Genomic DNA, 144,179 nt, shown 5'->3' on the forward strand with positions numbered 1-144,179 from the left:
GCAGGGAAACCTGAGAACCGGCTGTCTGGGGGTGGGGAGACCCTTTAAGCACAGACCTCAGTTAGCCTTAGGCAGCAGCCACAGAAGGTAAGTCCTGACCTGGTGCCCTGCCGGAACTGGCTCAGGCCAGCCTTAAATGCGATTCACAGTGCACTTAGTGTGGATGCGCTATTTTGAAATAGCAAAACACTATTTCAAAATGCATTTTTTGTGTAGATGCGTTATTTCAAAATAAGCTATTTCAAAATAACACTATAGTGTAGACATACCCCTACTGAGTAGACTTGAGCCCAAAGACTCCTCATTGTCTTGCCCTGCCCAGTAGGTCAGAGCCCAGACTGAGATTACTCTCTGCCCTAGTTAGGAAGCTTAGGCCAGACACTAATTAACTTCTGTTTGTTGCCTGATACAGCAAATTAGTGGCCTTCTTTTGAACAGAGTCCTGCAAATCTGTTGATCTCTGCTTTGTATCCACTGACCTGGTGGTGGATTAATGCATAGACCCAGGGGGCCCAGGCCCACAGGCCCTGACCAATTTAGGGGCTCTAGAAGCACCAGAACTGCGGCCTTGTCCCATGCTCCTCTTCTTCCCCCTCTCCAGACTGGAAGGGAGCTTGAGGCAATGAGTGTGGTTGGGGGAAAGGATATCCCGTCCACTTTGATCTTGACCCATCATTTACAAAAACTCTGGCACTCTTGGACAGCAACCTGTCTCCCCGGGCAGCTGCCATAGCTCTTATCCTTGCCCAGCACCAGCTTCTGGTCTGGGCCAGGAGCAGGGCATCAGGAGAAAGGAGAAGGGAGCTGGGCCTCATGGCAAGGTAGTTATGGGATACCCAAAAGTTCATTGTGTAACAGACTCAATAAATCTTAATCTGTCTCTGTGATGATCTGTTTGCAGAATGGATGCAAATTTTGTATCTGTGCAGGGCTCTGCCTCTGAGCCTGATATGAAGGGACAAATACAGGATAAATCAGATTGTGTAGGGGGATTGTGAAAAGAGATGTTGTCTGAGGGACGCTGTCCTTATTTGTTGCAGGAGATTGAAAGTGGGTATTGAATGAGGTAGTGGACTTCAGGAAGAGAAAGGACAAATTGGTGGTTAAGGCAGTTGAATGCCGCCCTGAAGAACAGGGATGTAAATGCGTTTAATTAATTAATTGTGTAACTGCTGAAACATTCAGCAATTACACAGTTACACACAGGGAGCGAGTGTGCAAGCAGCTTCCTGCGTATATTGGGAGCCTGTGTGCAACCGTCTACATGGTTACACTTTCACATCCCTTACCGGAGAATGTGATTCTCTCTCAGTTTCTGCCAGATTTCTTCTGTGATACTAGGCATGCTGATTAAAACAAACTTTTCATAGGTTACTAATTGGCTGTGTCTAGATTGGCCAGTTTTTCCGAAAAATCAGCCGCTTTTCTGGAAAAACTTGCCAGCTGTCTACACTGGCCGCTTGAATTTCCGCAAAAGCACTGACTTCCTACTGTAAGAAATCAGTGCTTCTTGCGGAAATACTATGCTGCTCCCGTTCGGGCAAAAGTCTCTTTTGCGCAAAGCTTTTGTGCAAAAGGGCCAGTGTAGACAGCTCAGATTTGTTTTCCACAAAAAAGCCCCGATTGCGAAAATGGTGATCGGGGCTTTTTTGCGGAAAAGCGCATCTAGATTGGCACAGACGCTTTTCTGCAAAAAGTGCTTTTGCGGAAAAGCAACCATGCCAATCTAGACGCTCTGTTCCGCAAATGCTTTTAACGGAAAACTTTTCCGTTAAAAGCATTTCCAGAAAATCATGCCAATCTAGACGCAGCCTTCATGTTTTCTCTGGGTGCCTAGCTTGATACCCTCAAATCTCACTTGCAAAAATGTTGAGTACTCTCAGTGGCAAATGAAGTCAATGAGAACTGTGCTTTAAACTTTAAATACTGTATACACTCAATACTCTGAAAAATCAGGTACTAGTCATCTCAGATTGGGCACTGAAATTAGTGAAAACTTTTGACTTTATTCTCTCAATGCCTCAGCTCTCAATCCCTTCCCTCAAGTTGTTAAGATATATTGATCTTTGTGAAGCATTCAGAGACTAATGATGAGTGCCTTGGAAAAGATAAGTATATTAATCTGTTTTCAGACCAAGGTTTGAACAGTACACCGTAAATAAGGCATGAGAGCAACACACTGAAAAATGAAAATAAAAAAAAATATTGAATAAATGCTTTTTTAATGAGCTGTGTACTGAATGAAGAGGTGGTCTAGTGCAGTGTTTCTCAAAGTGCTTCTTGAAATCACTTTGAGAAACACATTAACTGGCTGCCCCAGTTTGTTTATTTACTGGTGCTGCAGCCACATAGCCTCACGGCTCCCATTGGCTCAGTTTCGCTCTTTGCATCCAGAAGGAACCATGGGAAGCAGCATTGGCCAGGCCACCACTTCTCTTTGCTCTGCTTGACTGCAAAGAGCGAAATGGAACCAATGGGAGCTGCGAGGCTCCGTGGCTACGGCACCAGTAAATAAACAAACCAGGGTGGCCAGTTAATGTGTTTCTCAAAGTGGTTTCGCGGAGCACTTTCAGAAACACTAGTCTAGTGGAAAAAATAGTATGTGGCCATGTGACTAATATTTCATAATGCATATATACAAGGGGGTTGACTTCAGGTTGTACATGAAATCTAAAATCTAGAATGTTCTAATTTTTCAGTGCACCTAGTATTCTTTTAACATAGTTTTTGTCTGTGTGTAAATATAACTGATATTTTTCTTTTTAGAGCAATCTTTAAAAGCAAATGTTTTGATACAGAAATAAAATTAAGAGTATTGAACAACTTACAACAATTGATGGGTTTGAGCTACAATTATGTTGTGATTAAATATTTCTTTATATTTGATAAAAATGTGTTAGTGTGTTGACAGGATCTAGAGAAAACCTGGAGTTAGATAAATGTGCACAAGATATTTTTAACTATTTATTTTTCTTGATTTTTAGTACCTAAGGTGAAATCTGGCCCCAAAGAAATCTATAGCAAAACTTTCATTGATTGTTTTGGAACTAGGATTTTGAACCTTGTTTTTTTAAATGTTGTAATAGGTAACTGATCATGCCACTTAACAACTGTAACAGATTTTTGAAACAATAAATCAAACTGAGCTCATATTAAATGACAAGTAATGTAGGTTTTCATTTTTTCTTATATTTTATTTCTTTTGCAATATTAGCACAAGTTACCACATAGAAAATAATTTCAGTTTTTCCAAATATGTCACAGGCATTATCTAAGTTAATGTACTAGATATAACCCTGTCATACAGTATACATCGTAGTATTATTTAGGTGTCATTAATTAGAGAAGTTCTCATAGAAAGAGCCTTAGAATTCCCAAGATTGCACTAGAAGAAAAGTATCACATGGGGGAAATCAGTAAATACGTAAGCAGCACTCTAAAAATTGACTCAAAGTAGAGTCTAAACTCAGTGGATAAAAACAAAACTTCCCCACTCTACTAAAAACATAATACAATAGAACAGAAAGTGTAATTTGTAAATTCTACTAAACAAGAATCCACAGCATACTTTTTCCCCTACCCAAAGTCAAATGAAGTCAATGGGAATTTAAAGCAATAAGACCGCTTGTTTAATGTTTATAGATAACCTTTTTGTCAGTGTTGGCTTATATGTGGGAGGGGGTGGGAGAAAATAAATTAAAAGCATCTTCCAGTGACATAAGCCTCATGAAGAATTAACTAGGATAAGCACTTATTCTAGTTGGTGCAGTGACAAGCTGAACAATGCAGACAAAAATAATAATTAAAACATAGCTTCATGCTGAGATGAAACTTTCAAGAGTCTCAACTGTGTTGAGCTTATGATTTTTCCATTTTTTTGTTTGTGAGCATAATTATGTCCCAGAGGCAGCAGGAGCTAGTGCTTGTCATTCCTCATATCCTCCCTCTGAAAGGAGATTAATTTCTCTACACAGAAATCCAAAAGTTGATGCCAGAGCAGTAATAATAATGTAAACAAGCCTTTTATTCTTTTAATCTGGAATGCATAATTTAATGCACAGTAATATAAATAATGAAACCACCACATATACTTTATACAATTAAGGGTAAACTGAAAGGTAACATTTAATGTAGCACTGATTGACTATATCAACAAATGACATCAGACATCTGTATGGACTACAGCATTTAGAAAAATGCTATAAAGTATATCAGTACAGAAGTAGTGGGGGTGGAATGGAGTAGACTTGATGGCTCAGAAAACTGGTAATGGAATATGGAGCCTTTCACCCCTAGATCACCAATTCAAATTGGCCCAGGTCAATAGTGACTGAAAGTCATTACCATCTGATGGTTTTCAGTGGCCTGTGTGAAATGAATTGTCCCTGTATAGCTCCCAATAGACAGGTGTTCATGTCACAAAACCATCATCTATCACGACTGTCATCCTGTTGGGACTCTGAGATGGGGATAGGAAATAAAAGGGTACAGCGTCTGAATTACCTTTACCCTCCAGATCAGGGATGAGAAGCATTGGCGGATTGGGGTGGGGTAGAGAAACTTGTTCTCTAATTGTCTACACTGTCCATGTTATACGTATAAGCTATAAGATTTCAGTTTCTAGGGGTATCAATATAGAATTTTTCATCATCACTAAAATAGCAAGTCCTGCACAGCCAACCTACTCTTAGAAACAAAAGTAAAAAAGCACAAGGATTTAAACAGTGATGGTAATTATGCTGTTAGGGAGTTAGGATAACACATGCATTTTTTAGTAGTAGAATATCACCCTGCTGGTACTTTATCTTATTCCTAATCAGGATTGAAAGTGTGTGTTTTAAAATAGATCTGACCTACGACAGTTTTCTGGGATGAAGCACAAATTATAGATTTCTTCAGTAACAAATCTGCAAATTTAAAAGCTATTCTTGTGTGTGGCATCAAAACTGTTGTTTGCTGTGAAACTCAGGCTCGCTCTACACTGCACTCTTATTTCAAAATAAATCATGTTATTTTGAAAGAACAGAGTGCGTGTCTACACAGCAAGCCCATGATTTTGAAATAATTTCAAAATCATGGGCTTCTTAATCTCACTTCTGTAACCCTCATTTCACGAGGAGTAAGGGAAGTCAAAGGAAGAGTGTAGCTGAAGTTGCGTATCTTAAATTGACTTTAGCCTGCAGTGGAGATGCACCCTCCGGGTGCGTCTAGACTCCAGAGGTTTTTTGAAAAAAGTGGCCTTTTTTCAAAAAAACTTCCCCTGCATCTAGACTGCTGCCAAGTTCTTTAAAAATTAAACAGAAAGAACCCAGCGGATTTTTTGACAGAGGTAAACCTCGTTTTATGAGGAAGAACACCTTTTTTCAAAAGTGCTCTTTTGAAAAAAGGTGTTCTTGAATGTAAACAGGGCTTTTTTGAAAGAGAGCATCCAGACTGTCTGGGTTCTCTCTTTCGAAAAAGCGGCTTGCTTTTTCAAAAAAAACCAAACAAACAAAACGTTGCAGTCTAGACGCTCTCTTTTGAAAGAGGCTTTTTCGAAAGATTCTTTTGAAAAAGGTTTGTCATCTAGACGTAGCCTCAGTGACAGTATTCTTGCCTTTTTATAGATTAATACTGATATGGTATCAGTGCAGAATACGTTTTCAAAAATGTTGTCCGTTAAATGTTAAAGAGACAGAATAGGGACCACTTCTGTTGATCCTGGACACACAGATTCCCACCAGCCTGCATGACGTATAAAATATATTGGAAGACTCACGCTATTCTTCTCATCCAAAAATCTTAAATATTTTAATATTATAAGCTCCTGTTTCACCAAACAAAATTTGAAGAATAGAGACAATATAAAGAAGAAAAAACTGAAGATGAAAAAACTGTCAATGGGTAACATAAGTTCCTCCCAATGGAGATATAACATAGATATAGTAAGATAAAAGCAAACTTTTATTTTGAAGTTGCTGGGAACACAAAAGGTTTGTTTACAATGGGAAAAAATAAGACTTGGTAAAAATGAGCATCACAAATAGGTGCAGCTAAATTGATGTTCAACACAATTTAGCTGTTTGTTCATACAAAATGTGTTTAGCAACATTTCAGATAACTCAGAACTGTGTAACAAGGTATCTGGCTTCAGATACCTATACAGGCTTATTTTCTGTTTGTTTCAGTGTTTAATAATCAAGTAAACATACAGTATATTTGACTATGACCCCATGTACTATATACATACTGTACTTGAATGTGCAATTGCACAAACATTTTTTGGGCTTAACTGAGTCTCAAATATTAAAATATTTTTACTTTAAATGTGCACTCATTGTTCTTTATCAGATAAGGATATTAAATGGAAAACAAGTAAAGAAATATTGTAGAGAAAATTTTAAACATATGAAAGTTATGAAATTCATTTCTAATACTAGCAGCAGAGTCATAGATTCTAAGGACAGAAGAGAATCTCATTGTGAACATTGAGTCTGAACATATAAACATTGATCAAAAATGTCATTTTTCAATATAGCCCATTTCCTACCATATTTGCATACAGTGCTTATATTGAAAGTTCTTTTGATTGTTTGTGTGGAAGAGACTGAAGTATAGGTCGATGTACAGGAGTGGTAGAGCTGGATTATGAGTTGACTGAACTGTGCATTTGTTTTTGTAATTTTGAGTAACTGGTATAGGCTCAGAGACTGAGTGTGGGTGCTCTTTATGTCAAAACAAATGTATGTTTGAAAAAGACTAGCGGTGAGCAAATTTGTAAAAATTTTGGTGGTGCCCAGAGCCTCACCCCTTCCCACAGTAAAACTCCTTTCCCCACCACCTGCCTAAGGTCCTGGGATGCAGTTTGGGTGCAGGCTCTGGGCTGGGGTGCAGGCTTTGGGAGGGAGTTGAGGTACAGAAAGGATGAGGGGTCTTGGAATATGGATGTTGTAGGGGTGGTCTGGGTGCAGGCTCTGGGCTGGGACATGGTTTGGGATCCAGAAGGGGGTGAGGGGTGCAACCTCTGGGAGAGATTTTGGGGCCAGGAGGAGGGAGTTTGGGGGATGGGCAGGAATGCAGGCTCTAGAGGGAGTTTGCAGGTGCAGGGGGGCAACACTAAGCAGCTCCTAGGCAGGTCCCCACACAATGTAGCCTGCAGGCACTGCCCCTGCAGCTTCCCATTAGCTGCAGGGCTTTCAGCACAGGAGCAGCATGCAGTGACACACCTCCCTCCCAGGGCCATGTGGACAGCCATATGGAGAAAATGGGCAGAAAGCCACATTAGCAGCACCCACAGTGTTGGCAATCATGGAGGCAGGGACCCCCTGGCTCAAATCACCTTGGGATCACAGGGGATGTGCAAAGGCAGCAGGCAGAGCCAGAGGAGAGACCCAGACCCAGACCTGACTTTGTTCAACCAGGGCCCCAGGGGCCAGGAATATTCTGGTACCTTTGGCACCACTGACTCATACAACTCACCACCCCTGCTTATCGGGTAGTTGAGTAGTGAGTTGACTAGTTGCTCCCCCTCCCTTGCTGCTTCAATCAGAGAGAGGCAGCAAGGGGGGGGGGGGGGCGCGGGAGAAAGCACAAACCGGTGCTGGGGGGGCAACCTGCTTTAAGACGGCTTCCCCCAGTACAGTTGCTGGGGGGGCAGGGGGAGGAGAGGCAGAGGCACAGCAGGGAAATGGCATGAACAGGAATACCCTGGTTCTGACTGCTCCACTTCTGCCTTTGAATGTAACAAGAGCCCATTTCAAAGGCTGAAGCGCAGTGGGGAAACATGGGGTGAGCAGGGACTGTTTGGCTATGTCTACGCTGGTGGGTTCTTGTGTAAAAAAAGGCTGTTCTTCTGCAGTGCATCCACACTGCCTGCCTGCTCTTGTGCAAGAAGATTTATAGTACGGAGTCAGAAGATAGGGCTTTTTGCACAAGACCTATGCTCTTTGCTAACAGGTGTAAGCCCTCTCACGCGGGAGCTCTTGCGCAAGAGGGCAGCGTGGATGCGCAGCAGGGACTTCTTGTGCAAGAAAGCCCTATGGCTAAAATAGCCATCAGAGCTTTCCTGCACAAAAGAGCATCCCCACTTCCATGGATGCTCTTGCACAAAAGCCTAGTTTGCACTATACCAATAAAAAAAGAGTAACTGGCATAATTATGATAGTCCTAATTTGTGTTGCCAGAATCTCAATTAACATTTGGATGAAACAGGTATCTTGATTATGTTGACCTGTGTGTGGGTGGAAAATGGGGAGGCTGTAATTCTGTTCTATGCAGTTTTTAGGAACACATACTACAGACACATACCTCCCACCAGGAGCATGCTAAAGTCCTTATTGATGGCAAAGAAAAATACGGATGACTTTGAACTAACTGGACACCAAGAATCTTTTGGACGGCCATGAAAATAGCGATTTTCTAGATTTTAAAAGAACCAGCGATGATGCCTCTCCAGCAGGCACAGCTGGCGGCAGGCAGGAGCGCTGCTCAGGCAGCTAGCGACAAGGTACTTTACAACGAGGTGAAACTGCAGAGCACTGACCCACCTAATGCACAAAGAGGCCGCGTTTTCTAGGGAGCTCGGAAAGGCGCAGCTGCACGTTCAGAGGCAGGACCCTGGAGAGCCCGGGGAGCCCCAACGGGAGACAAGAGCCCGCACCTCCCGTCTAGCTCCGTCTGCTGGCGGGGGCGCGGCTGGCCCGGGGGCTCCCCTCGCAGGCGGCTGGGCTCGCCCGTGGCTGGGCAGCGACGACGGGAGGCCGGAGGAGGCGGAGCTTCCCCGCTCGGCCCAGGAGGTACCGAGCCGCCGCCCACTCGTCGGGGCGGGTGACGGAGCCGCTGCCGTTGTCACGCTGCTTCCCCCGGCCTGTCGCCTCACCTGGGGAGACCCGACCCGGGGACTCCCGCCGCCGTTAGCGGATCGTCACCCGCGGTGACCCGCCTTCTTGCGCCTTTGCTTTCTCTTCATTGGTGGAGCAGAACCGCTCGTCTCCGCGATTGGCCCAGGCTCTCTGCTCGCGGCGGTGCTGTGGCCGCGGCGGCCATCTTGGTTCCGGGCGGGAAAGGGCCTGGCGGAAACAATACCAGTCGCGGGGGGAGGGGCGGGGAACAGATCGGGCCGAGGCTGCCTAGGGGTGCAGCGCGCCCCCTGGTGTTACCCCAGCCCCGCGGCCTGCTCTCTGCGCTCACACCCTCGGCCCCAGGCAGGCAGCAGGTGTGGGCGCTGCCCTGCGCGGGGCGTCCGCGCTGCTCGCGGCTCTTCCCGGCCGGGCTGCGGTGGCGACGTGGCCGCTGATGCTTGCGAGAGATTAGCTGCCCCCCGACCCCACCCCTGAGGGCTCGTTCGCAGGCACTTCACCTGCCCGTGCTAAACCTGCTAGGCCCGGCCTGCGGGGCAGTGGGGGGCTTGTTCCCAAAGACGCTCCTTGGCAGACGCTGGGGTTGGCATGGTTGCGTTTGATCGCGAATCAGTACAATTTACCCTCCTAGGAGGACATGGTTTGTGCCTACGTGGAGCCCTCAGAGATATAACACCGCCCCAGGTCAGTATATTAAATATGAACGCAACTGGCAGATGAACAACACTTGCTCTGGCAACTGATTGTTCTGCTGGGACTGTTAGTCTACATTTCTGGGAAATGACCATTTCCCCCTTCTGTCCTTGTTCCTTACCAAATAGTGAATTCTATTAGCCTTTTAATTTATTAATGCCAACCTGCTCAGTAGAAACAAAGCTACTGAAAACTAGACTTTGAAATCTCTTGAATGACTATATCTCTGTGGAAAACCAAAAACTTCAAACATTTAAAGTGCTTTAAGGATATAGTACTTTGAGAGAGATTTGTTTTTTAAAACAGAGAATACTACTGAAATTGGTAATCTTTTGGTGGAAAGAAGTTAAATATGTTTTCATAGAGCCCAGTATTTAAATACTACTATTCATGAAGTGCTTGTGATGGGAGCAGACCAGGCGTCAAATCATTAATTCATTTATCACAATTTATTGTTTTTGGCTGCTCCACAGCTTTTTTTTGCAAAACTGCTGGTGGCAAATTGTAACTTGTTGAAGCAAGGCATATATCTTTATAAAAAAAATTATGTAGTGAATTTAATGCTTATGAAAATAGGAGACTAATAATTTGAGCTAGAGTTGAGGGCATGTATCATGCACATTCCTACATACTCCTCTGACAAATTATCTCAGTTCTGAACTAAAGCTCTTGCTCTTTCATTTTGGAGCTTCTCAAGAAAAACATGCCAGATTGTTTGTTAGCTTTGAATTATGGCTGAGGAAGAGTGAATCAAAGTAACTGTTGATCCAAGGCAGTATTTGAGCACATGTCCCTACAAGAGGTGTGTACTAATCTTCAATACCACAAAGCCTTCTGAGGCCATAATTGTTGACTAGCTTGTAGGATTTACTGTATTTAAATAGTATGCAGTGTTGGTCCCAGAATATAGGAGAAACAAGGTGGATGAGGTAATATTTTTGTATTGGACCAACTTTTGTTGATGAGGGAGAGAAGCTTTCAAACTTAGATTGAGCTTGAGTCACCACCAAAAGTTGAGTCAAAAGATATTATTTCACTCACTTTATTTGTATTTAATAGTTCAGTGAAGATCTGGTCTCCCTAATCTTGAGACATATCTGTGGATTCCTGGGATAAAATTAACTGTTTTCTTTCAGCATGTTGTGTTGTATATCTGCTATGCTTTTGCTTTTGAACCTCAATTCATTTAAAGGCAAAACTTTAAAAAGGAATTAGGAAGTTTTTTGGTTGGTTGTCTGGGGCATCTTTCCATATTAACCACTCAAAATGTTTATTATGCAACAGAAGTTCCTACAGAGAATAACCTTTTAAAATAGCATATTTTGCAGTGCCTTTATGAATTATTATTGAAATTAGGGTGCTGACTGTTACAAATAGTAGTATTTCTAGGGAAAGGATTATTATAATGGCAAGTACCAGAGAGGACTGCCCTGGTTTTGTATTTATAGTATATGTAAAGTGTTATCTGAATGAGTCGTATAAAGAAAGTGGCATGTAAATAGTGAGTTGGAGGGAACTTTCCTTGTCCCCAAGCCCTCTCCCGCAGCAACCAACACAACAAAAACCCAACATATATACATCACAGTACATACGTATTCCTGAGAAACAAGATTGTGTTTTCTACTGTGAAACCACAGAAATATATAAGTTTTGGCACAATTCAGGTCTGAACATGTTCTATGTTTCATTTTCTACCAATAATGTTTCATTTTCTATCAAGTTCCCTGTATTACTAAATAAGAAAAAGAAGAGAATTACATGAAGTATATACAGCCAATCATTAACATAAAAAAATTAAGTGTTTTCAGTGATATGGATAGCTTCATTTAAAATGAAGTCTGCAAATGATTAAATATTAAAGTGATTGATGTTTTAAATTAATGTAAGAACTTTTCAGAAGATTATTACAAAGATTAACTTTTGTAGTGTTTAAATACCACATTTTATCAATCACAGACATTGAAACTGTTTTCACATCACCATACTGATGATATCATGTATCATTGCAGTATTATACACTAACTGTATAAACAGCATGGTAATATTAGTACAGAAGATGAAACATAATTCATGTTATTGCTCTTTAATATACAGTTTTGGTGTTGAAATATTCTTTTGACATGTGAATGAGTGAGTATTTTTCTAATGCTGAAGATGAGATGGAAACCTAGTCCAAAGAATGAAATTAAAGGAACTTTTTCATGTAATGACAAACCTAGGTGGTCTGTAGCAGAAGCTGAAAGAAAAAGCAAAAGCCCTAGCATGTGCTTTCTTAGGAAGGACACACATGAATGCAGCCTTAGTATCCTAAAATTGTCTGCAACTGCCTATGATTAAAGATACATTTTTACTCTTTCTGTCTGAATTATGTTTGTGGGTCATGAGAAAATGTCATGGCACCCCAGGTGCTTTTGTTTCACTAGCTGTATGTAGCTCTACCGCTATAATTCAGAGGATTGATTAAACATTTACCCCAGGCGTTCTTAAAATGGAGGATGCTAATTTCTTTGTTTTGCATTTCTTCTGCATTTCCTTAAGCAGTAGGTTTAGCAATCCACTTTAGTATTATTTTGCTTGATTTCACCTAGCTAACGATCAATCCAGTTGTACTATACAACTTTATTCTGTGTAGTTTATATATCCCATGACACTTTGCAGAGCCAAACACAGAATAGTATGTGAATAAATTATCTATTTGAGTGTCGACTTTGTTCTTGATGCTATACCAAACAGAGAAGACATGATCCCTGCTCTGTTGTGCTTGCAATTGCAAACATAGAACAGTGACAGAATTATTAATTCAACATCATGCAGTGTCTAAGTTCAATGAAAGAGGTTAGGATATAAACAGGCATAGTCCGAAAAGAAGTGATAACATTATATTAGAAAATAGATGAAGAGTAGACAAATTAAATAACTACAGAAAGATTGTTCCAGATGGCAGAAGCTATACCAATGAGTTTTTGCACCAAATGTGAAAAGTTTGAGAGAAGGGACAGAGCACAGGTGGGTGCCAGATGAATGTAGAGAATGGCAGTGGGAAGAGTGATCTATAAGGTGGACTGGAAAGGACAATAATGTATACAAGAAAGGCATTGTCTTTTATATAGGCCAAATTGATGTCAGCTTTAGGAAGTGCTATCAGTGGGTTTATGTCTTCTAACAAATGGGCAAAATCCTGGTATAATTCCATTGAAATCAATTAAAAAAACAAATAGCTTGTACATTCTGGATTGTCCAAATATTACTCTCTTAGTTCAGTTTTTAATATAGCAGGAAAACTGATCTGGTGGAAAGTGTAGAAAATTTCCAGTTTTCAATAGATTTCTCTCAGATTGTGGTATTTGGTATAAAGAAAATAGAGATAACTAGGCCCATGGTAATTGTCTCTCATAGTCATAGTTAATTTCTTGTTTTGAGTAGTCCTGTTAACTTCACTCTGTGTCACGCTGTTAACTTCCACTACAGTTTCACATTATTCTTCACTTCCTGTTTTAAATGCTCTTTGTTTATAAACTGCTGCTACATTCCATCTCAGAGATGGTGACATTTCAATGTTAAGTATACTGCATATCTACATCTCTATTCAAATCTCACCTTTAAAGTGCAGCTCTATTCTGAAGAGTAACTATGTAACAGTGATATTTACTTAGAAAACAGAGATGTTCCTTTCAGGTGGTGTGTATGACAGAATCAGGAAATTATATAACCAGTAGGCAGATTTAATTTTCTGACCCTTGAAATCTCAACTTTAACAGTACATTCATTATAGGTTGATTTGATACTGTCACCTGTTGTTAAGGTTGCCTTACTCTTCCAATTGTCAGACCCTGTTTTCAGTTGCTAAGCTTTTCTTGCTCAGACTGAATTTTTTCATGCTGCATGTGTGTTCCAGACTGCTGTTACTGATGATGACTACTAGTAGTAAGACTTCATCATCCTTCCAGATGATGTTAAGGATATCTCTTGACTGAGGATACCTCTCTAGCGGAGGGAACTCCAGTCATTAGGAAAAGGCAGGTGTTAGTAATGAGGGATTCAATCATTAGAAACATAGACAGCTGCGTTTGTGATGACCAGGAGAACTGTATGGTAATTTGCCTGCCTGGTGCAAAGGTTGCAGGTCTCTCGAGACATTTAGCTAGACTTATGTGTAGTGCTGGGTAGGAGGTGGTGGTCGTGATACATGTAGATACCAGTGATATAAAGAAGGGTAGGAGAGAGATTCTGGAGGTCAAATTTAGGCTGGTAGGCAAGAGATTGAAATCCAGGACCTCTATGATAGCATTCTCTGAAATGCTTCCAGGTCCCCACGAAGGGTCAGGTAAGCAGGCAGAACTTCAGAGTCTTAATGCATGGATAAGATGATGGTGTAGGGAAGAGGAGTTCAGATTTATTAGGACTGGGAAAACTTCCTATACAGGAAGGATGGGCTCCATCTAAACCAAAATGGAACCAGACTGCTGGCATTTAATATTAAAAAGCTAGTAGAGCAGTTTTTAAACTAACGGCTGGCGGAAAGCCAAAAGGTGCGGAGGAGCACATAGAGTGAACAGAAACATCTCTTAGGGGCGGGTCTATTAATGGAGATTCTCTATGTTCTAGTAAGGCGGAGAGGATGAAAAATGATAAAATATGAGTAAAATCAGATGAGAAATAATAAAATAAAAAACACATCAGGAAGTGGCAGACAGAAAAATATTGTCAATTTTTAAAGGTGTTTATACACAAATGCTAACATTCTAAATAATACAGTGGGTGAACTAGAGTGCCTTGCATTAAAGGAGGATATGGATCTAGGCATCATAGAAACTTGGTGGAATGAGGACAATCAATGGGATTATACCAGGGTACAAAATATGTTGGAAGGACAGAACAGGTTGTGCTGGTGGAGGAGTGAACGAAAATGTAGAATGAAATGAAGTAAAAATCTTAAATGAAACAAAACGTTCCATAGAACCTCTATGGATAGTAATTCCACACTCTAATAATAGGAATATAACAGTAGGGATATATTATCGACCATCTGACCAGGATAGTGACTATGAAAGGGAGAATAGAGAGACTATCAAAATAAAAAACTCAATACAGTAGGACTTCCAATAATCTGGAACCTTTGGGACCTAGTGGTGCCAGATTATCGGATATGCCGGACTACCAGGAGGAACTATAAACTGGTTATATATATCCATATCCGATATATATACATACAGTATATACTGTATATAAAGTATTTTAACCCTTTTCATTGTAGCACAAGCACTGTCCAGCATCACACAATGCCAGTGGCAGACTGACTTGGTCCCGTCCAGTTTCGCTCGGTTCAATTGCTTCCGCTGCTGCCTTGTGACTCGTTTTTTGCCGAAGCTCACTCACTAGGCTGAGACAGATCAGTCTAGGTCTGGGCACATCTGAGGGCGTCTGCTCAGGGTGAATTGCTCAAACTAGGGTCTCCTTATACTCCTGACTGGAGGCCCTTCCCAAATAGGCCACAAATCAGTCACACAGAGCACTTCAGCTGCCCGCCTGGCCAGCCAGAAGCCTCACAAGCAAAACCCCTTTAATTTAAAATTTAATGTTAGTAAATGTAAAATAATGCACATTGGAAAAAATAATCTCAGCTATACATATAAAATGATGGGGACTACTTTAAGGATGTGAAGAGCTAGTTGACATGCTAGTTGACTAGTCATTTCCTCCCAGCACTTGCTGCCCATCAGAAAGAGGCAGCAAGGTGGGGGGAGGGAGGCAAAAGGAGTGCTTCAAAGCTCAGAGTCCCCAGAGACCCTGGGCTCCATGTGGCACTGCTGCTTTGAAATACTGCGGGGAGCACGGGGCCAGCAGGGGACTGCTTGAGTTCCCCACTGGCCCTGTGCTCCCCAGCACTTTCACCTTTGAAGTGTTGCGATAGCCCTGGGGCTGTTGCTACACTTCAAAGGCAGAGGCGCCCTTGTCGACTAATTGAATAGTCAATGCAAATCGCATTGACTATTTGATTAGCTAATTAATCAAAATTTTACATCCCTAAACTAATTTAGCTACAGCTTCTCAAGAGAGAGAGCGCAAAAAAGCAAGCAGAATGTTAGGACTCATTTCAAATAAGGATGTTAAATGCAATTACTTCCCTAATCAAATAGTCGATAGATTTTCTGTCGACTATTCTATTAGTCGACAAGGGTAGGCAGTTGCTACACTCAGTCTGGCTCATGCCAATTCACAGCCAGACCTCCACAGTTGCGGCTCTGCTTTGTAAAGGCCAGGGAAACCAGTGCGTGAAGGTGCTATCATGGCCCCTGTTCCACAGGGTCTTTTTTCAAGCATCAGACCACACACACCCACCCACCCATCCAGATGCTGCTCTGCATTAAATAGTGTTACCAGATTTGTCCAATACTCTGGGGTATGCTCATTTATTAGGGTTACTCTTATGGGACTGGGGGGAGGTTAACAATTCTATTAGTGTGCTATTTGTGCTCTCACGTGGAGCTGAATTCTCCCTGCTGCCAATTCCCCCTCCCACTGGAGTTCTCCTGCAGGAACTAGGTTTCTCAGGATGGGGTTCTTCCCACCTTAGCAACACACACAGACAGTCACACCCTCCAACAGAGCCAGGGCTGGCCCGAGCACTTTTGGTGCCCTGGGCCCGGGTGCGCGGTGTTGCCCCCGGGCGCAGGGCACGTGTGCAGGCCTGCCCTCCCAGGGTATGCGGGCCTGCCCCCTGGGGCTCATGCGCTGCCCAGCCTGGCCCAGCCAGCGCTGCTGGTGCATGCGCCGGGCTGCGCAGGGCCCCGCAGCCGTGGGGAGAAGGGCGCTGCGGGGCTGGCGCTGCGGGAGCTGGGCGCGCGGCTCCTGATGGCAGCTGTAAGGGACGCCGTGCACCCCTTACAGCTGCCATCAGGTGCCCCTCATCAGCGCCCTGGGCAGCTGCCTGGCTCACTCATGCCTCCGTCTAGCCCTGAACAGAGCATGCCTCAGAAGACTGGGTTATCAGCATTCACAAACTGACCCCTCGTATGTCCCTGGATTCAGCAGGCTGGGTTTAACAGCAATGCCACACTGCCCTCGTGAGCTATTGGACTCAGTGGGCTAGATTAAACAGCACTTTAAGCTGCCATCCTCATATGCCCCCAGGTTCAGCACTTCCCTATCCCCACTTTCACACCACAATCATTCACTGGTAAACCACACGATGAGCAAACCCTACAGGATTTTGGGCACTACAGGGATCTTTAGCTTGGGTACAAGAAGCGTTGTTGCTGAGCAAATGGGGAAGCCAAAACAATACTCCTTGAGGAAGAGTGAGCGAAAGAGAAAGAAAGAGAGAGAAGCAACCAGCTGAACAATGAAAGTTATTTATTTCTGGGTAGTGAATATATATATATAGGGAGCCAGACACACAAAACAGTTACAATATGAAATCTAAATTGAAACTGATTACAAATGTTAGGCCTAGCTAACCATATAACAGTTTACATAGGGATGAGTCATGAGGCTATGCTTAGAGAGAGGTGGGGGGGGGGGGGGCGGGGGAAGAGAGAGAGACAGCACCATATCATGGAGCTTGCACTGATTGGGTTTCCCAGATGGTGATGGTAGCCCAGGGTCCAGAGGGCAGGAGATGAGCAGAGTCCCCAGCATGATCAGACAGGAGATGACGACGTCTCAATGGAACTGATGCAGTTTAAATCCAGGTATCAGAACAGTTTTTCTTGGGCAAGGGTAGGAGTTTTTATAGGGATAGGACAATAGTTCAAAAAGAATTCTGGATTTTTTTATGGGTAAACAGTGGTGAGACAATAGAGACTGATCACCCCTAGTTATGGGTGATGTTCCTTGAAGGAGCCCACAAATGCAACTAGGCAGTTTCAGTATTTGGGATGCCAGTAGGATCATTACTAGAATTGGTCTGATAATGACTAATTTGGGTGTGAGCAGGCCTGGGTTCATTAGCATCTGGAGCAGAGATTTCCCATCAGGCAGTGCTTCTCTGCTTTTGGTATCCCATAGTGCAGTGTGGTTCCTGCTTTGGAAGAGCTGGTCTCCATTCTGTATGCTAATGAGATGTCCTTCTGTTCTATCTTCAGTGCAGATGAGGCTGGGGTGTTTCCTTAATTAGTTTAGGTGTGCCTTCCCCGGCCTTTTCCTTGCTTTGTCTGATTCTAGCAGAGGCATAGGGGAAGAGGAAGATGGTTTTCCATGAATGTCACTTCTTGGCTCCCCAAGAGCACAGGGCTGGTAGGTAACAACATCCCAGGGAAGCCGGTGCAAGAAGGCACTATCATGGCCCCTGTTCCACAGGTCTTTTTTCATTCAATAGACCTCACACATCCAGCTGCCATGGGAAAAAAGAGCCATGGAGCAGGGGCCGAGCCAGTGCTTATGCAAGCCGGCTTCCCTGGGCTTTACAATGCAGAGCAGCAGGTGTGTGGGTGTGTGTTCTGATGAATTAAGAGAGACCCATGGAGCAAGGACCGAGCTAGCACCTTCGCGTGCCAGCTTCCTTGGGCTTTACAATGCAGAGCGTCAGCTGCGGGGAAGCGACTAGTCGATAGTACTAATTGATAAGCTCCAGCTGATCGGTTAGTCGACCAGATACTAACATCCCGAATTTAAAAAGGGATAGAGAATAAGACAAAAAATATCTTATTGCCTCTATATAAATCCATGGTACACCCACATCTTGAATACTGCATACAGCTGTGGTCACCTCATCTCAAAAAAGATATATTGCCATTGGAAAAGGTTCAGAAAAGGGCAACAAAAATTATTAAGGATTTAAAACAGGTGCCGTATGAAGAGAGAGTAAAAAGACTGGGGCTTTTCATCTTAGGAAAAAGGAGAGTAAGGGGAAATATGATAGCGGTCTTTAAAATAATGACTGGCGTGGAAAATGTGAATAAGGAAAAGTTATTTACTGGTTCCCATAACTTAAGAACTAGGGGTCACCAAATGAAATTAATAGGTAGCAGGTTTAAAACAAGCAAATGGAAGTTTTTCTTCACACAGCACACAAGTAGACAAATTAATGGAGGTTAGGTCCATCAATGGCTATTATCAGGATGGGCAGGAATGGATGACTGGAGAGGGATCAGGCAGAGGCTGGAAATGGATGACTGGAGAGGAATCACTTGATGATTACCTATTCTGTTCACTGCCTGTGGGGCATCTGGCATTGGTCGCTGTCAGAAGAAAGGATAGTTGGCTAGATGGACCATTGGTCTAACCAAGTATGGCTGTTCTTCTGTTTTTTTCTGAGAACATGATCAGGGAAAAATATTTTGCTTTACCAATGTTAAAAAAATCTTATCTATTGTGATGAGAACCTCTAATACTTCCATGCTTTGAATCCCACTGGCAAATTGTCCATTTCATCCCTCGTAATGTCTGTAGAATCTGATAGTTTACTACTACTGCTGCTGTTGGTTATGATGTCTGAAAGGTTAGAGGTGGTATAGTGGATCAAAAAGTTCCAGCCTTGCTGATGACCTACGTGTTTATGAATATGATGCCTCATGATGCAGTTTGTTTTTGCAGTTTGCTTCTTTAAAAACGTAGCTTTTTGGATGTAATTTCCTTAATTGAAAGAATGCTCGGTTGCATAATGAAAACCTCACAATATTACAAAATGCCAGATTGTTTGTGCAAACTTAATTTAGCCCCCTTGTGAGTATATATTATGATACATTTTAAAATTATGATCACATGCTATTTTTCCACAGGACCGTTAGCTTACTCATTGTTATTGGATATACCACTGAGAATTTATCAGATTTATGTAATGAAAGAGGCTATTATTTGTGGGACATGTTCCTTGTGTGGCAAAAATTGGAAGTTGTGTAGTGAATGAGGCAGGGACTGCAGGAAGAGAGAGAATAGTCTAATGTTTAATTGAATATTAAATGTTGCCCTGGAGAATTGGCTTTATCCTTGCCTTTGCCATAGAGTCTCAGTATTTTGCTAGGCAAATCTCAAACCACATTTTTCACAATTGGCTGCTAAATGTGGTGTTCATTTTCTGGGTGCTGGGGGATCTGATTTGCAGAAGTGTTCTGCACTTGCAGCTGTAACTGAAGTAATAGGGAACTGTGCTTTAAACATTTGAATTCCCACTGTTCTCCAGAGTCAGGGTGTAGGTATCTCAAATTAGGCAACCAAAATTAGTTGACACTTCTGATATTAATCTCTTTATACCTCAGATCTCCATCTGTAAAATGGGAATATTACCATCCCTTCACATCGTTGTGGTATTATGAAAATCAATTAATGTTTGTGAAGCACTCTGATATTAAAGTAATGAGCACCAGAGAAAACCCCACAACAACATTTATATTGCTGCCTTCAGAGCAGGGTTTGAACACATATAGTAAAATAAGCCTAGGTCAGACAAAGAAGAGAAAACAAAATACTGAATTGCTGTACATTCAGCAAACACCACCCATTCTGTGCACTATATGATGAATGATTGCTGTGGAAAAAATAGTACGTGATCATGTAATTAGGCTATAGTGTAGGATATAATGTAGTATTCCTGTAAATCAGTGGTTCCCAACCTGTGGGCTGCAGACTCCTGGTGGTCTTCAACGGTACTTCAGGGCATCAGTGGAAAGCCAAAAAGAAGGATCCTTCTGATCCTTTCTTTTCCTTTTTTCCCCTCCCTCTGGGGGGGGGGGGGGGGGAGGTGGGAAGGAATGGTCCATGAAATTTTAATATATTGCAAAGGGATCCCTATTAGGGATGTTAAATTTAGATTAATTAACTAATCGAATAGTTGATGGGATTTCCATCGATTATTCAATTTGTCTTTAAGGGCACCTCTGCCTTTGAACTGTAGCAAGAACACTGCCATACAGTTCAAAAGCGGAAGCCCCACAGGGAGCATGGGACCAGCAGGGGACCCCTTTGGCCCCGCATTCCCTACAGGACCTCAGCTTTTGAAATATACAAGAGCCCCAGCATTTCAAAAGCAGAAGGGAGGGCGGGACCAGCGGGGGATTCCCCTGCTGGCCCTGTGCTCCCTCCATTGCCTAAGTCTTTGAAATGTACATGAGGGGTTCTCAATGTGAACAGGATGAGAAGGCTGATAGGTTAGTAATTTCTTTCTAACACTTAATAAGGAGACCTGCTATGCATGTGCCTCTAAAAATGTGTGAATGTGTAATGGAAGTTGCTGCTATAATGTATATATACGCTCTCTATCTTTTGTGTGATCCAAATCCAAGGACCAGATCCTTGGCTAATGTGAATTGGCATGACTTCAACAGAACTATCCAGATTTTCGTCATCTGAGGATTTGGCCTTCATTGTAATGTATTCACATTGTAGGAGAAGGGGCTGTTGCGTACTATTCAAAGGTAATTATTATGAACAGAACTTTCTGTAATCTGCAGAAGGAAAAGTGAACCCTGCATCCTTCAATTTCTGTAACTACTTGTCACCTATTTATTGAGAAATATGCATCAATATATTTTGTTATCTAATTAGGAAAGCAATGCCAAAATCACCAGGCCAGGTAAGAATATCTGGAAAATCAGTGTGTAGCCATTATAGGTAAAGATGAAAATTCAATTTAAATTGGAAGTAGCCTTTTTAAAGTACTCCATGAGATTAAATAATATTAATAACCTCTTAGCGTAACAGAGCATAATAACTTCATACAAAAGATCCCAGTGCACTTGCTAATATCTTTTATGGCTTGAATAGACTAGACCTGAAATGATTTACAAAGCCAAGATTTTGGATGAAGTCTTTCAGTTGTACATGTAAAGCAAGCCTGTTTGTCTTTCTGTGAGTTTATATATACCCATTGTAATTATGATCTAAATTTGGGTACAGCACTAAAACATAACCATATATGCAGAACAAAATAATGGAGTCAAGAATTCAAGGCACTTGCATTCTGCCACTTACTGTACACGGAAAATGTGTATTGGACAATCATGTTAAATTCTGTGTCTTGACCATAGAAGGACTGTATAGAATTTGCACCATTTCCCTATGTCATTTTCAAGGCTAAGGAATAGTATGTTTCTGTTATACGAAAAAGCTCAGTGCATCTACAGCAAATCTATCAGTCTCTTGTCAGGTGCTCAGACACCATAACTGCCATGAAATAGCTGGGAGCTGGAAGAATATTCAGTGTATTGACATAAATGAACTTTTCTTCATAGTTCTTCAAAAAGTTAAACTGTCATTTGCATTTTACCTCTTCCGCCCCTGCCTACGCATCTGACTAGTGACTTTTCCTCCACCTCCTTTCTCTCATTCTTTGTTAGTTTATCATAGTCCTCTCTTGATATTTTGTCTCTGAGGGTACGTCTAAACTACACCCCTCTGCTGGCAGAGGGATGTAAATTAGATGTATCAAAAGTGCAAATAAAGTGGGAATTTAAATATCCCGTGCTTCATTTGCATAATGGCGGCCGCCGCTTTTTCTGGAAACTGGGCTTTTCGGAACCCCCCCCCCCCCCGGCAGTTTAGAGGGGGCATTTTTGACAGAAATGCCCGTTTCGAAAGATCCTGTACTCCTCAAAAAATGAGGAGTAAAGGATCTTTCAAAAGGAGGCATTTCTGTCGAAAATGCCCCCTCTAAACTGTTATTTTTCGAAAAGGCCCATTTCGATATTTAAATCCCTGCTTCATTTGCACTTTTGATATGTTTAATTTACATCCCTCTGCCGACAGAGGGGTGTAGTTTAAACACACCCTGAAGTACCTCCTGCCATTATGTAGCTTCAACACCTGTTATAGCCTGGTCATTCACAGATCTACTTCTTCACTTGTGACCTCCCCTTTTCTAATACAGTTTGCATCTCTGACTCCCTCTCCCAACACCTGGATTTTTCATGGTAAACTCGCACTCAATTTTGGTAACAATGGCAGTGCCTATTTCCTTGTCTTACTGTGGGAATACCAACAGTCTTCCTGTCTCTGTTTTGCAACCACCTAGTCATTTTGAGTCTGTTACCCGCATAACTTCTGTCACTAAATCTTGCTGTTCATTTTTATATAATAAGGGAAAAATCAATCATTTCCTTCTGTCTGTGGATGCTGCTGGTGTGAACTAAAGGGCATGTCTATATTAGGAAATTATTTTGAAATAACTTATTTTGAAATAACTCCCAAAATCGCTATTTTGAAATAAGCTTATTCCCGAAGGAAAACGGGAGTTGTTATTTCAAAATAACCAGCTTGGCCGTGTGGAAGCTCTGCTTGTTAATTCGAAATAATGGGAGTTATTTTGAAATACAGGAGGCCCCCGACTTGCAACGTGATTCGTTTTGGAGGAAGCGTCACTAATCAGGGGCGTCGTAACTCTAACCCGCAGGTGTCGTGCGCTGTTGTAAATGCGGGCCGAGGGTGTAACTTGGGGGTTTCTGGCCCCTTCTTCACTTACAAAAATGATTGTAAGTGGGGGAGGGGGTTGCATCTTGGGGGCCTATTGTAACTCCCTCGTGCAGACCAGGGCTAAGGATACTACTTCACAGTTATGTAATCCCCTTAGAATGATTTGAATGCAATCTAAGAACTTTTTAGTTTGTACCCACAGCATCAACATGAGGGGGTTAGAGTGTTGCATTTGAAGGATACCAATATCCACACCCTTGTAGTCTGGACTGTGGGGTAGCTTGGGTGTACCCTTAGTTTTCTGTAAGGATGATCATCACTCCAACAGTAAACAGTTCTGTTGGGGCTAGAGAGCAAAATTATTTCTAGTTTTTGAGATTTCATCATATGAGGTGATCTTTAAGACAATGGATTTTAGGAAGGCAGATTTTGGTGAACTCAGAGAGCTGGTAGGTAAGGTCCCATGGGAAGCAAGACTTAAGAGGAAAAACAACTGAAGAAAGTGGGCAGTTTTTAAAAGGGACAGTAGAGGAGGGTGACAACCTGGGAAGCAGTGATCATGAGATGGTAGATTTCAGGATCCTGACCAAAGGAATAAAGGAGAGTAGCAAAATACACACCCTAGACTTCAGAAAAGCAGACTTTAACTCCCTCAAGGAAGAGAGAAGCAGGATTCCCTGGTATGCTTACATGAAGGGGAAAGAAGTCTAGGAGAAGTGGCAGTATTTTAAAGAAGCCTTATTAAAGGCACAGGAAGAAACCATCCCGATGCGCAGCAACAAAAGCAAATATGGTAGGCGACAAGATTGGCTTACCGGGGAAATCCTTGGTGAGCTTAAACACAAAAAGGAATCTTATAAGAAGTGGAAAACGGGACAGATGACTAGGGAGGTATATAAATATATTGCTTGAGAATGCAGAGGAGTTATCAGGAAAGTGAAAGCTCAATAGGAATTGCAGCTAGCAAGCGATATGAAGGGGAACAAGAAAGGTTTCTACAGGCATGTTATCAATAAGAGGGTGATCAGAGAGGGTATGGGGACCTTACTGGATGAGGGAGGCAACCTAGTGACAGATGACGTGGGAAAAGCTGAAGTACTCGATGCTTTCTTTGCGTCTGTCTTCATAGACAAGATGAGCTCCCAGACTAGTGCACTAGACAACGCAGTATGGGAAGGAAGTGGACAGCCCTTGCTGGGGAAAGAACAAGTTAGGAATTATTTAGAAAAGTTAGACATACACAAATTCATGGGTAAGGATTTAATGCATCCAAGGGTACTGAGGGAGTTTGCAAATGTCATTGAGGAGCCTTTGGCCATTATCTTTGAAAACTTGTGAAAAAAGGCAAATGTGGTGCCCATCTTTAAAAAAGGGAAGAAGGACAATCCATGCAACTACAGACCAGTCAACCTTACCTCAGTACCCAGAAAAATCATGGAGGTGATCCTCAAGGAATCCATTTTGAGGCACTTTGAAGAGGGGAACGTGATCAGGAATAGTCAACATGGATTCACGAAGGGCAAGTCATGCCTGACCAATCTGATTAGCTTCTATGATGAGGTAATTGTCTCTGTGGATATGGGAAAATCAGTGGATGTGATATACCTTGACTTTAGCAAAGCTTTTGTTATGGTCTCCAAGAATATTTTTGCCAGCAAGTTAAGGGAGTATGGATTGGATAAATGGACTGTAAGATGGATGGAAAACTGGCTAGACTGTTGGGCCCAATGTGTAGTGATCAGTGGCTCAATGTCAAGTTGGCGGTTGGTTTCTAGCGGAGTACCCCAAGGATCTGTTCTAGGACAGTTTTTGTTCAACATTTTTATTAATGACCTGGATGAGGGGATGGATTGCACCCTCAGCAAGTTTGCAGATGACACTAAGCTAGGGGGAGAGGTAGATACGCTGGAGGGCAGGGATAGGATCCAGAGGACCCCGGTAAGCCAATCTGGTCGCCTACCGTATTTGCTTTTCCTGCTGCGCATCGTGATGGTTTCTTCCTGTGCCTTCAATAAGGCTTCTTTAAAATACTGCCAGCTCTCCTGGACTCCTTTCCTCTTCATGTAAGGTTAGAGGATTGGGCCAAAAGAAATCTGATGAGGTTCAACAAGGACAATTGTAGAGTCCTGCACTTGGGACGGAAGAATCCCAAGTATTGTTAGAGTCTGGGGACTGAATGGCTAAGTAGTAGTTCTGAAGAAAAGGACGTGGGGATTACAGTGGATGAGAGGCTGGATATGAATCAACGGTGTGCCCTTGTAGCCAAGAAGGCTAATGGTATATTAGGGTGCATTACGAGGAGAATTGCCAGCAGATCCAGAGATGTCATTATTCCCCTTTATTCAGGTGTGAGGCCACACCTGAATTGTTGTGTCCAGTTCTGGGCCCCCCACTATAGAAAGGATGCGGACGCATTGGAGAGGGTCCAGCGGAAGGTGATCAAAATGATTAGGGGGCTGGAGCGCATCACCTATTAGGAGAGACTGAGGGATTTGGGTTTGTTTAGTTTGCAGAAGAGAAGAGTGAGGGGGGATTTGATAGCAGCCTTCAGCTTCCTGAAGGGAGGTTCCAAAGAGGATGGAGAAAGGCTGTTCACAGTAGTGACAGATAGCAGGACAAGAAGCAATGGTCTCAAGTTACAGTGGGAGAGGTCTAGGTTGGACATTAGGAAAAACTATTTCACTAGGAGGGTGGTGATGTAATGGAATGGGAGGTGGTAGAATCTCCATCCCTAAACGTTTTTAAGTTTCGGTTTGACAGAGTCCTGGCTGGAGTTGGGATTGGTCCTGCCTTGGGTAGGGGGCTGGACTTGACGACCTCCTGAGGTCTCTTCCAGCTCTATATTTATTAAGGGCCCGAAAGCAAGCCATTCCACCGCATAGTAAAGATATAAATTATGGCAAAAGACTGCCTTGGCTTAACCAGGAGATCTTGCATGATCTCAAAATCAAAAAGGATTCACATAAAAAGTGGAAACTAGGACAAATTACAAAGGATGAATATAAGCAAACAATACAGGGGCATGATTAGAAAGGCAAAGGCACAAAACAGCCTCAAACTAGCTACAGACTTAAAGGGAAACAAGACTTTCTATAATTCTGCTAGAAGCAAGAGGAAGACCAGAGTAGGCCAATTGTTCACAGAAGAGGCAGAAACAGTAACAGGAAACTTGGAAATGGCAGAGATGCTTAATGACTTTTTTGTTTCAGTCTTCACTAAGAAGTCTGATGATGAAGGAATGCCTAACAGTGAATGCCAGTGGGAATGGTGTAGGTTTAGAAGATAAAATAAAACTAGAACAAGTTAAAAATCACTTAGAAAAGTTAGATGTCACTAGGACCTGATGAAATACATCCTAGAATACTCAAGGAGCTGATAGAGAAGTTATCTGAGCCTTTAGCTATCATTATTGACAAATCATGGAAGACTGGAGAGACTTCGGAAGACTGGAAAAGGGCAAATATAGTGCCCGTCTATAAAAGGGGAGATAAGAACAACTCAGGAAACTACAGACCAGTCAGTTTAACTTTTGTGTCAGGAAAGATAATGGAGCAAGTAATTAAGGAATTCATCTGCAAACACCTGAAAGATAATAAGGTGATAGGTAACAGCCAGCATGGATTAGTAAAGAGCAAATCATGTAAAACCGATCTGATAGCTTTCTTTGAGAAGATAAGTCTTGTGGATAAGGGAGAAGCGGTGGATGTGGTATACCTGGACTTTAGTAAGGTATTTGATACAGTCTCGCATGATCTTCTTATCAATAAACTAGGAAAATACAAATAAAGTAGATGGGGCTACTTTAAGGTGAGTGCATAACTGGCTGGATAACTGTTCTCAGAGAGTAGTTATTAATGGTTCACAATCCTGTTGGAAGGGCATAACAGTGGGGTTTTGCAGGGGTCTGTTATGGGACTGGTTCTGTTCAATATCTTCATCAACGATTTAGATATTGACATAGAGAGTATGCTTATTAAGTTTTCAGATCATACCAAGCTAGGAGGGGTTCCAAGTGTTTTGGAGGATAGGGTCATAATTCAAAATGATCTGGACAAACAGGGGAAATAGTCTGAGGTAAATAGGTTGAAGTTTAATAAAGACAAATACAAAGTACTCCACTTAGGAAGGAACAGTTAGTTTCGCATATACAAAATGGGAAGCAACTGTCTAGGAAGGAGTACTGCAGAAAGGGATCTAGGGGTCATAGTGGACCGCAAGCTAAATGAGAGTCAACTGTGTGACACTGTTGCAAAAAAAAGCAAACATGATTCTGTGATGCCTTAACAGGAGTGTTGTGAGCAAGACACGAAAAGTCATTCTTCCGCTCTACTCTTCACTGATTAGGCTTCAGTTGGAGAATTGTGTCTAGTTCTGGGCACCACATTCAAGAAAGATGTGGAGAAATTGGAGAAGGTCCAGAGAAGAGCAACAAGAATGATTAAAGGCCTAGAGAACATGACTATGAAGGAAGACTGAAAGAACTGGGCTTGTTTCATTTGGAAAGGAGAAAACTAAGAGGGGGCATTATAGCCGTTTTCAGGTATCTAAAAGGGTGTCACAAGGAGGAGGGAGGAAAAATGGTTCTCCTTGGCCTCTGAGGATAGGAGAAGAAGCAATGGGTTTAAACTGCAGTAAGGGAGGTTTAGGTTAGACATTAGGAAAAACTTCCTAACTGTCAGGGTGGCTAAACACTGGAACAAGTTGCCTAGGGAGGTTGTGGAATCTCCATCTCTGGAAATATTTAAGAGCAAATTAGTTAGACATTTATCAGGGGTGGTCTAGATGGTACTCTGTCCTGCCGTGAGGGCGGAGGACTGGCCTCAATGACTTCTCGAGATCCCTTCCAGTTCTAATGTTACATGATTCTGTGTCTCTAGCGGTAGCTATTTACATCTGGACACCAAGGCCTTGAACTTGATGCCATTTTCTCAAGGCCAGCTCTTGGTTTTCTGGGTTCTTTGCAATGAAAACAGAAAAAAAAAAATTGGGAGGCTTTTCTACTTTTAGCTTGAGCTCCTGTATTGTGTTTCTGAGCTGATAGTTTCATTGTGGACATTTGTACTGTAGTTACATTAGTATCTAACACAACTGATATGAAAGCCTATCAGAGAAGTAAAACTAAGATATCAGGCAAAAGGAGAGTGTGAGGGGGAGGGAGGAGCATTTCATACACATAATTTTCAATAAAATGGAAACAATTGTAATTAAACTCATGCACAAAATTGATATAGCTCTCTTCTGCTCTTCACATCTGCTTACAAGGTAATAGGATGTCAAGTATAGGCGTGGTGGAACAAATTGATGACACTAGGAAGAGAGTAGCCTTTGTTAGATTTCTGATATTGGTATTGTATTTCATCAGCCTTTTTATTTGCTCTGATGCAAGCTGGCCAGGACTTACATTAGCTAATGCCCTGTATTCTTTGTTTTCTGTAGAAACTACAAGGCTATATTTCAGACACTGTATTCCCTCCTCCCCTCCCTGCCCCCCATAAAACCTTATGGTAATATTGAAGTGTATATTCTCCTTTTGATTCCAGCCCAGGATGTGTTCTAAGTTAACTCCTAATGCTTAAAGACATACACCCAGATATTAAAGTGGGCTATTTTATTTTGGGCTATCGCTTCTGAATGGATCTTCATGCCCCTATAGCAACCCACTAAATGCTCACACTGTAGAGACTGAAGGTTTCTCTTCTGCAATTGCCCTGATTTCCCCCATTGCTACTGGTTTGAAGCCAGAAATCAAATAAAGAATGGCTTATTGGGTCATGGCCCCAGCTTTTATGCCTACAGAGTATTCTTACAGTTTTAATTAATTAATTATAGCATTGCCTAAAATATTGGTGGAAGTTGGGTAACTGGGAAGTAATACTTAGTCATGGTTTTAAAAAATAGAGTTAGACAGACTTTAATCCAATTTGGAGATAGTGAAGTTTGGTATAACATGACTACATTTATCCTAACTACATTTCTAAAACTTTGGAGTCCTGTCTCTCTGACTCATGCCAGAGTCATGGCATTGGTTACTCTCCACAGGGTATACAGCTACAATAGCAGTTTCCTGTGCTGCACCTCCCACTTTTTAACTTATTCAAAAATAGCAGAAATACTTAGCGTGTAATGTTAACAGAGCCAAAAGGTTACAAAAGATTTAGTCCATTTTTTATATTTAATTTTTAATGTACTTAGTCTGGGATTGTGACTGGAGCTTTGAGTAGAGAACTAAGATCAGTATTAAGAGCTAAACCTTTTAATTTAACATTTGGAAGGAGAATCCAGTAGATTTACAACTTGATTGTTCATAGCCAAAATTAAAGAAATATACAGAAGAATGTTTTACACTAGGGTATGTAGGTTCAGGTTGTCTTCTGATCTCTATTAGGAAACACTAAGGGTACACCTACACAGCAAATAGAGACTCACAGCTGGCCTGTGCTAGCCTACTTGAGCTCTTGGAGCTTTGGGACCCTGCAAGGAGGACCCTGCCTAGTTGCTGTGCAGACATACCCAAACAAGCTGGTATTTTTAATAATTTTTTAAATACAAATTAAAACTATCCATGCACTTATTATTTATTTTACTCTGGCTAATATATTTGTATAAACCAATTCACTTTCCTGAATACCAAATATAATATGAAAATCAATAAAGGAGTATGAGACTTTTTCCATTCATAAATCAGTTTATTTAATATTTATGGAATTATGATAGTTTCAGAGACAGGGAAAACATTCTTAACATAGGATGGAAAGATTATATTTTAAATAATTTCAAAGACTTTTTCCAGAATGGAACTAATCATTCAAGTTTGCTGAAGTGTTATGTTCTCATATGTTAAATATTATGTGTCATAATAACTTGCTTTTAGCCTTTACCCATTTGTTTTAGGTACCAAGCAAAAAAGGGGTTAATATCAAAATAGGAAAGGTTGGTAACCAAGGATGTTAAAAGTCAGTTAACTAAGTAGCTGGGTAATCCCTGAGATTTTCAGCGGTTACACGGTTATATGCTATGGTTCTGTGTATAAAGCTTAAATAAGCTTTCTACTGCAGAGTCTGCAGTGAAACCTCCTTGGGAGCTGCTCCGCCAGCCTCTGTTGGCCCAACTCCCAAGGAGGTGGTTTCCCTGCCTCAGGGAATCCTCTTCCCTGGGGGCAGAGCCAAAGCCGCCTTCTCAAGAACCAGCTGAGTGTAACCAATACCATTAACTAATAAGCACCAGCTTGTTGGTTAAATGGTTAGTCGCTTACACTCTAACATTCCTGTTGGTCACCAGTTTTGTTGATCATTATGATCAGGGCTTGACAAATGGCAGCGAAAACCGCTCACCAGCCCCGCACTGCGCATGCGCAAGAGCCACATTGTGCATGCGCGCACCGCCAATGAACGGGGCGCGTGGCTGAAATCTACTCACCACGGACGAGTAGATTGTATAGTTTGTCCAGCTCTGATTATGATAGATATTGGTGGTGTTGTGACAGTGCATCATATTGTGGTGATAAGATTCACCAAAGAAACACATTTGCCTGATGTCTAGCCTTTGGGTAATGGCTTTATTTTGGTATTTGTAGAAGAAAGAAAGAGAGCCTGAAGCATGTGCCTGGTGATTGAACCAAAGTAAGCAAAAGTTATACAGACAGGCGGTGTCAAATGTCTCTCAGCACTGGAACTGCTAGCACTGTTAAAAGCACATAAATACATTCCACCAGGACAGTACACGGACACCCAGATGAGTACATGATAAAATAGTTGTAAACAGCACGAGTGAAAGCATAACAAGGAATAAATTGCCCAGGGAGGTTGTGGAATCTCCGTCTCTGGAGACATTTAAGAGTAGGTTAGATAAATGTCTATCAGGGATGGTCTAGTATTTCGTCCTGCCACAAGGGCAGGGGACAGGACTCGATGACCTCTTGAGGTCCCTTCCAATCCTAGTGTTCTATGATTCTAAGGGGTAGTGAATGCTTTGGAGAAAAGTACAAGAGGAGGTACCAAACGTGTCATTAGTGCGTAAGATGATACGTACAGTATGTAGCATGGATTGTTCATTTCTCTCTCTAAATATTGGGGTACCTTGACTAGGGAAGTGAATGGTTAACCTTTAAGCCTCACCATTAACAGGCGAGGCTTACCAGTTCTGGTTAACTGATTGGGGCTGGAGCAGTCTCCTGCTACACGCCATGAGCAGGAGACTGCTCCAGCCCCATGGGGCCCACCATGGGTGGGGGTGTTCTAGCCTGGCAGGAGCAGCCCCTATCGGCAGTGGGCATACTGCTCACCCCCTTTTTAATCGGTTAACCAATTAAATAGGATTTTACAGCCCTAACCTCAACTCAATTCTTTGCCTGGGAAAGGGAGCAATAGTGAAATCCATACTATCCGATTGAACTGAGTCCTTGTCCCAGGTACAGATATGTAGAGGTTCAAAGGCCATCTGGTTACCGACAACTGTTAAGGTATTCTGATAATAAACATGACTCGGGTGCCTTCGTATCTTATCTGAGTCTGTGGTCTTTGCGGGCTCTTGTGAAGTCTATTATGCCAGCTACCTGCGCAGAGCTGGAACAGTATACTAAGGAAGCATACAAAAATGCATGTAGCCAAACGTTTATCACCACTGATGGAGCAGGAAATCTGTCAGGATTCCACACCAATGAATCTTGAATTTACTGTGTCGCTGTCCTGAGCTACTACAGTATTTTCTCCAGGTCTCCTGGCCTCCAATTTATGGTGGGCTGCCAGGGAGAGCAGGTCCAGTTGCTTTTTCTCACTTCTTCATTTTAGTGTAATGATTATCTGGGATAGTGAAAGGAGTTGAAATTGAGAATATTTATCAGTAATTGAGGATCACAGTGTTAATGGGAGTTTGCAATTAACTCTAAATCAAGCATTCTAAATTCAGAAAATTCAGAATGACGCTTAAACTTAAATCCAAACATGTTAGGGCACCCCTGCAACCTCATGGTAAGAAAAAACACGGGAGGAAAATGTGCTGCAACTTCTTAAGTCAGGGCAAGGGAGAAAACAGAGGTTATTCTTGTCTTTCATCAGAATGGGAGGAATTGTGTTGCTCCTTAGATAATATTTGAGTGCAGCAAAATAAAAGTTTTAATACAATGGAATGAGATACCAGAGATACAGCATGATGCTTTTAATACATTAATTATATAAAAAAATTATTGTAACTAGGGTCCTTAGAAGAATTTAGTTAATTTTGAAATTTGTGACGTACAATCTATATTATGGTAGTTTTAATTTAAATGATTTCCTTGCTCAAAGGAAATGAAAAACAAAAGGTGTGAATATTAAGGATGCAAGAGGGAATGGAAGAGCCTCTATTGAGCTATACTGTGGCCTGTTTGCTCTTGATATCTTGAATCACTGAGGCAGAACACATAATTGGTTCTAGTCATTCTTTTTGACTCAATAAGCTTTTAACTTGCACAGTAAAAGGTACATGCTTTATTTTCATATTGTGCAAGAGTGACAAATGCCTTTGCTCTCCTTATCTACTCTCAAATCACAATCAGCTTTGTACACCCTCTGTATTTGCTTTTAATGCTGCTGATGTATACCAAAAGGTTACATTATTTTAAAAAAAGTTAGTATTAAAGATCATATTTAGTCATATCTATATATATTGAACGAGTTTGTGAGTGAGCAAGACTGTCCATCCATTTATTTAAGAACCTTTAACAGCAAGAGCTAGGACCCCACCACATTTGGTATATAGCTTCCTCTTATCATAACTGAAAGCAAGGATTTTAAAATGATTTAAAGGAAGAAAAATTGAGTTAAGGTAAATCTTTTAGTATTGTATAATTTTTCTTTCAGATTGAATTCCCAACCAGTGCTTCGTTTTTGCATTGTGGGATGATGAAAACTATATGGAATAGGGATGTTAGATAGTGTGTAATTGAATAGTCGTGTAACCGCATCAAATTTTAGTGGGTACATGACTATTCAGTAGTCCCCTGGGGCAGGGTTGGCAGCCAATGCGCTCCCAGCCCCACTCCTGGGGAGCCCCCTTCAATCCCACACTGCTGCCTCTATAGCAGCTTTCCTGAAACAGAGGAAGCTGCATAGGGCAGCAGCAGCCACTGTCCACAGGGAGCTGTGTCTGTCTGCGATGGGCTTGGACCCCCCTCATGGACAGAGGCCACTTCTGAGGACCCACAGTCTGATTTTATATATTTTAATTAAAATTATAGCACTTAAGGTAAATTTAAAATAAAATTATTGATAATAATGATATGATAGCCATGTCTTAATTTGTTGGCATTCTTTCCATCTTCCAGTTCTGAGAGATGGTTCTGATCTTTATTCAGGCAGATAATCATCCTTCTACAGTAGGTGTAAATACAGCATTTTGTTTGTTGTTTGTATATCCACAAGGCTAGCTGCTGAACAATGCAGTATGTTTCGTTGAGACAGTTTCTTTTAGTGTCAAAAGTATAAAGACTCTTTTTTTTTTAATTGCAAATATTCAGTATTTTTAAGTGATTACTTGGGTCCCAGTGTTACTTGGGTCCTTAAGTCAATTGTTTTTTGGAAAATAAAATGAAAATGTATATGTTTAATTTAAATAATTGCTCTGGGGTGGGGCACCAGGGAGGAGGACTCAGGGCTGTAACAGTACTAAAGTGGGACATGCCTTCAGCCAGCCCCCTTCACCTGCCTGGTGATTTTGTCTTTCCTGTATGGTTTTATGAGACTCAATCCCATTTTCCTGACACAACCAAACCCTTCCCCTTACGAAGGAAGCTGTGTACCAAATTTGATGGTCCTTAGGAGGAATTCTTGAACAAACAAACAGAGGAATGGACAGACAAACTCAAATATATAGTAGATTACATTGAATAGTAGGCTGAATTTAGGCTAGAAGACAGCTTATATTGAGAACCCCACTAGAACATATACCAAGAGCCCAGTGACAGAAAGACATACTACTCTTGCTTTCCCTAGCATATTAGACTTATGCTCTTAGGCAGCAAAGCATTTAGATACATACTTAACTTTAAGCTCATGAGATGTCCTACTAGACGAGCGGTTCTCAAACTTTTTGGGCTCTGGAGCCCTTTACATGCGTAAAAATTTATGTGGAGCCCCAGTGGACCACTGATTGTGTGTGTTGTACCTATCGATATTGCCAGTTTGTCAACCTCACAGAGCCCCTGGAGATGTCTTGAGGAGCCCTGGGGCTCCATGGAGCACAGTTTGAGAAACACTGGATTAGACTATTGGCATTCCTAAACACATGGGCTGTGTTTACTTTTCCGAAAATCAGCCACTTTTTCGGAAAAACTTGCCAGCTGTCTACACTGGCTGCTTGAATTTCTGGAAAAGCACTGAGGATCTAATGTAAAATCATCAGTGCTTTTCTGGAAAAACTATGCTGCTCCCATTCGGGCAAAAGTCTTTTTCCGGAAAACTGTTCCGGAAAAGGGTCAGTGTAGACAGCACAGTAGTGTTTTCCGCAAAAAAGCCCCGATCGCAAAAATGACGATCGGGTTTTTTTGCGGAAAAGTGTGTCTAGATTGGCCACGGACGCTTTTCCGGAAAAAGTGCTTTTCCGGAAAAGCGTCCTGCCAATCTAGACATGTTTTTCCGAAAATGCTTTTAACGGAAAACTTTTCCGTTAAAAGCATTTCCGGAAAATCATGCCAGTGTAGACGTAGCCATGGGGTATGTGTCTGACTATACAAGCCTGTCTAGAACTTCATTTATGTGAGCTCAAATTCAAATCAGATAGGGCAGAATCCTCCATTGTGTGATTGCAGAGTCCATGTGTTGTGGGGTTTTGTGAGAAGAGATACAGAAACCCAGGTAGACCTCACTTCTTCAACATGGAACCATAGTAAGGCTATTTACATGCAAATACCATGTAGGTAACATTTTTATTATATATATTAAATAAATTACTATGAAAAAAGCATTTTAATATGCTATACTCAATACATTAATAAAACACATACATATGTCTGTATATATATTTTATATTACTGCATATGAAACAGTTATGCGAACAGGAGCTGTTAACAGGGAGTATTGGGAAGAGGAGTGGGAAGGGAGTGAGATACACTCGCCATTCTTTCACATATTTTTCACTACACTCCTTCCCTTCAGGGAGGCATTGAATAACAACTGAGGAATCTCTCAGAAGGAATGCAGGTATGAATGGTGATAGCTCTGCTGTTGTAACCTGCACAACATGTGCCATGTTTGTCTTCTTCCGAGAAGAAAGAAGGGATTTCATCTGCACTAAGTGCAAGCTGGTCACCATTTTGGAAGAGAAAATTAGAGGTCTGGAGGCCCAAGTATTGACCTTACATTCTATCAGAGAGGATGAAGACTTCCTCAATAGAAGGCAGCGTTTAATCCTGCAGCCACATTAGGCTGAAGAGCCAGTCAGGGCAGTACAGGACAAGGAAGAAAACTGGCAGCATGTAACCTCTAGAAGGAGAAGGCGGCCAACTCAGGTATCCCCCATTCCTGTAGAGGAAAGTAACCACTTTCAGGCTCTCTCCACAGGCACTGCTTTGACAGGGACCTCTCAGGGAAGAAATCAGAAGAGAACACCATCTACTGGAAGGCATGGGATGCGCAGTCCTAGGGATGGGGGTTCCATGACCCCCCCCCAAAAAGAAGACAGGTTGTGGTGGTTGGGGACTCCCTCCTAAGAGGGACTGAGTCATCCATCTGCCATCCAGACCTGCAGTCTCGAGAAGTGTGCAGCTTACCGGGAGCTCGCATTCAGGATGAGACTGAGAGTCTTCCAAAAGTGATTAAACCTTCGGATCACTATCCCTTCTTGCTTCTCCATGTAGGAACTAACAGTACAGCCAAGAATGACCTTGAGTGGGTCACAGCAGATTATGTAGCTCTGGGAAGAAGGATCAAGGAATTTGAAGCGCAAGTGGTGTTCTTCTCCATCCTTCTGTTTGAAGGGAAAGGTCTGGGTAGGGATTGTCGAATTGAGGAAGTAAATGCGTGGTTGCACAGGTAGCACCAGAGAGAGGGCTTTGGTTTCTTTGACCATGGGACTCTGTTCCGGGCACAAGGCTTATTAGGAAGAGATGGGATCCACCTAACCAAGAGAGGAAAGAGCATCTTTATGGGCAGGCTTGCAAACCTAATGAGGAGGGCTTTAAACTAGGTTCATTAGGGAATGGTGACCAAAGTCCTGAGGTAAGTGAGGAAGTCGGACACCAGGAAGAATCACAAGGAGGAATGAGCAACAAAGGAGGACCCCTGATTCGGATGGAGAAAGCAGGGCAATCAACTAGTTATCTAAGGCGTTTGTACACCAATGTGAGAAGTCTGGGAAACTAACAGGAAGAATTAGAAGTTCTGGCCCAGTTAAAGAACTATGATTTGATTGGAATAATGGAGACTTGGTGGGATGACTCACATGACTGAAGCCTTGTCATGGAAGGGTATAAACTGTTCCAGAAGAACCGGCAGGGGAGAAGAGGAGGAGGAATTGCATTGTATGTAAGAGAGCAGTATGATTGCTTGGAGCTCCAGTATTTAGAGGGAGAAAAGACTGTTGAGAGTCTGTGGGTTAAATTTAGAGGTGGAAGCAACAGCGGTGATGTTGTGGTTGGTGTCTGCTTTAGACTGTCGGGTCAGGTGGATGAGGTAGACGAAGCTTTCTTCGGACAACTCAGAGAAGCTTCCAGATCGCAGGCCTTGGTTCTCATGGGGGACTTTAATCACCCTGGCATCTGATGGGAGGCCAATACAGCAGTACACAGACAATCCAGGAAGTTTTTGGAGAATGTTGGGGATAACTTCTTGGTACAAATGCTGAAGGAACCACCAGGGGACATGCACAGCTTGACCTGCTGCTCACAAAACAGGGAGGAACTGGTAGGGGAAGTAGAGGTGGGTAACAATTTGGGAAGCAGTGATCATGAGATGGTAGACTTCAGGATCCTGACCAAAGGAAGAAAGGAGAGTAGTAAAATACACACTCAGGACTTCAGAAAAGCAAACTTTGACTCCCTCAGAGAACTGATGGGCAGGATCCCCTGGGATGCTTACATGAAGGGGAAAGGAGTCAAAGAGAAGTGGCAGTATTTTAAAGAAGCCTTATTAAAGGCACAGGAAGAAATCATCTTGATGCGCAGCAAGAAAAGCTAATGTGGTAGGCGACCAGATTGGCTTACTGGGGACATCCATGGTGAGCTTAAACACAAAAAGGAAGCTTACAAGAAGTGGAAACTTGGAGGAATATATTGCTCGAGAATGCAGGGGAGTTATCAGTAAGCCAAAAGCACAACTGGAATTGAAGCTGGCAAGGGATGTGAAGGTAACAAGAAAGGTTTCTACAGGCATGTTATCAGTAAAAGGGTGATCAGAGAGGGTATGGAGCCCTTGTAGTGCCCATCTTTAAAAATGGGAAGAAGGACAATCCAAAGAACTACAGACCAGTCAGCCTTACCTCAGTCCCCGGAAAAATCATGGAGGAGATCCTCAAGGAATCCATTTTGAAACACTTGGAAGAGGGGAAAATGATCAGGAATAGTCATCATGGATTCACGAAGAGCAAGTTGTGCCTGACCAATCTGATTAGTTTCTATGATGAGATAATTGGCTCTGTGGGTATGGGAAAGTCAGTGGATGTTATATACCTTGACTTTAGCAAAGCTTTTGTTACGGTCTCCCACAATATTCTTGCCAGCAAGTTAAGGGAGTATGGATTGGATAAATGGACTGTAAGATGGAAAGAAAGCTGGTGAAACTGTCGGGCCCAATAGGTAGCGATCAACGGCTTGATGTCAGGTTGGCGGTCATTTTCCAGCGGAGTGCCCCAAGGATCAGTTATTGGACCAGTTTTGTTCAACATCTTTATTAATGACCTGGATGAGGGGATGGATTGCACCCTCAGCAAGTTTGCAGATGACACTAAGCTGGGGGAGAGGAAGATACGCTGGAAGGCAGGGATTGGGTCCAGAGTGACCTGGACAGATTAGAGGATTGGGCCAAAAGAAATCCGATGAGGCTTAACATGGACAAGTGCAGAGTCCTGCCCTTGGGACAGAAGAATCCCAAGCATTGTTACAGGCTGGGGACTGAATGGCTAAGTAGCAGTTCTGCAGAAAAGGATGTGGGGATTACAGTGGATGAGAAGCTGGATATGAGTCAACTGTGTTCCCTTGTAGCCAAGAAGGCTAATGGCATGTAAGAGTGCATTACAAGGAGCATTGCTGACTGGTCTGTAGTTGCCTGGATTGTCCTTCTTCCCTTTTTTAAAGATGGGCACTACATTTGCCTTTTCCCATGAGTTTTCAAGCTAATGGTCAAAGGCTCCGCAGTGACATTTGCCAACTCCCTCAATATCCTCTGATACATTAAATCTGGACCCATGGATTTGTGAATGTCTAGCTTTTCTATAGTTCCTAACTTGTTCTTTCCCCACCAAGGGCTGTCCACCTCCTTTCCCATTGTCTAGTGCATTAGTCTTGGAGCTGACCTTGTCTGTGAAGATAGAGTCCAAGGAAGAATTGAATTCCTCTTCTAGTAAGAGAAGAGGAATTCTGGCCTTCTCTACCTTGAGGCCCAACCAGGGCAGAAATCCAAGTAGGAGCCACCAGCCAGGGAATAATCAGGCCCTCCTCTTGTGGTGATTTCGCTCTCTCCCAGCTGCCCAAAAAAATGTGGCTGTGCAGCTAGGAAGGGGCACTTGACCACTCTTGGAACTTTCCTTTGCTTCTTCATCAGAATTAATTTTCCTGCAGGGGACATAAAGCTGAATGTGCAGAGTGATGCAGAATTTTCTCTGGAGTAATGACTTAGAAAGAAGCCATTTATTTTCGTCAGATGTCCCCTTTTTATCAGATTTTACTGACGTGAACATCTTGATTGAAATTCTGATAGGAATGTATTTTAATTAAAATAATTTTTTTTCACATGATCAAAATCAATCATTACATATTTAATCCTTATCTTTTGTATGAGGGGGTCTAAAATATTTTAAACTACTTTTGAAGAATAAAAAAAAACTTAGATACTTAATTTTTTTTAATCTCTTACAGATTTCAAAATGAACTAAGGAGAATAGAATATTAAGTTGCTAAGTATTTGTGCCATTTTTATTGTGTGTCATAGCCATAGGCAGTGTTTCTTAAACTGTGTTCCGCAGCACATCGGTGTGCTGTGAGGCAGTCGGAGGTGTGCCATGGAGAATAACAGAATTCAAAATGGCTGCCCTTAAAGGGACAAGCGACCTTTTTTTCTCAATAACTTTTCCCCCGACCCTTTTTTCCCCTCAATAGCTCCCCTCCCCCGACAAAAAATCCTTGGTGTTCCTCATAGGAAAAAAATATATTGTTTGGTATTCCTCAGTTTTAAAAAGTTTAAGAAACACTGGCCATAGGCATAATATTACTAACAGATAATGGAATATTTCCTTTCCCTAAGTGGTAGATACCTGAAAGCAAGAAGCTATGAGTTCTAGTTCTGTTATTGCTATGAAGTTCTGAGTTACAATGCAGCATATGATGACAACTTTGACTTCTAGATGGTTATGAAGTTTGTTACACTTCCTTGTTCTTTTGTCCTTATTTAAGGAATTAGATTTGTCATTAGCAATATTTTCCCACTGCGTTTATGGATCATTATGGTCTCTCTCCTTTGGCTAACTCCCATGAAAAAAACCGTGGTTATTCAACAAACTATGCAACTTATTGTCAAAAAACCTAATGGAACTCTATCCATTGACTTCTATAGACTTTAAATCAGACTCAGTTAAGACTCAGCTGCCTTTCTAATCACAAAACATTGGCTACATTGCATAAAAAAGAGTGCTTGCCTATTATATGTCATACATTTATAGTAAACGCAGAAGGATAGCAACATGTACAGATACTCATTTACACACTATGAGAGTATCCACATTGATGCATGGCTAAATTAGACTAAGATGCTAGTGTCTGAAAATTTTGGCCCTTAATGTTAATGTTCTGTAAAGAGCCCTTTCAGTCACTGTAATTCAAGGTGGGCAATCAGACTTCAGTGGTTGGCCAGGGTTAGGCCCTGGCAGGCTGCTGCAGCTGTATTACTTGTTCCTCTGCAGGTACAGATGCTTGCAGCTCCCATTGGTCAGAGATTGCCATTCTTTTTTAAATGGAGATTGCCTATCTCCTAGAACTGGAAGGGACCTTGAAAGGTCATCAAGTCCAGTCCCCTGCCTAAATGGCCTCCACAAGGATTGAACTCACAACCCTGGGTTTAGCAGGCCAATGCTCAAACCACTGAGCTATCCCTCAGCCAATGGAAACTGCAGGAAGTGGCACAGACCAGGACACTGCTTCCTGTAGCTCCCATTGGCCAGAAACAGCAATTTATGGCCAACAGCAGTTGTAATTGCCCTTACCTGCAGAGAAGCAGGTAAATACAGCAGCGACCTGCCAGAGATTAACCCTGGCACACTGGATCTAACCTGCAGGCCAATATTTGTCTGCTGCTGCTGTAACTGGTTGGACTCACCACCCTGGAGACTCCTGATGGCTGTCTTGGGAATTAGTTGTGCAGTTGTGTGCACCATCTTTGGGTTGTGTCTTGACTGTCTTCCCTCCACTGTCTCCACCTTGTCTGGGCCTGCATCGCTCCCAGACCATGGGGTCCTTTTCAGGTCCCTCTATTCTCCCTGCTTCTGGAGGATTTGGCAGTCCTTTGCTTGTCACTCTCTCCAATGGCTAATGGGGAGGAGCAGTCTTGCCTACTACTCCAGGCCCAGAGATTCTCAAGCAGCAGCCTCTTACTGCCCTCCTCCACTGCCTACCTTCCCTAAGCCATTCCCTGTAGCCCTTATGCAAAGGGCCCTAGTCTGGCAGTGGACAGACAGCGTGCCTGCCACTCTGCCCGGCTCTGTTCTGTTCAGGGTGCTTCACTCAGCAGCCAGGCCTACTCTCTTGCAGGTCAGGGAGAAACATCATTTGGCTCTGTTGAGACTGCCGCAGCAAGCCTTCTCTCTATTGGCTTTCAAAATGCTCCTCCCAGATTGACTGGGTTCTGCACAGGCTTCCTCCAGCCTACTTTAACCCCTCTCTTCTGTCAAATGAGTAATTACATTTCAACCTTTAAATATCTTTATTGCACAAAAATACTGCATACTAATATTTTAACAACTTTTATAGTTGAAGAATCAGAATGCATTATTTAATACCAGAGCTCCATTTTCATGACATTTTGCATGCATACAGCTCTTGATATGTTCAGTGGAATTCACTTAAGATTTTATTATTGCATTAATCATTTACACAGCACCATAAATGTACAAAGCACAGTGACATGTGCTTTATAGTCCCTATATTTATTTTTTTATTAATTTTAGTCATTCACAATATGCTTCTGTTCCATTAATGAAAGGAACTGTATGACCCCTTTCATGGCCAGAATAATATTTTTTGAAATTCCTATGAACTGTAAAAAATAAGTATATTTCAAGAGTAGTGAGTTAAATTCTCTCATGGCCAGATCTTGAATGAACATATAAAAAGTTCTTTGTCTGTAGGTCTCATAAATTGTCAAAATCAGGAATATATTACTGATAATGGAGGGTGATATAGTCAAATTATTCATATCTAGTAGTGATCAGTATTGGTAGAAAAAGATTAAAAAAGACAAAGCACTCCTCTTGTGGTTCAAGCCCTCAAAATGTGGGGAAAGAGGGGGGAAGACCAAGTTAAAAATTGCCCTTTAAAAACCTGGAAACAAACCAAGAAACAAAATATTATTCTAATCACTTGTTCATAATTTACAAAAATATATTTTGTAGAAACTGAGAGAGCAAGTAGAAACCTCACATTGATTTCTGATGACCTGAAACTATTCCTTAAGTCTTTTTTTCTTTTTAGCAATATCTAAAAGAACAGTGACTAACTCCTTTAGATGTTTTTAAAATGGAATATACCGTAAAATCTCGAGTATAATGCGCACCTATGTATAGAGAGCACCCTGAGTTTAGACTCTTAAAACAATGAAAAACCCGAACTCCTATGTATAATGCGCATCCATTATACAGGAGAACGGGAGGGAAGGAACGGGAAGGAAACCTGCGCCAAGCTCATGCCTGCAGGGGGGGGCCTCCCCAGCCCAGCTGCCCGTGCGCCGACCTCACGCCTGCCGGGGGAGCCTCCCTCGCCCAGCTGTTGCCAGCATGCCAAGCTCACGCCTGCCAAGGGAGCCTTCCCCACCCAGCTGCTGCTGGCGCGCTGAGCTTGTGCCTGCCGGGGGAGCCTCCCCTGTCCAGATACCTGTGCGCCGAGCTCGCGCCTTCCGAGGGGGCCCCCTTCCCATCCAGGTCCTTGCCTGCTCCCCTCCCACCCAGCTCGTGCTTGCCAAGGATGAGTTTAAAACTTTTAAAAAAAACCTCCTATAGATAATGCGCACCCCATCTTTGATGCTAAAAAAACGGGGAAAAAGTGCACATTATACTCGAGATTTTACGGTAGTCATTAAAATTCCAGGAACCAACACAAGCTTCAGAGTATATACAGCACTTTATGATTGTGCAGAATTCAGGTTAAATAAAGAAACAGAAAAATGGGGCTTGATCCAGCACCAACTGACATTAATGAAGTTTTGCTATTGAGTACAATATAAGTAGAATGAAGCCCATACTTTGTTAAACTGAGTTAATTATTTTGAGAAATAATAGATATACTTGTGAGTGAAATATTTCTGTTTTAAACAGGGGTGACAATTTTCACTTCAAAGTATTTTGTGAGTCAGAAAGATTCCAAGCTTTTTTTCTTTTAGAAATCTGATCTGATGGTTGCATTTGAAACCATTCCTGTAGCAAGATTCATAAATAATAAATATTATCTCTTATTAATCCATATTTTAGCTTAACTCTGGCTCATAGGGAATGCAGAATTCTTTACAAGGGAAGGTGATGAGCTACAGCCCTCAAGGAATTAAATTGTGAAAACAATCTTGGTTTTGTACATGCTAATATAGATCTGTTATTCCCTTTCCACATTTATCACAACACATTTTAAATTGTGGCTGATCTTTTATGCAAATAGCTATCTTATTAGACATTGTGGCTGAATGTGCTAATATCTCTATGGGTTTCTCTGGTGTTTGCTATCTAACCATCAAAGCAGTAGAAATGAATGATGATTACTGTGTGGCTTTGAAGTACAAAGAAAAGTCACAGCATTTTAAAGGTTCTAGATGCCTGAGTCAGTGACAGTTTGAACCACTCAGATGAACAAGAATATCTCTGTGGCTCTTATTAAGCAGGCCAAATATATATTTTAACTAATGGGAAATAATTGTTCTGCACTCTTGTGTTTTATTGGCAACATTTAATTGCAAGCATCTTTCACAGCTAATATGTTTTTAAACATTATTAAGCCATTGAAATGCAAAAGGGAAGTCCAGCATTTTTTCTAACACCAGAATAAAGTAAGCCAAAAACTAGATTTTGGTTAAAAAAAATTTAGTATTCTATACTCTGCTAGCTGAAATATTAACTTTATTTTCTATTACTGTTGCCATGGTGTAAGTGTTATGTGGGATTCAGGTGACTTTCTTCTCAGATGGGTTATGATTCTACAGGCAATAGGGGCAAGGGACTGGAAAAAAATACCCAAATGTAATACTTTACCCTAAGTTTCATTCAGTTTAGTATTTGTTATAGATATGTAAATGTGGGTATTTACTGAATTAAATCTGCTTAGCATATAAACATCATTAGAGATATTAAGAGTGACCTGCACTAAAAGTCCAGCAATGTTAATTTGTACATTTCTGTTCCTCTTGAACACTGTAAAGTATGCACTGAGTTGTGAAGACTCAGTTTCATTCTAAATCTCTTGGTTCACACCTTAAGATACAGGCTCTATTTCTACTTCGTTGAAGTTAGTAGAAGTTTTGCCATTGGCCAGATTCTTCTGTCATTTATGCCAGTTTATATCTGGAATAACTCTTCTTAAATTAATGGAGTTAATCTGTATTTGTACTGATGTAATGGGGTGCTGATTTCTGGTTAGTACTGTCAGCAAAAAGCAGAATTGGGTCCTATATGACCAAACAGACAATAGTGAAAATAATTGCTGTGTTGTCTGAAGCATGAATAAGCCCAGGGATAATTACTGGGACTGTGCTTTGAACTTCCCATTGACAATAGCTTATTTGACAGTTGTCTTGGTGGTTATATAGATACAGATATTTGCATGGATTTCAAGCCAGATTTTGACTCTTAGAATAGAGCATGAAACTGATTCCATTATTAGCATCCTTCTGTACCAGGTAAACCATGTGTTGTTACTGGGTGGGGGAGAGAAGCGTACAAAGGAAGCAGCTGTGTATATCATTCTAATACCTCTTATTTAACACACAGCTGGTGTGTTTGGATTGAGCTAGAAGGGTTATTGGAACCATGATTGTGTGGATCTAGTAGAGAAAAGTGATACTAAGGGAGAGGAAGCTATGATTATTGGTGGGAATAGCAGCCTCAGTGGGACCATAGGGCAGCTCTGCAGCCTGCCTGCAAGGTGAGAGATGGATTCTACCCCCTCCATTCTATTTGGAGTTCTTTATACAAAAGGCTGATTAATTAGACTTTGGAAGGTGATTGGTGATTCTCATTCTTGTTGTTTTAATTTTACAACATCTGTACATTTTGATACATTACTTTGAACTTTTTAAAAATAACGTTAAAGGGGAGATAGTGGATATGAACTCTGGAGACCTGGGTGAGGTTGTAAATTTGTAGTCCTCATTTGTACACATCCCAATTACTACACATGTATAATATGATATGATTTGTTATCTCTGGTCAAAAGAAACGTGTAATTAAAATACCTTAAATGTGCACATTTGCTATCTCAGTTCTGGACTAAGCTACAATCCAGGAAAGTCCATGTGGTTTCTGCTCCAATGTTTTCTTTGAATTCATCTGTTTATTCCCTGTATTGGAAGAAAATGTATTACATCCACACCTCTTGCTAATCCCCAAAAACATGCAGGGATTTTGTGTTTCATCCTGGGATAAAAGGCCATTAATGTGGGGTCCCTGCATCTCTTGCACCAGCTCTGTATTCACGGGAGCTGCCCAGTGGTTCCCTGACATGGCACTATTAAGTTTTCCCAGTTACTGGACATGAGACTGCCTTTTAAGAACAAAATCTTCAGAGAGGTAGCTGAGTTGGTCTGTAACAGGAAAAACTTAAAAAACAACAAATAGTCTAGTAGCACTTTAAAGACTAACAAAATATGTAGGTGGTATCGTGAACTTGCCCATGAAAGCTCATGATACCATTTACATGTTTTGTTAGTCTTTAATGTGCTACTAGATTATTAAGAATGATATGGGCTTGCCGAACCACGGCGAGCCCCGCTCACCAGCTGCACCGTCTGGCAATCTGCGCATGCACAGATCGCCCGAACCCGGCTCTTCCAGGTTGCAATCTACTCGCCACAGGTGAGTAGATGGCATTATTTGTCGAGCCCTGAGAATGATTAAAGGTTTAGAGAACATGACCTATGAAGGAAGGCTGAAAGAATTGGGTTTGTTTAGTTTAGAAAAGAGAAGATTAAGGTGGGACATGATAGCAGTTTTCAGGTATCTAAAAGGGTTTCATAAAGAGGAGGGAGAAAACTTGTTTATCTTAGGCTCTGAGGATAGAACAAGAAGCAATGGGCTTAAACTGCAGCAAGGGAGGTTTAGGTTGGACATTAGGAAAAAGTTCCTAACTGTCAGGGTAATCAAACACTGGAATAAATTGCCCAGGAAGGTTGTGGAATCTCCATCTGCGGAGATATTTAAGAGTAGGTTAGATAAATGTCTGTCAGGGATGGTCTAATCAGTACTTGGTCCTGCCATGAGGGCAGGGGACTGGACTTGATGTCCTCTCGAGGTCCCTTCCAGTCCTAGTATTCTATGATTTTACGATTTGTGGTTTAAGTTTTTTAAGAACAAGGAGATATAAGAAATACAAGAAAGTGAATACAGTCTCTGACAGTATTTATTCTCCTCTGGTTTTGCTTCTAGGTGAAGTTAGAGGACAATCAAGGTGACTCCACCTGTTCTCCACCCTTTCTTCACTTCACAATTTCTAGAACTATGAACAGGCTTCCTTGGGTGACAAGGATGTGAAGGCAGTGAAACTCCCCCTTCTACTTTGGATGGGGGAGGTAAATATATGAGAGCAACAAAAGACAGCAAAAAATCACTATTTTTTCTTCCCAGTGGACAAGAGTCCATATTTGTTGACAGATGCGCTTCTACTGCCATGGTCAGATAACTGTGAACAAAAACAGTTTCTCTCCTGCCCAGAGTTCAAACCTAAGCTGGACTACATTCATCCTATACTGATTGCTTTGTGGGGATGGTCCTTTCAACACTGTTTTTTTTTTTCAAGCTATCAAACAATCAAACCTATCAGTCAGTCCCCTATTGTTATTTCTGCTACAAATGGGCTTGATTTCACAGAACCCGGGTTACCTCCTCCATCTTAATCTGCAGACCCTTCTACTGATGGCTCAGAAGCTTCATGGCTAATGATTTCAGAGAAATCGTATTCTAAGGTTGTTCAGGAAGTATTGCTGAATAGTAGAAAACCATCAACTAAGAGTACTTATTTGGATAAATGGAAGGAGTTCTCTGTCTGGGTCAGAATGAAAGGATCTTCTCTGGTGTTTGATTTTTGTGTCTCTAAAACACTAAGCATTGTTGATTAGTTCAGTCATTGTACATTTTCTATCAGCTAGGTGAATCGGGGGAACTGATGGCATTGGTATTATTAGGTCCTCAATATACAATTTTCTACAAAAAATTTACATTCGTCTCCACCCAAGATTTCTTCTTAAGGTAGTTTCCAGTTTTTAAATTAACCAGTCAGTAGACTTATCAATCTTCCCTAATCCTCCTGATCATAAAAGTGAGGAGGGGCTTTATACTCTAGATATTCGAAAAGCATAATTTTTTTGGACTAAAACTTGTATGTCTGTGACTACATATGGTAGTCTATGCTGTATTCAGCCAAAAGATCGCATTTTGGATATCTAGATATGTTAACAGTTGGCGAATGTGAAGACTCTGAATAGAGAATTGGGTCATTTGACTCCATTCTAGGGAGCCTCTATTGCATGTCTGGCCCACATTCCCATATTAGACATTTACAAAGGGGCAACCTGGTCATTATGGCAAATTTGCCTCTAACTGTGCTATCGAGTCTATAGCACCACTGATAGATATGGGTGCTTCCAGCTCCCGTTAGCTGCAAATCACTGTTCCCAGCCAATGGTAGCTGTGGGAAGCAGCGCAGACTGGGACACCACTTCCCACAGCTCCATTGGCCAGGAGCAGTGATCCGCAGCCAGTGGAAGCTGCAATCTCCCATACTTTTGGAGGCAGAGGTAAATATAGCTGTGGCAGCCCACCAGGGGCTAACCCTGGTGAACCAGATCCACCCTGCAGACAGGTATTTGGCCAACCACTGGTTTAGAGACATTGTTAAGTTTGGAGAAGTTGTTCTGCAGTCTTTGTTCAAATAGACTCTGAACCCAACTCTAGGTTGGACTGCTTTTGAATCATATGTGCAATCTCTTGAAAAAGAAGAAATGGCTGCTAACATGTACAGTCACTTGAAAATGAAATGGTTACTAACTTTTCTATAACTGTTGTTCTTCAAGATATGTTGTACATGTCCATTCCATGACCTGTCCTCCTCCTCCTCTTTTCTATTGGCATCTTTCTGGTTAGAAGAAGCTGAGTGGGATTAGTGGTAGGGATATAAAATCCCGTTTAATCAGTTAAATGGGTAAACCTTAGGTTTAACCAGTTACCCGATTAAACAAGATGGGAGGGGCACACTCCAGCCCATGCGACGGATGCCTTCCCACCCACACAGGACTCCTGGTTCCGTGTGAGGCTGCCAACTTATGCCCTGGTTCATGGTGTAATGGGTCCAACAGGGCTGGAGCAGCCCCTTCGCCTGCAGCCCAGCTGCTCCTGGGCACTGGTAAACCATTACTTGGTAAGCATCACCTGGTAAGCATCACCCTTGAAGAAGAAATGGTTTCTTACCCGTTCATATCCCTAGTTGGTGGCAGCTTTGTGCTTTATGCCGCATGTAGTGCACAAGACCGCAAAGGGAGATTGTGCTGCCTCTATTGGTACTGCTAAGGAAAAAGCTCTGACAACTGTGGTTGGGGTACATGTACACCTACAGCAGAGTGGGTGTGTGCAAAGAACAGTGGTTACACAAAGGTTAATAACCATTTCTGTTATTTACAGTGTATTTCTTTATGGAGTTTAGATAACTGTTTAATTGTTGAAGATTTTGTATGATATGCGTAGAATTCATTGGTTTGATTAGTTAACTCATTTAAAAATTAATGTGATTTTTTCCCCCTTCCTTACTTAGTGGCTTTGGATTCAAAAAAGATGGGGAGAAAAGATGCCTCTGCCTCAAGAATTCCTGTTGAGCAATACAGAAAACAAATAGGTAAGGAATAGAGTTTGTCTCCTTTTGGGACGCATCCTTTGTACAGTGTTAAGGGCCAGCCTATTTAGCTAAGATTTCTGATAGAATAAAAATGCATAATTTAAAAGAAAATAATATATTTTATGCTTGAAAATATCAATAAAATACTAAAAGTAAATGGTTAGATGACACTCATTAACAGGTAATGCTTTGTATTATTACATATCTAGATAAATATATATGCCTGGCAAATTCAAATTTAAATGAGGTAGTCCATAGCTGTTTTTAATGTATTGTGTGGTGTAAGACTTTATATGATACTACGAAGTTCAATCAATCGTAACTGAACACTTTTACATAAAAACAGTAAATATAACAACATTTTCCCTCAGCTGATTTCCTAGGTAGAGGTGCAAAATATGTAGAACACACTTCTTCCCTACATGCATACCTGGTTCCCTAAATGTGAATTTAGGTGTTTACCATTTGTACTGACTTTTAAAAATGTTTCTCTTTCTGAAATCTTAAATGAGACCCACATTTTCAGATGTGATTGCCTAAAATTAAGTACCTTTTATCCACAGTCATCTAAATAAATGGCCTTATTTTACAGTTGCTGAGCAACCACAGCTGCCATTTAAATCGACAAGAAAAATTATTTGTGATCATATAAAAATACTGTTTTTAACATACATGTGATAGAATAGTTAAGGTTGTGCAGTTAATCTTCACTTTATTTCCTAAATTTTTAGTGTGCCATTTAGAACATTAATATTTTGGACATACAGTAAAAGTTCTGTTATCCAGTCCTGTGCCAACCAGAAAGCTCTATGAAACAACATTTCTAATATTCATAAAAAATTGGGTTGTCTGGTTGGTATGGGAACAGCATATTTCCTATCTGACTCCCTGTGTCTCCCCAGAAACAGTACAAGATGCTGCTGCTCCTAGGCAGAGGAACATTCATGAAGGGTTCGGTATCAAGGATGGAGTATGGGGCACCGACTCTGGGAGGGAATTTGCATGCAGAAGGGGGTGCAGGGCTAGAGGTTGGGGTGCGGGTTGATGGATTCAGGAGCAACTCACCTTCAGTGGCTTCCCACAAGCTGTCCATGCTGTTCCTGGTAGAGGCATAGCTAGACAGCTGTACACTCTACCCACACCTTGCCTTAAGCACTGGCTCCTTAGGTCCTATTGGCCTTTGGAAGCTGTCGGGGTAACGCCTGTGGGCGAGGCAGTGCTCAGAGCCATCTAGCCTCACCTTTGCCAAAAGCAGCAGGGACAGATTGCAACTTGTGGGGAGCTGCCTAAAGTGTGCATCCCCTGAATATAGCACCCCAAAACCCCTTCTGTGCCCTTGCCCTGAGCCCCCTGCCTCACCCAAACTCCCACCCTCTCAGTCAACCAGAATTTTTCACTTACTAGTACTGCCCTGGTTCTCCCAACATGTGAACATTTTTTTTACTGTAGTTGTTTAGTGATATTTTATATCCTTAAAAATAAAGTTGAACAGTATGGATTCTTCAGTCTAGTAGAGAAAGATATATTACAATCCATTGGCTATATTGAAACTGGCTATACAGTATAATTATTTTTACCAGTAAGGGTAATTATTCTCTGGAACAACTTGCCAAGGGTCATAGTGGATGTTTCATCACTGACAATTTTAAAAATCAAGATGGGATGTTTTTGCTAAGAGATATGCTCTAGGAATTTCTTGGAAGTTCTGTGGTCTGTATTATACAGGAGGTCAGACTAGATGATCACAGTGGCCCCTTCTGGCACTGGGATATGTTGTATTTCTTTGTTCTATTTTCTAGATTGCATTAGAATTCTCTGTGGAATGCTTTCTACTACCCGGTGCGGTTTAATCAGTGAGGCATGATCCCATGCCTATTTCACGAAAACAGTGGAATTATCTTCACACTCACTTTCCAAATGAATTTGTCTCCCATCTGTCAATGCACTTGAAACATTTCCACCAAAAAGACACTCTGGCTCTTTGTGACTTGACTCCGGTGGTGATCTAGTCCAATGTAGAAATCTAGGTCGATAGACAGACTGACAAGGTGATAATCCAAAGATTTCATCATTTTTTGAGGAAGAACAACTCTTGCGCAAAAGGGGTTTTTTGCACAAAAAGGCGCCGTATACACAGCACTTTTTTGTGCAAAAACCTCTTGCGGAAAAGGGAAAGGAAGAGGAAATGCAAATGAGAGCGTGAAATATGCAAATGAGTGCTCAATTTGCATTTCCTCTTCCGTGAGAGGATCGTAGTTTAGACGTAGCCTTAGAGTTGAACTTTGTACATGTTTGTTTTAACAAATATACTTAAAGGTATAGTAAGTACTGCCTAATAAATATGAAAATCTTTCATTCTCTTCTCCATTACCTAGTCATACATTCTAAAGTTAAGGCCAAAAGGAACCATTAGATCATCTAATCTGACCTCCTGTATCTCACAGGCCAGAAAATTTCAGCCAGTTCTGTATTGTATCCAATATTGAAAACAGTATTCAGTTTAACTAAAGCATCTTCCAACAAGGCATCTAGTGTGGATTAGAAGCCATTAGGAGATGGAGAATCCTCCATTGCCCTTTAGAGTTTGTTTCAGTCATTAATCAGCCTCACTGTTAAAAATGGGTATCTTATTTCTAACTTGAATTTGTCTGGTAAGAACTGTTAACTATTGGTTTATATTCTTCCTTTCTCTACTAGATTAAAGATTACCCTGTATTTTCTCCCCATGAAGGTACTGGTGCACTATAATCATATCACTCTGGAACTTTTTTTATAAACTAACCAGATTGAGCATTTCAAGTCACTCATAGTAAGACATTTTCTCCATCCCTCAAATCAATTTTGTGGCTCTTCTCTGCACCCTCTCCAGCTTTTCAACATCTTTTATAACTCTTTTTTCCTTAGAACTGTATACAGTATTGCCAGTGCTGTATCCAGAGTTAAAATGAGAGACTGTCCTGAGATAACTGTTGCAGTAAAAATCCTTCTTCTATAGCATAATTACACTGCTAAAGCTTTCAAATGTGGATGAGGTCTGACAGGACTTTCCTTTGTTGCCGACTCCTGGGCTTAGAGATTGGTGGTAACCTGAGGGCATCGGGGACAAAAAAGAGTCATGAGTGTGAAAGGGAGCAGAGAGATTGAGCTCCTTGAGGCACAGGACTCGCTGGAGGAGCAGGCTGTGATGTTTCTGAACTACGTATCTGCCTGCTATTATTTCAACTGTGGTCTTGGAAACATGACTTTCCATGACATGACTTTGGAAACATTCTGGGTAGATGAACAGCGATCACACCAAGAATTTATTTGCTTCCTATCCTTAATTTTGCCTTCTAATAGTGACTGCCTTGTGAGATCCCAGGTATTAGCTAATTACTTGGCCCCAAGGCAACTGTATTCAGTGAGTAGAGGGGTGTTTCCATGGCAGACAGCTGTCACAGCAAAACAGCTATGGAGAGATGAACAGTCTCATGTACAATCACCCTATGCACCATCAATGATCAATATCCAAATATCCAGGACTGGAAGAATGGGCCTTGGGTAAAGGTTCAGGGCTGGGAATCAGGATTCGGGGATAGAGCATGGGTACTGGGAATCAGGACTCCTGAGCACTATTGCCAGTCCTGGAATGGTGTATTGTCTAATGAATAAAGTGCAGTTTCTGGGCTCCATCCCCAAACTTGATAAGGTTGTTGGGTCCAGCAGGCTAGAGCATGGTGCTTTGAGCAACAGCTGAAACTATTGGGCTTCCATCCTCAGCTATGTGAGGCGAGTGGGGTTCAGTAGGCCAGAGTGCGTATGGGAGTGGATCTGGGAGCCAGGACAACTGGGTTCCATTCCAGCTCTGGGAGGGGAGCGTAGCTCCTTACATTTCTTGATCTCTGAGACAATTCTGCACTAGTGAGGGAAATTTTACTGTCTAATTTTTCATGATTCCACTTTACTTCCTACAGAATTGAAATTACTATAAAAATTTAAGTCTATTCATCAAAGAAATCTTAAATTTTGCAGTTTAGATGTCTTTGCAACAGTGATGTATGCTATAGTGTGAGAGGCTTGGGTTCTGGAGGAATCTTAGCTATGTCTCTTTCCCTGTCAGGACATGTCCAGACAGTTGGCAATCTAAATGGATAAGATTAAGACTGTAAGAGGCAATGTTATCATCATTTTGCAAATGTGGCACTGAAGCACAAAGGTATTAAGTGATATGCCTAAAGCTCATCCCGGAAGTCTGGCAGAGCCAGGAATTGAACCAAGATCTGTTTCCTAATCCAGTGCTCTAACCACTGGACCATTTTGAAATTTTTGATATGCTAAGGTTCTTGAAGAAAGCATGATGGGCACTTGGTACAGAAGTGCCTTTTGCTGTCTGATCTTTGGTGTTTTAAGTTTTACAGTGCAGTACTTGCGACAAGGAGTCCTATGGCACCTTCTAGAGTAACAGATTTATTGGAGCATAAGCTTTTGTGGCCAAAGACCCACTTCATCAGATGCCACAGGACTCCTCATCGCTTTTGCAGATTCAGGCTAACACGTCTACCCCTCTGATACAGTGCGGTATTTATGTACCTTTCTGGCTAGAAGGTGAACACCTTTCTAGCTGTCTAGTAGGGGTGCCTGTCAAGAATTCAAAGTGAAACGTGGTAAAACATCTTTTTAGGTAGGAAAGGGGACAAGAAAGGGGGGATTAAAGCTAAAGGGAGACAAATGACAACCCTTGTACAGGCTGTCCTCCCTCAAGTCAAGAAAAAAAAAAGGAGAGAATGCTCCTAAGATTATTCTGAGACAGTAGAGAGCTGTGGACCAGGGAGCAATTCACATGTAAGTGTGCGTATATGTGTGCACACCATAAATTCACTCTTTAATTTTTAGTATGAAAGTATATCTCACAGAAAAAAGCAATACAAGACATTTTGTCCTCATGTTAAGAGTGTTAGGAAAGATCTATGCAATTTTCTATCATAGGAATCCGACTTTAGAACTGTGCCTGCATTTGCCAGCACTTTGTCCTTTTTCTGTTTGCTGGGAGGAATAATGGACAGTGCTTTCTTTCCAAAATGAAACTTGATGCTTTATTCATTTCAACTTCATGTTAGTAGACACTTTTTCATTCCATTTGAATCCCTGAGTGAGATCAGAGCTAACAAAAACACTATTATCAAGTGAAAACAGTGTTGGTAATGTGATCTAAATGTTGTGTTTGTTATGCTATTATTAAACATAACTTAGATATAGCAAAGAATATCTTCTATGAATAGTATTGATGGATTTTAAGCATGTATAGTATGAAAACACTGCTAGTAAAAGACGAGAGAAGTGAAAGCAAGTATATTTTTTTACTATAGTACAGGTTCTCCTACCTGTCTCAATTGAGCATGTGTGTTATCCATCAGAGAGCTGATTAATTGGATTTTTCTCTAATTAAATTAAAATAGAATGTTTTCTACAATAATTTTAGAAATAATGTTTACAATATTTTTGACTGCATGTCAAACGGAAAATGAAAGTTCCTTACCTTTTTTGCTTAGCTTTTATACTGTAAACATTTTTTCTGTTGTTGTCATGTCTGTAATACAGCTAATATTTGTATCTATATTGATATTTTAAATTGTGATTATTCTTGGGATTATATTTTTTTCTCAAAAAATAGTAGTGATTTCTAATTACAATGTACATTTTGTTCCCAAGAATTAATTTTCCTATACAGTGTCAGTAAAATCATGTTAAAGCGTTTTATTGCTAAAAGGGGGGTGGGACAGGGTGGCTTGGAAGATGATTGGTAAATGGGATGTTGCAAGTTTCAATACTAAATTACAGGTTGAAGTTACTTCGGTTCAAGTAAACTTTCAAGGAAAAAGTGGTATTATATGATATATTGGGTAGCAAATAGTGTGGATAAAAATCCATTCAAAAAAGATATTTATTGGATTTTTTAAAAATTAAATACTGTTTTATATTTTTATAATAAATCTATTTAAAGTTAAATGTGAAATTATAATAACGTTAGATTTTAAAGGATGTTATCATAATCTATTAAAATTAAGTTAATTGCATACAAAAATAATATTAAGCAATAAATTAATCTGCCAAACTTTAAAGGAAGTCAAAACACTCCTTAAGGAATTCTGTTCCAAAAAATTAAAAATTCTGCACACAATATTTTAAAATTCTGCATATTTTATCAACATTATATAATATAATCATGTCATTTTAATTATTTTGATAATTTGTTTTCAAATACCAGTTACCAAGTTTGTGTATAAGAATACAGACAACACTTAAGTTAAAGGACATGGGTTTTTTTTGACAAATCTATTCCTTATTACAATTATTAGCATACCTATGTGACTCCCCAGAGCAGATATAGTAGTAGGCATTCCATGGATGTATATAGAGGTAAAAAGATATTCTCTGTCTTATTCTCTATCCCTCTTCCATGATTCCTAATATTCTGGTGGTTTTTTTGTTTTTGTTTTGTTTTTTGTTTTTAAACTGCTTGTCACGAATTCCCCTCTCCCGCCCCCCGAGCTCGTGTGGGAGTGGGTCCTCGCGTTAACTGCACGGAGGCCCCGATCCCTAGCTTTGTTCTGGGCTTGTACTGTGAAGGGGGCTAGGTATCAGTCTACGCCAAGGTACTTGGGAGAGACCAACCTACCGCGCAGCAAGCCCTATAGTTCCCTGTGATTGGTGCAGGATCACCAGTTGTCTGGGGTGGGGAGATCTTGGTGCCCGCCGTGGGGTTACTCACGGCCCTTCCGAGTCTGTCAGCAGTGTTGTCAGGGTTGGTGTCTTCGGACGTCGCAGCCACGGGTCTCGCGTGTGCCCCGGGGTCTGTCTTCTGGTGACCTCCTGTCCGCCTCTGCCGAGTCGGCACCTCTGGCCGCCCACCCGAGGTGCTTCCCGCCTGTCTCTGCCGGCTTCGGTGTCTTCGGCCACTTCCTCCACCGTCCTGCACCTGCGGCTGCCCGCCGGGATGCCCGCGCCTTCTTCGCACTCCGACGCCCCTCGATAGCTCCAGCTGCTGCCTCTGCTGCCGCGCATCCCTGTCTGCTTGCGGGGACTCTCGCGCCGACTCCCCGCTCCCGGCTGCTTCTGCCTCTGCCCAGCTGGTCTGGCCACGTTTTAAATGCGGCGCGCGGACCTGGGCGCATGCGCTGCACCATCGGGGGAGCGAGTCAGTCTCCCCTTCATGTCCCCGGATCTCGGGGCTGTCCGCGGGAGTGCACGGGGCCGAGGGCGCCCTGTCACACTGCTGCTGTACATTGAGTAGATGTTTTCAGAGAATTATCCACAATGACTCCAAGCTCTCTCTCTTGAGTTGAAATAGCTAATTTTGTCCCTATCATTTTGTATGTATAGATGAAATTATAATTTCCATTATTCATTACATTGCATTTATTGATATTAACATTCATTTGCCACTTAGTTGCCCAGTCACCTACAGGTTGAACCTCCCTTAACCAGGACTCTCTGGTCTAGCAACATCCGTGGTCTGGAAGGACCAGGGATGTGCCAGGACCAGAGAATCCCATGGAGTGGGACTGCCCTGTGGCAGTGAATCCAGGAACCCAGCAACAGGACTGCTGCCTGGCAGTGACACTGTTTGTGGGGAGGCTGTGGGGGGCTGGAAACTGCCCGGCGAAACTGGAAGGGAGTGGGGTTGCCTGGCGGCAGGGCCGGGAACCTGGCAGCACAACCAGGAGCCCAGCATCCCTGATGCCACCCCATGGCTCAGCTGTGCGGCATGACTGCTCCCCGACCCCTGGGGCCAGGAGCCCTACTTCATGGCAGCATGGTGGCAGGGCCAGGAACCCGGGATTGGGGCTGCTGAGCAGTGCAGCAAAGAGCCTGGCAACCCCACTGCTGCCTGGTGGAGATGCCTGGTGGAGCTTCCCGGTAGGGCAAGGAAGCAGTGTGGCTGTCCAACTAGGCTGAAGTTCAAGTGGGGCGCTCGCCTGGTGGCGCAGCTGGATCCCAGTAGGTAGGCTGCCCCTTGGGGTTGGGAGTTCGGCAGCAGGTATGTGCTTGCGGTGATGGGGCTGCCACAGTGGGGCTGGGAGGCTGGCAGTGAGAATATAGCTGGGGAGATTCAGGGTGGTGGTGCAGAAATGACCTTTCCTGGTCTGGCAAAATCCCTCATCAAGGACTGGTCAGGTCCCAGGGGTGCTAGATCAGGAAGGTCCAACCTGTGCTTTTGTGAAATCCTTTTGAAGCTCTTCACAGTCTGTTTTGGATTTAACGATCTTGAGCAGTTTAATATTATCTGCAAATTTTGTCACCTCAGTGTTTGCCCCTTTCTCCAGATTATTTATGAATATGTTGAATAGGATTGGTCCCAGGACAGACCGATATGGGACACTACAGGTTAACTCTCTCTATGCTGAAAACTGATAATTTATTCCTACCCTTTGTTTCCTATCTTCTAACCAGTTATCAATCCATGATAGCACATTCCCTAATATCCCAAGACAACTTGCCTTGCCTAAGAGCCTTTGGTGAGGAATCTTGTCAAAGGCTTTCTGGAAATCTAAGTACACTGTATCCTTTGGATTCTCCTTGTCCCCATGATTGTTGACCCACTCAAAGAATGCTAGTAGATTAGTGAAGCATGATTTCCCTTTACAGAAATCATATTGGCTTTTCCCAGCAAATTATGTTCATTTGTGTGTCTGACAATTCTGTTCTTTACTGTAGTTTTAATCAATTTTCCCAGTACTGAAGTTGGGCTTAATGGATCAGCTCTAGATTCCTTTTGAAAAACTTTCACATTTGCTATCTTCCAGTCATTAGGTACAGAAGATGATTTAAAGGATAGGTTACAAACCACACTTAGTAGTTCTGCAATTTCACATTTGAGTTCTTTCAGAACTATTAGGTGAATGTTATCTGTTCCTGGTGACTGGTTACTGTTTATTTTATCAATTAGTTCCAGAACCTTCTCTAATGACACCTGAATTTGGGACAGTTCCTCAGTTTTGTCACCTTAAAAAAAAAAGGGGGGAGGGGGTTCAGGTTTGAGAATTTTCCTCACATCCTCAGCCGTGAAGACATATTTAAAGAATTTATTTAGTTTTTCTGCAATCACCTTATGATCTTGAGTATCCTGTGCAATGCACCCATCATTCATTTGGCACACATGCCTAAGCCAGCGGAGGCATCTCTGAGGAGTGTTTGTAAACTAGCTTGCTTGAGCACCTTGGTGTCAGTGATTCCTGTCCTCCAGGAGGTTCCAAAGATTCAATGAAGACAACAGATATGAAAGCTCTTGTGCCTCTTTTCCTAGTGAGATTATAAAATCTATGTCTCACTCCCATACAAAACTGCGCCGGTAACATATGCACAATACATACAGATCTCTGTGTGTTTTGTCAGTTATTTTGCCATACCTCTACAGAGCAGATGGAAACGCTAATACTTTCATATCAAGAAAGAGCACATTAAGGGTATATCGACACAGCAAAGAAAAACCCACAAAACCCACGAGCTTCCAGGGCTCCTATTGCAGGTCTGTTTCATTGCTGTGCACAATACCATGCTCAGATTAGAGCCAGAGATCTGGGATCCTCCCACTCTGCACGCTCCCAGAGGCTAGGCTCCAGCCTCAGTGTGGAAGTCTACAGAGCAATGAAACTAGAACCACAATCTGAGTTTTGCATCCCAAGCCTTGTCCGCTTGAGTTGGCTGGCACAGGCTAGCTGTGGGCTTTTCTTTACCACATAGACATACCCTAAATGGCAGGACATCCTTAGGGCTGAAGTTAGGCCATAATCTGGCACAGCACTTAAAAAGTTCAGCAACTGTGTAGCCCATTGAAACTAATGTTTTGCCAGATTGGGGCCTTAGTGAATGGCCTGGCTAGCAGAACTCAGTAGTATAGACACTTGACTAGAATTGAAATGATTGCAAACAATAGAGTAGAAGGGCAATGGGACTAGAAACTCCAGCCTAGTAGCGGGGAGCGCAAGCTGCTGGTGCACAGAGCGGGGTAATCACCCTGCAGTCCTCCAAGGCATGGACTCAGCAAGGATGTACCCAACTCTGACAGTGTAGGGGTCAGACCTGCTCCATACATACCTCAGGGCCCTATCCCTCCTGTTTGGTACACCACTGTAGCAAGAAAAGAGGGATGGAATCTCACATGCAGTCCCTGTCCTGTTCCCGATCCAGATCTGAGGCAAGTATGAAGGGGCTTAATGTTGAGGGATCCAGCTGTGGGGTAAAAGGGTTCTGTGTGGGAAAGTCTGATGTGAGAGCCTTGGTGTGGGTCCAGGTGCAAGGGGGATCTGAATGTATAGGGGATCATTGGGGAATTCTGGGTGCAGAGGAAATGGGATTTTCTGAGAGGTCCAGATAAAGATGGTTGGCATGATAGGACTCAGCAAGGGGGCTGGGTAGGTACTAGGGACTCATAGAGGGTCCAGGAGCTTGGGGAGTGGGGCTTGGTGGAATGGAACAGCTGCTTGGGGTTCAGTGATGTGGAGGGGCTGTGTGCAGAGAGCTTGATGGGGTGATTCAGGTATAAAGGTGGGGAACTTGGTGGGGGAGTCTAGATTCAGGGGGTGGGGCTTGATGGGGCTGAGTCTGAGGGTCCAGATTTATGGGGATTGGGCAGGAAGCAGGAGGAGTTCGGGGCTTTCTGCATCCAGGGTGTGGGTGCCCCAGCCTGTGCAGGGAAATAGGAAGTTCTTTGTCTCCTCCAGCCCAGCCAGGACTAGCAGCTGGAGGCCAGAATAATAGGAGCTACTGGCCAGGGCATACTCAGCCCTACCTTGCTCTGACTCTGGGCATGTTGCAATAGTGAGTGAGAGGGAAAGAGTCTGACACGCATGCCCACCGAGTCAATGATTTATGCCTCTCGCAGCTATTCCTGACACCCAAACCAGATGTATCTGCTTGTAACCACTGCCTTGGAGTGGTGTGTGAATTAATTATTCTGCAGAGAAAGAGTAAAATCGGAGGGAGACATGAATTCTGCACTTATGCAGTGGTGCAGAATTCCCCCAGGAATAAACTATTGGAAATTACTACCTAACACCCAGGAGTAGAGTTTCATAGAACACTAGAACTGGAAGAGACCTCAAGAGGTCCTTGAGTCCAGTCCCCTGCCCTCAGAGCAGGAGCTGACACCGTCTAGACCAGTGTTTCTGAAAGTGTTCCACGGAATCACTCTCAGAAACACATTAACTGGCCACCCCAGTTTGTTTATTTACTGGCGCCATGTCCACAGAGCCTTGCGGCTCCCATTGGCTCCATTTCATCTTTTGCAGCCAAGGGGAGCCACGGGAAGCAGTGGCCTGTTCCACGCCACTTCCCACGGCTCCCCTTAGCTGCAAAGGATGAAACAGAGCCAATGGGAGCCATGGGGCTCCATGGCCGTGGTGCCGATAAATAAACAAACCGGGCAGGCCAGTTAATATGTTTCTGAGAGTGATTCCGCGGAACACTTTCAGAAACACTGGTCTAGACTATCCCTAATAGATGTCTGTCTAACCTGCTCTTAAATATCTCCAGAGATGAAGATTCCTCAACCTCCCTAAGCAATTTATTCCAGCGTTTAACCATCCTGACAGTTAGGAAGTTTTTGCTAATGTCCAACCTAAACCTCCCTTGCTGCAGTTTAAGCCCATTGCTTCTTCTCTTATCCTCAGATCCTGTCCTCCAAAGCACTTGCAACCCCTCCCAGCTTGGTATCATCTGCAAACTTAGTAAGTGTACTCTCTATGCCAATATCTGAATCGTTGATGAAGCTATTTAACAGAACCGGTCCTAAAACAGACCCCTGCGGAACCCCACTTGTTATGCCCTTCCAGCAGGATTGTGAACCGTTAATAACTACTCTCTGAGAACAGTTATCTAAGCAGTTAAGCACCCACCTTTGTTTAAGTGCCAAACCAGTTTTTGATAGCAGTAGCCTATTGGGCAGGTGCAGAGTGTATTTTTTCCGTTTTGGGTAGTTCAGTTTGATTATTTAATTCAAAATTATGAAACCACTTGGGATTTGAAAAAACAAGGATGTTTGCTTTCCTCTTCCAGTCTATGAAGAAAAGCTAGGTATGATCTTCTGGTTCTAAAATCTTGAAGGACAAGATAACCATAAACAATCACTTCAATTCATTAATGATAGATAATACTTCAGATGGGTAGCTATGTTAGTCTGTTTCAGCAAAAACAGCAAGGAGTCTGGTGGCATTTTAAAAACTGATATTTTATAGGGCATAAGTTTGTGAGATACAATTCGCTTCTCTGCCTGCTGCATCACCACATGCTATTCAAAGTGGCTGGCTGCAGGGGGTCAGAGTCTTCACCTCTGCATGCTTTTTGAGGGAAAGGGGAGGTCTCCACATGCTGCTCCCACCTTCAGAACAATCCTCACACCTCTTGTTGACTGGAAACTGACAAATGGGAGCTGCCTGGCCGTGCTTGTTGGTACGCATGCTGCACAGAGATGCACATGCTGGCCCCAGCAGCTGGTTGCTGTGCATGGTGTGTGAGGGCGTAGCAAGCAGGGAACCTTCCCGAGGGTCCTGCTGGACAGCTGTCTGGCAGCTGTCTAGGGTAAGCGCCTCCTGGCCAAAGCCTGCATTTGGTACCCCACCCTCTCCTACATCCCAACTTCCTGACCCAAGTGAAAACCCAAACCCTTTGCACCCCTCTTTGCCTCTCTGCCCCAGGTCCCAACCCAAAACCTCTGTAACTCCTCCTCCTCCTGCACCCCTACCTTAGATCATAACCTAAACCCCTGCACCTCCTCCTGTACCCCTTCCTCTGGTCACAACTCCCTCCCAGACCCTACAGACCCTCCTATACTTCTCCCCCAGGTCAGGAGCTACTTCTGCATATCTGTCTCAGACCCCACACGCCCTTCATTAATGTAATAGAAAAGTGCAGATTTTTGGCATGCCCTCCCATCAAAAATTGTTGCTTACACCTGCTTGTGAATTTTGCACACATGGACTACCTGTGTCTAAGGGAGTTGATGCGATTTATGCATACAGGATCTGGAAGACGTTGCAAATTAAATTGGGGGCTAATTTGACTTGCCTATTCTTCTAGCTTTTCAGCAGGGTATTTTACACTTACGTAGACTCACTTGAGCAGTGGTAGACCACGTTAGTAGCTCTATAGGGGTATGTCTACACTACCCTCCTAGTTCGAACTAGGAGGGTAATGTATGCATACCGCACTTGCTAATGAAGCCCGGGATTTGAATTTCCCGGGCTTCATTAGCATAAGCGGGGAGCCGCCATTTTTAAATCCCCGCTGCTTCGAACCCCGTGCAGCGCGGCTACACGGGACTCGAACTAGGTAGTTCGGACTAGGGTGCCTATTCCGAACTACCGGTACACCTCATTTCACGAGGAGTAACGGTAGTTCGGAATAGGAACCTAGTCCGAACTACCTAGTTCGAGCCCCGTGTAGCCACGCTGCACGGGGTTCGAAGCAGCGGGGATTTAAAAATGGCGGCTCCCCGCTTATGCTAATGAAGCCCGGGAAATTCAAATCCCGGGCTTCATTAGCAAGTGCGGTATGCATACATTACCCCGCTAGTTCCAACTAGCGGGGTAGTGTAGACATACCGTAGGTGTCTGATACTGTAGAATAGTAATAGAGAGGTAGCTATGTTAGTCTGATCTTGCTAAAACAAAAGGAAAAAATATATAGCACTTTAAAGACTAACAAGATGGTTTAATAGGTGATGAGCTTCCGTGGGCCAGACTCACTTCCTCAGATCATATTCTGGAGGAGAATTGGCATGACCATATATACCAGAGGAATACAGTGGAAAAAAGTGAACATATTATTAAACTGACAAATCAGATTTAGTACAGAAGGTGGAGTGAGAGGGAAGGAGCGAGGGAATAGCTGTTTGAGTCAATGAATGGCTAATCAGGGGTGATAAGTGGGAAGCTATCTTTGTAATGCTTGAGGTAATTAGCATCTTTGTTAAGGTCCATTCGAAAAGTGTCAAATTTAAGGATGAAAGAAAGTTCTGAAGTTTCCCTCTGTAATCTGGTGTTAAAGTCTCTTTGAAGTAAGATGCATGTAGTAAGGTCGTTGAGACTATGTCCAGGTAGGCTGAAATGAAAAGCAACTGGTTTTTCCTTGTGAAGATGTCTGATTTGTGGGCATTAATTCTTTGGTGAAATGTCTGAGAAGTCTGTCCAATATACATGGCAGAAGGACACTGTTGGCCCGTGATGGCATAAATTATATTTCTGGATGAACAGGAATATGTGCTCTTGATCATATAACTGACATGGTTAGGTCCAGTGATGGTGTCACCAGAGTAAATGTGTGGACAACCACTGTAAGAGACCAGAAACTTCAAGATTTCTACCAATCATTTGTAAATCTCCATTACCCACCGGGGGGAATAAAAAAAAACAAATTGAAAGAGCCAGATGAATACCCAGAAAGCATTTACTTCAAGATAGACCCAAGAAAACCAATCATAGAACACCACTTGTCATCACCTATAGCCCCCAATTTAAACCCCTCCAACGCATAATCAATAACCTACAACCTATACTGGAACAGGATACTACACTCCGAGAGGCTCTGGGGGACAGACCCATAGTCTCCTATAGATAACCACCTAAGCTCAGGAAGATTCTTACCAACAACCACAGGACATACCACATTAATACCAACCCTGGAACTTTCCCTTGCAACAAACCCCATTGCCAACTTTGTCCACATATTTGTCCCATTCTCTTCCAGAATGTGATCTGAGGAAGTGGGTCTGGCCCACGAAAGCTCATCACCTATTAAACCATCTTGTTAGACTTTAAAGTGCTACATAGTTTTTCCTTTTGATACTGTAAAGGAATTCTAATTTTGGCAACACCTGAATGTTGTTACGCATGCTGCAATATAAATAAGCTATATACTGAAGACCCCAAAGTGTAGTGGCCAGCTCATGCTGGCTCTGCTCCTGGGAAAGAAGCTTTGTTACTGCAGCGAAGCCACCCCCTGGGAGGAGAGCTGGCAACCCCTTGGGGTGGACAGGGAACTGCTCCAACTGCTACCATTTAACCAGAACTAGTGAGCCTTACCCATTCAGGGTGCGGCTTACCCGTTAACCTTTTATATCCCTAATGTAAGCAACATCAAGATAAATTGCCTCTAGGATTTTTCATACTCACTTAAATTATGCCTCTATCAGGATAAAAAAATCCACAATTGGTCACCTGATTTGGGCTCGGAGAGCTCTGTGTAGATGTTTGGGATCAGGCTGGAGCCCATTTTTTGTCATTGAGCCTGAGCCCCCGAACACAAATCAGCTGATCTGGGCCAGAAGTGGCTGTACCTCTGGTCTTTTATCCCTGTGTAGATTTACTCTGAGACTCCTCTGTGCTTTGGGCCTAGAATAGTTGTAGAAAAGGTCAGCTCTCCCCTTGTAGGGTTAAAGTAAAAACAGCAAATATGATAATTTATTTCAACACTTTTCAGAAGTATTTTGTGATATCCCCAGGCAACAGTAGTGTATTCCATATGTCTGACAAGTACTACCAGACCAGACTGGGGTTCTTTTTGCCCAGAACCGGTATGGGGTGTGGGTGGGGGGTGAGGGGTGGTGGTTTTGTTTTTTGTTTTTGTCATGTGCAAGCATGGTGTCAAAGCTGTGTTGAGTACCTCCTTATTGAAAAAGAAGAGAGAACAGACAGGTAGGATTATATCAGAATAAATACGTCTTCAGAAAAAATAAACTACCATAGTTGTGTTCCCTGGAGTTGATAGAAACACTGAATACTGGAATAAACTTCTCAAATATGTGTGTGTGTGGGGGGGGTGGGAGGAAGCTAGCAAGGTTGAACAGATTTCAGAGCTAATAGAACTGAAGGTACAAACCTTTAACAAATTCTATCGGCAAAACAAACTATTATTTAAAACAGTAACATAATGGAAATTATGAGTAGAGTTACTGGAAAATTAGGCTTGTGCCTGCAATGTATGAGTTCAAGTTATCTTGGTAGGTAGGATGGGAAACAACAGACCCCATAGCATATACTTTATGGGAAAGTTACTGCCCAAATGACTTAATGGGAATACCAAATACAACCTGCTGAATGGGTAGAGAAAAGCTATTGAATTTGTATGAGGAATCAGGATGAAAGGAACAACTTATAATGTTCTGTTTTAGTATTCTTCATGGATATAAACTGATTTTGGCAAATATAATAAAGAAGACAAGACATTTATCTTCTCTGGTCATAACTCTACCGCTAAGGGGGGAAAAAAGAATGGAGAGAAATTAAACAGAATTTCATAGGATACTGTATTAGGCACCTCTGCTTTTCCCAGCTAAGCTCAGGTAATTTTCAGTAGGAGTGGATATACTTCATAGTACTAGGAGAACATTAGTTGACTACTGGAAATAATTTATCTGGGGAAGCCTGATTTTACTCTCATTCTAGTTTGATGCTGATGTAATTCCATTGGTTTCAGTGGTGTTTCTACAGATGTGCACTAGTGTAATTAAAGTAGAATCAGGCCTTACGTATAAGGATCAAGCGTGAGGACAAATTGCGTTCAGATACTTAAAAGCCTAATTATGTTGTTTCGGGTTTTGCTGATTGTTTTTCATGCCATATTAGTAATAGAAAGCTATGTTTACTGATGACTGTTTTGTACTTGGGTTGGAGAATTAATTTTGAAAATGCAACCAGTGCTGATATAGAACTATAACAGTATTAAGAACCTACAAATGAACAGGACACAAGTGGATCTAAATATTTTGGGTGAAGTTCTGAGACCATTTTTGTCAACATAAAAGGTGCTAAAATAGAAGACAGAGTACACTTCTGTTAGTTGGAAGGACAAAGCAGCAGAGTGCTAGCACAAGAGATATCTGTACTTCCTAAATTGCAAGTCTTCACACAGCAAAGCATAAGTTGTGGGAGTCAATATCTTACCCTTCTAAATACGTTTTATAGATATAAGTATAGGTCATAGTGTGGTGTTGTGTGTATCAAGAAATTAGCTCACTGTAATTGTATTTAGAAAATAGAATAGTTTGGTTGGTTGTTGGATGTTTGCACCAAAAACCAAGTATAAATTTCAAAAAAACTAAAGAACATAAATCATGAGTTCATCAGGCTGTTTCCTTTTGCTGAACAGAAAATGTGGAGAGACCAGGAGGGAAAACAAGACAAATTCCTGGGGTTACTATTAACCTTAATCATGTAACCTTTGTGCTTTCTGCACAAAATAGTAAAACCATTAAAGTAGCAGAGGTTAAAGAATCAGAAATGTAGTCATTGTCAATACACCACTTTTAAAATATGTTTTTTAAATTGCTGAATACATTCCTATTTGTTATTGCTACCATATTTATTGAAATGTAACATTTATAAACCAGTTACCAGGAACAATATGTGTTTTCTAGGGTTGCCAGGTGTCTGGTTTCACCTGGACAGTACGGTATTTGCGGGTGCCGTCCGGTAAAAAAAAAACCAGGAAATACCGGACATGTGCAATGTCCAGTATTTCCTGTTTCCCTGGGATGGAAGCCTAGTGGGGACAATTTTCCCCTGCCGCATCTAGCGGGGGTCTGAAAGTGAGGAGCGTGACAGAGTCTAGCAAAGGGGGGGCAGGAAGGGGCAGTTGCCGGGCGCCTTGCTAGGGGGGTGCTGGGCTGGGGTGAGAATGGAGCTCACTCTGCTCTGGCCCACGTGACCAGCAGAGATCAGGGAGCTGGCTACGTGATGCATCCCTCTCCCTACAATGCGAGCCGAGGCAGCCAAGCTGGGCAGCAGGAGCAGCCATTTCAAAAGTCAGATTGTTCCTCCATGCCTGGCTCTGCAGGGGAGAGGGGAGAGATTTGCCTGGAGCGGGGGCTCTTGATGCTGGGGATGCCTGCCTCAGGGGGAGGGAGGAGTGCCCTGGGATGGGGGGACACTAGAGGGACCTGGGTCTGAAGCAGGGGTGAGTGCAGTGGGATGGGGAGACTGGGGGGCCTGGCTCGGGGAGGGGTGGGTATATTGGTGGTTAGTGTGTGATCCCAAACTGGAGGAAGTGGTGCAACTTTTGCTTAACAACTTTGGCTCCCTCCCCCCCCCTTTTTTTTTGCTTAACAACTTTGGTCTCCCCCAACCCCCTTTTTGTGTGTGTGTCTGTGTGTAAGAGTGAGGGGGGTGTTTGGTATTTTTTGTTAAACCATCTGGCGACCCTGGTGTTTTCTTGAGACATGCCTAGCTATACATTTCAGTCTTGAATTTCCCATTTAACTTTTTGGTCTAATTTGTTACAACATGTCTCATTTTTAGCAATAGCAAGTGACCCAGGTATTTCTGACATTATAGGTTTAATGGCAACACACGGAAATTTGGTGCATATTATTTCCTTGCAGTGGTTAGCAGTCTCAATGAAATAGCAGAGAGAACATAAGCTAGTCATAAGCTACAAGAGAGCATAGGTTTAGACACCCATTTTAATAATCAAATAGGATACAGTTTGCAAATTGTAATTTGCAGTGTTTACCAAAGGTTTCACAACTAGGTTATGTTAATACTTTGAGAGCAAGGTTGTTGAAACAGTTTCCATTTTCAGTCAGTGTTACTCAGTCAGTAAGCTGAGCTCTCATATGAAATGGAAAAGTTTCCTTTGTATGGGCGAGTTCTTTTATATACATCTCTAGTCAAAGCTCAGACCAAAAACAGGAGGAAGGAAAAAGATAATATTTCTACATGTTAGTATATGCTACAGGCAGTCCCCGGGTTACATACAAGATAGGGACTGTAGGTTTGTTCTTAAGTTGAATTTGTATGTAAGTCGGAACTGGCTCCAGATTCAGCTGCTGCCACTGAAACTGACCAGGGGCTGACTACAGGAAGCTGGAGGCAGAGTTGCTCTGCCCCCAGCTTCCTGGAATCAGCCTGATCAGTTTCAACAGCTGCTGAATCTGGTGCCTGGGACAGAACAGCTGGGGCGCTGCCCGGTAGGTTCCCACAGGACCAACCCGGCAGCACCCCAGCTGCTCTACCCGAGGCGTCCCGCAACAAAAGCCTGGTCTGCTGGGAGGGGGGGGGGGTGCACTAGCTGCGCTCCCTTCCCCCCCAGCAGACCAGGGAGACCTGAGCAAAGCCGCCCAGGCGGCGGGACCCCCGCTGCCTTGGCGGCTTTGCTCCTGTCCCCCAGTCTGCTGGGGGGGTCCAGCAAAGCCACTGGACCCCCCCAGCAGACCAGGGGGACCGGGAGAAGCTTTTCTCGCCCCAGAGGACACGGGTGGCAACCTGCCGCCCGTGAGCTCCGGGGCGAGAAAAGCCCCGTTTGTAAGTGTGGATCCGACATAAGTGGGATCCGCGTAAGTCGGGGACTGCCTGTATATTTTTTTAACCAGCGTGTGCAAAACCTGATATTTCTGAACAATGGTTTTTGACATAATTTAACTCTTTTTTGGGATGGAATTCCCTACAATTCAGGTCAGCCCAAGGCTGTGTGCACCATTTGGCACTTAGAACAGGAGTGGGCAACCTGCAGCCCGAGGGCCATGTGCAGCCCATTGGAGTTCTGTGTGTGGCCTGAGAGACATTTTACAAGGTTGCCAGATTCTGCTGGTTTACATCTGCATTTTTTTTCCTACCTGGTATTACTAAAGTGACACACAAGTAAAGTGAAGTGCATGTTAATTGCACACAACACTGACTGTGTGTACTCCCTTGGCATCTAATCAAAGCACTGCTAATCAAAGTGCTGCTGTGATTCAGTCTGCACACTCTGCAAATTCTAGATACGCAGGTGACATTAGCAAAACCAGCCTATCCCGTAAGATTGTCTTGTTTGTGACAATTTGTGGTCCGCTGAGATGGAGGATCACTCACGCAACCCACTCATTAGCCTAAGTTGCCCATTGCTGACTTAGAATGAAATTTACCCTGGCTGTAGAATGGGTCAAGATGGGGAGGAGTTGATCATTAGTATGCCATGGAACAGGTATGTGTTGGTCTTCATGGGCAATATAGGAAAAATCAGGAGTGGGTTAGCAGAGGAGCTATGGTATTTACATTTGTGGAGATCCTCGTCCCTATTATCACACTTATGCACCTGCTGTCAACTATGCTCTGTTTATAGGCAGAGGCAGTGGTGAACATAGAACCTACATGGAGCTACTACATGCTGGGTGCATAACTGGTTGGGTAACCATTCCCAGAAAGTAGTTATCACTGGTTCAAAGTAGGGATGTTAGGAAGTAAGTAATTAGCTAATTGTGTAGTCGACAGAATTTCTATTGACTACATGATTAGTCGATAAGGGAGGAAGTGCTCAGTCCCAGCTTGCACCAGGATCCAGGACTTACCCCTCACTGCAGCTCTGCAGTTTAAATGTAGTAAGAGCCGGGTGGGCAGGCAGTAGTTGATAAGATTAACTGATAAACCTAGGCTTATCGGTTAGTTGACCACTCAACTACTTTTTTACATCCCCAGTTCACAGTCATGCTTGAAGGGCATAACAAATGGGATTCCACAAGGATCAGTTCTGGGTCAAGTTCTGTTCATTGGTGATTTAGATAATGGCATAAAGAATACACTTATAAAATTTGTGAATGATATCAAATTGGTGGTGTGATTACCAGTGCTTTGGAGGATAAGGATTATACTTCAAAATAATCTGGACAAACTAGAGAAATGCTCTAAGGTGGTAAATAGGATGAAATTCAATAACAACACATGCAACATATTGTTCCTCTTAGGAAGGAACAATCAGTTGCATGCATACAAAATGGGAAATGACTGTCTAGGAAGGAGTACTGTGGAAAGGGATATATAGAGGTCACAGTGGATCACAAGCTAAATGAGAGTGAACAGTGCAACACTTGCAAAAAAGCAAACCTCATTCTGAGGTGTATTAGCAGGAATGTTGTAAGAAAGAAACGAGAATTCATGGGGGGGGGGGTTAAGAGCAGGTTAGACAAACATCTGTGAGAGAAGGTCTAGATCAGTGGTTCCCAAACTTTTCGGCATCATGCCCCCTTTTTGATTTTTGAGAAAACCTTGCGCCCCCACCCCCAGCTAAACTTGTTGGGGGGAAAAAAAAGGGACTGACCAGGCTGGAAAACAAAAATAGCAGCAAAACTTGAGGCGTGGGGATGGGGGGAGGGGAGGAGAGGAGGGCAGTCACCTTGTGCCCCCCTGGAATTTCTTCGTGTCCCCCTGGGGGGGGAACCCATAGTCTAGATGATGGCTGTTCCTGCTATTAACACAGTAGACTGGACTTGATGACCCCTCAAGGTGTCTTCCAGTCCTATGATTTTATTATTATTTTTAACAGTGAACATGCTTAACTGTTGGAACAACCACCAAGGGAAGTAGTGGATTCTTCATATCTCTATATATTCATATCTATACTTTATGATTTTTTTGAAATGTGTATCACATGCAAGTTATCAGGCTCAATACAGGTGTAACGGGGTGAAATGTAATTGTGTTTTACACAAAGTCAGACTACATGATTTGGTGGTCCCCTGTGGTTTTTAAAATATAAGATCTATGAATACTATATAAAGGGACACTTCTTGCAAGGAAATAGGCATTAAGCACTTCACAGGATCAAACCTGTGTAATTGTAGAGCATTTTGTGATCAAATAGGCATTGCCAAATGCTGGCTTTCTGTTTGGTTTTATGATACCTTTAGGTTTTTTGTGTACCCCACACTGGGAACTGTTTAATTCCAGAAACTGAAATCTTTAAGCAAGTGTTTATAAATATTTCATATACATTTTTAATAAATTAGTAATTGATTTAAAATATAGTAATTGTGGGAGCTCGTTTGAAAGAAGTAACCTTCAGTATGAACCTTTTAAAGTAAATTAACATATGACATTAGAGAAACATCTCTTGCACAAAAATAAAAAAACTATGAAGATTAATACTTTGTACTTTTGTAACACCTTCTAACCAAGCATTTTGATAGACAGTGTTTTACAGATGGAAAAACTGAGGCAAAGGGAGATTGCCACTTCCTTGTGTTAATGCAGGTGGGCCAGTGAAAGACCCAAGAATATAAACCACTTTTATGCATTGATCCCTTCACTGCAATTTTCTTTCAGGAGGAAAAACGGCTTTCTCTCTACATGGTTATGATTCATTATATTGCTTGATGGAAGCAACGTTCTTAGCAGACTCAAGTACTTTGGAAGAAAGTTTGAAGAACGATACTAATAATGCTAATTTTATTTGGAAAATGTCCCTTACACCTTGAACTGTACAAGTTATTTAAAATGAATTAAGCTTTAAAACAAGATTATTTTCTGAAACCAGTCATCAGGGTCCCCTCCCCCAAGAAAGAAGAATTAATAGGGGAATGTGCAGCCAGCAGTGGTCAAACTCAAAACATTTATAGAAATAATAAAAACAAAAAAAGATTTAAATACACCCATTCCCTGCATTCTGATAGATGATTGATTGGTAGTGAGGTGATTGATTAAATTTTGCATGCAAATTAATTCATTGCTATATGTCTGAAGATGGGTATGTGTGGGAACCAAACAATTTCCTATATATACCTTAAATGGCAATATGGGCAAATTGCATGTCAGACTCATGAAACACTGTTTTTACTTGAAGCACCTAATTCAGGGATGCAGGGTGAAATTTCACTAATCTTAAACACTTTAATATGGACACAGAGACCCTTCTTGTGGACAGTCACCAAAAGAAAAATAATATGGAATAATGAATCTGGGAAGAGATGAACATATAGACAAGTTTAACAGTCAGCCAGTCTGTCATCTTTTTTTATGCAGTAGCAGATGTTAATAACACAAATACAGATCTCATCATTAGCTTTAGCCCAGTTTTGCTTTTGAAGGCAGAACTGTGTCTCCCCATACGTGTTCAAGACATCGTTTCACCTTTATTTGTGAGGTCCATAAACCAAACTCTAGGTACTCATAAATATGCATTTCCTTTACTCTTTTAAGTCAGCTGCTATTGCTGTCATTCACTTTTAGTTAAGACCTGTCAGGTGCTGTTTATATTGAAGTAAAGGAGTTTAAATTACAAGGGAACTGAAGAACTGTGTTTCTTTGGAGCTAAAATTATGAGTGACTTGGGAAGATTATTCCTTACAAGTAATTTTAGGATCCCCAGAGATCATGGTGACTTGTAAAAGAGATATTCCTGTCCCATCAAATTCCATTTAAACCATCTGATTTCTCCACTCGTGGTGAATGGGTCTACAAGAACTTGTTTTGATATAAATTTTCCATCTTGCATAATCACTTTCTCAATATCTAATATATACTTCTGCTTAGTGTGTCTCCATTGACACCTGAAGTGACAGTGATCTATAGATCTGACAAAGCATCCTTTGAAATATGCTTCATTGATGTGAAAATTTAAAATGCTGACAATATTACTGGAAACATTTTACTTGGACAGAATTAACAAATTGCACTGACACAATATAAAGCAACTCAAACTCACAGTCCAGTGATCATCTGCAGCTCAAGCAGTTCCACTATCCACTCTGCACACAGCTTCTGGCATATGAGTTCCTTCAGCCCTAGAGATGTGTGTCCTTATTCTTCCCCCAAATCCAGAGTTTGCTGTGCCCCCACCCTGCCTCTTCATGCCCCTGCTCCCCCCTCTCTCCCCATTACATCCCGTCTCTCAAGTTCCCTTACCTAAGGGACAGGGCCTCGGGGATTACCAGAGGGCCTGGAGCAAGGTGGCAGCAGGAATTAGGACCCGAGGTGGTGGGAGCCTCTGGAAAGCAGAGCAATGCAGAAGCCTCTTCTCTGCTCCATGGCCATCTCCCAGGCTAGCCTGGTCACTCCACTTTGCTGTGGTGGCAGAAAGCAGAGTGCCCCAGCCCTAGTGTGGGCTGGCTTGGGAGATGGCAGTGGAGCAATGTTCCCTGTAAGCTGGGTACTTGTGCAGCCACTCAGGAGAAATTCAAATACTGCCCAGATAATTAGCAGAGCATGTAAATATTTTGTTTCTATTGGTGGTGTACATTCACACATGCCTCGGGGCACATAAGAACAGCCATACTGGGTCAGATCAAAGGTCCATCTAGCCCAATATCCTGTCTGCTGACAGTGGCCAATACCAGATGCCACCTTTTTAATTATTCTTAACATTCTGTTTGCTTTTTTGACTGCCACTGCACATTGAGTGGAAGTTTTCAGAGAACTCTCCACAATGACTCCAAGATCTCTCTCTTTGAGTGGTGATAGCTAAATTTGTCCCCATCATTTTGTATGTGTAGTTGGGATTTTTTCCCCCCAATGTGCATTACTTTGCATTTATCAACATTAGAGTTCATTTGCCATTTTATTGTCCAGTCACCTAGTCTGGTGAGATCTTTTTGAAGCTCTTCATTAGTCTGCTTTGGTCTTAACTATCTTGAGCAGTTTGGTTTAATCTGCAGATTTTGCCACCTCACTGTTTACCCCTTTCTCTAGATCTTTTATAAATAAGTTGAATAGGATTGGCCCCAGGACAGATCCTTGGGGGACCTCACTAGTTACCCATCTCCATTCTGAAAACTGACCATTTATTTCTACCCTTTGTTTGCCGTCTTTTAACCAGTTATCATTCCATGAGAGGACCTTTCCTCTCATTCCATGACAACTAACTTTACTGAAGAGCCTTTGGTGAAGGACCTTGTCAGAGGCTTTTGGTTAATCTATGTACACTAAATCCACTGGAGCCCCCTTGTCCATATGCTTCTTGACCCCCCCCCCCCCAAAGAGCTCTTGTAGATTAGTAAGGCATGATTTTTCTTTACCGAATCCATGTTGACTTTTCCCTCAACAAATTATGTTCTTCTATGTGTTTGACATGTTTATTCTTAAATACATTAAATATGTAAAATATTTATTCTGCACGTGGACGGAAAAATACGCACATGAATGGAAAAGATTAAGGGATACAGTGTGGGGAGGAGACTGACCACTGCTGCCGGCCCCAGCCTGCCTAGGGCCCTGCAAGGTAACCTGAACATGGAGGACCATCCCATCTATAGCGTGGGGCCTAAGGCAGTCTCGCTGAACCATCCTATGGATGGGACAGCTCTGCCTGTACTTCCTCTGGGCAACAGGGACATGCTGGCAGTGGCACAGAGCTAGCAGCCAGAATTGCTCTAGATCCGTTGCTCCACTGGTGATGGCCTTGGGGACTCCTGGGGTGGGGAGGAGTTCAATCACGTGGGGGTAGCAGACAGGGAAGGGGGATGCAGTGGGGAGTGTGCAGGCCAGCAGGCAGGGCTGGGAGATGCATGGGCAGGGGAACACATGGAACCCCTCCCAGGTGCCTTGCCAGAGATGGTTTGCCCCTAGCCTACTAGAAAGATTTGAGGACTGGCACTGACCCTAAGGTAGTCAGTTTGAGACCTCTGATACAAAGGATCTTGTAATGATCTTGTAATGTGCAGCTGGTCTGAATAACATGATTCCTTTTACTGAAAAGTTGTAACATAGGCAGATTGCAGCTAAGAATTTAGAGCCTCATTAGATGCATTTAGGTACATCTGACACAGTGGGTCTTTGCCCATGAAAGTTATGCTCCAATAAATCTGTTAGTCTAAGGTGCCACAGGACTTCTCGTAGTTTATGCAGATTCAGACTAACACGGCTACCTCTCTGATTCTAAATTGAGAAGCTGTATAATCTGCTGTGTGAGGCATAAGATTAGTAATTAAGACTAGGGATGCAAGCGACTAATTGACTAGTCGACTATCGAATAAGCAAAAGCTTGTCTGCTAGTTGACACACTAGTCAACTAGTCGCTCCCTCCCCTCCCCCCCTTGTTGCTTCTATCAGAAAGAGGCAGCAAGGGAGGAGAAGAAAATGCTGGGGGGAACCAGTTTAAAAGCCCGTTCCCTCAATCTCCCACTCCATGGGAGGGGGCAGGGGGCAGGGGGCAGGGGGCAGTGGCAGTGTTCCACCTTTGAAATGTACAAGAGCCCCAAGAGAGGCTCTTGTGCATTTCAAAGATTTAAACGTGGCATGGAACCCAGGGCTCTTGTGCATTTCAAAGCAGAAGCACCACATGGAGTTTGGGGCCAGTGGTGGACTCAGAGTCCCCCCCTAGCTCCAGGATCCATGCAACACTTCAGTCTTTGAAATGCTCAAGAGTCCCTGCTGGGGCTATTGTACATTTCAAAGGCAGAACTCTGTGTGGCACTTCCGCCTTTGAAATGTAGCAACAACCAGGTGGGCTCATGCTACATTTCAAAGTGGAAGCTCCCTTATTAACTAATTGAATAGTCAATAGAAATTCCACTGACTATTTGATTAGTCTAATTTTAACATCCCTAGTTACATTCAGCTGCTATTTTCAGCTCTGCTGTGTGACCTTGGGCAATTCCTTTCTCTGTTTTCTCCCTCTCACATTCTTTGTCTTGTCTATTTAAACTGCCACAGTTAGGGCCATTGGCACTTTTGACCCCACTCTTATATCTCTGAGTGCACTCCTCTCTCAGCTGACAGGCCTTGCATCTTCATCTCTGTCTCACTGGGCCATTCTTGTACTGAGCTGCAGGATACAGCACATTTTATTTACTGTGGCTCCTCAACAGGCTCAACTGGCTTCAGCCCCTGGAAGTCTTCCCTTCAGGGGCTGTGATCCATGGTGAACACAGTGAGCCAAAACAGTCTTTTCAAAACAAAGTATTGTTTAATCTCAACAGAAGGAACACAGCATAATAAGAAAAGGGGTTTTAATACAATGAGCGATTTATAAATATCCATTTTATGCAAAGCTTAGTAGGTCCAGCTTCTCCAGGCATCTCCACCTCGGGGACAGGGTTTCAAATCTGCTTCCCTGCAATCCCTGTTTTCCTCTACCCCTGTGCTTCAGATGACCTTCTGTCAATCTCAAAATTCTTTCTTTGCTCTGGGTCTTCTAAAGTTGGAGAAACCAATGTATATGGCCTGTTGTAGAAACAGGGATAGACTTCATAGTATCACAGTTTAAGGCCAGAAGGGATCACCAGTCCAGATGTGGGGAACCTCTAGCTGCATGGGTCAGATCCAGCCCCCACCAAATTTCCACACCATAAGCTGAAAGTCCTGGCACGTCCCTGCAGTCCCTAGGCATGGGAGATCAGGGAAGCTCTACATGCTGGCCCCATCCCCTGGGCTGGCTCCACAGCTCTGACTGGCTGGGAACTGCAAACAGTGGGAGCTGAAGGGGTGGTGCTTCTGGGCACCAGTAACACACACCATGCAGCACCATCTAGTCCTCTGCCTAGGGGCCGGACAGGGTAGCTAGGAATGTTGGATAATAATTGGATAGTCATGTAATTGCATAAAATATTATCAGTTACATGACTATTTGATAGTCTCCGGGGGCGGGGCCGGCAGCCAATGTGCTCTGACTCCACTCCTGGGGAGCCTCCTGCCACCTCTCTATTAGAGGCAGCAGCGCGGGGTGCCAGGTGGGAGCTGGTCCACAAGGGGAGCCAATTTAAAAAACAGCTCCTCTCATGGATCAGCTGCCTGCCTCCCTGCTCTGATGCCTCTGATACAGAGACAATAGTGCGGAGTGGTAGCCGCCCCTGTCTGTGGGGGTCCAAGCTCTCCAGGGACAGAGACTGCTCCATAGGGAGCCCAGACCCCCACAGACAGGCTGCTGCCTCAAAGTGGCCTCTGCCCGCTGCGGGCGCAGGCTTACCGCAAAGGCTGCTCAGTGAGATGTGGAGCAGCCTCTGTCCGTAGGGAGTTTGGACCCTCCACTGACAGAGGCTGCTTCATGGCAACCTCCCCTGCCCTCTGTCCCCACTCCACCTCTGGCACTGCTGCCTCTGCACTGGTGTTGTGGGGAACTGGCTTTTAATCTGGCTCCCCCTAGCACCAGCTCCTGCCTGCTTCCCTTCACTGCCTCTGTAGGAGGCAGCAGGGGGGATAGAGGCGGGTCTGTGTGAGCCAAAATGTGCGGAGAGGCAGAAGCATGGGTATGGGAGGGTAGATGAATCAGGTGCTCTTCGTCCACCATCCCCTCCCCGCTTCTAATACAGAGGCAGCAAGAGGGGTGGCGCATATAGTCGATAGGCTTATCAGTTAATCATTTACTTGACTGTATGCTGACATCCCTAATGGCAGCCACTTCTGGGAGCAGCATAGAGCCAGGGCAGGGAGAGAGCCTGCCTTAGTTGTGCTGCACTGCCAACTGGAAGCCACCTCAGGTAAGTACTGTCTTGCTGAAGCCTGCTGACTCCCTACCTCAGTTAGGAACCCTTCCCATACCCCCATCTGGAGCCATCACCTCCTATTGCATTCCAAACTCATGTCCCAGCACAGAGCCCCTTCCAGCATCCCGAACCCCTCATTTCTGGCCCCACTATGAACCTCTGTATCCTTCCCTGTGGTGCTGCATGTGACCCACAACTAGATATGGGTCGTCCCTGCTATAAATTGCCCCAGTATACATCCATTCCACATTAAAGTAGTTGACTCTTGTAGGAACTGATGTGTTATAAGTCCTCTGATTCCCTGCTCTTAAGTCGCGTGCAAAAAAAAAAAAAAGGCACAAATGTAAGACAGCCGTGGAAAAAAATTCCCTGTTTTGAGTTGTTTTGCTATAAGTCCAAGTTTTTTGGAACCTATCTTGGACTTATAGTAAGGACAGCCTGTATGTGAATGGGTAACTAAATGGTTAACCGGTAAGCATCACCCTTACCATCAAAATCCACCCACTCCCATTTAATCAGTTAACCAGTTAAATGTAATGTTTAATTATTTAGCTAATTAAATGGTATTTTACAACTCTGTCCACAGCTGATTTATTCTATGGGGGCAGTGCCCCCTGATAGAATAAAAGTTCCCCACCCCCTGATCTAATGTGAGCTCTTCTATATCACAGGCCACCAATACTACCCAGCACCCACCAGGGTTGGCAGAAACTTCCTCATAGTGGCAGGGACGCTGTGGTCTCCCCACACACAGCCTCTCCCCCACCTCAAGCCCCTCACATCATCCTTCCCTTCCACCCTTTTCTGTTCTAACATGACTTGCGTGCCAAACCCAACAGTCAAAATTAGACCAAATTTACAGTCTATTTCAAAGCTGTTAGGTCTCAGCTTTGTTTTTATGTAATGGCAACAGGGGGCTATCAGAAGCATGTGTCTTCCTGCCTGTTTTCATATTAGTTATTTCTGGAATTAACTCTTGGTAATCACTTAGCTAACAACATAACAAAGGGACATATGGAACACATAATACTCATAAAAAATTACAGATACAGGCATCTTCATCTTTCACAGTGTGCTCAGGACAGGGCTTGTCTGTTGTTCTGTGTTTGTAGATAGCCTAGCCTAATCTCATTTATGTCCTCAAGGAGCTACTGTAATACAACTAGAGTAGCATAATAGTAATACTCTGTTTGCTTTACTCTTGAGCGTATATTCAGAACATTCCCCATAGTCCTTCTTGCTTTGCTTTCTGCTATAATTTTAAATAAACTTCACGTGTATCTCAAATAGGGCATAGTCAAAAAAGTTTGTCTCCTCTCTGCTGCAGAGAGCATTCCATGCACTTGTACCATTGTAAAATGGATGCCTAGCGTACTGTATCCATCTTGTCTCAGAGGCTTTGAGCTTGATTCTTTTTTCATTTACTCCAGGCTAAATATTATCACTCTATTTGAAGTCAACAGATTTAGTAAAATTGGCTTAAGCAAATTGGCTTACCATATCATATCAGCTCTGTCTTGCAAAAAATCCAGGTGTGCTTTTTGGCCTGTACATCTACCCCTCCTCCTCAGTAATGCACTGCCTCTGTACATCATAATGATCCCAACGATACTTAATGTTAAACTAGTTACTGTAGTTTATTTTGTCCCCCCAAACAGTCTGACCAATTATTTGGTATAACTGTGGTTTGTAAATTATGATAATTGTTAGTACTTTACACTGGTTTCTAAACAACAATTATTTTGTTTTGCTTTGTCCACAATTCTAGAACTTCCCAAGAAACCTGCTTCTTTACATGGCAGTAGAAATGCTTGTAGTTTTCTTTGGCAATGTATAAATGAGCAAGAGGGAGGGGCAGTACACTCACAATGAGGTCTGGTTCAAATTAATTGTATTAATTTGTTTTTAAAAGCCTTAACATTGTCATTGTTGTTCATTTTAGTATAGGATTGCCAGGTGTCCCGTTTTGAACCAGACAGTCCAGTATTTGAGTTTTCTGTTCAGGAAACTAATTGAGAAAATATAAATGTCTGGTATTTTCTAAATAAGATGTAATGTAGATTGTGATGTAATGTCAAGTGTGTCCAGTATTTTTGTTGAAACCATCTGGCAACCCTATTTTAGTATAAAATGTTAAAATGGTCACTGGAAAGGTTAACTGAAAAATTACAGTAGTGTGTGTTCAGGAAACTCCTACTAATGGATAACTGCTATATTTCTAGTACCCACAAACTAGAAACTGTTGTGACCATTAAGCCTGTGTTAAACTTTTGATATATATAATTATTTATATATAATTATGTGGAATAATCATTTTAGCACAATTTTAGCACAATGTCTAATAAAGATCAATATTGGTACGAGTATTTTTTATAACTGTTTAAACTTTATACAATTAATCTCATATTCTCCGAGTGTTGGAAATAGAATGAAAATCACCTGGCATTTGACTTAAACTGATTTTAAATAGTAGTCTCATTGCTTAGTATTTGTTTTTAAATTATGTGTATTCCATTTTATAAAATTCATTTGTAAATTGCTTGCATGGACTTGTTAATAATGTTGCTTAAAACAAATGATTGCAGGAAAGAAATTAAATAATGGAAACATTTTTTTTTATTATCTGGTGTAGGATGCATAGTCTGAATGCAGAGATTTTAAACATATGTTTCTTTCTATAGCAAAACAGCTCTTTACAGCTTCTGGAAAGAATAGGCTGTTTGCAGGTGTTTTTTATTTGCAGCTTTAAAATTGTATTTAAAATGTATTTCAAGAATTCTAAGTTGGAATCAGGAGAGGACTGAAATAGTTAGATGGGAAGATTTTGTTATACTTGAAGAAGCCTTATATTTAGACAAAAAAATCTTGCAGATAATACAAAAGAAACTTGTTCATTTTAATGCATCTTTCTTGCTGGCTTAAAGCTGAAAAAGTAGTTGCTCTAAAATTAATTTACCTTTTAGGAATGACTGGTTGGATTATCTTTGTAGCATTAAATGTAATGATATGTCAACCCTGAGCTCTGAGCACGTTGTGTCTACTGTAAAAAAGTTGTCTCTGAGCACTTAATGTTGTGTTAAATGATGATGTGTCCTTTGCAAATGTATTATTAGTGTCAAGCTGTTCCATCTCTCACGATTGAAAAATGGTCAGTGATTTGAGCTTCCATTAAACCTGAATAAGAGAGAGAGGCTGTGGGGGGTTCTCGTGCTTTTTTTTTTTTAGCAAATCATACTCTTGGGAGTCTGTATATGTATCAATGTTTGCGTTAGCCTAAGACTCCAAAACATCTCTTATTACAGCAATCTTATGTTTTGAAATTGTATTCAAACATATCTTTCTTCTGCTTTTTGGAGAGAGGATGGAAGAAATCACTGAAGATGTTAGTAGGGTAGTTTGAGAGGGCAAAAAGCAGCACTAAATGCTATAAGGCCAAATACTACTACTATCCAAGACATTAGGGATTGTTTCAGAGGGATAGCCATGTTAGTCTGTATCTCCACTTTAGTTAGTCTCTAAGGCCTGGTCTACACTAGGACCTTAGTTCAAAATTAGCCCCCCAAGGTCGATTTTCTAAGTGATACATCCACACTACCAAGCTAGTTATTCCAGAGTACGGGACCACGGAATTTGAACTTTGTAGTTCTACTTTTCATGAGGAGTAACGCTATTCCCAAACTTATAAATCCAAAATAACGTTAGTGTGGATGCTCTGGTGCCGCTAATTTGAACTAATTGGTCTGCAGGAGCCCTCCTGCAGCTCCCCAGAGTGTTTCTTGGGGCTCTGAGTCTGAGGCAGGCACCATTAATGTGGATGTGCTACCTCGTACTATGTTAGATTCTTCCCCATAACAAGGACATAGAACTTTGAATTTGTAAAACAGGGTGCCCAGAAGTCAAACTTAGTAAATTTAAAATAATCGCCTAGTGTAGACATGGCCTAAGTTGCTACAAGACTCCTCTTTGTTTTTATTAGGGACTGTATATCTTTAACTTTCATTGCAGCTGGGATTGGGCTCTTAATAGTCCCTGGGATTTTGTCTTGCTTACATTCCATTAATATTCTAAAAAAATGTTATTTTTATTTAGCTCTTCAAGTTAGATTAGTAATATGTGTTGTACCTTGGCAGTTCATCTATGTGCTGTTTAAAATGTAGATAAGTTGGCATTAGGTTGGAATTCTATTGCTTATTGAATATATAGTAAAATGGCTTAGTACCTACTTGCTTGAGAGATACCCCTTCCCCACAGCATACTAGAAGTTGAGATCAGCAGGTGCACCCAAGGAGATGGCTCTCTATTATACAGCTGGCATTCTCCAGGATGCTGCGAGAACAATGGGGGAAAAAAAGAACAATAATTTTCTGACCCACAGAACAGGTCAGACTCGCAGTATATTGGAGACAGTTCAAACAGTGCCTCCATTATAGGATAAGGAGGGTAGGGTAGCCAATTTAGTAGAGTAGCTGCACATGTGGGTGGGTGGTCTTTGCATGATACCTAAGTGGGACACACTGGTCTGTCAGCTTTTCCCTTGTGTCCCCTTTCTGACCAAAAGTCAACAATGGTGGGGGAAACCCATCTTCCTCCCTTCCCACTGCACCTTGCTCAATCTCTTTGCACATTCTGGATCAGGGAAATAGTGGTGGGAACTGCGCTCTCTCCCTTCTTTTTAAGGACCCCCAGTATTTATCTTTCTCCTGCCAGTCAAATTAAATGTTCTACTCATTCCTATTCTCTTCCCTCCTGCTGCCTTGAGATGCAGCAAGGGTAGGGGTAGGATGTAATATATCCATTTGGAATCAGACTGTGGAAACCCTAATTACATTGGTGAGAAGTATCAGAGGGTGAGACTTTGCACTATTGGGACCATTGACTTCCACTGAATTAGTTATGCCAGTAATTATTTAAAGTGTGAGAGTAAGGATTACCACAGCCTGCCTTAGATTTGTCAGTATTTTAATTGACCACCAATACTTTTTTAAACACGCTGTGTGTGGTAAAACATAGAATGTTGTTACTTCTGATATGTAAATGACTAATATTTGCATTTTTGTAACAGCATAACTTAACTAATTTTAACATCTGAAGTGGATCTCTATAATGTGGAATGTTATTACAGTTTTGATATGATTGTAATACCAGCCCGAAAAGATTCAGGACATCAGTTTGCTTGTGGTTACAAATTGGACTTGAAAGCACAGAAAGGAGTTTTAAATCTGTAATGGTGATTAGCAACTTTTAGTATCTGTCAGTTTTTTGGCATGCTGTAAATAACTCATCTTCAAATAATTCATCTAAGTAATTAAATTTAGATTGCATGTTTGAAATGAGAAATATTTTGACTCTTATCTGCTTGGTTTTCTATTGTGGCTTAATTGGTGTGGTCTATATAAACGGACAATAAATTTATATACCTTTTGTTATAAAGATCAGTCAGTGAATAGAACTTGGTATTCATCCCAGACAGAATTATGATTGAATGTATTTGCAAGATTAAAACACTGAATTTACTTTTTTCTAATTAAAGGCAATTAAAGATTTGCAGACACAAATAAAAGACAATGAATTGAGGAATAAGTGTAGGAGCAAGTCCATTTGCAGGTGAAAAGAAGTGCCTTTGAAGCAGAACCAGCTGTATTTTCATTGAAAGAATTACAGTTTAGGAAGCTTTTCTGTATGTGCTTGCTTGATAGCATAATGTACTCATAAGCAGCTTATGCAGTACAGTATTCAGAAAATAGCAGTGCATTAATTTTTAAAGAAGAAAATGCAGGCGAAGAGCAGCACTGCCACATGATGATAATGAAGGTGGATATTGTAAAGTCTACTGAGGGAAAAGAAAGCAGGGGGATTCTGAAACATGAACATTTATAAAACAATAACCAGATATTCATATGATAATAAGCTTGGACAGCAGTATCAACAAAGGGCAAAGATGCAGCCCCATTTCTGGTTCAGCCTGATGAATTGAAAAGCAGCTGGATACTCTTCAGTCTTTTATTCAATCCTAGTAATAAGCTATTGTTAAAGCATTGGTTTATTCAGTAAATGTTGGTGTCCCTTCCCTCTCCTTTAAAGAAAGCTAATTTGCAGAGTTTGGCCAAGTTGTATTTCAAATTGTAGTCTCCTCAAACAACCACACTCTTATATGCACTCAAATTCCTCAAAATAATGTTCTCGGTGCAAAACATTCTTAGTCACTAGACTATCCAATAGTTGGAATGATTACAAAAATATGATTGCATTTATGCCAGCAAAATAGTGATTTGGTAACTAGGGATATGACTCATGTACACATCGATTAACCATCACAGTTGCATGCAGCGCCCTCCCCACTCCTCACACTGCTGCCTCTGTATCAGAGAGAGAAGTGTGTGGAGGAAGGTGGGAGCCGGTGCGCGTGGGACACCAGCTCCTGTGGAGCTACCTCCCACAGAGGTAGCAGTCGGGGGGAGGGAGAGGCAATAGCCAGCTGCCCACGTTTACCGTCTCTCACCGACCTGACTGCCTCTCTCCACTCTGCTGCCTTTGCATCAGAGGCAGCAGCGTAGGAGAGGGGTGGCAGGAGCCAGTGCTTGCGGGGAGACAACCAGCTCCCACCTCCCCACCCACCCACCCCCATGTGTAAACTTGTATTTCTCAGCGGTTACATGTTTACAAAAATACATGCATTTTAACATCCCTTATTGGTAACAAAATATTCCTGATGCCTAAACAAAAGGGGTCTCCAGCACTTAATGAACTTGCCCAGTTCAGCTTTAGTGTTTAATTTAGGTTTTGTACTAACTATGGGTATGTCTACACTACAGCGCTAATTCGAACTAACGGATCCAGACTAAAAAACTAGTTCGAATTAGCGTTTTGCTAATTCGAACTAGCATGTCCACATTAAGTGGACCCTGAACCGGGGTTAAGGATGGCCGGAAGCAGTGCCAACAGGGCATCAGATGAGGACTTAGAGCGTGGAGCTGCTGGCTCAGGCTAGCCGAGGGCTGTGCTAAAAGGGACCCAACCCCCACCCCGGAAAGACAGTTCTCAGGGGTGCCCCACTTGCAAAGCAGTCCTGGCTTGGATTGCCCGGAGTACCCACACTGGGCACATCACAGGACTTGGCCATCAGACTGACTGCACTTGCCGCAGGCTGCCATCTGGGGAGAGGGGGCAATTGCGGGGCTGCAGGAGAGCTTCCACCCCCAGAAGCCCGCAGAGCCAGCCCAGTCCTCCCCATTGGGGGCTCGTACCCCATTCCTCCCTCACCTCCTTCCACTTACCCTTCCCTAGCCCCCCTTCCTGATGTACAAAATAAAGAAAACGTGTGTTCAAAAACAGAATCTCTCTTTATTGAACAAAACTGGGGGAGACTGGGAAAAGGAGGTGGGAGAGGGGAAGAGAGAGGGTGGGAGAGGGGAGGGCAACTACAATGATCAGAGGTTTGGAAGAGGTCCCATATGAAGAGAGGCTAAAGAGACTGGGACTTTTCAGTTTAGAAAAGAGGAGACTGAGGGGGGATAGGATAGAGGTCTATAAAAGCATGAGTGGGGTGGAGAGGGTGTATCAAGAAAAGTTCTTCATTAGTTCCCATAATAGAAGGACTAGAGGACACCAAAGAAAAGGAATGGGTAGCAGGCTTCAAACTAGTAACAGAAAGTTGTTCTTCACAAAGCAAAGAGTCAACCTGTGGAACTCCTTGCTGCAGGAGGCTGTGAAGGCTACAACTAGAAAAGAGTTTAAATAGAAGTGAGATAAAGTGATGGAGGTTGGGTCCATGGAGTGGTATTAGCCAGGGGGTAGGAGTGGTGTTCCTGCCCAAAGTTTGTGGAAGGCTGGAGAGGGATGGCACGAGACAAATGGCTTGGTCACTGTCTTTGGTCCATCCCCTCCAGGGTCTCTAGGGTTGGCCGCTGTCGGCAGACAGGCTACTGGGCTAGATGGACCTTTGGTCTGACCCAGGACGGCCATTGTAAGCTCAGGGCTCAGGGTCAGGGGTCTCACCCTGGACCACCTTGATTTTCATGCAAACCTGCTCCTGGGTGGCCAGGCTGGCAGCTCTCCTGCCCTAGACGGCCGCTTTCCTGTCCTAGTGTGGAGGTCGTGGACGAGGTCTACGATGTCCGCTCTAGACCAGGCGGGTGCCCGCCTCTTGCGGTCCCGGGCAAGCTCCCGGGAGCCGCCAGCCTGGTCCCGGGAAGAGGGGGAGGGCTGGGAGGCATCGGGTGGCTGGCTCGAGCCGTGCCAGGTGCAGGGTCTGCTAGCTGGATGCTGGCATGCTTGCACCTGGCACGGGCACCGTAGCCAGCCCGTGCCCCTTTAAGGGGTCCGGGGCCGGGAGGGGGGCAATAGAGTTTCCCTGGTGTTGGCCAGAGTGGCCACCAGAGAAAGCTGGGGAGGGCTAGCCTCCCACTAGTTTGAATTAAGGGGCTACACACCCCTTAATTCAAACTAGTAAGTTCGAACTAGGCTTAGTCCTCGTAGAATGAGGTTTACCTAGTTCGAACTAAGTGCTCCGCTAGTTCGAATTAAGTTCAAACTAGCGGAGCGCTAGTGTAGCGCCTATCAAAGTTAATTCGAACTAACATCCGTTAGTTCGAATTAACTTTGTAGTGTAGACATACCCTATGTTATTGCATGAAACACTACATTTTGAAAACAAAACAAAATTCTAGGTCAGGTCAGCTCTAATCTGTTATTAATATGATTAAATAAAAAGATGTATGGGGCCTTATTCCCACTTACTAATAGTGGTATAAATGACACTAATTCCAATGAAATCAGTGTATTTTAATACTGTTTATGTGAGAGGAGAAACAAGCACATGTTGTGTGTTATATGAAAACCTAGCATTTGTTCTGGGGGAGGAATGTTGGCATTTTTCACTGTGAAACTGTTTCATGGCAGAAATGACAAACTGCCTTTGTCTTTACCCATGTCTAAAATTGCAAATACTAGCAGAGGTCTCAGCTTGTGTCCATAAAAAATCTTAAAGCAGAATTTATGGCAATGCACAACTTAGTAAAAGTGGTTTCTATAGCTGCTGCACTAATGAAAGAGAAGAACGAGGAGAATTGTGGGCAGATTAAGAAGCAAGGTAGGAGAAGGACAGGTAGTGTTTTTTATTTTGTGCTGAATATTGAAGTTTCATTATTGACAAATTTTCATTTCAGTATTCCATTTTTGAAATTCCTTTAGATCAGGGCAGATAGGTTTAAGATATATCTGTGCTACAGGAAAATGTGTTCCTAGTCATCTTGCCATCAGAACTGCTTTTGGACATAGTCCAGTGCAAGCAGTGTTGACTGATATGCTGCAGCACTTTATATGTGTTTTGCAGAAATCTTTTTACATTTGCACAGTTCTCTCCATCTCCCTGTTTTGAGGATAACATGGACTTATAATATGTTCAAAATCAAAATCCTGTGTCAATAACTAGGGATGTTTCAGAGGTAAATTGAGTTATCTTATCACATGGGAAGACTTCAGAAACCACATGTCTTGCAGATACTAACTTTAGTTTATGGAAGACTTGTGTCAATGAGATGTGTATGAGTATAGCGAAGTTGATATAGCTGGAAAAGAAATTGACTACAATAATAAATATCCTTAGCAGAAAAACAAATGTTATCCTTTTCCAATGTCTTTAAGGTAGCTCTGTGGTGAGTAATGGTTCCAATGATTGGTTTTTGTTTGTTCTTTCCTTGATACATACTTCAAAGGCTATAGCTCTCTACTAAAGTCTGAATTTGCCTGTTCACTTTGGGCTACATTATGCATTTCTGGACTCAAGCCCCATACTTGTTTGCCCTTGGTCTCCCTTGTGGATTTTGGAGAGCACCTCTTTCTGAGGTACCATAGGGATATAAATGTGCTGCCCTTTCAGAAGCAGGCCACGTGAAGGTCATTTTGGTCCCACTGATATGGCAATAAGTCTTTTGGAAGTTGACTCTCTTTGAACCCCCCCCCCTTCCTTTTGCAGAGTTGAATAAGATTCTGGCAGGTCTTGTCCATATATCTAATTTGCTGAAGTTGGTTGGCAGATGCTAAAAATTGCTGCCAGAATGTAGACTCTGACATCTTTATTAAAACCTTTTGTTCATCTGCTGGTGGCTGCATAATCAGAGCTGTAGGTGGAGCATCTGCTGCCATGAGTGCTGTTTCAGATATGTGTTCAGTGTTGAAGGAAAATTACATCAGCCACATTTGAACTCTGAATCCTAGGCAGGCCATCTAATGGTTTTCCACTCAATAATGCCAGTAAGGACCAGTGGTCTGTTTCTGTGGTAAAAGCCAAGCTGAACAGATAGCGACACTGAGCCAGGCAACTGCTACAGCTAATATCTGGTCAGCTGCAGGAAACATACATCTCTCTCTGCACACACACTTTTGTTAAATTGTGTAAGGTCCACAATGTTGATTTTTGTCATTGGGTTTCAGTCACTGGGTTCTTTTATCTGGGAAATAACCCCTATGATGTACATTTTCTTTAATTATTCTTTGATTCCCCCTCCCCCCCCAAGAGTATAGAGCTGTGGTATGGGACTTTGAGAGCAAAAAGTAGTTGCTCTTGGCACCCGTTCTATTTTGTACTCCTCTGATAGCTGACTAACTCAGTGAAGATGTGTGGACATGATACATCTCCTGTTTAGTTTGCTTTTTTCCATTATTGCAATCTAGTTTCTCTATTTGTTGTAGTCCTTACATTGCTGGCAATCCTAGTTCTTAGTCCTTGCATTACATATATTTAGGGGGCCTACCAAATTCTTGGCCAGGAAAAAACATGTCATGGACCATGAAATCTGGCGACCCCCTGAAAAAATCTGGTCTTTTGTGTGCTTTTCCACTATCCTACACTGATTTAATGGAGGAGACAAGAGTTTCTCAAATTGGGAGTCCTGACCCTAAAGGGAGTTCACAGGTGGGGTTGCAAGGTTATTTTAGGATTGATTGTGGTCTTATAACCCTTTCTCCTGCACTGCCTTCAGAGCAGAGTGGTTGGAAAGTGGTGGCTATTGGTCCGCTGCCCACTTCTGAAGGCAGCATCCCATGAGCAGTAGCTCAAAAATAAGTGCCATCCTTTAGTTCTGCACTGCTGCCTTCAGAGCTGGGTGGCTATATGAGGGCCAAACGCTGCAGGCAGCAGCACAGAAGGTGGCAATACCATATAATGCTGTCCTTCTGCACTGCTGCTGGCAGCAGCTCTGCTTTCAGATATGGGATCTCAGACAGCAGCCACCATTCTTCAGCTACCCAGCTCTGAAAGCAGCATCATTGCTGGCAGCAGCACAGAAGTAAGGGTTAGCAGTACCATGTCTCCACATACAATAACATTGTGACTCTCTCACAACTCCTTTTTGGGTCAGAAGCTCTTCAATTACAACACTCTGAAATTTCAGATTTAAATACATGAAATCATGGAATTAGTATTTTAAAAATCCCATGATCATGAAATTGACCAGAATGGAATGTGTATTGGTAGGACCCTACATATAATTTTGAAGAACTTTCCATCCTTTCTCTAGTATCCTGAAACATCCAAGGTAGGGTTACTAGCTTTATGTAAAATCTTATTTGCAGATCTCCATCCCAGGACTGATATCTTTTTCTGGCATTGCACGGACTGCTGCCCCAGTATCAGTATTTATATTTAGGGTTTCAGTATTTCACATTTATACATATTTACCTAGGTGTAGTCTGTTCTTTTGATACTGTAGTTCCTATTATGGATTGTCATTTTACAGTAACACCCCCTTTTGGATTGGTTTCCATTATTCTGAGTGACTAGTATGCTTTTGTAATATGTCCCATTTTATTGCATCTCCTACATTCTTTCTCTTTTGCTGGATGTTTTTAGCTGCTGTGACTTGATGCTTGCCACCTCTTCCACAGCTTTTCCAAACTTCCCCATTACAGGGTTCTTTGATTTCGCACTCTCTAGTTGTATACTATTCTTACATTATAAATTTGCTTGAATTGCTCCTGTCCTCTTTACAGTGTTGGTAATATCTGATGCAGTCTCTCCTATTCTGCTAGTAAGTAAATCATATTGTTTCTTTGTGGTTTCTTTCATTTTCACCTTTGCTACAGCTTTTGCTAGTGTGATATCTGGGTCTGCTAAATTTAGCTGTGCTGCTAATTTGTCATCTTTTATATCAACAAGTATCTTGTATCTTTAGTTCTTCTAATGTTTCATATTTACACTGTCCAGCAAGTTTACAAATTGCAATAATAAAAACCTGTGCTCTTTCCCACTGTTCCTGACATTTCCTATTACATCTTCCTCTTTTATATCTAATATTCTGCGGTGCCTGTGAAATGGGCATGAAAAGCCTCTTTCATTTAGGTGTATTCTGGAAAGGGCTCCAAGGATAACAAGCTGCAGTATCAATGATAACAAATATCAAGACAATTGTCTATTATTCTTGTGTGTTTTCTGTTAAACCAGAGAGTGTCCAGAAACACTTAGATCTCCAGATCCAACAAGGCCAATTGCCTGAGGTGCCATAACTAAATTTCTCTAACAGTCATTTGTGTTCTGGGCTCCAGTGCTGTGCTGAGACATATCTCTGCCTTCTTCTTGCGACAGCTTTTGCAGATCTCCCCAATTTTCCACTTTCCTTACCCACTGAAGCAGAGGTCTCCTCTTCTTTCCATTACTATTTCTGTAAGCAGCACCTTAGAGACTAACAAAAGATGAAGAAGTGGGTTGTACCCACAAAGCTCATGATATCATCTTCATTTTTTGTTAGTCTCTAAGGTGCTGCAAGACTATTAATTGTTTACGGGGGTTTTTTCCAGTTACAGACTAACATGGCTCCTCTGAAACATTTATTTAAGGACAGGGATGCACTCACTTTGACACCATGTACTTTGAAGATAGAGTGAGAAAGAACTGTGCCTTAAAAGCAGAAATTAGAGAAGCTCCTCTCTTCATTGCACTCACTACTACATCATGCCCTGGTCATCTTATGGTAACTGTGAAGGACCAGCGACCCTCCCACTCTACAGAAGATAATGGAAAAGGGATGGAAAAGGGTTTTGCTAAAACAATACACAAGGTCAGATTTAGTCTGGAAGTATTTCAGCTCTATCCTCTGAAGTTTCTTTGCCTATGCTCCCTTAGGAATTCACTGTCTGTTAAATAAACATTGGGTAGGAGACAAATGTGTCTTTGTCTGATGAATCCCTCTTTTCCGGCTTTGACTGTCACTTCCTGAGAAGAGAAGAAGAAACAATTAAGACTGATGATGACTGATATATGTAGAGAGAGAGCTTGCTGTATGAGCAAGATGAAACAGGAAGGAATTAGAAGTGTGTCAATGCATATTCGAACTTGTTGAATTTGTAGACCCAAAGAACCTAAGAAACTTAGATTATTTATCTGTGCAGTGTGTTACAGGTGATAACTACCAGTTTTATGTGCCAGGGACTTTACATTTCATAGTTCTTTGAAGGCCTGTGCAGATGTCTTTCCTAAGGATTTAGAAAATTCAGATATTTAAAGAGGTTTTTTTTAGCACAATTGTAGAATCTGGTTTTCATTGCAAAAAAAATGAACAGATGCTCTTTAAAACTTTTGCACTTAGTAGACCCAAGACTCTTCTCCAGCATATGTTTTTTTTCCTTCTAACTGTCATACTTACCAAGGAGTGGTAAATTAATAACAGGTGCATAGTTTTGGAGAATTAACAGCTGTACAGTCATTATTAAAATATTTATTATATAGGTGATTTAAGTTCATATCAGTTTTAATATAAATCTGAAAGCATTCTCTATGTAACTGCAAGCCAGCCTTATTAATGATCACGTTACAGTAGTAAATAGTGTCAAAGTGCTTGCAACTTATGAAAAGAGAATTGTAACAAGATGGTACAAACCTTAAGGACTGGTTTGCTGGAGCTTCTGGTTACAGAATGAGCCAAACTGGGAAAGATCAGGGTGATTTCCCTATAAAGAATAGCGGTGGCATGTGGTGGTTTGGGAACACTCAAGAAAGTATAGAGATGGAAGGGAATGTGAAGGGTTCTTGCAGGGAATGGCCTGAGACCAATGGAACAAGAGGCTCCTATGGGAAAACCTGGGATGAGTTTGGACCTGAGATAGAAGAGCTCTGGCTATGAGAGAAGAATTATGACTGTCCAGAGCTAATTATGGACTATTGTGTGGTGATATACTTTAGTTTTGGACCCTGAGGATTGTTTTTGTTATTAAACTATCTGCAAGTAAGTGAAAACCTGTGTGCAGATCTTAAGTGGTCCACATGAGTCAGTCAAAAGGGCAGTGTGCCTGAAAAGCAACCCCTGGCCATGAGGGAGTGACTACATGGTCACCTTGCTACAAGAAATAATAGAATTTTACCTTGTAGTAGTAGATTTGATCTTAATAAATGAACTTTAATCAGAGATTACGTACTCTATACAAAATATTTACACCAATGTAAGTCACCTTTGCTGTTTACGCTTCAGAGGGAATATCAGTAAATGGGGGAGATTTCATTTGTTGATATCAGTAGCTTCTGGTTCCCTGTGCTCTTTCAAAGCCACATAATTTTTCATTACCTAATACTGTTGCATCACTGGAAAAGCAGATATTTGAATGTAAGTAATTCTGTTGGTTGTTCTGCTTTATTTACCATGGAAGGAATGACAGAGAATTTGAGTCATGAGAGTTGAAACTGGAGCTAGCAGTTCTCAATTATCTTTTTTTTTTAAGCTGAAGATATTTTTAGTGCTTAAAAATCCCAAATGGATAGGTTTCTATAGTTTGTTCACAAGAAAGTTTGGAACAGCTGCATCACTTTATTGAAAATTGGCTCAAAAATATTCCAAGCTGGGATAGTTCTGTGCCAAATTTCACCCTGGAGTGAATTTTTATGAGTTATAAATTCCTGCAATTTATAATGGAAATTCTGACAGTTGCTTAACCATTGCATATTAAACCATGCTATTATAATACTTTGAGGGTAGAAACCCCTGTTGGTTCTGTTTCCCCTCTTCTCATGAAGTAACCTTTGGGTTGTTTGTCCGATTGCTTTAGAAAATGTTCTTCTGCTCTGTGGTGCCCTCATATCTTTGGAGGTTAGATTCTCCTGCATTATAAATCTCTAGGTGCCTTTTACTCAAGTGGAAGGAAATGTTTCTTTGTGATGCATTGTCTGGATGAATGTATTGGTGTGTAGGATACAAGCTCTCAGATCCCAATTCTTTCCCACCAAGAGACTCTCTTCGGTTTCCACTGACAATAGGTGCTGGGCCTTTCCTTTTAGCATCAAATGCATTCTGATTATTCACATCCTTCATGCCTGATTTTTGACCAAGTATAGAGAGTCTTCGCAATATCTAATCCCTAAAATGTGGCTGTTTGAGAGAGGAGAATTTATACAAAGAGAACATCCCCTGTATGCCTCAAAGGGGATTTCTCCACTGAGTGTGAATAGACTGGTGTACGGACTCCTGAGAGAGGATGTTTCCTACATATGTGCCATCAGATGGCTACTTGAGCATTGCAGTTGCTATTGTAGTAACCAACATACCATTGGAGGCCTATCATAATTTGCAATTTGGTAGCTCACTGGACTATCATACTCAAGTTGATTTGTTAACTACCGTCTTGGTTTTCTGGTTGTTGCTGACACTGCTGTTGATCCAGTTCTTATGTCATAACTCTTTCTATCACTGAACTCTTTAAAAAATTTAGATCTGCCACTGCAGCTAAAGTAATTATAGCTGTACTTTATCTTCCATGCATCATTTACAGTAACTTTTTTTTTTCTACCTTAGGAAAACAAGATTACAAGAAAAACAGGCCAGTGTTAAGAGCAACAAGATTAAAAGCGGAAGCCAAGAAAACTGCACTGGGCATAAAGGTAGATATCTGTTTGATAGCTTCTTATACCATGTTGAGTTTCCTTTCCCCATAGATGTACTGTGTGAATATTGATTTTTCAGAGATATTGTTTGACACTTCAAGACCTAAGTGGAACACCAGAATCTAAAATATTTATGAGGGATTGCTTTTACTTAACCTTCAGATAACTGAAACTCTAAAGGACATTTAATGTTCTTGAGATGAATCATACTTTACAGTGCCAGTGGAATATATATAGTTCAGAAACAGGATTTTTTTAGACTGGTTCTGTATAAACAAAAAAGCTTTAATGATTTTATATAGTTATGGAAATTGCATAGCAACTCCTGCCTTCCTCTACTATGTCATATCAATGAGTTCTATATAAACAAATATTGGTATAATCCAGTGTTTCTCAAAGTGATCCGCGGGTCCACTCTGATTAAAGCTGCCAACGGGCTGCTCCGGTTTGTTTATTTACCGGTGCCACAGCCACTGAGCCTCGTAGCTCCCATTAGCTCTGTTTCTCCATTTACAGACAATGGGAACTGCGAGGCTCTGTGGCTGCAGTGCCTGTAAATGAACAAACTTGAGCGGCCCATTGGCAGCTTTCTCAGAGTGTATCTGCGGACCACTTTGAGAAACACTGGTATAATCTCATCATTAATAAGAATAAGATATTATGTGGCTACATCCATTCACTTGGACTCCAATGTGGAAAATGTTTTCCTTCACTATCAACAAAACAGGAAGGAGGGTACTGAACCTCAAACTGCTTGAAAACTTCCTGTTATCAAGTGTGTGTGAAGTTTAATTATAAATAATTACTAAATAGAAAGTGCAAAAAATAATAGCATGAAGGACAAATATTCTGTGCTGCTCATCATGCTTTTAGATGGAATTTGGCTAAACATGTTGTTTGTTTAAGTTGCATGCAATATTTATCCCCAAAATTTATTTTTGAATCAAAATACAATAATACAAAATTAACTTGGCAGTCATGCTGAGAAACGTGCAGAATAAAAAATGGCTCAAAAATCTCTCTCTTCTATTGAAAGAAACTCAGAAATTTTAAAAGGAAAACATATTATTGTTTCTGGCAGATGAGAAATCAATTTTTTCAGGTTATAGTTTATAGCAAATGCCAAGGTATTACTACCAAGCTGTAGCAGCTGTTGAGCTGCCAGATGATGTATTTGGTTGTCTTCCAAAATTTGCTATTATAATCATGAAACAGTACTTTCTTTTTACTCCTGATTGCTGATCTCGATCAAGCACTGCCATGCGATGCAGTATGTTTTCACAACATAATCTCCTCAGTTAGTGCTGTGTGTCAGTTTTTAATGAGAAAAAGTAGACTGCCTTTTTTGTTTAAAGAATAGATTACTAACTTTTGGAGTTCTGTTTTTTCCTGCCTTTCTTAGGGTATATCTGTACGTAACAACACTGCAGTGGCACAGCTCTGCTGATAGCTATGCTGCTGCAACACATCTACTAAAGACACTCTATGACAAGGGGAAAGACCTCTCCCATCGGCACAAATAAAAACCCATCTCCACGAGCAGCATAAGCTACCTTGCTGACATAAAGCTGCGTGCACAAACACTTACGTCGGTGTAACTAATATTACTCAGGAGGTACAGTATTCACTCCCTGGGTGACATAAGTTTTGCCAACATAGGCTGTACCTAGACATAGCCTTATTAAATTTACTATTTAAAAAAAAATTCTGTGAGGTGATCTTTTAAAATTGGTGTTCCACCTGGTCATTTTTCTTGTATATTCAGCTCCCAGTTAATTTTTTTTTAAATCTCTCTCAATAAGTGGGGGATGGGGATTTTGGAGATTTCGTTAAATATTTTTTACAGATGAGAATACTGTGTAACTGTGCACTCAGAAACTATATCACTTATTTTTTTATTGTATTGCCCAATTGTTACTTTAAAAGTACTCCAAACTGAGAATAAAGACGCAGAGAATCGTAATACAAATAATAGTGACTGAGGAAAATAAAAGAGAATTTTATGTAGCAACATGTTTCTCCCTGTTCGTGGCAGTTTGGGCTGGCTATGGACAGGGGATACTGCCAAATAAAGGTCCATTTAACCCAGTAGCCTATATTCTGACCAAGGCTAGTGCAAGGTGCTACAGAGGGAGTGAACAAAACAGGCAATCATTAAGTAATCCATCCTCTGTCATCTACCTCTAACTTTAGACAGTAAATAACTTTTTTAAATCAAATTATAGCTTGGATCTTCACAACATCTCTTGGCAATAAGTTCTACAGGTTGACTGTGTGTGTGAAAAATTACTTCTTTTTGTTTATTTAAAATCTGCAGCCTATTCATTTCATTTGAGAGACCCTGGTTCATGTGTTTATAGGAAGGGGTAAATGATACATCCTTATTCTCTTTCTCTACACCAGTCATGATTTTATAGACCTCTACTGTATCCCCAGCATCTCTTTTCTAAACTGCAAAGACCTCATCTTTTTAATGTCTCTTCGTGTTTCATACCTGTAATAATTTTGGTTGCCTTACTTTATAGTAGGTCATAGTTTGGAGCTGAGAACACGTACACTCAGTGCATGGAACAGGCATACCATACAGAGATGGGGATGAGGAGTGAAATGGGGCATGTTTGGTGCATGGTACAGTTCACAGCACTAAGACTATTATTGGGAGCTGAGAACTGTCATGACCAGAGCACACACCAAAGACAGTGCTGAGAACAGGATGAGAAGCTGACAACTGGCTTGCTTAGAGCTAGGGATGTAAGAGTTTAACCAGTTAACTGATAAGCTGATGTTTCTGTTACCTGCGGCCATGCCCGCTCCCTGTGTGTACTGACTCCCAACTGCTAGCCCTGTTGCCAAATTTGTGATCATACATATTTAAATGTATTTTCTAAGGATTTTATTTACTCATAGTATCTTCACATGTGGTGTTCTATTCCTCCCTTTCAAAAATCTTGTAAATTACTAACTTGTAGATAATGGAAGTATTATGTCATGGATGAATTTCCCCTTATAACTGCAGTTGTTGTAATTATTATTTAATTAGAGTATTAAGTTATACTGCAGTAGTGCCCTGCGACCCCCTATCAAGCAACAGAACCTCATTACAGTTGACTCTGTACAAATGCATAATAGACAATCTCTGCCCTGAGGAGCTTGCAGTCTAAGCATGTAAGGTGAGGCAATAAGTGGATATAAAAAAAGGAAGAGGTTAGAATGTGAGGAGAAGGGAGAGAAGAGGGCAAATTGTCTCCTCATAACCAGGGAAGTTAACAGGGGTGTATTTCTCCCAAAGACTTTACTAGGTTTGTTTGAAAAAAATGAAGCAAAAGGCCTGGAAATAACATGAAACTTTTTGGAATCCTGATACATTTCAAGAGATAGCATACTTATTTGTTTGTCATGTTAAACCTTGATTGGTTTTCATTTTAATGCAGGATTTAAAGTAAAACTGCCATTCATAATTGTACAGATCTCTGTCATATCCCCCGCCCCCTTAGTTTCTTTTCTAATCTGAACAGTCCCAGTCTTTTTAATCTCTCCTCACATGGAAGCTTTTCCATACTCTTAATCATTTTTGTTTCCCTTCTCTGCACCTTTTTAAATTCTAATATATCTTTTTTGGAGACACGGCAACCACAACTGCATACATTATTCAACATGTGGGTATACCATGGTTTTATAAAGTGTCTTCTTATCCAGATCTTTCCTTTAAAGATTCCCAAAATTCTGTTAGCTTTTTGACTGCTGCTGCACATTGAGCAGATGTCCAAAATAACTCCAAGTGAGTAATAACTAACTTGAACCGCATCATTTTGTTTGTATACTCTGGATTATGTTTTCCAATATGCATTATGTTGCATTTATCAACATTGAATTTCATCTGCTACTTTGTTGCCCAATCAACCAGTTTTGTGAGATCCTTTTGTAATTCTTCAGAGGCTGCTTTGAACTTCGCTGTCTTGAGTAGTTTTTTATAATCTGAAAATATTGCTGTCTCACTCTTTACCTCTTTTTTCCAGATGATTTATGAGTATGATGACCAGCACTGGTCCCAGTGCAGATTCCTGGGAGACATTGCTATTTATCTCTTACCATTTTGAAAACTGGCCATTTATTCTTACTCTTTGTTTCCTGTCTTTTAATCTGTTACTGATCTATGAGAGGACCTTCCCTGCTTACTCTAACAGCTTTTGTGATGGATCTTGTCAAAGGCTTTCTGAAAGTCTAAGTAAGCTATATTCTCTGAATCACTCTTGTCCATGATATGCAGCAGGTAGCCTCAGGTCTAGGAAGACAGAAAGAAACATGCCCAGTGTTTTTGCCTGAAGCATTAATAGGGGCTCAGGGTAATTTGAGCTTCTGGTGGTGCAATCTGAATAGAGTGCAGAGGTGAACCAATGGTGTGAGGGAAGGTGGATTTTTTTGGTATTGCTATTCAAGTGTAGGGGGCAGTTTTTCACACAGATTGCAATGACTTAGAGAAAGGAGCAGCCGTTTGAATCCTCCTCACAGAAGGACTTGCCTTCGGTAGCCTCTGCAGACTGGAAATACTAGGCTGGCAAAATGCATAGAGACTGTGGAGGTAATCAGCTCAGGTAGCTAGCAGCAAAATTCTTCCCAGGATAGAGCACAGAAGTACAGGATGGCCTAGTGCTAAATTACCGGTACTTTGTTGCTAATGTAGGCAGACCAAGGAGACATCAGGATACAGCTGCAAAATGCAAAGTACTCAGCAAAACTGTCATATAAGTGAGTCAGAACAGTTCTATGAGCTGCAAAATCATGAAATAGTAGAATCAAGGGTCCGTGGCCCCAGACCTCATCAATGAATGTTGAAAGATCAGTGTTACAATTAAGTCTACAGGAAGTAATGGAAATGTAGACCAGGAAAATCAGATAGGACCTATCGTTCAAAAAGACCTGTTTTAGCTATCTGAACAAGTGGAGTTCAAAGGACAGAATGAAAAGGTCTGTCATTTCCCTTGTGTAGTGCTCCTGGTGTAGCAGATGCTACATGTGATTAGGTAGGAGACATCTTGAAAAGACAATATCATGGGCAAGTACCAGCCAGGTTTTATTGGCCAGGATAGGGAGTAACTTTGGAACAACAGTGCCAAATCTACACTGACTCTATTGCCAGAAATTTAGTAGAACCCACCACCTGAGCACCACTAACTGTCAGGATGGTTAAACACTGGAATAAATTGCCTACGGAGGTTGTGGAATCTCCATCACTGGAGATATTTAAGAGCAGGTTGGATAGACATCTATCAGGGATAGTCTAGAGCCATGGTCACCAACCCGGCTGGTCGATCACGAAGCCTCGACCAGTCGATCGAGAGGCGTTCGGGCACTCCCACCCCTTTTTTCCTCCACCCCCGAGAAGCCCCACTACCTACCTCAAGTGTAGTGCTGGTTTCCCGCGGGGTGGATGTAAGTCCTGTTTGAAGCCCGCGTCAGTTCCGGAAGTGCGCAGGCTGCTCCCCTCCCACAGCTCTGTTGTGTGCTGGCGGAGGGGGTGTCAGCCCTGGAGGAGGAGTGCGGCGGCTTCCCTGCAGCGCCGGCGCCGGATGGGTGAGTCGAGTGCAGGGGTTTCCCTGCACCGCGGGAGCGGGGGTTGGCCCTGGGGTTTGGCCACACTCTGTGAGGGGAGGGGATTGGCCGCGCCGCGAGAGGAGGGTTTGGCCCCAGGGCAGGTGCCCGCAGGAGTTGGCCGTGCTGTGGGAGGGGATTGGCCGTGCCGTGCCACAGGAGAGGGGGTTTGGCCCCAGGGCAGGTGCCTGCGGGGGTTTGGCCCTGCTGCGGGGGGGGGGGGGTTGCCCCTGGGACAGGCACGCACGGGGTTTCCCTGCGTCGCGGGGGGAGGGGGGGGGATTCGGGCCCGGAGGAGGCACATGCTGGCTTCCCTCGAGGGGGAGGGGTAGAATCCTAGGAGGAGGCAGATGCAGGAGACTCTATGCTGCCACTGGCACCCCGCTCCCCTGTCCACAATCCCCGCTCCCCTGACTCCACTCCCCTGTCCCCAGCTGCAGAAACCTATCCCCACTGGCACTCTGTCCCCTGCTGCAGAACCCTGTCCTCTGCCCTCCCAGCACCCAGTTCCCTCTCCCCTGCCCCCAGCTGCAATACTCTGTCCCCACAAAATGTATAATTATAAATGCTTCATTTTAGATTTAAATAGCATCAATAAAAAACAGACCATTTATTTCATAACTATAAACATGTGATTTTAATTTTATATATCGAATAATTTAAAAATAAACTGTTTATCAGAGTGTGTAAATAAGGGCTGCAGATAGCAAGTGATGGACAGGAGGAGAATAGAGAGGGCGGGGCTTCAAGGGACTTCGCCTGTACTGAGATTTAAAAAGTGATCTTGGGTGTAAAAAGGTTGGAGACCACTGGTCTAGAGAGACCATGCTTGGTCCTGCCGTGAAGGCAGGGGACTGGACTTGAAGATCTCTTGAGGTCCCTTCTACTTCTAGGATTCTATGATTCTATGGAGGAACCCTTAGGATACTTTTAGTTTGGAAAAGAGAAGATTGAGAGGGGACATGATAATGGTTTTCAGGTATCTAAAAGGGTGTCACAAGGAGGAAGAATAATTGTTCTCCTTGGTCTCTGAGGATAGAACAAGAGGCAATGTGCTCAAACTGCAGCAAGGGAGGTTTAGTTTGGACATTACGAAAAGCTTCCTAACTATTAGGGTTGTTAAATACTGGGATAAGTCGCCAAGGGAGGTTGTGGAATCTCCATCTCTGGAGGTATTTAAGAGTAGGTTAGATGCCTATCAGGGATGGTCTAGAACAGCGTTTCTTAAAGTGTGTTCCGCGGTACACCAGTGTGCCGTAGAGAGAGCAGAAGTCAAAATGGCCACCCTTAAAGGGACAAGCCTCCTTTTTTAAAATATATATATATATATATATATATATATATTTGTTTGTTTGTTTGTTTGTTTTGTTTGCTCAACAACTTTTCCCTGGGGGCTTTTTTTTTCTCAACAAAAAAATCTTTGGTGTTTCCCATCAAAAAACATTATTGTTTGGTCTTTCTCAGTCTTAAAAAGTTTAAGAAACACTGATCTAGACAGTACTGGGTCCTGACATGTGGGCAGAGGAGTGGACTCAATGACCTCTTGAGGTCCCTTCTAGTCCTAGTATTCTATGATTCTATAATCTTGCCCATGTGGAGGGAAATCCATTGTTCTTCTGAATGATGGTACCTCCCAAAATGGAGCTGATCACATGATCACCATATCCTTTTTAGGCAAAGAGCCACAGAGTACCCAGTTATGTCCTTCTCAGGCAAGGGGCCATTGTATGCTCTTCAGGTGTCAATTGGCAATGCATAAGAGCCATTGTCCATGCAGCATTTATTGGGCTGCCACCCCTCCCATTAGGAGGGTGAGGCCTGCCTCTGTCTCCCAAACATATTAATATGTATTTAGATTTTAAATATTTTCTAAGTACTTATTAACAAGTACATATTAATAAGTATATTAGTAACTTTACATACAAAAATCATACAAGTATATGAGTAGCATACACAGAATCGGCTAAGCATAAGCTTTTATTAGACACCTCACTTGGCCTACTTTGCATAGAATTTGGGGCAAATACACAACAGTGAGTGCAACGATGATCTGCATTTTCCTATTAAAATACAATAACATCACTCCTGCATTTTAACATCCCTAGTTCTTAAGCTTCTGAGTAAACCCAGTTTGCCAAGATGTGTTGGGGATATTTTGTCACCTACATGTTTTCATGTTTGTTCCCCAAAAAAGAAATACCCAGTGTCATTGTCACTCCTTTTTTCTCCCTTCTCAACATGGTTGAGTTTATGCTAACTGGAACTTTTTTAGAATTAAAGGGTCACACACCTGAGATATTCAATCATTTTGAATTTCAAAGTGATATCTGTTCAGAGATTTATATTCATGGACTGGGAGAGTTTAAAAAATAAAACATTCGTATATATTTATTTCCTGTGAGTACTGTAGTTCTCTATGCATAGCATGAGAATTTGTCTCATGTCCAGAACTGACTGTCCCATATTTTTCTTCCTCAGCTGGCCCCAACTCTGCAAATGGCTCAATATGCATAGGCCTCGGTATTCTCAGAACCATACTGATTTCAGTGCAGTTTGTGCCAGTGCTGGTGTCTATTCACATAGAGTAATTTATAGGATCAGAGACTTAGGCTGGTGTAAATCATTGCAGCTAGTTGAATTAAAATGGTGCAAACTTGACAAACATGAGAGAAGAGTCAGACTTATTATACAGTAATTACTTGTTTAACACGTGCCCAGTTAACACATTTTCGCAATAGCACGATTTTTGGGGGGGAACGTTTTTTGAATAATATGACCGTCCCTGAAATAACAGAAAAATAATCAAGTGGAGGACTACTTTGTGCGACAGTATAAGTTGGTGAAAACAGTGGTAATATGCATGAGTAGATGAATACACGTGGGTCACAGCACTCCTTCACTCACTCACGTGTTTATCTTTGTGTTTTAACAAACCACGGCAACTTGTGTTGCTGGAAATCTTGTGTTGCTAGATATCTAATGTTGATGTTGATGACTGAGCACCAACAAAAAATTGACTTTGCCACCACCACCTGAAACGCAACCCCCACCTTTTTCATTTTTTTTAATGGGAAAATTGACCCCCGCATAGCATGTTTTCACTTAGCACAAACATTTTCAGAAACGCATCTATAGTGTTAAATGAGGAATTACTATATACAGTAACTAAATATGAATCTTTTATGGAAAAGTCCTATAGAACTTAATAGATCTGAAATTAGTAGGTTTCTACAGAAAAAATTACAAGACACAATTGAAGTTTATAGAGGATTATGTCCTTTCTAAAAATTTGTTTAACCATTTTTTAGTGTTTTATAGCAAGGATATTAGTCTAATAAATTCTCTGTAATGGTGAGAAAACTTGATGACCATTTTCAGTTAATATTTGTAGGTCTTTTTCCATAAGAATTAATTATTGAAAGTGAAAGTTATTCTCAGTAAAATAACTTTGAGGAGTGATCCAAAAATTACCAGTTATATATGGCTCACAATTTACAAAGGCTGATATAATATCAAAAATTAAAATGACAACTTTTACTCGTGTTACAAAGAAAAACCAGTTTTATAGTAATTTCAGTTGTACTTTTCATTGCAGTATTTTTATTTGAAAGTTTACAAATTAGACACATTTCTAGATATATTTAGGGTTAGAAGGATTAGCTTTTTATTGGTAAATGTCAATTTCACTGTGTACACACAAACCAACAAAAATATTACCGTTAAGATAATCAAAATTTACAGAAAGGCAAAGAAAGAAAAATGCTGCTTGAAAACTTGAGTTCAATTTACTTAGAGCTCGATTTACTTTGTATATGTTGATGTGTGATATTGATAATTTTGTGTTTTAATGCTTTTTTAAGCTTTAATTTTCTGAATCTCATTAAATAATTATTGGTTGAACCCAATTATATGACACCCGCTTGAATTGCCTAAAATGGCAAACATTTAAATTGATAAAAATAGGAAATGATGCTTACACCCATGGTTTTTCACAACTGTGAAAATATAAATTAATAAAAAATGAAAAAATGCTAAAAAATCTGTTAAAATTATTCTTAAAAATCAAATTCCTGCAACACTGGACATACTAGACTTCATATATAATTTTGAATAATGTATTTTTCATTCTGTTGGAGGAGTTTGTTACCAAATAAAATGTGTTACTCAAATATTTGCAACTACACCACCAGGGGGTTGAGTTTTTTGTTTTGGTTTTTTTTTTTTATCTGCCACATTTTTCAATAACTCAAAGTTAAGTTCTTCTTATCATTCTTAAGCCTAGAATTTTAATACATTAATTTCACTTCTCTAAGTCCTTTCGGTACTAAGATCTCTCAGTGTTTTATATGTGGCAAAACTACAGGATAGAGAAAGATAAATTCCTAAGTCACATAAATCATTAGATAACCTGGGAATAGAATCCAGAAATTCTGACTCCTAGTTTTCTCTTTTAACCACTAGGAAATGCTTCTACATTATAAAATATTGTCAACAAGTTTTTTACATATGGCACAAAATTTTTAAGAATGATTATGGAGAGAGGATTTGGAGAAGGGGAAGGGTTAGCTTGTAATAAAGTGGAAAATCTAGTATCCAAATGAGAGAAAAATATTAATAATATTCTCTGTGTCAGTACGAATGGTGGCTGCATTGTATGATATTGTTGTCCACTCTTCTGACCAGATGGAATTTGTAGTTGTGTCACTTGTTCATTACATCCCCTTAATATTAGTAGCTGTGTGGCCAGATGGGTCTGGGAGCACAGCTGTGGATACAAGAAAATAAATGAAACCTGTCTGATGCTGCCATGCCCTTTTGAGATACTGAAGTGTTGTAACTGCAATAAAGCAAAAATCATGTTCATTTAGTATGTTAGGAAATTAGATGCAATTTTTTAAATCAAATTATATAAAATGAGAGAATAGGGTTATTTGATCATTCTAATGGGAAATTCTAGTTACAGCCTATAGCAAATGTCCTCAACAAATTTATACAATTTAAACATTTGTTTAGAAGAATAAATATCACTTATAAATTAGAGCAACAAGATAAGTGAGGTTATATCTTTTATTGGACCAACTTCTTTTGGTGAAGAAGAGCTCTGTGTAAGCTTAAAAGCTTACCTCTGTCACCAACAGAAATTGGTCCAATAAACGATAATACCTCACCCACTTCATCCCTATAATATCTTGAGACTAACATGGCTTGCAAATTAAAAATAAAACCGCCCTCTCTGTAGAAAATAAACCCATGGGTTCTCAGAGAACAAAGATTCATACAGAGCATAAGCCGAATAAGCAGTAATATTTCAGTTTATTATGTGACATATGTTTAATTATTGATCCAACAGTCTGATTGAATATAAAATGCATTTATATGAAAGCAAATGAAAGTACTGTTCTAAAGAAGAATATCCAGATCATGGACCTGATTTTAAAACAAGGCTAGTAAAAAATGTAACTCTGGGTTGGGAACACAACGAGGTATGGCTGTACTTCATCTAAGATGCTACAGCAGTGCACTGTGGAGACACTAGTGATACCCATGGGAGGGATTCTTCCACTGGCAGAGGTAATCCATCTTCTCAAGAGGCAGTAGCTATGTTGGCAGACGAATTCTTCTGTCAACCTAGTAGTGTCTATTCAGGGACTTCAGTCAGCTGAACAACACTGCTCCGTGGGTGTGGTCTTTCTGAGTAACACAGTTATAGCAACCTAATTCTCTACTCAGAAGGCTGAGGTGGGTAGCCAGGTATATTGACTCCCCACTATAGTGCCCTTCCCACTGTGACCCTGTCTGGAGATCTTTTCTTGCTGACAGTGTCTACCTAACTCCCCCCCCAGGTTTTCATATTCGCCTTTTATAGAATCATAGAACACTAGAACTGGAAGGGGCCTCAAGATATCATCAAGTCCAGTCCCCTGCCCTCATGGCAGGACCAAGCATCATCTAAATCAGTGATCACCAACCAGTAGATTGGGATCTATTGGAAGATCCTGGAGCCTCTGACAGGTGATATTGACTAGTTTGACCAAGAAACTATCAAGCACAGCACTTCAGTTGCCCATCCCCCCACTGCTGTGCCCCTTCTGCCCTTTGCCTTGGAGCTCCCCTCACCCCCCGGGAGCCTTCTGTTTGCCCAAGACCAGAGCCTGTGCCCCAACCTTCTGCCCCTGCCTGGTGAAAGGGAGGGAGAATGGGGGAAGGAAGCAGGACAGAGTGAGCAGGGGCAGAGCCTTGGAGAAGGGGTACAAAGGAGAGGGGCAAGGTTATTTGAGTTTGAGGTAGATCTTACATTGTACTTGCATTCAAAAAGTGATCTTGTGCTTAAAAAGGTTGGAGACCACTGATCTAAATCATCCCTCACAAATGTCTATCCAACCTTCTCTTAAATATCTCCAGTGATGAAGATTCCACAACCTCCCTAGGCAATTTATTCCACAGTACTTAACCACCTGACAGTTAGAAAGTTTTTCCAATGTCCAACCCAAACCTCCCTTTCTACAGTTTATGCTCATCCTCACAGACCAAGGAGAACAATTTTTCTCCCCCCTCCTTGTAATACCCTTTTAGATACTTGAAAACTGCTGTCATGTCCCCTCTCAGTCGTCTCTTTTCTGAACTAAACAAACCCAATTCTTTCAGTCTTCCCTGATGGCTCATATTTTCTAGGCCTTTAATCTTTTTGTTGCTTTTCTCTGGACCTTCTCGATTTTTTTTCACATCTTTCTTGAAATGTGGTGCCCAGAACTGGACAGAATACTCCACCTGAGGCCTAATCAGTGCAGAATAGAGCTGAAGAATGACTTCTCGTGTTTTGCTCACACACTCCTGTTAATGCGTCTCAGAATCATGCTTGCTTTTTTGCAACAGTGTTGCACTGTTGACTCATGTTTAACTTTTGGTCCACTATGACCCATAAATCCCTTTCTGCAGTACTCCTTCCTAGACAATGATTTCCCATTCTGTATGCGTGAAACTGATTGTTCCTTCCTGAGTGGAGTTCTTTGCATGTGTCCTTATTAAACTTCATCCTATTTACCTCAGACCATTTCTCTAGTTTGTCCAAATCATTTTGAATTATGGCCCTATCCTCCAAAGCACTTGCAACCCCTCCCAGCTTGGTATCATCTGCAAACTTAATAATTGTACTGTCTATGCAATCTGATGAAGATATTGAACTGAACCAGTCCCAAAATAAATCCCTGCGGAACCCCACTTGTTATACCTTTCCAGCAGGATTGTGAACCATTAATAACTACTCTCTGTGAATGGTTATCCAGCCAGTTATGCACCCACCTTAGAGTAGCCCCATCTAGGTTGTATTTCCCTAGTTTAATGATAAGAAGGTCATATGAGACCTTAACAAGTGCTTTACTAAAGTCACGCCCACCATTTCTCCCTTATCCACAAGACTTGATATCCTATCAAAGAAAGCTATCAGATTGGTATGACATGATTTGTACTTTACAAACCTATACTGGCTGTTACCTATCTTCTTCTTATCTTCCTTATGTTTACAGATGAATTCTTTAATTATTTGCTCCATTATTTTTCCTGGCACAGAAGTTAAACTGACGTGTGTCATTTCCTGGGTTGTTCTTATTGCCCTTTTTATAGATGGGCGCTATATTTGCCCCTTTTCAGTCTTCTGGTCTATCTCCCAACTTCCATGAATTTTTAAAGATGATAACTTAAGGCTCAGATACCTCTTCTATCAGCTCCTTAAGTATTCTAGGATGCATTTTTTATTGTCATTACACCTATTTAGCTCCTCTCCTTTTTATGTATCTGGATTGGTGATTTGATGCAGATGTTTTATAGATGGACCATTGAATCAAGTTTTTGGAATATTTTGTGGGGAGAGGCAGAGGGAACAGTGGGGATTTGTTTTGTTTTTTTCCACAGGGTTCATCTGTTTTTGTTGAGGGCCCTCGGTACACGATTTATAAATAAATCACCGTAATAGACAGTGAAGGTAATGTGTAATCACTCTAGTCACCAGTGGAAGTGACAATTTCCATTTATTGTGGGCGATAGCAATACAGTATTCAAAATCATACCCCATATTTCATTGCCTTTGAAAATGGTAGTCAGCACTTTACACTGTAGAGTAGTATGTTGCCCTCTCTAGTGAAATGAAAATATTGTGTGTGGTTTTTTTTAAATAGAACATTGTCTTTGGAAGTCAAGCGTTTTGTGTGGTGTAGAAATAATGCTATAAGGATTGTTGTTCTACATTTTAATACATTTGGGAGGTTACGTTAAGTAGCCCTGAGAAAAAGAGGTTATGATAATGAAGAGCCCTGTATCATTTACTACAAAAGTATTTTTTGAATTCTAAAACTCACTATAAATCAAGAACACTGTGGAGGATTCATTTATTATAATTAAGGCAGCTATACAAGGGTGTTTCTTTGGAGAGAGTGAGTCACGGGCAAATGCAAACTCTGATGCTTTCTGCCAGCATTAAGGAAAGAGCATGGGAAAGTTTTTTGTTCTGCACTGAAGTGTTTTGCAGATTGTTACCATGGCATATTGTTTTCTGCTAGGTTGGGAGGTGAGGAGCATTTTTCATTCATACTAACTGTGGTCTGCATGCATCATTAATAATTTGCAATCTTGTGCTAAAAGAAGAAAGAATGTAGACCTTACTTACAGAATGGTGGACTCTGTCTTGGGAGGTAGTGATTCTAAAGCAGCAGTGAGCAACCAAGAATGAGTGTGCCACATTAGTGACTCTCCTTCATCTTTGTGGGCCGCAGCAGCCCACAACCCACTAGGGTTCCAATTATGACCCACGGTCCTCCTGTTTGCCCTCAAATGCCTCTCATGCACTGGGACACTGGAACCCCTCACTTCTTACTCCTCTCCGTCCTGCCCGATACTTGAAGAGCACCATGAATTGCCTGATTTGCACTCTGTTCCCACTCCTCCACCACTCTCCCAGAGCTTGAACAGCTGATTTGTGGTTGTTCCAGCTTTGGGAAGTAGTGCGAGGAGTGGGGACCGAGTGCAAATCAGGCAATTCATGGTGCTCTGCAAGTATTGGGAGGGAGCATGGGAGGAAGGAAGGGAGGGAGAGGAGTAAGAAGTAAAGGGTTCCAGTGCCCCAGTATGTGAGAGGTGTGTAGGAAAGAGGGGTAGACAGGGAATCCGCTGGCAGCAAGTGGAGCCCCAGTGGGCCACATGCAGCTTGTGAGTTGAAGTTTGTCTACAACTGCTCTAAAGCCACTTGGTTGTGTAAATGATATAAGTCTGATGAAAAGATATCTTCTGCAGGCTTTATACCGATGGGAGATAACAATTGTTTCTGATTTATTTGAAATGATGATACCGTATCTGACATTTTATCATTTTGAAAATTTTCTCTTGTTTTTGCAGGAAGTTGCTCTTATCCTTGTTGCTATACTGATATTTCTGTTGGCCTTCTACGCTTTCTTTTATCTTAACCTATCAAGTGAAGTTGACATTGATTTGGATCCAAATGAAAACTAGCAGATCCAATGTATCTATCCTATCATCGGAGTCTCTTCAGGAAAAGCAACTTCTTTGAACAACACTGCTTGGGAACACACAGTTTTAATGCCTAATAATACTATGAATATCTCAGTTACTCTTAAAGATAAGCAGAAGAGGCAAAGAAGACTCATGCAAAGGAAGCTGCTTATGTTAAAACAAAAGCTGTACTATTGTGACTTAAATTAACTGTCTGCATTATTTTTTTCTCAGGCTGAGAACTCTGATTCCAAAAACTGTGTTTTGTATATTGTTGTTGGTATTGGGAAAAGGTAGATGTTGACTTCTGGGTAGTCTGTCCTGACTTTAAATCATGATTCTAAACTTCCCAATAGCCAAATTAGGTTTCCTTTTTTAAAAAAAATACAGGAAAAAAACACAAGCCCCAAATAAAACTTGCTTTGCTTATTTGTATTGGCATTTGCACCACCCTCAGTCTTGCACTTTCCTGCTTTTCACACATGGAGAAGTCATAGAAAATTTCTCTTTTTAGATATAGTCTCCCACATCTTGAGTGGCCTATTTTATATCCTAGATTATGCATAAATATCTACAGTAATCGTTTTCATTCCTTGCCAACTGTTCAGTGCACATGTGCTCTTTCAGAAATGACACCTGGATGACAGAAGCTCAAACATTAACATATGCCTGTGAAAAAGAGTTTCTTGCCTTTTGGACTGTCTGAACTGGTATATGTAGAAAGTTCAGTTGATGTTGATTTTAATTAGTATACTGCTCTATTATTAATATAAAGTTGAAATTCTATTTTAATTATACTGTTCCTGCTAATTGCAATAGCAACTTGCTTTTCTCATTAGGATGGTGTGGTAAAAATGTGTTTTCCAGTAATATACTTTTCCCCATCAAATTAATATAGGGGATTGCACCAGCTAGCATATCTTTTTCAAGCATATTCCCAAATGCCAGAAGAGCCTTGACTAACTGACATCTGTTAGCAACTCTATTGACAAATTAACCCTAATTTATCTTGTATAACAGTCTCATTAGAGTTTCCTTTGCTTACTGACCTGTTTTGGAAGTGTTCAGATTAATCTGAGTTTTGACCTAAGGATATTAGAGGCAAAGAGAAACCAAGATATAACTAATATTGTAGAGTATAAGACTGTGTTTATTTTAAATTGACCTACAGCCCTATTATCACCACTTAAAACATGGTTCAAGAATTTAGATCAATACGGCTAATTTTTGGAGCATTCGGTATTGATGCCTGTATACATTATGAGTCTCTAAGGATACACTTTTTATGTTATGTTCCTTATTTGGATTGTGTATATAGGATACCTTATCTAGAAATGCAGAATACTGTAGTACCTCCAACATGTGTATGAAAAGGAAATATATTTATTGGTCATTCTCTAAATTGTGACTTTTGCACAGTCACCAAATCCATAAAATCATACTTTCATAGGATTTATAATCCAGTAATTTATACACTACCAAATGTGTAGCAAAATACAGCACATAGGGAGAAGCATTTTGTGACATGTCGCATTCCTTTTACTATGGTGAAAGGCAATCACAAGCTGACATTTTGGATGTGACATACCTTTCACTTCACTGAGTGCCATATCACAAGTCTCCCAGTGTTGCAGTCCTCTCTTTCATTTTGCATGAGCAATTTCCATCTTCTACTAACTCACAGGATGCTGTAAGGATTATTTAGCTAATGTTTGCATAGTGCTTTGTGAGAGACATACGGTAGAAATACTAAATACTTTATATTGCTGGATTCATTGAGTTCTGAAACTATTACATGAAAAAAATTCGAACTTAAAATAATAACTTGAAATTATTAGAATTTTCCATATTGTGTGTGTCACCCTAAATGAAAACAAAAATACATCTGTGGGTGTATTTATTGGTTTATGGACCAGGAGACCCCCTACAATAGAGAGTATCACAAATCTCCTTTATGTTAAAGTGCTACATTTCGTATTTGGCTATTTTTCACTCCTGTAAACGACATAACTAAGTGACATGTAATTAGAAAGTTGCCTATTGCTTAGAACATCTGAGGAGATTCATGCCCAGTTCACATGGGAATACATGGAAAATATCGTAAATGGGTTTTCAGTCCATTAGTTAGAGAGGCTTGTTGATAGCATGAGTGTAGGCTTAACCCCCCTCCCCCCTCCCGTCCCAGTTTCAGTAACTATTGCCCTCTTTTGTTGTTGTTGTTTGTTGTTTTTATTTTTAAACACAAATGCGTTAAACATAGGGCCTGAATTGGGTCTTGTTTACACTTATTTTCACTGACTCCTTTGATTTCAGTGCTTACTCCTAATTATGCTCACTAATGTGAAATAGAAATCAGGTCTGTTATTATATCTCCCAGTATACCTTTTGGAGCACAGCAGGTATACAATAAAGTTGCTTTTAGCTCCTCATACGCATGCTCCTGCTCTCTCTGTCATGATTGGACATATTTGTGTATCTGAGATCAGATTCAATCCCATAATTTTTTAGGTCATTTGTCTTTGTAACCATAGCTCATGGACTATTTTAATAATAAAATTAATCTTTTATATTTTTCTGAAACCACTCATTAAAGTTGTATCTGTTGCATTGCTATGGGATGTACATTTGAAAATTTTAATATTAGCTTAGCTCAGTATCCAAGTTTGAGTAGTGCTGTCAAAGACTGCACACTGTTTATACAGTTTATAGCAAACCATGTGATTCCTGTGCCCAGTTTATGTTGAAATCATAACTCAGAGAGCTTCATTTCTGTTCTAATCTCTTCAAATACAGTACATTTTGCAAATTGAAATGCTCTGTTCAGTTCCTGATAGAAAATACTGTAAGTCATTGCATACTGCTTGCTACCAACTTGGACTTGAATCAATACCATGAGACAGCTACAAAATGAGGAAGTTCAATTCTGGGGAGAGACAACGCTCCAGTATTGCTGCAGCCCTTTGCTTAGGGAATGCATCTTTAAACTCCAGCCCAGGTTCCCAGCGAGCAGAAGCTGCTTATGAGGTTTACTGACTCAGAGTATCTCCCAGCTGCTCTAGGGTTGACTGGCCAAGCCTCGTTCTTTGGGCAGTGATGAATAGCTCTAGGTCCTCCAAAAGAATGAGGATTGATGCTGTTTCCCTTCCCCATTTAGTTAGATGTCTGTCTTTTGTGGGATTCTAGCATGCTAGCAGTGATCCAGCATAGTTCAGTATAGGTTGGACTTCTCTGGTCCGGCACCCTCGGGACCTGACCAGTCCCAAATGAGGGAATTTGCTGGACCAGAGAAAGTCCCCTGCTACCAGCTCCCCAGATCACCTTTCCTCCCTGCTACCAACCCCAGCTGCCACCCACCCTGCTGTCGGGCTGCCATGCTGTTCCAGCGCTGGTCCCTGCCCCAGCCCTGCTGGGCTCTGAGCCACCAACCCTCTTGTCACTTGGGCTCCCAGCCAGTACTCCCTGGTCCACGAACACCAATGGTCCTGCTGGACCACGGATGTTGCCAGATGGAGTCCCAGCTTTGGGAGGTCCAATGTGTATCTGAGTTTTTTTTCTTTGACAAGTATAAGCAGAATGTTGACAATTTCAAGAGTACAGCAGAAGCCTAAGAACTCCGTAACAGGAGGCATACATTGCCACTTAGTTGTTACCTGTTTGCATGTATTTGTATTATTGGAAGTGAAGGATTCACTGTAATTATAAGTATTTCTCTAATAAAGACCACAGAGATTTATTTAAAAATTTATTGAAGGATGTTTTATTTAAAGATCACTGATACTTGTTAAATAGTATCAGTGTACATCATAGCCTCATCAATTTATCCCATTAGCTGTAGCAGCAATGACATATACAACATTATGCATTTACATCTAACTGAGAACATATGAGAGAGTTCTTTTGTTTGCTGAGGTAGCCTGTGTAGTGCTGAAATCTGGATAATAATTGACTTGCCCACTTGGTCACAAATTATATTTAAATTAAATAGTAATTTAAATTATCCTTTCTAATGGAGTACAACAGCAACTGTACTTAAAGGCCAATACTGGTTCAATCAAATTTATTGCTATTGAAAGACTTTACCACTTAATTTAGGGCTAGATTATGTGTGACTTCTTTGCAAAAGAGCAAGAAACCTTTAGCAGTTCCCAATGGGGAAGTAGTCTTTACTGTTTCAACATTGGCTTGTGCCTATAAGGCACAATTGAATCCTTATTCGTCAAGGTCAAGTGGAATGTGCCTAATATCTACTTAGAATCCCAACAAACAGAATGATTAAGAATTTATGGCATTTAGAGTTTTATATAAATTGTATAATAATCAGTGATTCTCATTACTAAACAAATAGCAATATAGGACATCAGTAAACACAGGAATATGATGTGTGAACTTCTTCTTAGGCCAACTCTATCTTGACAAGTTACAGTGCAGTAAATAAGTGCTGTAATGCCAGAGTGCTCACACTGGCAAGGCATTTAGTGCACACTAACTTCACAGTTGCTAAGTTCTAGATAAACCACTTGGACGAGAGGCACAGAACTTGCTGTACAGCGCTAAAATGCCAGTGTGGACACTTCAGTTGTTTGCTGCATTGTGACTGGCCTTCTGTACCTATCCCACAATGCCTGTTCTTACCTGTCTGGTCATCTGTTTGAACTCTACTGCCATGCTCTCACGTGACCAAACTTCAGACCCACTCTTTACATTCCTCTGAAATTTTGAAAGTCCCATTCCTGTTTGCTTGGCAACATGTGATGCGCTCTCAGTGCATCTTTCCAGCTGACCAAGCTTGTTCCACACACTAGGAGATTTCCCACTTGTAGCCATGCAGAGGTGATGGACTTCTTCAGCATTTGCTGAGAGGAGGCTGTGCAATCCCAACTGTGCTCCAGGCAGAGGAATTATGATGCCTACAGGCAGATATTGATATGTATGGCTGAAAGGGGCTGTGATCAGGATGCACTGCAATGCAGGGGCATAGTTAAGGAGCTTCCGCTTGCATACCACATGGCGTGGGAAGCAAACTGCTGCTCCAGTACTACACTCATGACCTGCTAGTTCTACAAAGACCTGGATGGGGTACTTGGGGGCAACCCCTCTTCTGTTTCAAAGACCCTCATGAATGCTTCGGGCCATCCCAGGACCCTCATGGATGACTGGGCCAGGAAAAGGAAATTGTGGATGAAGGTGCTGAGAGGCAGAGGAACTCAGACCCAAAGGATAACTCAACATTCACAGATGCATGTAGTCAGTCAATCTTTTCTGTCCTGGAGGAGATGAGCCAGTTGGAGTTTGGGGAAGCATAATACAGCAGAAGATGTGCCTGGTAAGTGCCTTTGATTTCTAGAAGCACTGAAGCAAGTTTCTGGGAGAGGAAGCATTGCAGACAATAGGCTTGGTTCGTGTGTTGCTGCTACCAGCATAGGCTATTCAGACCAGGAACAGCATGTTGATGGAATTTCTCACTTCACAGTAATCAGCCTCACAGATTTCATCAAAAGTGTCACGCAGCTGCTGGGCAATTCATCTCCGTAGGTTTCTTGGCAGGGCTGCTGTGTTCACTGTCCCATTAAGAATAACATTCCCTTGTCTCTATGCTGTATGTGGTGGGGAGACCATTGCTGCACTGAGGCAGCCTCATACGAGCCCAGATGGAACCCACAGTTAATTAAAATACCCTTCCTTGCTTCTCTGCTAACCTTAAGCTGCAAAATGTCTTCCAGGATGAACACAACCTATGGAAAATGAGTGACCATTACTAATGATATGCCCCCCACCTACCCAAGGTGCTTTACCCAAGTCACATGTGCCTAAAATACAGTATGGCCCTGCACCAATGAATCCCCCTGCTCCAGTGCGCCAATTAATTCCTCTTCCCTGATAGTTAACTCACCAGCGAATTCCCATGCACCAATGAATTCTCCTGCTCTTGTGGTTAACTCACCATTTTGAGGGTCTTATGTGCACTTGCCCTGGAGCAGCCAGTCTGATAGGTATGTGAACAATGCTTGTGTTTATAATGGGTTATGGCAGTGCTCCGTCTAGTGTTAACAGTGGTCTCTCTGTAACATGTTGTAGTTTGTCTTCACAGATGTATCCTTAGGATACTTGCCTGCCTTGCTATTCTGCGCAGAACAAGGAAGCGGGCTCGTAAAATTCAAGAGGACTTTTTGTGTGATGTCATGATTCAGGCTGCTGCTGAAAAGAAAGGAATAGAGGGATAGTGAAAGGTAAGAATGGAAGGGGAACATGGAGCAGCTCTTAAACATTATGGAGCACCGAGCAGACATGTGCCAGGTACTGCTAGTACTTCATATGGAAGAGCTGTGTGACTGCCTCCCTGTCCCCAGCTGATGTCCCATATTTTCCATACTCTACCCCTACTGGAACCCAATGCACTCAACAGCCATCCTGTGCAGCTTAGTTTTGATGTACTGTAGCCCCTGTTACATAGCATATCAGACGTCAAGGCTGCATATGAAACCTGGACATATATAACTCTGTAAAAGTCTTGTGGCCTCATCTCCTCCCCTCTTCTTCCTCCCACAAATTGCACATGTGTTATGCTGCATGTGTTCTTCATTTGTTGTTTTTGATAAATATAATTCTTATGGTTCAAAGCAATCTTTATTCCATTCCATGCAAGCAAGTAATCAAGAAAGCATACCCTAGCAAAGCAACGGTCAGTTTAAGACTAAGTGTATTGTACGGACTGATCATAGTAAACCCATAGCAACGCAGTCACTGCATTCCTGTGCATGGCAACAAATATTGCTGACTTTCAATATCAGATTGCTGCCTCAAGACATCCCTGATCTTTAAGGCCCTCTGCTGTGCTCCTCTGATAGCCCTGGTCTCAGGCTGTTAAAACTTGGCCTCCAGGTGCTGTACTTTAGTGGTCCAGTCCTGAGTGAAGCTTTCACCCTTCACAAATATTACGGAAGATACAGCACGCGATGCTAACCATAGGAATGTTATCATTGGCCAGTCCAGCTTCCTGTACAAACAGTGGACCGTTAAATGTCCAAAAGCACACTCCACAGTCATTCTGCACTTGCTCAGCCTGTTTTTGAACTTCTCTTTGCTGCTGCCAAGGCTCCCCATTTATGGCTTCATGAGCCATGGAATTAAGAAGTAAGCTGTGTCCCCAGAATTACAATGGGCATTTTGACATCTCCTATGATGATCTTCTCTGGGAAGAAAGTCATAGAATCATAGAACACTAGAACTGGAAGGAACCTCAAGAGTCATTAGGTCCAGTCTCCTGCCCTCACGGCAGAGCCAAGCACCATCTAGATCAGGGCTACTCAACACACAGCCCATGGCTTGTTTGTGGCCTGCGATGTGGTTTGGTTTTACGTAGGGCTCAACATGCAGCCCCCAGGTGGGATCCTTTGAACATGGCCTCCACTGGGAACATGCTCCACAATGGTGGGGTGTTTCCCAGGCAGGGTGAGCACTGAAAGACGCAAGCAGATGGACAAGCTAAAACAGACAGGTACAAGCTGTTGGCATTTCTAGCCCCCAGGGAGGAGGTGCCAGGAGCTTCGGAGCATTGTGGGAAGTGCTTTGTATCATGTCCCATCAGTGTGAAAGAAGCTATTTGCTTGCATATGCAACCACACTTAGGTTGTGGCCCTCAGCATGCTCTGAGAGTATTATTGTGGCCTCCAGGGCTTCCAAAGTTGAGTAGCCCTGATCTAGATCATCCCTTATTTACCCTGTTCTTAAATCTCTCAAATGATGGAGATTCCACAATCTCCATAAGCAATTTATTCTGATGTCTAACCTCGCTGACAGGAAGTTTTTCCTAATGTCCAACCTAAACCTTCCTAGCTGCAATTTAAGCCCATTGCTTCTTGGGGTTAAGAAGAAGAATTTTTCCCTCCTCCTTGTGACACCCTTTGAAGTATTTGAAAGCTACTAGCATGTCCCCTCTCAGTCTTCTCTTTTCCAAACTAAACAAACCCAGTTCTTTCAGTCTTCCCTCGTAGATTGTTTCTTCTGTGAGTGATTGCTCATGTCCATTCCAATTAGGTGTGTACGCACAGCGTGCACACGTCGTCAGAAGTTTTTCCCTCAGCAGTACCCGTAGGGCCAGCAGGGGAGCCCCCTGGAGTGGTGCTGGTATACCGGCCCATATATACACGTGCTGACCCCCTCACTCACTCAGTTCCTTCTTACCGCTGTGACGGTCGTTGGAACAACCCTCAGCTCTTTACAGCAGTCGTTGTCTTCAGCATTGTTCTTATTTTTTCAATTAGTCTCCAGCTAAGTAGCTGCAAATTAAGTTAAAGACTCTTTTCTGTTATTTTCTGTTTAGTTACTCCCCACCACGGCGTGCCCACAGCAGCACATGTCCCATCTGCAAGGCTGTAAGCCCTGCAAAAAGTGTCACAGGCCTATGCCCTGTGGTGATCCCCATTCATCGTGTCTAAAGTGTCTGGGAGAGTCTCACCTCATAGAAGCCTGCAAGATCTATAAGGCCGTCAAACCCCGGACTGAGCGTGACCCACAGATCCCCTTAGCCTTCCCACAAAGCTCAGCAGCAGAAGAGGAAGAGGTGCACTCTGAATGCCACCATAAGTGCCGCAAGAGTGGTCGCGTTACTGTGCTGGCAGCTGACAGCGTGAGCAACACAGCAGTTTCGCTGCTGCACTCTGTGAGCAATACTGTAACTGCCAGCACTTTACATCTGCCAGTGTAGACACAGCCACCATGTAGTAGATTATGCTTGTATTTATAGAAATGCATCCATAAGTGGAATAAACTGGCAAAAATTATGCATACAACATTAACTCTGCTGACACACTAAGGAGGGGAAGGGGCAACAGACTTTCATTTTTTGCAGCACTGTGCTTCTTCCTCTCATCCTGCCTACTGCCATAGCACACCATGCTATATATTGCGTACATATTTCCAGGAACAAAAAACCATTTTATACAGCATGTCAATGCATTTAATTGACAACATCCTCTCTCTCTTTTTTTTTTAATGGCAACCAAATTGGTGAAGAGACAGCCAAAATGTTAGGTACCAGTGTGTCTCAAACAGATGTCACACCATTATTTTTTAGCTCGTTTACATGAATAAACATGTAAAACTGTGAAGTATTACATTTAGATTTTTTCATTAAAAATAGGGACAATCTGTTTACTGTCCCTAATTGAGACAACAGTCTTAGTGGTTGCCAATTTGACAGTTGTAACAATGAACTATAGATATTGGGATCAATCAAATAACTGGTGATAGTGAAGGATGGTTCATATGAAAAGCTCCTTTTTCATGGACACTTGTTTCATGGATGTATTTTTTTCTAATGTCTGGAAATATGTAATATTGATTTTGCTTGATAACTCCCCCACCCCCAATGATTCAAACAATAGATTTGTTTCTGTCTTTTTATTAAATCACTAAAAATGTGGATCCAGGTGACAAAGGCCATATTTTACTCCAAACACTCAATGTTTGCTCAGAACAATTATAGAAATGGGCCAAGTACGGAGTTTAGATCTGCTGTAGCTTGGGAAAAAATTGTAAGGAAGTTCAGATTTGGAGGTTTGACAATGATGGAATGTAGGGATTTTAGAGCATAGTGGCATGAGGAGAGAGGACCTAGAAAATGTGATGACTGGCTGATGTAATCCTGGTGTCATAATCCTATTGTGACAGAGAAAAGAAGGAGAACTGATGTCATGTTCTCTGATGTCAGCAGTCTTTTCAGGAGGATCTTGGGGGTTTGGATAACCAGAGAGGGGGAGGGAGAGAGAGAAACTTAAATTCTTCCTTTGCACTCCCCTGACCTTGATGCCTCTTCTTTGCAGAATTTATCACCTGTACTGAATTAGAACAGCCATGGGTTGCTGTCATGTATGCCAGCTTCAAACAGGGACTGAAATTACAACTGAGTATTGACATGACACAGGGCATCCTGGTCATGTTCTCTTTTCTTTGGATCCACCTTGTTTCCTTCCTTCCCCTCGCCTTACAACATCAAAGGGTCACCCATGCAGAGTTGAAGCTCCCTGGGCCTATTTTCCTGGCTTTAGAACCAAATTCCACTGGTTCATCTGGGTTTACTTGTTCTTTTGGGGAAGGTAAAGCACAGCAGAGCTTAGTTCATCATATGTGGCGAGTCTCCCCTTACCACTCTTCATTTGTTGTTATCACAAATAATTAGATGCTGTGATATTTGGGATGAATGTTCAGATGGGAAAAATTCTAGAAAAATATTTTTCCTATTCAAATTTCAACAATCATGACCAGAGCCTGTGTCTGCACAAGAGTTTTACTTCATTAACTGTGTATGACAAGTTGTAAAATCACTCTATCTTGAAAGGAGGTACTAGGTTCATGCCTATCACTAGCTTCTTCTGCTGAGACTTATAAAAGGGAAGGGAAAGCTGGTGCAATGGGCACTATCCTGGGGAAGAATGTATCCTATCTTCTTCCTGCCAGGTTGTTGAAACTGGAAAGGCATCTACCAGTTATACCCAGTAGTTTGAGATTATTTGTTCTGGGTTTTGTTTGTGTTTTGGAACTAAAGAGTCCTGAAAAAAAGGGATGTAGAGAAACTTCTAGCTGGGACTTTATTTTTCCTTCCCTGGTTGATGAGTCTGCATATCAGCTTACTGTTGTAAAAAATGCAATTTCTTAAGATTCCTCTTGGGTTGTCATTTTAAGTCTCTAATGTGAACTAAGATGCTACCATTTTGAATGCAAAGCAAGGCTGTTTGTAACAGTTGTCTCAAGAGTTCTCACCAGCTTAATGAGCTGGTAGCAGCTCGTTCTAAAACGGCGGGCAATCATATGTGTCTTTATCTGTTCATTAATCACTGGGATTCTCAAGCTTCTCTGCTCCAGAAATTCTTTACCTTTGTGCCACTGTATCTAGCCTTCAAATGCTAGCAGTTTATGATATGTAAACAAAAGAGCACAGGGGTTCCTCCAATTCTTTATTAAATTCAAGAATGAATTCAAACACAACTTCTGCCTTTCTTAGGGCAGATTATTCAGTATTTAAAATGATTTATGTTTATTTTAGTATGCGTCAATTTACAACCTGATCTATACTTGTGAATACGTGATAGTCTTGCTTTATGCTTAAAGACTTTGAGTACGAGCTTAACTTTAAACATGAGTAACATCATTGACTTCAAAATTTGGCTCTGTTAGCCATGAGAATACTTCACAAAATAACCATTGTCTGCTTTTAATTTATAGGAAATTTGCTTTGTTTTTAGATAATACAACTTGGTCACAGATACCACACACAAGATGATATGGAGTAAAAAATAACCCTTCATAGTTAAAATGATGCAGTCATCTGAAATTTGGCATTTATGATTTTGCCAGAGGGGAATATTATGCTCCAAGTCACAGTTGATCTTAAAAGAGATTTCTGAGATAGGGGAAGTAGATGTGGGTGGCAACTTGGGAAGCAATTCAGGATCCTGACTAAAGAAAGGAAGGAGAACAGCAAAATACATACCGTGGACTTCAGAAAAGCAGACTTTGATTCCCTTGTGGAACTGATGGGCAGGATCCCCTGGGATGCCAAAATGAAGGGGAAAGGAATCCAGCAGAAGATTCCTTCCAAAAAAAGCTTTTCTGAAGGCACAGGAACAAACCATCCCAATGTGCAGTAAGAAAAGCAATATGGTGGGTGACCAGCTTGGTTTAAAAGTGAAATCCTTAGAATCATAGAATCATAGAATAATAGGACTGGAAGGGACCTCGAGAGGTCATCGAGTCCAGCCCCCCGCCCTCAAGGCAGGATCAAGCTCCGTCTACACCATCCCTGACAGATGTCTATCTAACCTGTTCTTAAATATCTCCAGAGAGGGAGATTCCACCACCTCCTTTGGCAATTTATTCCAATATTTGACCACCCTGACAGTTAGGAATTTTTTTCTAATGTCCAATCTAAACCTCCCCTGCTGCACTTTAAGCCCATTACTCCTTGTCCTGTCCTCAGAAACCAAGAGGAACAAATTTTCGCCTTCCTCCTTGTGACACCCTTTTAGATATTTGAAAACCGCTATCATGTCCCCCCTTAATCTTCTTTTTTCCAAACTAAACAAGCCCAGTTCATGAAGCCTGGCTTCATAGGTCATGTTCTCTAGACCTTTAATCATTCTTGTCGCTCTTCTCTGTACCCTTTCCAATTTCTCCACATCTTTCTTGAAATGTGGCGCCCAGAACTGGACACAGTACTCCAGCTGAGGCCTAACTAGTGCAGAATAGAGCGGCAGAATGACTTCACAAGTTTTGCTTACAACACACCTGTTGATACAACCTAGAATCATATTTGCTTTTTTTGCAACAGCATCACACTGTTGACTCATATTCAACTTGTGGTCCACTATGACCCCTAGATCCCTTTCCGCCATGCTCCTTCCTAGACAGTCGCTTCCCATCTTGTATGTATGGAACTGATTGTTCCTTCCTAAGTGGAGCACTTTGCATTTCTCTTTATTAAACCTCATCCTGTTTACCTCTGACCATTTCTCTAACTTGCTAAGGTCATTTTGAATTATGTCCCTATCCTCCAAAGAAGTCGCAACCCCACCCAGTTTGGTATCATCTGCAAACTTAATAAGAGTACTCTCTATCCCAATATCTACATCATTGATGAAGATATTGAATAGTACGGGTCCCAAAACAGACCCTTGAGGAACTCCACTTGTTATCCCTTTCCAGCAGGATTTAGAACCGTTAACAACAACTCTCTGACTACGGTTATCCAGCCAATTATGCACCCACCTTATCGTGGCCCTATCTAAGTTATATTTGCCTAGTTTATCAATAAGAATATCATGCGAGACCGTATCAAATACCTTACTAAAGTCTAGGTATATGACATCCACCGCTTCTCCCTTATCCACAAGGCTCGTTATCTTATCAAAGAAAGCTATCAGATTAGTTTGGCATGACTTGTTCTTCACAAACCCATGCTGGCTATTCCCTATCACTTTATTACTTTCCAAGTGTTTGCATACGATTTCCTTAATTACCTGCTCCATTATCTTCCCTGGGACAGACGTTAAACTGACCGGTCTATAATTTCCTGGGTTGTTCTTATTCCCCTTTTTATAGATGGGCACAATATTTGCCCTTTTCCAGTCTTCTGGAATCTCCCCTGTCTGCCATGATTTTTCAAAGATCATAGCTAAAGGCTCAGATACCTCCTCTATCAGCTCCTTGAGTATCCTGGGATGCATTTCATCAGGACCTGGTGACTTGCTGACATCTAACTTTCCTAAGTGATTTTTAACTTGTTCTTTGTGTATCCTATCTTCTAAACTTACCCTCTCTCTGCTTGTATTCACTACGTTAGGCACACCTCCAGACTTCTCGGTGAAGACCAAAACAAAGAAGTCATTGAGCATCTCCGCCATTTCCAAGTTCCCTGTTACTGCTTCTCCCTCCTCGCTAAGCAGTGGGCCTACCCTGTCCTTGGTCTTCCTCTTGCTTTTAATGTATTTATAAAAGGTCTTCTTGTTTCCCTTTATGCCTGTAGCTAGTTTGATCTCATTTTGTGCCTTTGCCTTTCTAATCTTGCCCCTGCATTCCCGTGTTGCTTGCCTATATTCATCCTTTGTTAGTTGTCCTAGTTTCCATTTTTTATATGACTCCTTTTTTATTTTGAGATCATGCAAGATCTCCTTGTTAAGCCAAGCTGGTCTTTTGCCATATTTTCTATCTTTCCTACACAGCGGAATTGTTTGCTTTTGGGCCCTTAACAACGTCCCTTTGAAATACTTCCAACTCTCCTCAGTTGTTTTTCCCTTCAGTCTTGCTTCCCATGGGACCTTACCTACAAGTTCTCTGAGCTTATCAAAATCTGCCTTCCTGAAATCCATAACCTCAATTGTGCTGGTCTCCCTTCTACCTTTCCTTAAGATCATGAACTCTATTATTTCGTGATCACTGTCCCCTATACTGTCTTCCACTTTCAAGTTCTCAACTAGTTCCTCCCTATTTGTTAAAACCAAATCCAGAACAGCTTCTCCTCTGGTAGCTTTTTCAACCTTCTGAAACAGAAAGTTGTCTCCAATGCAGTCCAGAAACTTATTGGATAGCCTGTGCCTCGCTGTGTTAGTTTCCCAACATATGTCTGGATAGTTGAAGTCCCCCATCACCACCAAATCTTGGGCTTTGGATAGTTTTGTTAATTGTTTAAAAAAGGCCTCATCCACCTCTTCCACCTGGCTAGGTGGCCTGTAGTAGACTCCTAGCATGATATCACCCTCGTTTTTTACCCCTTTTAGCTTAACCCAGAGACTCTCTACACAGCTATCTCCTACGTTCATCTCCTTAGTGAGCTTAAACACAAAGAGGGAGCTTGCAAGAAGTGGAAACTTGGACAGATGACTAGGGAGGAGTATAAATGGCAGAAGTGTTCTTCACCAATAAGATTGATGGTGATCGATGCCTAACATAGTGAATGCTAAAGGAAATGGGGTACGTTTGGAAGTTAAAATTTAAAAAAAGATCAAGTTAAAAATTACTTAGAAAAGTTGAATGTCTTCAAGTCACCAGGGCTGGATGAAATGCATCCTAGAATACTCAAGGAGATGATAGAGGAGGTATCTGGGCCTTTAGCTATCATATTTGAAAAATTATGGAAGTTGGGAGAGATTCCAGAAGACAGGAAAAGGGCAAATATTAGTGTCCATCATTAAAAAGGGAAATAAGAACAAACCAGGAAACTATAGACCAATCACTGCACCATCAACCTTAGCCTGGACCAGTCCACACAAGAGATCCACTTCCTAGACTAAAAGAACAGTTACATGACGGACACATTTCCACCACCTTATATAGGAAACCTACCAACCGTTACACTCACCTACATGCCTCCAGCTTCCATCCAAGACACATTTCCCAATTTATTATTTACATCCAGGCCCTAAGATACAACCCAATTTGTTCCAGTATTACAGACAGAGACACCTACAGGATTTATATAAAGCATTCTTAAAACTGAAATACCTACCCGGAGAAGTGAAAAAACAGATTGACAGAGCCAGATGAGTACCCAGACATCAGCTACTTCAAGATAGGCCCTACAAAGAAAGCAAGAGGACACCACTTGTCATCACCTACTGCCCCCAACTTAAACCCCTCCCATGCATTATCAACAATCTACTACCTATCCCTAAAATAACCCCTGACTCACAAGCACTGGGGGACAGACCAATCTTCTCCTACAGACAACCCCCTAACCTCAAACAAATTCTTTCCAGTAACCACGCAGCACATCTCCATCATACTCATCCATCAACTCTGATGAGGCAGAGCTTGTTGACTCCTGCTGCTCCAGCCCCAGCTACCGCTTCTCCTCCCACTCCATCTCCCTCCCCCCGCTTCTTTCTCCCCACGCCCCCAGGGACACTGAGGCCCCTGCACCCATGGTGCTGGGAGACAGTTGGGCCGGCAAGACTCCCAGCCCTGAGCTTCTCCTTCCCCTTCCTCCCCTTGCCTCCCCCTGCCAGCTCCCTCCTCCCAGGTTTCCCCCTCCCCTCTCCCACCCTCCCTCCTATCCTCTCCGACCTTCTTTCCTCAATCTCACCTCAGTTTCATTCCCCCCCATCCCAGTTTTGTTCAATAAAGAGGCTTTGTTGTAATGAACACGTGTGTCTTATATTGTACAGCAGGAAGAAGGTTTAGGGAGGGGTAAGTGGAAGAACATGAGGGAGGAATGAGACACAAGTCCCCAGTGGGGCACACCAGGGAGACTGTTGCTGCCAGGCTCGTAGCAACACGTCCAGAAGAAGCACCAGAATGTCTATGGATGGCTCCGGCTCCATGCTGCAGAGTGCTGTGGTGTCCTGAGTGACGGCAACCAGAGCACGCAGAGAAAAAAATTCTTTGCTGGCCTTCAGCAAGGTAGGCAAGCAAGCAGGGAAACGTTAGAACCGGTTGTCCGGGGGAGGGTCCCTTTAAACAGAGGTCTAAGATAGCCTCAGGCAGCATCCACACAAGGTAACTCCTGACCTAATGCCCTGCCAGAACCAGTTCCAGCTGGCTTTAAATGCAATTCAGCGTCCTATCAGTGTGGACGTGCTATTTAATAGCAAAATGCTATTTCGAAATGCATTTTGTGTCTAGATGCATTATTTCGAAATAAGCTATAATGAAGACATACCCCCATTCTTCCTGAAAAAATGTCCATTATCTTTGAAAACTCGTGGAGATTGGGAGAGATCCAGGATGATTGGAAAAAGGCAAATGTAGTGCCCATCTTTAAAAAAGGGAAGAAGGATAATCCAGGCAACTACAGGCCAGTCATCATTACCTCAGTCCCTTGAAAAATCATGGAGGGGATTCTCAAGGAATCCATTTTGAAGCACTTGGAAGAGGGAAAATTGATCAGGAATAGTCAACATGGATTTATGAAGGGCAAGTCATGCCTGATCAACCTGATTGCCTTCTACAATGAGGTAACTGGCTCTGTTGATATGGGGAAAGTGGTGGACATGATATACTTTGACTTTAGCAAGGCTTTTGATACAGTCTCCCATAGTATTCTTGCCAGCCAGATAAGGAAGTGTGTATTGGATAAATGAGCTGTAAGGTGGATAGAACGCTGGCTAGATTGTCAGGCTCAACAGGTAATGATGAATGTCTCAGTGTCTGGCTGGAGGTCAGTATCAAGCAGAGTAGCCTAAGGGTCAGTTCTGGGGTTGGTTTTATTCAACATTTTTGTTAATGACTTAGATGAGATGGATTGCACCCTCAGGAAGTTCGCAGATGAGTCGAAGCTAGGGGGAGAGGTAAATACATTGGAGGGTATGGAAAGGGTCCAGAGTGACCTAGAGAAATTGCAGGTTTGAGCCAAAAGAAATCTGATGAGGTTCAACAAGGATGAATGCTGAGTCCTACACTTGGGACAGAAGAATCCCAAGCACTGTTAAAGGCTGGGGACTGACTGGCTAGGTAGCAGTTCAACAGAAAATAACTACAGGATTACTGCAGATAAGAAGCTGGATATGAGTTTAGAGTGTGGCCTCATAGCCAAGAAGGCTAACTGCATATTAAGTTGTATTAGGAGGAGCACTGCCAACAGATCTAGAGAATGTATTATTCCGCTTTATTTGGCACTGGTGAGGCCACAACTGGACTATTGTGTCCATTTCAGGGCCCCTCATTATAGAAAGGATGTGGACACATTGGAAAAAGTCCAGCGGAGGGCAACAGAAATGATTAGGGGTCTGGAGCACTAGATTTTGGCTTATTTAGACTACGGAAGAGAAGAATGGGGTGGGATGTGATCGCAGCCTTCAGCTACCTGAAGGGAGGGTTGCAAAGAGGATGGAGAGAGGCTGTTCTCAGTAGTGATAGATGGCAGAACAAGGAGCAATGGTCTCAAGTTGCAGTGGGGAGGCCTACATTGGATATTAGGAATAACTATTTCACAAGGAAGGAGGTATAGCACTGGGAATGGGTTACCGAGGGAGGTGGTGGAATCTCCATCCCTAGAGGTTTTTAAGTCACAGCTTGTCAAAGCCCTGTCTGAGATGATTTAGTTGGGGTTGGTCCAAGTCATTGGACTTGATGACCTCCTGAGGTCTCTTCCAGTCCTATTATTCTATCATTAAATGATTCTATGCACTACCAAAAGAAAAGTTTTAATAATACATAATACCCTTTTTCATACTATGTGTTAAGTATCCAAATACCTCATGAACAAGGTTTAACTTTTGCCTTCAGAGGTTTCCAACCAGATAGCATGCGAGATGGGAAAGTCTGAAATGCAACATAAAATAGAACTTGAACGTAGTCTTTCTTTACTACACTGCATCTATGGCATATTCAAAATGTAAGGTGTAGCATGTGATATAAAGGTTACATCACCACATTTGAGAGCATTTGTACTATTCAGCCATCTCAGATGCATGGTGATACAAACATTCTGTCACACCATGTCATTAATAAAACCATTGGTCGCCCAAGTGGAAAGAAAAAGCATACTATTGGGAGAACCACTGGGAATTTTCACTGCCAAAGCCATGATGGCCAATGATGTTCTTCCAAACTACATGATTATGACCGACCCTGGCATTAAAATCTCCTAGGATTGTTTATCACTGCGTAAAACTGATCTAATGATGTTTTTTAGGCTTTAGCACAAGAAAATATCAAGACTGGTTTGATAAAAATACTTCAGAAATAATGCATGTACATGACTCATGGCATGTAGCATATAAGGCATGTTTATCTGACAAGATTTGCACCAGCAAGAAAGCTGCCCATCACAGCTTTAAGGAACCTTATCGCTAAGCTGTATACAAAGAAAGATAATGGGTAGAATAATACAACAAAAATATCCAACAGGCTGCAGACCAGAAAGACCTTAAACCCTGGAATGATCAATTGAAATTTTTTTGTCCTTTATCTCACAGTAAAGTTTCCATCCATAGTGTATATAGAAATATACTACACACATACAAGAAAAACATTGTCAATTGTGCTGTATACTTTAACAGTCTACTCACTATCGATGTTCAGTTTTATTAATTGATATTATTGAGATAGAATCCACCATCAAATATCTGTATCAGGGAAGGGAATCTTGCTTAAACATCTATAAACATAGTCATCATATGTTTTGAATGCTCACTTGGCTCTTCAGCATCATCCTAGAACATGAAGTCATGCTTCAACAAGGTGCCTTAGTTGTCTGTGTGTGTGTGTACACACACACACACACACACACACACACAAAATCAAAGGTGATAGAGCAGTCTCTGACAACCATTGTGGTATCTTGCTTCTTTCCATTGCTGGGAAGGTTTTGATGCATCTTGCTCAATAGACTCTCCACCATCACTGATAACCTCAGAGAGTTAGGGTAGGTCTTCACAGCCACTGTAAATTGACCGAAAGTATGCAACAACAGCTACACGAATAATGTAACTAGAGTCGATATATCCGAGGTCAAGTTACTGCAGGATTTACACCATGGGGCATTACCGGGCAAAAACTCTACTGTTGAATACCTTACTCTTCTTGTTGAACATAGAGAACGGAGATCAACTGGAGAGCAATCTTTAGTCAAATTGACAGGTCTTCATCGATCTCAGAGGGTCAATCCCAGCTATAGTGTAGATGTAGCCTTAGTGTGGCTTGTGATGTGGGATGCAGAACAAGAAATACAATTTTTGCTACTCACCAAATATAGAAAAGTGCTGGGAACAAAACCACGACTTCTCTATACGGTTAGTAGGCTTGACTCTGTTAATCACAAGAGAGAATATTGCAAAAAGTTGGATGCGTCCACAAATTCATCACCATTGTGCATTCGTTCCTTGCTGGCATGCTGGATAGGATTCTGGATCAGAGCTTTTCTTTATCACAAGTGACATTAAGCAGGGCTGTGTTCTCACACCTACACTATTTGCCTGATTCTTTGGTGCTGTGCAGCTAGATTATTTCAAAGATTGGAGTGATGGGGTATTTACATTCAATTCCACACAGATGGTAACATCTTCAATCTCCAGCATCTTCATGCTTGTTGCATATACCATCAAAGACACAAGGCATCTAATTGACTTTTTTTCTAGATTGGCCAAAACAATTTGGACTCTAGGGCTATGTCTACGCTAGTGGGTTGTTGCACCAGAAATTTGCAAATGAGGCTACGTGTGGAATATTGCCGAGCCTCATTTGCGTAGCAAATGAGCTGCCATTTTTGCAGAAGAGGCTCTTGTGCCAGAAGGAGCATCTACACTGCCCCCTCTTACACAAGAAAAACCCTCTTGCACAATGCCGCTACGCTGATTATTTTCAGGAATAACGGCATTGTGAAAGAGGATTTTCTTGCGCAAGAAGGGGCAGTGTAGACAGCTCCTTCTGGTGCAAGAGCCTCTTCCAAAAAAATGGCAGCTCATTAGGCATGCAAATGAGGCTCGGCAATATTCCACACTTAGTCTCATTTGCATATTTCTGGTGCAACAACCCACCAACCCACCAGTGTAGACCTAGCCTATGAGTCTCAGGAAAACCAAATTTCTTTATCAGACTGGTCCATGAAAAATGTAGTCTGCCCCCCAAACTGCAATTCATAAAACTCTGCTTAATGCAGTAAAAACGTTTTGCAGTATTTGGAGTACTCTGTCTAATAAGGCCATGATTGCCAATGGAATCATATAGCTTATTTCTAAAGCCCGTTCTGTCTGTGGTCAACTTAGTTGCTATCTATGAAGTATGAGAGTCATTTAGCCTCAAGCCAAGATGAGTGTCTATCATGCTATCATGTTAAGCATTCTCTATTGCTGTGAAACAAGGACACTCTGTACCAGGCACTTTAAGCAGCTGGAGCAATTGTACATGTTCTGTCTGCATCTCATATGTAACATCTTGCTGTCTGACAGGATACCTAACTAGTATTGAATCCATAATCATACAAGCACAACTTCCCCAGACTGGTCACCTTGTACATATGAATGACACATGACTCCTCAAAGCTGTATTTCATGGACAGTAGAAAATGGGAGCACATACACTGGGAATCCAATTTAAATTATATAAGGAGACTCTCAAAGCTCACCTAAAAACTGGCCAAGTCAACCCAAACACATAGGAAACTGCTGCTTCTGCTGACAGACCAGAATGATGGCAGATCTTTTCTTTTGCCCTAAAAGACATTTAGAATAGAAGAACAGAGAAAGCAAAAGAAAAGTGTTAGTAAAGAAAGCATGCAGTGGCAAAAACATGCAACCATATCTGTCTGACATGAGGACACGTCTGCTACGGCTTCATCAGTTTACATATATGTAAGAAGATGCATTGAAACTGATTTTTAGGCACCCACCACAATAGGAGACTCCAGCTGTTAGATACCAGCTCCTATGCACCCTTCCTGCAATGGAATGATTCCAAGAAAATTCTGTGGGGAACGCCTCATGACATTTTCCTCTCCATGGTTGCTCCTTAGAAATGTTTTCACATGAAAAGATGACCAGTCTCTGGCATTATGGGAATTGTATAGGTTGAGCTACTCATTCCAGGATATAACAGTGAGAGTTCATTTGTGAATATCGTCACATCTTTGCAAAATATAATGGCATATGATATAGCCAAAAGGCTTAAAACATGTCACAAGAAAACCCATTTAGCTACACCCATCTATCAGAACATGAGAGGTAAAACAACATTTCAACTACAAACATTTCTATTCTGTTCAAGAACTAGTAGAGGCACTGACTCGGATGGAAGTTGGAGATACTGTATTATGTACTAATGATGTCTGCTTCCTTCATTATCTGTCAATGATAGAGCAACATGTCATTCCACACAGCTAACACGAACATTTTAATGAAAGAAAAGACTATTGCAAAACTCTAAACTCAAAACTCTTCTCTATTATCTTAGAGGTTAGTGCTGTAGAAACATTGAATTTAGTTCATTAAATCAGAGCTTGCAGAGGTACCTCACTATTGCATTCCCTCCCAGCCAAATATTAAACTCAGATCTATAAGCATCACTTTTATGTACTTGCAAGATCTGCATAGCAGAACTCTCAAGGAATACAGGGAATCTCACATGTATGGGCCCTTTTGTCTTACATTTCTTCCCCTACAAAACAAAGCTTGAGCTTACTGTTGATAAACACTAAAATGAAAAGTTTAATGAAAAGTTACAGCATGCAGCAGCGGACAATGGAAATATTCAAATTAAATAGAAGCAGAGGAGGCAAATGGAGCAGATTACTCTTAAGAGCCACATCTAGGCACAATTTTCAAAATTAACACACTCAATGCATATGTATCCAGTTCACAATACTCCATATTTCTGTAGCAAGGAATTTGACAACTCACGTGGTTGGTTGATAGTTTAAATATTACTGTTACTCCTATTTTATCTGTCACTTACCAGTGGCAGATGCCATATTTTCCCTTTGAGATCAAGTAGTAAAACATCCCAGACGACTGTGCAGGTGTTCTGAAAAAAATACTCTTGTGTTTTCTCCCCATGTCTGTGTCCTGTTCTGACCACAGTGTTGCTTATCTGTAATGAAGCTAAAGAGGTTGGGGGCTTTGAAAGTCAGTTTTCCAGAGGAGGCAAAATCAATTATGTGAAGCCTGGGTATTAACTTGATTTATTTATACCAGCATGCCAAGTAATACTTTTTCTCAGCCCAGCCAAAAGTCAATGCCTAGTTACAAGGGATTCACTCTACCTCAAGAATTGCCTCTAATCAGAGGCCAAAGATGAACGCAAACTCTCTTGCTGTTCACACCACATCTTCTTCCTGAGGCATTAGCTGCAGAAAGCCCTGCATAACCAAAACCAAAGAGTAACATAGCATATTGTTCCAAGAGTCACAACTTGGTCACATACTAAGAAAGGGAACTTGGAAGACTGTGCATAATGGCACCACCTGCTGATGTTTGCTGTTTAATTCCTTTTTGAATAGCATTAGCCCCATCCCTGTGAGCAATAAAGATGGCTTGACTAATACTGTAATGTTACAATAATGTGGTTGGGATGTGGGAGAGCTGCAATTTAAAAAAACGTATGCATCTTGGAATTATATCATATCTGCTGGCACAAGGGTAGTGCAACTTACACCTGTCTTCATCAACAAAGGTAGCACCTCCAATGGGGGCATTTATGCTGGGAGAAAGCAGGTACTGTTTTCACTGCTACTTTTCCCACGGGTTCTGCCAGTTTTAATATACAGGGGTATGTCTACACTACCCCCCTAGTTCGAACTGGGGGGGGGGGGTAATGTAGTCATACGGAGTTGCAAATGAAGCCCGGGATTTGAATTTCCCGGGCTTCACTTGCATAAAGCCGGCCGGCGCCATTTTTAAATGCCGGCTAGTTTGGACCCCGTGCCGCGCGGCTACATGCGGCACGGACTAGCTAGTTCGGATTAGGCTTCCTAACGGAAAAACTTTTCCATTAAAAGCACTTGCGGCAAATCATGCCAGTCTAGACGCAGCCCTAGTGAACGAGTTTTTCCTAATATCCAACGTAAGCTTCCCCCTATAAGAACCTACAACACATCACATTTGTAATTTACAAAGGAAGACAATTTGTGCCCAAGCAGGTGTCTGAGTAGAGTTCTCCACTGTGTAACCCTTGTGAGATTTGCCCTTCTTTGTTAGCTCTGACCTTCAGACCCAACAAGGTTCAGCTGTAACCACTTCCCCCTTTTTTAACAGTGACTCTAGGTTTCAAGCCTGATTGGAGTACTGTTATTGGCTTCAATGGCTATAGTAACAAAAACCCATCTCATCAGAAAGTAGCCAGAGAAGGCTGCAAAAGCTCACCAGAGAATTATTGAACCAATCAGAAGCCAGGAACTTTTCACCAGAAGAAAGAAGAATAAGGGTATGTCTACACAGCAGCTAGGAATGAGTCTTCTAGCCCATGTTAGCAGGGCTCATGCTACTCTTCTAAAAATGTGGCCATTCAGGCTCGAAAGTCCCCTCCTTGCCCATCTGCCTTTCTTCAGAGAAAAGGACCAACTTGAACCTGAATGTTCAAGAGCTGTCTGTGTGCTCTTTTTAGTATGCTACCCAAGTCCTCCTAGTGTGAGTCTGTCACCCCAGGCTGTGGGACTTACTCCCAGCAACTGTGTGGACATATTTAGAAACGCTGAAGGAGAAAAGTCAGGGATCTCCAAGGGGAATGAAAGCTCAACCAGAGTTCTTGTGTCATCCTCTGAAAGCTCCAAATAGAGTGGCAGTAGCTGGTAGATCTTGCTGCTGACAAAATGCTTTCCCATGTCAACAAGGACTCTCCGATAGAATGTCGGGCAAGAGTACAGAGCCCGGAGCCCCGTAAATGCAGAGGAAGAATGGCAGAGAATGGCTGTGTTGTTGCAGCAAACGTTCCGAGAAAAGAGGACATAACTTATATGTGAAACCTAAATAATCGAAAGGAAAGCTACAAAACAAAGGAAATCTTGTAAAATAACTTTGGGGAAAGGAGAATTTTACCTTCAAGCACCAGGGAGATCTCAGCAGAAGAATTATTTCTCCCACACGTTCTCTCTGTCTTTCTTTGTACAGAACAGGGTGATTTCCATTAACTTATATTTTGCATGGTGTGAATATTAGAGAAGTGCAGTGTTTGAAGGGAAAAATAAAACATTTAAAAGACCCAATATTTTGTATGGTCTGGTAACTGCCTAAAAGTCCACATACCTAATCCCATACTGCCCTGGGCAGCCAGCCATCAGGTCTCAAAAGCTAAGCATGGCTGGACTGGTTCAGAGCTTGGCTAGGAGACCTGCAAAGAACATGTGGCCCAATCCTGTCAGGCACTTAGAATCTTCAACTCTCGTTAATGTCAGTGAGTGTGACTGAGCACCACTCTTCTGTGTGAATCTGTGCTGAATGGTGTGGGGAACACTGTGCAGCTGGATGTTCTGTATTTAGATGGAATGGTATGGAATATCCTCAGTATGGTTACTAAACAACGTATGGCACGTGTTTCAAAACTAATATTTTAATCCTGATGCTCTACCCAAGTGCATCTCAAGTAATTCTTCGGTATTTTTTAGTTACAGTTTGATTATTATTTCTGATCCTGCTTCTATGATGTACTGTTAATAAGCTGCCATGTTTCACCACAGAGATGGCTTCATTTCAGCATCAGGGTAAACGGATTCCCTCAATACCATTTTGCTAAGTTTATAAAACCCTTTTTGGAGGACAAGTGTAAATTACTGTATTATTGTCTAACAGTAGGCGTAGATAATAAGGATTTATCATTCTACAGTGGCACCAAAAACAAGCACACAAAGGTGTATCTGAGGAGTATTTGTTCACCTGTTACTTAATATGAATGGGCTTACATTTTATTACCACTGCTGTGTTTGTTACATTGGCTTAAATTATAGTAAAGACAATAAAAGTGGTCTGAAGATAATTATGTGGATTCAGTAAACAACAGATTTTTAACTGCTTAAAGCATGAATTTCACTTTACAGCATTATTATCCTGATAGATTTTGTCATTCATTTGTAGGACATCATAATATTGACTATATCAAACAATCAAAGGAAAGGTTGTAGGTATGTCTCACCTCATGCTCTGTACTATTAGTCTCATATCATGAAGACAATGGTTATAAAACATCCTCGCTGGAAATCTGCTACCAGTTTAACTAAACATGACAGTAAAGAACAGATTCTTAATGTAAGCAAGGCTTCTCTTCATTTTCTAGCAGGAGTTCCAGGAATAGGAAAATGTCACCTTTGCTCCTCTGAGGCGTTCAAACAGAGTGAAGTTAAGTGGAGAGTTCCTCAGATATGCTCCCTGTAAAAGGCAAGAAGAACCTAGGAGGAATGTGCAGGACCAGTTTTCTGCTGCTGCTCCAGAATGCATTGACTGTTTGCTTCATCCACTTTTTAACTTCCCTCAGGCCATGGAATGTTTTTGGACATATTTAGCCAGCACCTCAGTTTAGCAATCAAGGGAATATTAAGGGCCCAGCTCTTTAAAGATAAGTGTCTAACTCCCATTGAAAGCACTGTAAGTTAGGTGCCTAAATATCTTGGAGTATTTTAGCCTGAGGCTACATCTCACTCTGGGCTTTTTCAGATGCCCACTCTCCCTCTCCCACCCACAATACAAAATCTCAGGGCAGAATTTTGTCCTTAATTTCCACCTGTCGTGTGCACCACTGTAAAATGATGTAGCCTTTGTGTTAGCAAGGGCAGGGCTGTGTTCCCAGATGTTACCTTTCCAGTTTTTTTCTAAAGTGCCAGTGAAGAAATGGAAGAGGTTTCTATGATGCTGCTGCAAAATAATAAATATAGCTAAGCCACTCTGCAATCTCCAAATAATATTGATGGGTCTTTTTACCTGTTAATGCTATCCATATTGCTGTCCAGTGTCAGGATAATACAGCTGTGAAAGTATTTAATTAATACAGGCACAGAGTTTAACAATTGCACATGAGTCCTGTAATTGCCCAGTGGCTGCTGGTAGGAGCTAAAGTACAGATAACAGGTCACTGCCATTGTCGTCACCTCATTAGCAAATTAGCGTTTCATTAACAGGAATAGTTTTTATGTGATTAATGTTTTTACACAGCATCCCTTGGAATGCTCCCATCCTGCTGAGAAGCACAGCAGGATCCTTAGCTGGTGGCTGTTGGCCCACAAAAGCTACACAGATGCTCTGTGGTCCTTGCTTCTGATCTGGAGGGAAAGGGGAAGGATCCCTTCACCAGCCACCACAGAGATCATTTTAGGCATTGCTCAGATGCCTAAATGTACTCTCTTTCCAGTGGTGGAGTCAGCTTTTTTGTTGCAGGCTGCATAAGAAGGATACTGTGGACTCATAGTGTATCCCTAATATCCTAATGCAAGACCCCATGACAACCTGTTATTCAGTAAGATTGTTGATGGGCCATGGGGCTGATTCAAACTGGATCTGAACCTTGGAACCTTTCCACTGATGTCAGTGGATTCTGGATCAGCCCATAGGGATCTCCTTGACTAATTGCTCCAGTTCTATGATGAACCAGATGAAAGAAAGTTCAAGCAGCACTTTGTTCATCTTGGCCTCTGAGGATAGAAAAAGAAGCAATGGGCTTAAACTGTAGCAAGGGAGGATTAGGTTGGACATTAGGAAAAATTTCCTAACTGTCAGGGTGCTCAAACACTGGAATAAATTGCCCAGGGAGGTTGTGGAATCTCCATCTCTGGAGATATTTAAGAGTAGGTTAGATAAATGTCTATCAGGGATGGTCTAGACAGTATTTGGTCCTGCCATGAGGGCAGGGGACTGGACTCGATGACCTCTCGAGGTCCCTTCCAGTCCTAGTATTCTATGATTCTATGAAAAGTAAATGGTTGTTCATACAGAAAAGGAAGAAATACGGCAGGAAAGCAGATGGGCTCCTAGAATCAAGACAATTGGATTTTGACACTGCTAGTCTCGTGTCACTGGTTGAGCTATCAGAGAACTAAGTGGGGTGATTTCATGGTTTAAAAGATCCTCTTTAAATGGTAATATGGAAAGTGGGCTTAACTCACCCACCAGCAAACACAAAATGTGCAAATGTGAGTTCTAGGGCACTTTTTTTCTGGCCGATTACTTTGTGTGCTTATGCAAAAATAGAAAAACAACTAGGTTAAGTGCTACATTGACTCAGAGAGCTATAATTGACACCCACCTGCACCAACAGAGCCCTCTGCATTTATGGGGGATTCACCGAAGTGAAGGTAAGTGGTTGTATCACATCATGTTCTCTCTTGGGGTTGGGAGCAGATTCTGCACACCCTTCTGCACATACTTAACTTGTAAATCTGTGTATGTGACATGTAAATAGGCACACGTATGTGCCTTAGCTTGCACAAAGCTACTCAACAGCCCTGCTGATAACACTGTGAATCAACACATCCCAGGACTGTTCTAGTCCCATCCCCTCACTGACCAGTATATGCATGTACTGGGCTCTGCTGCATCAGCCTCCCCCACAGAGGAGACACTGTGAGCCTGGAATCTGCCCAAAATCCCCCAAATTGATTTTCCACCGCTGGAGGCTCTGCACATGGGGTTATGACAGCAGAAGCCATCTTAACTCTGAGCTGAACTAGCCAGTCACATAAGCAAGTCTCTGTGGGCTGTAATCTCTCTGCTAAAATGTGTAAAAGCTGTCATTGGCCTTGCCAGGAAAAATAGAATTTCCAGCTCTTCAAATAGTCCTTTCCCAGCCTGTGAAGTAGATTACCACTTGCTGGGAGATCTGCAATGGGATATTATATTCTCACTGAAAGGGATGGGTGGGCTGTGTTGTATAAGTCTGTCTCCCAAGAGGAGAACTCATTCCTTGTCAATGCAACGAGCTGACAGGTAGAGAACGACAGCACCCATCAATCACACCTTTAACTGCCTGAAATGCTGCCATTTCTCTTCCAGAGAGCAGCAGCCAAGAAGACAGGCTGCATAGTACTGTCAATGAAGTAAAAGTCCTTGGTGACAGAACTTATCCTGAGGGGATCTCCCATGATTGTGCATGTTTATCCAGAGCAGCTGCCCCTTTTCCTCCCCTAGCATAAGGTGAACAAATAAAGTGGTTGGAGAAAGGGATTAAGAGCAACTGTTGTGAACAATCCAGATGCTTTTTAATGCCCACACTAGACTGCTTGACATACTACTGTACACCTTAGGACATGAGGTAAGGCAGGTAGCTAAAATAAAATGGCATCCATTCACATACACCCAGGAGAAGCCAAACTGAGGAGTACTGTGAAGGGCTGTGCATATTTGTGTGCTACAATTTTAATTGGCAGCAGCTATTGAAAGCTGTTTATGTAATTTACTGACATTGTGTGAAACAAGCAGTGTAAATGAAAATAAGCAGTGAGGTTTTTCCATTGGTTACAAGGAAACCCATTCTTTGTTCAAGAAACACCAATATTCGATTGTTGCTGAAACACAAACTGATGCTTTCAGAATAAGGAAAATAATCCACAAGGAAAAGGATTAGAAATAGCGTAGTTCAGACTCATTTGGTTGAGGCACCATAATGAATAAACACCTGAGTGGGGAAGCAAGCAAATTGGGAAGCAGAACAAAACCAATACAGCCTTACCTGGGGCATGGGATTCTACATCTTCGTAATGCCACTCAAAACTCTGGCTGTTCCCTGGCCTTAGAATGATTCTCAGGCAGTCCATTGCGATAAGTCACAATTAAAGCTATTTAGTGCCTCAAGTGGCTCAGCATATTCCCATTTATGGTTACTTTGCCACCTAGTGGCATCTAATGGTAGCAACTTCTCCAAGCGGAGCTTGGTGGAGTGCACATGACCCCTCTGGCTCCTCCCCTCAGCATCTCCAACATTGAGGCTGACCTCTCTGTTCCTTCCAATTGCCATGGCAGAAGGAAATGAACCACCACAATCCTTCAGATACAGGGTTTTCGGTATAAGTTTCCTTGTTAAATTACATTTTGTAGTTGTTCGTAGGATAGTCAGAATAGGCTGGTGTTTAGTACAGATAAAGAATTCTTAAGGATGGTTCACAATATAAGGTGTGTTATGGCAGCACTGCAGAAGGAAAAGAAACCAGGCTCTGTGCCAGTCTGTTTTCCCAATGTTGGATAATTACAAGTAGCTGGGCAAAGGAGACACACCCCGTGGATGCTCCTTTAGCAGAACTTTCATTCTCATAGCACATAGGCAGATCAGGCTTCATGTACTAGTGCTTAAAGGATCTCTACCTGTTAAACTGTGCTGTTCTGGGAGTTCATTGGAACAAAAAACTAAGAGCCTGTATTCTAGTCTAGTAGCTTCCTTGAGTAAGGAGAATTTTGAGTAATCAGATCTGAAGAAGAAAAATGTAGTGTCTGATGCCTGAGCAATCATTGGAGAGACTGACAGGAAGTTGACACCGGAGAAAAGACAATCTTTGTCAGTTTCATGATCTGCTTCATCACCACCTGGAAATAGGAGAGAAGAGAAGATTGTTAGTCTTTCTCTGGTCCCTTCTGTGCCTCCTCTCAAGACTCCTATGGGATAACTCAGCAGATTTTTCTCATTCTTCATTTATCTTCATCTTCTGGTGCTTCTAAGCTGTCTAGTAGGTCCATACTGGATCTGGGGTCTGATCCATCCCTACAAAAGGACAGAGGAAGAGTCAGAAGACTTGCTTCATTTTGGGTTATGCCACCTTATCCTTTTGCTGATACGTTTTCATATCAGGGATTCATCTCATAAGGGGATTTTATTTATGGAAATTCACAACCCTCCAAATGGGCACTTTTGAGGAGGTATCCACTTATCTTTAGGGTCAGGAGTTCTATTTGAGAAATTTTTGGATACAGAAGAAAGATAGGAGATTTTGTTTGATTTTAAACTTGAGAAATTTGAACTAATACATTCAAAAATTCTGGGTTTGGATGTTAATCCTGGCACTAACATTCCCACATGTATAGTTATGGATTTGTTCACCATTCTTGATTTAGAGGACACACATTTTCATATTGTATCTAGAATAGGACAGTAATGGGCTAGCCGGTCTCAGAATAACAGGACTGAGTATTTCATGAGATCTTTACCAATTGGGGTCTGTGACAGAACTCAACAAAAAGTATCCCCTCTTCTGTTCAAGAGGAGGAAGTACTTTTAGTCCCTTTGGATGCCTTCCTTCTTCATTGAGGAAAGGGCCTCCCAATGCTTTCCCCACCTTCCTATTGACTCAGAAATTAGTCAAGAAGAATTATCCAGACAGAACAAACATTATAATGATTGCTAGTGCTACCCTGAGACAGCCATGTTACACAGACCATCTTCAGTTTTCAGGTGTATGGTATGGTACATGCAGCATACTGTCTCCAGATATTTATCACAACAAGGCAGGATTCTTCATCCTGATCTGTTGTTTCTACATCTGGCGGAGTGGGCCATCCAAAATCTGTATGCACAAAATCTATATGTAACCATTTCTAATAAGGAAAGGGTATGTCTACACTACAAAGTTAGTTCGAACTAACGGACGTTAGTTCGAACTAACTTTAATAGGTGCTACACTAGCGCTCCGCTAGTTCGAATTTGAATCGAACTAGCGGAGCGCTTAGTTCGAACTAGGTAAACCTCATTTTACGAGGACTAACGCCTAGTTCGAACTAGCTAGTTCGAACTAAGGGCTGTGTAGCCCTTTAGTTCGAACTAGTGGGAGGCTAGCCCTCCCCAGGTTTCCCTGGTGGCCACTCTGGCCAACACCAGGGAAACTCTATGCCCCCCTCCCGGCCCCGGACCCCTTAAAGGGGCACGGGCTGGCTACGGTGCCCGTGCCAGGTGCAAGCCTGCCAGCACCCAGCCAGCAGACCCTGCACCTGGCACGGCACAGAGCCACCCACCCGATGCCCCCCAGCCCACCCCCTCTTGCCGGGACCGGGCTGGCGGCTCCCGGGAGCTTGCCCTGGACCGCAAGAGGCGGGCACCTTCCTGGGCTAGTGCGGACATCGTGGACCTCGTCCACGATCTCCGCACTAGGCACAGGAAAGTGACCGTCTAGGGCAGGAGAGCTGCCAGCCTGGCCACCCAGGAGCAGGTGTGCATGAAAATCAAGGGGGTCCACTGAGACCCCCGACCCTGAGCCCTGAGCTTACAATGGCTGTCCTGGGTCAGACCAAAGGTCCATCTAGCCCAGTAGCCTGTCTGCCGACAGCGGCCAACCCTAGGGACCCTGGAGGGGATGGACCGAAGACAGTGACCAAGCCATTTGTCTCGTGCCATCCATCTCCAGCCTTCCACAAACTTTGGGCAGGGACACCACTCCTACCCCCTGGCTAATACCACTCCATGGACCCAACCTCCATGACTTGATCTCACTTCCCTTTCAACTCTGTTCTAGTTGTAGCCTTCACAGCCTCCTGCAGCAAGGAGTTCCGCAGGTTAACTATTTGCTTTGGGAAGAACAACTTTCTCTTACTAGTTTCAAGCCTGCTACCCATTCCTTTCCTTTGGTGTCCTCTAGTCCTTCTTTATGGGAACTCAGGAAGAACTTTTCTGAATGCACCCTCTCCACCCAACCCCTGCTTTTAGAGACCTCTATCCTGTCCCCGCTCCGTCTCCTCTTTTCTAAGCTGGACAGTCCCAGTCTCTGTAACCTCTCTTCATCTGGGACCTGTTCCCAACCCCTGATCATGTTAGTTGCCCTCCCCTCTCCCAGCCTTTCTCTTCCCCTCTCCCACCTCCTTTTCCCAGTCTCCCCCAGTTTTGTTCAATAAAGACAGAGTCAATGTTGGAAGAAACGTTATCTTTATTTTGTACATCAATAAGAAGGGGGGCTAGGGAAGGGTAAGTGGAAGGAGGTGAGGGAGGAATGGGGTACGAGCCCCCGATGGGGAGGACTGGGCTGTCTCTGCGGGCTTCTGGGGGTGGAAGCTCTCCTGCAGCCCCCCGATTGCCCCCTCTCCCCAGATGGCAGCCTGCGGCAAGTGCAGCCGGGCTGATGGCCGAGTGCTGTGATGTGCTGAGTGTGGGCACTCCGGGCAATCCAAGCCAGAACTTCTTTGCAAGCGGGGCACCCCTTAGAACTGTCTGTCCGGGGTGGGGGTCGGGACCCTTTAAGCGCAGCCCTCGGCTAGCCTGAGACAGCATCTCCATGCTCTAAGTCCTCCTTTTATGCCCTGCCGGCACTGCTTCCAGCCATCCTTAAGCCCTGTTCAGAGTCCACTCAATGTGGACTTGCTAGTTCGAACTAGCAAAACGCTAGTTCGAACTAGTTTTTAGTTCTAGATGCGTTAGTTCGAACTAGCTTAGTTCGAATTAACTAATTCGAACTAAGTTAGTTCGAACTAGCGCTGTAGTGTAGACGTACCCAAAGTGAATACCATATAATATGACTGGAGTCAACAAACATGATTAAATAGTTTAGTCTATTACAGAATATGTTTGTATGAGAGATAATTACAGCCCCAGTCTTGCAAAGACTAATGAATGTATTTAACATTGTGTGTGTTAGTAGTCCGACTGGTCATTGGTTCCTCCAAAACTATTTCATTCACATTGTCTTCTTTGCTCCTATTGTTCTCTCATTCCTTTAGGTTTACTGCTTTTATCAGTAAACATCTATGAGGCCAAGGAAGATTTTCTTTACATTTTGGTTTGTTATTTCTCCATAAATAGGGCATCAAAATATTAAGACTATTTTTGACATGTCATTACAAGGATGAGAAAAAACTAGTTCAAGAGCCAGGTACTGCCTATTTCCTATTAAATGTGGGCCTGTGTAAATAGTGATGGCAGTAAAGTGCTCTAGAATAGCTTTGTCAGTTCAATGGAAGGACCTGAAATGCATCACTTTTTCTTGGTACTTAAAACCTGTCAGACTGCCTTGGGTGATGAAGAGTGGTAGCTAACAGTCCTATAACCAAGCTTTGAGTACAATGCACAGTACATGTGCAATTTTTATTACTAAAGTGGCTATAGAGAGCAAGTGAGAGGGAATGAAAATAACAAATGGGACAATAAGACAGAATTTATATATACAAAAGAAAAATGGCTTTGATCAGGGAAACAATCTTGCTTCTCCAAAACTATCCAGAATTGACTGCATTCTGAGCCAGAACTGTATATATGAAGTCCAAGGCTAATAGGTCCTTTCCAAGGTGTGTGTGTGTGTGTGAGCTATATATATATAATTCTGTAAATTGCCTTTCTTCCATCTTGGATGCCTTCTTCAAATAAAAAGAGCCCATAATGAGGAGAAAACATTTAGAAGCAGGTAAGATTTTGAACAAAATGAAGGAGGGGTGAAAGAGATGGGAAATACTAGTACAGTGCTTACACTCTCTGTCGTCTTTTCTCTCTCAAATTAGAGAGGCAAGTAGGAGAAGGAACTGGACGAATTAAAATGGTCTTTACTCCACAGAGCTCTCTCGGAAATGGGACACTTGAAGTCTCCCTGCTCAATAGAGAGTGGAATCTTTCAAGTCCAAACTTGTTAGAAGACTGCTACTGATTCTCCATTTATTATTCACCCTAAAAAGACTGGCAAGAGGTATAAAAAATACCTACAGTAAGCCAGATCTTCAGTGGTGCAAGTCAGCGGAACATGAGGGAGGGGCAAGGATTAGCATTCACATCTCACTCCCCATCAGTACCTGGAGTGGCAATGGCTGGGGAAGCTAACTACTCCACCAATGGACCAAATTCAGTGATGGACCCTGGTCTCATGCCACCTGGGGCACATTGTGCACATGCTGACAAGAAGTGCAGCTATGCTGATTTGTGCAGCTAAGAAGTTGAGCCAATACATTAAAATATTCTTCTAGGAAGATTAGTATAAATGTACCCTGTTTTTTCTAGTTCATGTTTCCTAAATGCACTGATCTCTGAAACATGCAAGAGAGAACTTGCACAGGTCAGTTCTAGTATCTTTACATTGACTTGATTCTCAGATCTTCAGAGGCTGTGGCTAACATTAGCAAGACATGTCTCTGTGAACAGATCTGGTTGAAACAGTGTATGATTATGTATTCTGCCTATGTTTATGTTCAGAATTATATTTGAGTGCTTCTATACAGATGCTTCAGATAGCTGTTACTTTGTAGAAATAAACAGAGGTGATGGTCCAGTCACCTTCAACTGCTGGTAGCTAATAACGTGTTAATTGAATCACCAACAAATAGCAGCAGATTAGCACTTGGTTGACACCTGAATTTTAAAACAGACAGAGTGTAAATAAACTGTGTTTGTAGTGAAAATTAAAAAGGAAACTTACAAAAACACTCTAGTAGCTGAGCAGTTTTGAGGGTATGTCTACACTTTACACTGCTTTGTCTGAGCTTGCTCCCTCTAATGAAGACGCTCTATACCAACAGGAGAGTGCGCACCTAACTTTGACAATGAGTGAGGCTATATCTATACTTACCAAGCCAGAGATCAACCTGGCATTCCATTTAGCAGGTCTAGTAAAAACCTGCTTGTGATGGACCCGGCAGGGTCCGCACTAGCCGCGGGAGAAGAACTCCCCCCCCCAGCCCGGGGAACGGCTGCCGTGGACGGCAGCGGTGGAGCTGGCTCGGCACTGCCGGAGCCAGGACGCAGGGCAGCGCGGGCGAGCACGCGCCAGGGAAAGCGGGGGCGGACTCGAGCTGCAGAGCAGCATCCTGCTGGAGCGCCACGACCCGCCCCAGGGGGCGGAATCTCAGGCACGCACCAGGGAGAGTACGGAGGGGGAGGCGCAGGGGGGACGGGGCTAACTCATCTGACGTCAATCCCCGGGGACTTTAAAAGTGGCGGCTGGACGCCTAGGACGGGGGGAGTGAGGAAGCAGCCACCCTGGCTTCCAGGGGTACCAAGCCTCCTGCCCTTCGGGCAACGAAGAAGGACAGCACCTGCAGTTGGTGGATCGCGTTGGGACAGACCCGGCGTCTCCGGCGGGGTGAGTGACCCAATGCACGCCCTGCCAAGGGAGCTGGCAGGTGGGGAGTGGAAGGGGCCCGAGACGGGGCCTTTCTGGTGCCCGTGGGCAGACGAGTTGAGGGCAGCGGCCCCGTCTGTCGTGGAGAGCGGCCTGTAGATGCCGAGCTCCACTTAGTGCCTCAGGCTGGGACCTGTAGGAGAGGGCGGGCCCGGGTCCCCCACTCCCCACCCTCACATGTGCAACCCCCACCCTGAAAGCACCCCGCAAGTGACCAAACCCCCCTCCCACCGCGACGAGGGCACCGGGAGGACAGTGGTCACGACCCAGCCCTACGGACGCACAACTGCCCTGGAGAAGGACAAGAAAGGGGCCAGGACCCCAAGGCACGCAGTCAGGCCGAACCTCTAGCCCTCCAGGGGTGACGTATTGACGGGTCCACTGAACCCCCTCTGCCAGCTGGGGGCAGAGGGGTGATCGCACTCAGCCTGCATACCGGGAAGACCAAGGTGGAGGGTCCGTGGAGCCCCCTCTATCCCTCGTAGAAGGAAGTAGGGGAGCGGTGCTCACACCCATAAACCCGACACACTGCTAAATCAAATGCTTTGGTCTGTAATGTAGGCCAGACTTTTTGAGGTAACACCTGATCATTATATCTTAGCGATAGCGACTCTCGGTCTGTTGTCATTACCTGAGAAATATGTTAGCAGAGATTTGACATTTCCAGTCCCATCTTTACATATTGCACTTTTGAGACACTGTCTCGGTTTAGGGCCAAATTGTGATAGGCTCTTACATGAGTGCACAAGGAGCACTCCCATTCTCTTTGCATGTTCTGTGCACACCATGCACCCAGGAGACAAAGGGAGTGCCATCTCATAGGCAGCAGAGGGGCAATAGCTCACTTGCTTTCTCTGCACTGAGGGAAAGAGGCTGCAGTAGTTAATGCCTCGATACCTTCCATCACCAGGCAATTTTGACAGGTGCTCCACCCCTTTTTGTGATGTCACCAAGCCCCTCCCCATGACATCACCTACACCTGCCCCATGACGTCACCTGGCCCCGCCCCCATCGGCACCGCCCCCTTCCTGACTCCTCCCCATGACATCATCAAGCCCCATCCCATGACCTCACCTAACCCCGCCCCTACCAGCCCTGCCCCTTTTTTACTCCTCCCCATGACATCACCAGACACCACCCCCACTTCCTAACCCCCCCATGACATCACCTAGCCCCTGCCCCTTTACATTACGCGGGCTCCAAGATGGTGAGACCATCGTTTTCCGGGATGGGCGCCTCCTCTGAAAAGAAAAGAGAGACGCCGGAGAAGGGTGCTCTCGTGCGGACCGCCTCGACCTGCGGGGGCGGAAAGAGGGACTGGCCGGAGGCCGGATGGAGAGCCCTAGGCGGTGAGCCGCCCGTTAGGCAGAGCCAAGAGAATTTCATCTCCGCCCTTGAGACCGGGCCAATAGAAGTTAGAGGGCAGCGTTTTTACGCCTTTATTTTGTATAAAAGCTGGTTAGTTTTAAAACCAAATGACACGGACCTATGGGAGGACCCCAATACAGAACTATGGCAGGTTTAAAGGATTTTGCAGACAAAAAGGGGCGGGGCACCTGTCAAAATTGCCTGGTGATGGAAGATATCGAGGCATTAACTACTGGCTGCCTTCCCCCTATTGATGGTGCAGTTTGTGTGGTCACTCTGTGCTTTCCTGAGGAACAATCCATCCCTAAGATTCTCCATGGTATCACCTACTCCAGCCAATAACAGTTTGGCTCACAGGGATTATGTGATTTGTGGCTCCCTCCCTTGTGTGGAGCATATAAATAAAAATTACAAGAAATTTGTGGGAAAACCTATTGAAAGTGCACTAGACAGACAGGGAAGATGCC

General features: G+C 42.3%; 1 protein-coding gene and 1 pseudogene across 4 annotated transcripts; both read left to right on the forward strand.

The window, feature by feature from the left end:
- Window positions 1-8,644: 8,644 nt before the first annotated feature.
- On the forward strand, window positions 8,645-111,182 carry TRIQK (triple QxxK/R motif containing). 4 transcript variants are annotated; one of them, XM_075920391.2, is made up of 4 exons: window positions 8,645-8,774; window positions 48,265-48,345; window positions 92,260-92,345; window positions 107,322-111,182. In XM_075920391.2, exons 2-4 carry the CDS (start codon window positions 48,285-48,287, stop codon window positions 107,433-107,435), a joined length of 261 nt encoding a protein of 86 aa, XP_075776506.1. In that variant the 5' UTR covers window positions 8,645-8,774; window positions 48,265-48,284; the 3' UTR covers window positions 107,436-111,182. The 4 variants fall into 4 exon arrangements, with proteins under 4 accessions (XP_075776506.1, XP_075776502.1, XP_075776507.1 ...); XM_075920387.2 differs by lacking the exon at window positions 8,645-8,774 and adding an exon at window positions 9,071-9,521; XM_075920392.2 differs by lacking the exon at window positions 8,645-8,774 and adding an exon at window positions 9,548-10,332.
- Window positions 111,183-111,245: 63 nt separating this feature from the next.
- On the forward strand, window positions 111,246-119,509 carry LOC149525250 (uncharacterized; annotated as a pseudogene).
- The last annotated feature ends 24,670 nt before the right edge of the window (window positions 119,510-144,179 follow it).

This window comes from Pelodiscus sinensis, chromosome 2 (assembly GCF_052426305.1).
Source record: "Pelodiscus sinensis isolate ZL-2025 chromosome 2, ASM5242630v1, whole genome shotgun sequence".
Lineage (NCBI taxonomy): Eukaryota > Metazoa > Chordata > Testudines > Trionychidae > Pelodiscus > Pelodiscus sinensis.

Bases quoted from the DNA above. Each gene is read 5' to 3' on its own strand.
- TRIQK (XM_075920391.2), top strand. From the start codon at position 48,285: ATGGGGAGAAAAGATGCCTCTGCCTCAAGAATTCCTGTTGAGCAATAC. The intron at 48,346-92,259 runs GTAAGGAATAGA...TTTCTACCTTAG, and splicing joins GCAATACAGAAAACAAATAG to GAAAACAAGATTACAAGAAA. The intron at 92,346-107,321 runs GTAGATATCTGT...TTGTTTTTGCAG, and splicing joins AAACTGCACTGGGCATAAAG to GAAGTTGCTCTTATCCTTGT.